This window comes from Chrysemys picta, chromosome 1, assembly GCF_011386835.1.
Source record: "Chrysemys picta bellii isolate R12L10 chromosome 1, ASM1138683v2, whole genome shotgun sequence".
Taxonomy (NCBI): Eukaryota; Metazoa; Chordata; order Testudines; family Emydidae; genus Chrysemys; species Chrysemys picta.
Window position 1 is genome coordinate 197,487,015 of NC_088791.1, and position 137,968 is coordinate 197,624,982.

Below are 137,968 nucleotides of genomic sequence, written 5' to 3' on the forward strand. Positions count from 1 at the left end.
TGCATTTTTCACATGGGAAGAATAATAAAAGTGTCCAAGATAGATAGAATTTGACTTGATTATCAGAGGCACTGAGTTATATAAGTTCAGAACAAAAGGAACCATTCATGCAAGCACAAGCTCATTGTCAGGACAGGAATGTTTTGAGAAGTACAGAGGTCAGTGTGTGGGCGGCTAGGTAATAGTCTATATCTCCACAGATGTAAATAGATATCTATTATAGCTCAGCAAAAATTGGAATTTGTCCTGTGGGAAATTCTGATATTTTCACATTTGTTTTCATCCCAATTCTTCTAGCCTTGGGTCTATCTATATTGGTGGGCTCTTTGAGTCTCTCTCCATTCTAGTCTGTCTTCAAGCAATTCCTTGGAAACTCCACAACTAATCAAATCCTTTCATATGACATCCATCCATCTAGTTTTGGGTCTTCCAACCTTTCTTGTACCCTCCACTTCTAAGTTTAACACCTTCCTATATAGTCTTCTGATCTTTTCATATGTTCAAACCATCTCCACCTGGATTCCCTCAGCTTTGTTAGAATACGTACCACCTTCACACTTCCTCTAATTTGTTTGTTCTGAACATGGTCCATCTTTGTAAGTCCAAGCATCCATCTTAATATTTTCATTTCCACTACATTCAAGATCTGCTCCTATCTCTTCCTGAGTGCCCATCGTTTGGAGCCACACAAAAGTCCAGGCCTAACTATCATCTTGTAGACCTTACTTTTCAATTTGAAAGGGATTCTCCTGTCGCAGATCACTCCACTCATTTCTCTCCATCTGTTTTCATCCCAAGTGCAGAATAAAAAATTCCTAAATTTTTACCCTTCTGAATCAACATTTCAGTTCAGTTGTCAGTTTGACATTAAATTACAATTGCCTACAGTGCCATGGTGCCTCATGGGAGTTTTATTTCAGTTGCTTCATGCCCTCTTCTTTCGCTATAGACCAGGCTCCCTGGCCAGACAGCATCTCCCATGGTGTACTGCAGTTATGTGATTCCTCCATTGCACTGTTTTTTTCAGTCAGAGGGGACACCAGGGTGCATCATGGGAGATATAGTCCAGTCAAGGAGCCCAGCCCATAGGAGAGAATGGGAGCATAAAGCACCTAAACTACAACTTCCACAGTGCACTGCAGACAGAGGCAGTTTAATGATGAACTGACCCAAATGAAATATTTTGTTTCAGTTTTCCCCATTGAAAATTTCAATTTTGCAGAAACATTTTCCATCCAAAAAAAAAAAAAAGGATAGAAAATTCCCAATCAGCTCTAGTATTTTTATCTGTCCACAGGAAAGGCAGGCCTTTTGAACGATTCCATACACATAAGTATTGCTTCCTGCTCTAGCGCAGTCAAACAATGACAAATCTAAATGAGTAAGATTTTTTTTTTCTTAGAGAGCAGCTTTAAGTGTCCTGTTGAAATACAGCCAACTTACTGTGAGCAGTACTCTTCAGTACAAGGGAGCCATCTTCCCAAATTAGTGAGAATAAACAGGTCTACATAGTCCCAATGTAAACTGGTAGCTCACAGAGTGATTGGCAAGCTATCAAGCCCAATTTTTACCATAAAACGTAAGGCTGAGATTTTCACAGCTGACTAGAGGATTTAGCCACACAACTCCCATTGAAATGTAATAGATAGATGAGTCAGCTCTGAAAAATCTCAGAGGTCCTCCATGTAATATTTGGTGCCTAAATTATGGCACTCAGTTCCACATTTGGACACTCAAATCAGCACTTAGTACTTAAAATGGATATTTGGGCACCTGCATGCTAACTTGAGTGCCCACACTGAAACTGGGGGCTCTCAATTAGGTGCCTATGTTTGAAACTTTAGCCCCTGGTATTATTTGCTAAGCCTGTAAACTGAGCTCTCTTTATTTTTTGTAAACTGATCTTAACTATAGATAGATCAAATATATATTTTAAAGGTGCCAAATGCCTTAGTTTGTTCATGATCTATCTTCACGATAACAAACTTGTCAGGACAGATCAGTTTTTAGATCTAACAGGATATCGGGTTTATCTTAGTAGCAATGCTGAACACTGAACAGCTGCAATGGTTATGAGAGAAAAATCAAAACCTTGACTCCTCCCATTTTCCAGTATGATAAGCAGGGCCGGCTCCAGGCACCAGCTGAGCAAGCTGGTGCTTGGGGCGGCAGATTGTTGGAGGCGGCATTCCGCCCAATCCTAGGGCGGCACGGCCGCTTTTTGTTGTTGTTGTTGTTCTTGTTCTGCTCCGGTCGCCCTGTAGGGGGCGGCTGCGTGGAGAACCAGAGCGCCCTGCAGGGCAGTTCTCTTCCTTCCGTCCCCACCGACCGGAGCGGAGCCCTCGCAGCAGGCGGCAGGAGGCGGCGCAGTGGGAGGAGCTGTGTGGCAGCACCCCTGCTGTAGCCCTGGCCGCCCCCTTCTCGCTCTCTCCCGCCCGCTCCCTCCCCCTATCCCCCCCCCCCCCAGCCGGTCCCCGTGCACCCGCGCTCCGGCTGCGCCGCAGGGTTTTTTTCTGTTTGTTTGGTTTTTGCTTGGGGCGGCCAAAAAGCCAGAGCCGGCCCTGATGATAAGAATCCTTTCCTTTGCTTGAAGCCGACGCTATAGATAATTTTCTGTGACTGGATCTGCTATTGCCACTTATTATTTCACAGTAAGGCCAATATTTGGCTTGGCATAAATCAAGTTTTATTCTCTATTATGAAATCCTCACTTATACGACGTACTGCTGGGAAGTTACACCGAGACATTTTCCGGTTATGCATTTAGAAAGACATGCTAGAGCCAATTTTGCCTTAAATTAGAGGACAGATCCTCAGATGGTATAAATCCATATGGAGCTGGTTTAAAATCAGCTGAGAATCTGACCTTGTATGTCTTGAAACAAGACCTAAACAAAGAAAGAAATACTCAGTAGCTTTTTATGAGCAAGGCTGGACTGTTTTATGTTGTAAATTTTTCTGCAACAAAGAATTTTTCGGCTGATTACATATTTTCACCCCAAAGGTGAGACTCTTAATATTATTACAGAGTAAGAGAGTTACTCTGAGTTTGTCATCTGAGAGGTGTGCACGGGAGAGTTAGGGAAATTGACAGCTAGGGAAGTCAGGTGTGGGGGCACGTCTTCAAGGTACAAGCCTGTGTGTGTGTCAGGAGGTGAGTCTAGCTGCTTCTGACCTAGGAAGGGATGTAGCAGGGTCTAGGACTGGGGCAGGTTGGCAGCCCTTTTCATGGGGCAATCTCCCACTCACTTGACAATTCATCCTTGGCCTTCTAGGAAACCAGGCAAGAATGAAGAGTGGTGGTCTATAAACAGCACAGGCAGTATTAAACACAGCAGGGAACATCAGCAAATATACTTATTCAGTACTTGTTCCATCCAAATGTAACCAAGCCAAATGCAAACTAATTAAAAAACCCAGACAGACAACTCCCATTTAAACAATAATGATGTGTAATATGCATAGGCCAAATCTCAGTCATTACTCAGTTAATATTCAGGCAAAATCCCCAATGAGTAAGACTTGAGTAGGTAATTTCAGGATTTGATCCATTGACATGATTTTACACTGCCAGAGAGCTTTGCAGGCAATGATCTCAAAGCACGTTATGAACATTTGCGAGCATGTGTCTGGTTCAGGGTTTTGCCGAGTGAAGCAGTGGGTATGCTGAGACCACTACCCATCACCCATTGTCATCTCATTGTATTCCCTACCTGTCTGTATCCACCTGTTGTCCCTCATCTCAGAGACCGTAAGCTCTTTAAGGCAGGGCCCATCTTTTTGTTATGTGTTTGGACTGCACCTAGCCCAATGGGGTTGTGAGCCTTAACTGGGGCCCCGGGGTACTACCACATTACAAATAATGACCACCACCACTATAGCTCTGGTTTACAGTGTATCTTTAATTCCTTCTCCTTTCAAGCTTTTTTTCGAAGGGTGGGAGGGTGAGGAGTAGGGAGTAGGGTGGCAAACTAAGGCCCCAGTCCAGCAAGTTTATCCACACAGGTGGGTCCCAACACCCATGCAGATCCCCACAGAGGTCAATGGGTTCTGTGCAGTCCAGTCTCTGCACATGCCAGGAGCCTCAGTGACTTTAGTGGGGCTCCCTGTAGGTGCTGAGGCCAGCCTGCTCCTGACAGCTGATCCATGTTGATAGACCCTAAGGTTTCAGTACGTAATGGGGAAACCACTGGAGTTGTTGGATGGGGCCTCCATCTGCCTGCTAACTGGGAGACAGTCATGTCTAACTATAGTCTCTCAGTGCCCATTGCCATGAGTGGATCTATATTATCAAGCTATTACCCAGCTAGTACGAAAGCAGCATATAACAGTGGGTTACAGACTTTATTGCTTCTGTAGGCCAAGCACATTGCCACACCAGGAGCTCCTTGCATCCTTCCATTCCCGCCTGCAAGTTCCCTGTGTGCCACTCTGTTATCCCCTCTATTTTAGAGACATTTTCGCAACACACCCCCACCCTCATGCCTGTGTTCTCCATTGCCCTTGCCCACACACTAGAGTCCCCAATTCTCCCTCCCAAACTAGGGGCTCTGTACCCTCTCTTCCCCCACCCCATGCCATGTCCTCTTTCCCCACAGGCCAGTGGCTCTCTGTGCCACCACCATGCACCTCCCCCCAATTTCCTCCTTGCTCCACCACAGCAGAGAAATGCCACCGAGTTGCGTGTTAGAGATGGCTTCCCTTGCCCAGTAATTGCTACCAAGTTACCCGAAATGCAGGTTACTACAACCGGTAGCATAAAAAAAGGTGTGTAGTGGTCTAAAAGGAAACTCCATGCTCTATGGCTATATGCATATAAATAATTCAAATAGACATATCCATGGGAGAAAAGACAGCACATTTAGTTACAGCGCAGGCAGGCTGTGACAAGAACGACTACACATTTAGCAGGAGTTTAATAACACAATCTAAAGGTATACATACTGGCTTAATTCTCCTGCCTCTTACCACTTAAATAGGCTTCATTCTGAGGGACGACACTCATTTTAGTGCCAACGTTACCTGTATTCTACACCGATTCCACTGTTATTACTGAAAGCTATATCAGAAAGAGAAGGTCATGCAACTGCAGGTGAAGAAAGCCATTTACACTTACACGCCAAATCCCACAGCATTTTAAATCTCCTATATGAATAATGGTTGTGACTCTCATTTTGGCCCTCTGTCACACACTGTATCCCAGGTAGAGTAAATGTAAGGGTAAATCATGAGCAACTGAAATAAATGGAGCTACTGTATCAGAGAGGCGAATCACACCCCTAAAGCAAACTATTTCCTCTGGGCTACTGGGACAACAGGAGCACAATGAGCTCCTAGGTCTGGAGCCACATTTGAGATGAGGTTTCGTCCCTTTGATTTGTTTCTTTTAGGGAAAAAAGAACTTGATTAGAAGTGGCTATTAATACTAGGAAGAAGCCTCATTACTCCTGAGAGTAAACAAGGCAAATAGAGTCTTGTCTAGACTAGGACTTAAAAAAAAGTGTGTGATCATGTTATCTGCTCAGTCTAACTAACACCTTCTAAAAACTCTAGCCTGCACAAGGCAAGTTGTCATTAGCATGAGCTAAGCTTCATCAGGCTTTAAGGCAACGAGTATTGCACTTGTTAAAGTACAACTTGCCTTGTCCTGCCTAGAGTTTCGGAAGGTGTTTGTTAGGGCTTCTCTACATAGGGAAACTATTCTGGAATAAGTGACTACATATAAAGCTGTTCCAGAATGGCGATTGCCTTCCAATAACTATTTTAGTCAATGTCCCCATGTAGACAAGCCCTTTAGATCAAGCTGGCTTTAAATCACACCTTTCAATTCTAGTCTAGACAAAAATCTAGTTGTCTGGACTGGAGTCTGACGTCCACCCCGGTTGTACATATGGGTTAACAAAATGGAGAAAATACCTTAGGGAGGAGATTTTCAAGAAAACAAATGGCACATAGGCATCTAACTCTCACTGATTTTCAATGATTGTTGAATACCCAACTGCCATATTATCATTGAAAATCTCTCCCTTAAGCAAGGGGGCTGGAACAATTTGTACAGTGGGGGTGCTGCTGAGAGACATTGAACCAAATTGTAAACCCTGTATATAATGGAAATCACTTCAAGCAGAGGATGCAACAGCACCCCTGGTTCCCACACCTATGCTCTTAAGTATTATGTTGGTTTTACTTTTACATTCAGGCTTGCCAGGTGTCTACCTTGTCACTTTATGCAACCTTGACACTTTCCTTCTGTGTTTTGGAATGAAAGAGTTTCCATTGCCATTTACATGGGTATTGGGAATGGGAAGGTTTTCTCCTGGAAGAGCTTCCTGTTAGAGAAAACCTATTATTAACCAGTTTACATGGGAAAGGTGCGGTGTCTCATCACTCCACCCATCTGTGTGTGTGATATCTGCCTCAGGAATGAATCATGGTGATAGCAGCATTACGAATCCAAGCTTACATCATGGCTATTTCATTCACAATTCACTCTATCACTCACTGCAGCCCACCTGATCAAGGTTCTATGGGTGAGGACATGACCAATTTTTGACTGTCACTTGAGCTGTCTGGGAAGCTTTCAGTGTTATGGTAAAAAATGTTAAATATATTCCAGGACTAAAAATAGCAAGGCTGTGATTTAATTAACCTTGGGATCAGTTGGCAATCAGTTACTAGAGAAACAATGTCTGTGAGATGAGGTAAAGTGAATTGACATTGATATGTGATTAGATGTTTTTGTATATGCTGTGTGCACTCCAAAGAATTATATACACTGTGATAGGTGTATAGACTTCATCCTATATTTGCCAGGGAATAGGTTAAAACTCTCCCCTCTCCCTTCGTCACTGCCCTCAAAATCAGTTGCCCGCCTTCACTACAGGGATTATCAAAGGAATCCAGCCCTGGGGAATGTGGTTTAGTATCAGAGCTGGTTGAACCCGCAATTTCTATTGGGCAGAAAATTCGGACATTTCAACTTTTTTTTTCCCCTTGAGTCAGAACAAGAAGCCAAAATTCCCTATGAAACAAAAACTCCCCAGAATTTTTGATTTGCAAATACCCAATTGTTTTGACACTAAGGCAAAACATTTCATTTCAATAATTGTTGAATTATAACAACTTTGTTAAAATAGTTACATGTAATAAACCTCAAATCAAAATGATAAAGTCAAAAGGAAGTACTTTGACAATAAGAGAAGGCTGAAGTGATTAGTTTTGACTTTCACATCAAAATCAGCATGTTCCTGCAAAATGTTTCAGTTTCAATAAAACTGCAGTACGGACAGAAAACTGTTCTGTTGAAAAATTTTTGACCAGCTCTATCGAGTAGATTGTAATCTCAGAACCTCGTTTTCACAGGGGCTGAACACAACAGCAGCTCCCATTCAGTTGGCTCAAATTAGCCAGTGTGCACTTGCCCATCCACCCATTTTAGGGGTTTTCCTGACCACTGGAAAAAAACCGTAATGGGGTTGCGAACTTGTGTGCCAGGTCACAATACCACGCCCTCAAATTTGGCCTGGCTGCCATTCAGCAAAGTTGCTGGGAGTAGGGGTGTTGGGGGTGCTGCTGCCTCCGCAACCCAGTTGGAAGTGGTTTCCATTATATACAGGGTTTACAGTTTGGTTCAATGGCTCTCAGCACCCCCACTATACAAATTGTTCCAGCCCCCCATACCCTTCAGTCATGATGGGTGGCAGCTGGGGCAAATTTGAGTGAGTAGCTGACCCCCATGCTTCTACCATAACTCCTGAATCATCAGAAGGCTCACCATACCTCTTCAAAAAGTCCAACGTGCTCTCCCCGGAGTGGAGGACGGGGACACATACACCCAGTCAAGAACCTCTGTTTTGCGGAGGGCAGTGATTGTCTTGCATATCACATGCTCTGTCTAGTTTAAGGAAGGTGCCCCCCCCCACACACACACACAATTTCCATAGTGCACAGGGCCCCAACATTTTTTAATCTGGGCCTGTGTATGGGCACTCAACACTTCTAAAAATTAGGCCCATAATATGAACCTAGTGATGAGATATGCAGCTGCAGTTATACTAGCTAGGAGAAAGTTACATGGGCTATCAATCCTCATGATCAGAAGCTGAGGTATAGTAACAAACAATTTATAACAAATCTATGTGCCCAGAGGTGCCATCTATACCACACCCATGTAGTAATGGAAACAGAATCAAAACCTTCTAGTGCTTGTGCTAAAGAATAAGCTTTGGTAGTTGTCAGTATTTTAAGACTGTTCATATTATTGTTATTTATTATTTGTATTACAAGAACACCTGGGAAGCCCAGTAATGAACCAGGACTGTCCTGTGCTAGGTACAGTAGAAACATAACAAAAAGATGCTCCCCTGCCCCAAAGAGCTTACGATCCAAGCCCTGCAGAATTCAGTTCATAAAGAGCCATGAAGAGGGTCCATTTGTAAGGTTTTGAAACAAACAAAACTCCCCAGGTGCCTCAGACTGTCCCTGTTTGCCCACACCTGGGCTGAGGTACACACACAGAACCTTCAAACCATTCAAATGTTGAGTAGGCACTGTGCAAACTCTTTGCATGGGTGTAGTAGGTGGCGGGAGAAGGACTTTTATCCTTTGTCACCCAGCCATGAGAAGGCTGCAACACACCTACTGTTTAGTCCACCTCAAGATAGAAAAGTGCATTATAGAGAAATGTGCCTCCAACAGAAGTTTAAATAGGAAAGATAAATCTCTGATATTTCTAAGATAAGACAAACAGAACAAAATTTAAACATTATTGAAGGGAGGGTGGGGAAATTGACCTAAGGGAAAAAAAGTCAGGCCTTCTGTACACATGGCAAGGAATGAAAAAGGGCACAAACCTAGCTTTTCCTGTTTACAAGTCACCTTTAACTATGTGAACCCAATTTATCCTGATCTTTAGCAACTGATTAGCCAGGGATTAGTATTCAAAGTGTGTTTTGTACAGCGCCTGTATTATTGACATGATAATCTTATTTGGCAGTGTTCAAATAGTGATGATAAATAAGTGATGTAAGTCCTGGGAGAATTGTACAGGAAATGTGTCAGTTATGCTAACTCGTTATTTTTGCCTCATGAGACATTACAGAGTGAAAGTTCATGCGGCGCTTCCAATTAGAAGAGGCGACAAGTGAGAATTTTTCCTCAAGCTCTCTCACCTACAGTTCCTCTCGTGTTTCTTTCCGTTCTGTCTTACATTTTTCATCCCTCACATCTCTGTGCCTTGCTTCTTTCTCCTGCTTTCAGCTTTTCACTTCCTTTTTATCCTGCCCTGCACACATGGAGCAGTGTTCTGTTTCTTTTCAAGACCCCACAACACCACCCCTCATCTTTCGAATCTGTTCTTAAAACTAGTGCTAGTCAAAAGGTGAAGGGGAGATTTTGAAATCATTTCCCTGTCATTAGTATTTTAAATAGACCAATTTTAATTTTTTTGTTAGGTTTTTTTGTCAAAATGGTATTGTTATTCTTACTGATTTTTCATAAGAAGCTGGTGAGTTCTCTCATATTTCATTTCTAAGTTGGAAGTTTTTGAAAGTGATTTGTTAAAATGGTGAATTTTTTAAAAAATCCCACCATGTGACTAACCTGACTCCTCAAAATAATAATAACCTAGCAAAAGAGGGAAAACAGGGGAAAAGGGTTTTTTGTTTTTCCCCTCCTTTTTTCATTTTGCTTCCATGTAACCTTTGAACAGCCAGCTTACTCAGACTGGGATTTAAAAAGAAAAAAACAAAACAAAAACAAGAAAAAGTTCATATCTGAGATGTTACTATTTAAGATTGTAGCAGAGTGGATGTGCCGCTGGCCTGGCACAACCCCTCATGGCTGGCCATGCCATAGAAGAGTTTTATCCTCTCTACTACCATCTACCAACAGTTGCTCAGACCTGTGGTGGGCTGTCTCATCTCACAACTCAGCACCCCAGACAGGTCGTGTTTTAGTTCCACCCCTTCCAGGGTAACAGAAAGTACAAAAAGAAAAACAAACAAACAGAGGCTTCAGCCCCAACTTTTGGTCCCATGGCCCTTACAGTCTTCTCTCTGGGGCTTTGAATAATCATTATCCTCTTATGTCAGGGGGCTTCACACCACCTTCCCAGTGGCTTGTAGGGAAACCTAGGACCACCTTCTACCCTGAGTTCCAGCCCTGGGAACCTAGGACAAGCAGCCAAAGTCTGCTCCATCAGACATCTTGCCGCTGCCTCCCTGGACTTTTTCCTACCTCTAGCCTTGCTCCAGGCCTTTTCCTCAGCACCTCCCAGGGCTTCTCTCCAGAGACACACTGCCTATGTGTCAGGGTCAGCCAGAGAAGCTTGCTCCAATCCAGGCCTTCCCCCAGGCATTCACCTCACTCTACAGGAGCCTTCCCACTCCCTTCATGTCTCTCCACTTTCTATTGCCAAAATAAATGAATAATCACAGAGTTCTTCCCCCTTGCCCCACAGCCCCGTTCTGCACCAAACTTCCTCTCTATAGCACACCCAGCTCCTCCCCCTCTTCGGGTTCATTTTTAATTAGGCCTGGTCCATCCTCCAAGTGCAGCCAAGGTGGGTTAATTGGCCTCTTAGGCCCATACTAACTCTTTCACTTAGGGTTGCCAACAGTTCCGTACTACAAGGGACATCCCTTATTTAAATAGAAAATTGCCTGTCCCGTACTAACTGAGCACGGGATGCCTTTTATCCTGTATTTCAACAGTGGGGAGCCAGTACTCATGGGTGCATCTTTCCACTCCCCTCCCGATCCAGCCCTTGAGCATGGCCCCATCTTTTGTCCCTGCACAGCACTGGAGGGCCACGTTCGGGAGGGGCATGGAAAGATGTACCCGTCACCCGTGAGTACTGGCCCCCTCCTGGACAGGGTCTCTGCTGATTCCAGCCCATGAGTGCAGCCCCATCTGCTTTCCCTGCACAGGCTCTGTCTGGCAGGGCAAGTGGACAGGGCTGTGAGCCCTGGAGCTGCGCTGAAGGGCCAGGATGAGGAAGGGGCTCTGTGTGGCAGAGGGGTCACTACCACCGGGATGTAGCCTCCCCACTCGCAGAGTCTCTGCCATCATCCCCAGCAGCAAGAAATACCCCTGGCAAATGTAGACGAGTACTGCTTATTATAATTAATAATGATTATGATGATGATGATAACAATAATAATAATAGAAGGAGGATTGGGTGGAGGTGCTAAGAAAACAGTCTCTTATTTTTAAAATGCAATGTTGGGAACCATGCATTCACCACTTGTCTGAAGTAGACACCATGTCACCAAGATGAACAACAACAAAAACCCCTCAAAAATATCGATATGAAATAGGGATAACATTTATTAAAATATTGAGCATGGATATTTTAAAAATCTATACAATTCATTTTATTTTTAATAAAAAAATCATGAAAATATTTTGAGAACATTTTCACATAATGGAAATTTTCAAGAAATATTTCCAGATAGGGAAAAGTGCATTTTTTGCTGAATATTTTCATTGACAATTTTGGACCAGCTCTACTTAAAAACACTTCTTCCATAAGCTTTCCTACATTGATTCCCCGCACTGATGGACTCTCACCACTTCACCTTAACTGTTGCCCCATCTTGACTTGTTTGTGTTACACTATAAGCTATAGAGCATAGGGACTCTATTCCTAATGATAAGACTAATAATAACAGTGTTTAGTGTCAGATACTATGATAGTTTAAGGATAATGAGGTATTGAGAATGAAAAGAGCTCAGGAGATATCCTTTCCATTGCACTAGAAGGGCGAGGTGGGTGACCTGAACCAACTTCTGTTGATGAGAGAGACAAGTTTTTGAGCTTACACAGAGCTCTTCTTCAGGTCAATTTTTTTTATATGTTAGTTTGTTATAGAAAGGTGGTATTAAAATATCTCAATGTCATGTTTCTTATAAGGCTAGGTTCAATGCACATCAGCAGGGATGTGAAAAAGCTTAAAATCAGGGTTACAATAACCACAGTGAGCAATAGTATGACTCAGTTGGTAACACCCTTGCCTCTGGGCCTGATGCCCATGAGTTCAAATTGTAGAAGGCTGAGAGTTGAAATTTGGGATTACACTTAATATTGACTGTGCAGTTCAAGGGTGACTGCTGCACTGTTAGCTATCCAGTTTAACTCTCCCTATTTAAATAACTTCAGATGGGAAGTTAAATAGAGGGCATTTTTGCTCCTCGCTGGTGACTATAATCACCTTTGATTCCTTCTCATTTAAGACAGAGTGGCCCCAGTGACTAGGAACCAATCGCTCAGTTATCTTATTTAAATGATTAAATGTATCTCTAGCATTAACTAATGGTTAATATGGGCAGTCTGGGGCCACTCATGTCTTTGGGATATGGACCACCAGATCATAGATTCCAGATTGTTACAGCAAAACTGGGATTTATCAGCCACCTAGGTGGCTGTCCTAGAGACATGGCCTATAATTTTCTAAAAGTGTAGGAAATAAATCTGTTGTTCTAGTTACCATTCCACCCATTGCTGAAATAAATTCTAATGTCCAATGCTGTGTGTAAGATGTTGCTGAGAACATAATGCTTTGCCACATCAATTTCTAATGTAGAAACAATAGAACTGCAACTAATTTTGTCAATACACACTAGAGTTTCTGCTCAAATCTGGGAAATAGGGTATCAGATGATCATAGAAATGTAAGGCTGGAAGGGATCTTAAGAGGTCATCTAGTCTAGCCCTCTTCACAGAGGCAGGACCAGACCTAGACCATCCCTGACAGGTGTTTGTCCAACCTATTCTTTAAAACCTCTAAAGAGGGGGATTCCACAACCTCCCTTGGAAGCCTATTCCAGAATTTAACAATCCCTTATAGTTAGAAAGTTTTACTCAACATCCAACCTAAATCTCCCTTGCTGCCGATTAAGCCTATTCTTGTCCTACCTTCAGTGGACATGGAGAAAAAATGATCAACATCCTTTTTATACCAGTCTTCAACATATTTGAAGACTATCAGTCTTCTTTTCTCAAGACTAAACATGTCCAGATTTTTTAACCTTTCCTCACAGGCCAGGTTTTCTAAAGCTTTATCATTTTTTTTGTTCTCCTGTGGACTAATTCCAGTTTGTCCATGTCTTTCCTAAAGTGTGGCACCTAGAAGTGGACACAGTACGCCAGCTGAGGTCTCAACGCCGCTGAGTAGAACAGGACAAAAAAATCCACATTTTCTAAATCCCGAGAGGCTTAGGAATTATATCTTTTATAAGATTTAAGCAGAGTCAGGATGAGCTCTACCCTAACATCTGGTGGTGAATTATGGCGAGTGTGGAAAAGAACTCCCGGGGCTGATCTTGTTTGCATAGGCACACCCACCCGCTTGGCATGAGACAACAGCAACTGATAGTGGTTACTTTGGATGGGGTGGGATCCCCAGTTTCTTTGTTATTGGGGCAGGATGAATAAAGTGTTGTTACCCTGATTATGTGAATCAAGGACAATGAAACTGTTTTATGACAGAGAATCTCACCATCACCTAAGTAGCACTCGCTAGACAAGGGACATGGGTTCTACAACCCAGTGAATTGAGAGAGGATAGGGACAGGTATTTGTACCTGGTGGGCTGGGCTTTTTTGGGGTGCTTGCTGCGTGTGCACCATTTCCTCTCTCTCCTGTTGAATGTCAGAGCTAACTTTGATTCTATTAGGAGTCTAGTTACAGGCTGCTGAGCTGAATTTGCTTTGGGCCAATGGTGCACCAGCACTAGGGCTCCCCTCCTATAAGCTGAAATCACTGAGTGGGGAGCCTGAAGCTATATTGCTAAGCGGCTGGTGGAGCAGTTTGTGGAGACGGCTGGAAGAGCAGCAAGTGGTGTGGAGCCTTGCGGGGATGGTTGGAGTGGGCCACAGCAAGCGGAGCTGTTTGCGGGGATGGCTGGAGTGGCTCACAGGGTGGTGAGTGGAGCAGAGCAGCTCATAGAGCAGAGCAGTTTGTGGGACAGCAGGAAGTGGACTGGCTCATGGTGAAGGCTGCAGTGGAACCCCCCAGAGAGATGGCCGGCCGGCCTCGGATCATGTAAGGTGCCCCTTAACACCCTCCGTGCCCCCCTTTTACTCTGGGGCTGCACTGACCAGGGACAGAGACTTTGGGGGTTGTTGGACTTTTGGGATTTTGGGTGGTTGCTGGACGCAAGAGACTTTGAGGGTGTTGGACTTTTGGCACTCTGGGTGATCTTTGGGTTGCTGGATTCAAGAACCAAAGAGAAAGGACACAGCCCAATTTGCTGGGGTGGGTCTTTTGCTCATGGTTTGTGTTAGGAATCCTGTTTGTGTTTTTCTTTTCCACATAGACTCATAGACTCATAGACTTTAAGGTCAGAAGGGACCATTATGATCATCTGGTCTGACCCCCTGCATGCTGCAGGCCACAAAACCATCCCTACCCTTTCCTTGACTCTGCTGATGAAGTCCCCAAATCCTGTGTCTTAGTGACTTCAATTGGCAGAGAACCCTCCTGCTAGAGATCCCTGCCCCATGCTGCGGAGGAAGGCGAAAAACCTCCAGGGCCTCAGCCAATCTACCCTGGAGGAAAATTCCTTCCCGACCCCAAATCAGTAAGACCCCAAGCATGTAGGCAAGAGTCTCCAGCCTGACCCTTGTTAGCCATTATACTATTTACCTACCATTGCTTGGTATTCCTCAGCTAATATGTTTTACCATCAAACCATTCCCTCCATAAACTTGTCTAACTTAATCTTAAAACCAGACAGGTCCCTCGCTCCCACCGTTTCCCTCGGAAGGCCGTTCCAATATTTCACCCCTCTGACGGTCAGAAACCTTCATCTAATTTCAAGCCTAAACTTCCCTACGGCCAGTTTATATCCATTCGTTCTCGTGTCCACATGGTTGTTTACCTCATGTTATTAAACATTTTCTGCTACACTCAGATTCCGTGCTTGCGAGAGGGGAAGTATTGCTTCTTAGAGGCGCCCAGGGGGTGGTATGTAATTGTCCCAGGTCACTGGGTGGGGGCTCGAGCCGGTTTTGCATTGAGTTATTGAAACGGAACCCCTAGATACAGAACCCGGCCCTTGTTGCTGCCAACTTAGATGGGCAGAAAGGTTACAATACAATTGTATATTCTGGAGCACACAGCAAGATCTGTGAGATGACACAAAATCCTTAGAAGTGACTTGATTTTCCACATCTGTGGATTTCTCTTGTCCCAGCACATTTCTTTGTAAAGTTTTATTGAAGTACAGTATTTAAGCATCTGACTCCTGTTGATTTCAATGGACTTTAGGAGCCTAAATTACTTCGAGGAGTTAGGCCTAAAGCCCTCTGTGGGCAGCAGTGGATCTACTCTCCACTGTGCCTCAACTCATAATTCAAGGAACCGTCTCTGGCACTGAAAGGTTAATTGCATTTTCATGTCCATTCAGTCCTTTGCTTCTGCTGAGAACGCTGTAAGCTCTCTGTGTAGCCCCTCTAAGCAGATGGGAGAAAGCTCTGACATCAGCTTAATTACTCCAGCCCCTGTGAGCACCAGTAGCTAAGTTGGCAGGAGCTCTCCCACTGATATAGTGCTGTCCACACCGGTGCTTAAGTTGGCATAAGTTATGTCGCTGGGGCGAGGGGGTGGGCAAATTCACGCCTCTGAGTGATGTAACTTATGTTGACTTAAGCTGTCATGTAGCCATAGCCTAAGATGAGCGACTACATATCCCATCCCCAAATCCCCTGAGTTAGCCAATTTCCCCACCATCCCCCACAGAAAATGTCCAATGAATGGGTAGCATAGGGCTGACACACCCAGCTCTACATACCCCCTTGCGTGGGATGGAAAGGACTCACCTGCAGAACCAGGGCTGGGAGCTGCAGCCGCCCCATGCAGGTAGGAGGTGGCCCTGGCTGAGTAGGGGCTAGCTCAGGTGATGACTCAGCGCCTCCCCGCCTCTCCCAGCTGCAGTAACTGGACTTTGGGTGTCCAGTCAATAGATTTGACTGGACACCTTCAGGTCCCTTTTTGACAGGACTTTCTGGTCAAAAACCGGACACCTAGCCACCCTACTAGCATTCTAGCCATGTAAGTGCAGACTGCCTGCTCCAAACTCTCCCCTTCTCCAACCTGTGTACCTCCCACCAAGTTCCATGCTGGTTGCTACAAACCAGAAGAGTGAGACTGCACAGTGCACACTGTACTTGCAATACACTATAAAGGTTTTAGATAGCAAACATATCCTACCGCTGAGGCAGATTTGTGCTACGCTGTATCCCTCAATATGACAGAAAAGTTGGATATCAGAAGAACTTCCTGACAGTGAGATCTATTAAGCCATGGATTAATGTCCCTGAGGAACTGGTGGAAACTCTATTCTTTTGGAACACGTAAAAAATAGAATGGTCCATATTCGCAAAAATGTTTTGTAGGGAACCGACATATATTGGCAGGGGACTGGACTAGGTGACATAAAGGATTTCCCCCCCCCCTCCCCCATTTCTGACTTCTCTGATTTTACTAAATGCATCAAGATCTAGCTAACAATAAATCGAGGACCCAATTCAGGAAAGTATTTACACAAGATAATATGAGTAGCCCCCTAGATGCCAATGAGACTATTCATGTGTTTAAGTTTGGTATGTGCTTAACTACCTGTCTGAATTAGTGCCTTTATGCAGAAATCAAACTCAGGGCTTATAAATTAACATTTCCCCCCTTATACTTCTTTATTTGGTGATGCTGCTTCCTCATATGAACAGCCCTCTCCCTGTGGATGTGCAGATGCATTGCTCATGAATGTTAATAGGTGTTAGAAATGTGCACTGGAGGGAGAACAGGTTCTTTTTGTTGGCCACATAAATATTACAATGGCAGAAAACATTTCTCCACCTCATTCAATTTTTGATCCTAGAGGCTCATAATATTAAACTAGGCTTGTGAATATGTTGACTTTTCTCTTGATTTCTCAAAACAGTGCAAGTTTATCTTTTTAATCAGTAACCACCTGAAATTATGGAATGTCTTTTGTGATATGAAGGCATTTAGTTTGTTTTCTGTTAAGAACAAATATGTAGGTGGCTGTAGGTTGAATGTCAAGACTGAATGGTATGGCTTTATTGACAGTTCAGTAAAAGAAAGATCAGACGTCATGGAAAAAATGACTTGCTTAACAGGAAATGCTGGATGTATTACAGTAATACAGTAAACAGTAAAATACAGTAATACAGTAACTGTAAAAGGAACCTGTACCACTAGCTAACAGACCACTGTTGCATTACGGTTGTCTTATGGCCTGTTTACCAGTATAATCAAGTCAGCGGGTGTTGTTAAAAAAAAGAAGTCAACTGACATGGAATACTCTTCCATTTTGCAAAGTAGATGAGATCTTAACCATGTCTCTTAATTGTGCTAAAGTTGTAGGCAAAGAGTTTGGCTTGGTGTGGGGGTCTCAGTTAAGGTTTGTGTATGTTACAATGGAGACCCATCCTGGGCAGACTAAGACGTTTAACCTAATTTAGGAACACATTTAGAATCCAGGCTGTACTACAAATGGGAACTTTATTTGTAACCAGATTTAGAAGACAACTACAGTACCTCTGAAGATCTGGACCTTAGTGTCCAGGGCAGTCAGTCTAATGCTTCCGCAAACACTAAATTCACTCAAATGCGTTTTGAAAAATTATCTCAGACATTTCATCTTTCTTCATACAACACATGCAGCACAGCAGCTACTAGTGAGAGGAGACAGTGGAGAAATGCAGCAATGAACAAAATATTTTTGCCAAGGAGCATCAAGAACATGAGCGGAGAGCTGAGCTGAGTTGCCAGGTTGCAGTCATTGGCGATGGAGTCATGCTGTATCAAGAACGTTCAAGCTGTGAGAGAGACTAAACCAATGCAATTAAAAGAAGGGCAGTACAAGAGGCGGTAGATAAGAAAGCAATTATAAAAACTGAATAGACCCTGTCTGACAAAGGTGGGAAGAGCAGTAGGGTGAAGCAACGCTGGAAGGCGCACACACAAAAATCTACTAGTGCTACTTTACCTATTGCAGTTGCTGAGCAGCAAGGACGAAGGGACATTGGGTGGAAGGTAACAAACTAGTTTGTCAAAAACTTCAATAGTGCTGTTATTTGGGCCCCATGAATAATGCAGTTAGGTGCCTTCACAAACAGCTGAATAATTGACCTCGTTGCCATAGTGCCACAATAGTTCTTTTCCAGCCTTGTCCTCCTGTCATTCCGCCTTCCCTCCTTTTTGCTTCCTACCTACACCCCCAAAATTCATGGTCTGTACTCAGGATGCCTGCCCCTGCCTTATTTTTCATTTGTGCTGCTTCTTCCCTGTTGACTTCACATCTCCTCATTAATATTTGACTTTGTATGTAAATGGACATCCATTGTGTTAGCTTACAATGCTTCATTTGCATCTTGACAGAGAGATGCACAATTCTTACCTCCTGCCTGGAGGGAAACCTGTTTTCCACCTTTGCTGATGAGTAATACATTGATGCAGACTTTAAAATATGTTTTTAGTGTATATATGCACAACTCCTTCCATAGAATCTGTGCATACAGTTCACAATGATATTAAGTATCAGAGGGGTAAGCCATGTTAGTCTGTATCCACAAAAACAATGCGGAGTCCAGTGTCACCTTAAAGACTAACGGATGTATTTGGGCATAAGCTTTCGTGGGTAAAAAAACCCACTTCTTCAGATGCAACCTTAATGATATTAAGGACCAGAGTGACCCAGACTTTCATCTGAGACCTCACATGCCATTCTTTGGTGAGCTGGAATGTACACACCAGAATCAAGATACTCCTGTAACCCCTTTGCCAGTTGGCATTAAGGGGTTCTTGGGTCACACCATTATGATTATACAGTCTGACTTCTGCATAACACAAGCCATAGAATCTCGCCCAGTAATTCCTGCATCAAGTCCACAACTTCTGTTTGAGTGAGAGCATATCTTACTCTCACCATTAACAGTGTGCACGTTATTTCTAGTCTGAATTTGTCTAGCTTCAGCCAGATGTATGTAATCATCTTTTACTATAGTGCGTGTCATCTCAGCTGTTAGCCTTTCCCAGGCAGGGTTTGAAGGAATGACTCAGTCAGTACAGGCTGTATGAACTGGAAATAATTTATTTTTGTTTCTTGCATCACACCTTGGTGTTTGACTGCTACATGGTCAGCTTGGAAGGCCACCATGCTGTCCCTGCTCACTAGATTCATACATTCTAAGGCCAGAAGCAGGGGCGGCGAGTCGTATGGGCCCGTGGTGCCCGGGCTCCAGCAATATTCAGGGCCCAGGGCCCGGCTCCGCCAATGTTTGGGGCCAGGTCTCTCCCCCAGCCCCACCTGCCACCCTCTCCCGCACCTTCCCAGAGTGTCCCCCGGCCCCACTTGCTGTCCCCCGTGTACCTCCCCTGTGTAACCGTGTGTCCCTGCCTCTCCCCTGCAGCTCCATACTCACTCTACTCTGCTGGCTCCCGGCATCAACTGCCGCCGTAGGGTCCTAGTGCCCCCCATCCATGAGTGGCAGGGCAGGCCGCCCTTCTGCCTCGGCCCCTTCACCAGCACAGCCCTGCCCACAATCACAGCTCTTGCCCCACACTGAGCAAGGTGCAGTTCCATCCCCCACCCCCAATGAGGCTACAGTGAGGGGCAGCAGCAGGGGAGGAGGTGCACACGTGATGGCAGCCCCCCCGGCACCCACCACAGGGGAGGAGAGGGGGCTTCCTGGACCTGAGAGGGGCCCTAGGAGCACTTGCAGTGACAGTGGTGCAAGGTGAGTGAGCTGCCGGGGGGAAAGAGGGCTGGGGGGACTCCTTTCTGGCCCCAGCCCCAGGGCAGCCTGCACCCCCAAGCTCCTTATCCCTGGCCCCACCCCAGAGCCTGCACCCCAGGCAGAGCCCTCACCCCCCGCACCCCAACCCGCTGCCCTAGCCGTGAGCCCCTCCCATACCCCAAACCCCTCATCCCCAGCCCCAGACAGAGCCCTCATCCCCCCGCACCCTAACCCTCTGCCCCAGCCCTGAGCCCCTCCTGCATCATGAACCCCTCATCCCCAGCCCCATCCCACAGCCCTCACCCCTGCACTCCCTCCCACCCCCAAACTCCCTCCCAGAGCCTACTCCCCCACCCCCTTCTCACACACCCCCTCCCATCCCCAAACTCCATCCCAGAGCCTGGACCCCAAGCCCCCTCCCCCACCCAAACTCCCTCCCAGAGCCTGCACCCTGCACTCCTCCTGCACCCCAATCCTCTGCCTCAGCCCAGGACCTGCACCCCCAGACCTCCTCCCCACACCCAAACTCCCTCCCAGAGCCTTAGGCAGATGGGGGGCAGAGTTGCAAGGGGTTCTGACACCACCAAAATTTCTACAAACCTGCCACCCCTGTCCAGAAGGCACTATTGTGATCTTCTAGTCTGACCACCTGTATAGCACAGACCATAGGACTTTCCGGAATTAATTCCTGGTTGAACTAGAGCATCTCTTTTAGAAAAACATCTAATCTTGATTAAAACATTTCCAGTGATGGGGGAGGATTGCTACCTGGCCTGCTTTTTTAATAGCTTGGATGAAGGGCGAGGGGTTACAAGAAGCTGAAGGTAAGCTGTAGCCAAGGGACTTTTTAAAACATTCTGTAATAATTATGTATTTAAAAAGAGAAAGTTATATTGTCCCTAATGTGGGGTGTTTTTTTTTTTTTTTTTTTTTTTTTTTTTTTTTTTGAGCTTAATTGTTTTGAAACTGAATCACATTACTACAGCCACAGAATACAGGGGAATTTGTACTAACAACTGACTTAGAACCCAATCCCTGCTCAAATTCCCATTGACTTCAATAAGAGAAGGACTGAGCCCATTGGCTCATAAGGCAGGTCAGGGCCGCCCAGAGGATTCAGGGGGCCTGGGGCAAAGCAATTTCGGGGGCCCTTTCCATAAAAAAAAGTTGCAATACTATCGTAACATGAATTTGGAAATGTAAAAAATAACCAGTGAAATAAAATACATTTAAAAATTAATTTTTAATCATTTGAAAATACACAAACTACATTATTTAAAAACATTAAATGCTTTAATGGTATGTATACATTTGCAGTTACATAATGGGCTGTCGCTGGGTGATGGTGATGGTTGATGCCAATGGGCTGTCGCTGCCTGGGGGTGGCTCTACTGTTGCCCAGAGCTGGGTGGGGAGCTGGGCTCTGGGTCAGGGGGTGGCCCCGCTCAGAGGGGCGGGGCACGGAGCTGGGGATCAGGGCTGTGGGGGGGATGGGGTCGGGGGGTGCCCAGCTTAGAGGGGCTGGGCTCAGAGCTGGGGGTCAGGGCTGGGGGGTCACGGGGTGCCTGGCTCAGAGCGGCTGGGCTCAGAGCTGGGGATTGGGGGGTGCCCAGCTCAGAGGGGCTTACCATGCTGCCTCCCCCCTCTCCCAGAGCCTCAGCGAGCCGTGTCCAGGAGCTCCTGCCGCTCGGCCCGCCGGAGCTCACAGCCCTGCCCCCTTACCACGTGGCTCCAAGCGGGAGGACCTCAGGCCCCGCCCGAGCCTCACTACTGCAGCACTGTCCAGGGCCGCTCCTGGACACGGCGCGCTGAGGCATCGGGGATGGGGGAAAGCGGAGGCGGGGGGGGAGCCTCCGATATTCTCATGGGGGCCCCTGCAGGGCCCGGGGTAAATTGCCCCACTTGCCCCTCCCCCCCCGGGCGGCCCTGAGGCAGGCTTAAAAAGTACTGCTGAACATTCAAAGAACCACCCCAGGATTCTCACATATTGCTTTAATCAGGTCATCCCCGCCCCTCTCGCCTGCTTCCCCCAACTCTAGTGCACAGGGTCCCCTCCACAGACAGCCCATTTGCAAGATCTGACCACCATGTTCCCTCAAAACAGGCATCTCTGGAAAACACAAATGGCAAGCACCTATTATTGTTTAGTTTGCGGTAGCACCTACATTGTGCCTGGCACTTTCTGAACACAGACCACGACACAGTTCCTGCCCCAAGGAGCACAGGAATGAAAAGGAGAAAGACAGATGAGGGGGTGAGGGAAAGGACCGTGGTGTGGTTTTGCGCAATACATGAACTGCATGCATAGTTGACATGCACAAGCTTGTTTCCTTGACTGTGATGAATAACCTAACCGCAGCATGCTGCCACCCATCAAAGAACACAGCAGGCTATTGGAGAATCAGAACACCAGACCCTTCATGGAAACACCAGCTAGTTTTTAAGTGCCTGGCTTTCCCCGGTGTTGTTTCCGTAGCAGCTTCAGTAGCAGCTTGAGGACACCAGTTGAAGTGGATTTGGGTACCTTCTAGGGTGCTCTCTCCCTTGGCACATGCACTAGCACATGTCCACCCCCTCGCTGTCTGGAAGTGGATGGGGCTTGCCACTACCACTCCCCATTCTGGGGCTTGCCTTGAACACTCCCCACTTGGACAAACATGCAGCTACACCCAAGACTGCAGACAGCAGGCTTACAGTCACCTATGGTTGATCAGATGCCATGGACAGGGATGAGTAGTGCAGGCATTATACACATAGGGATACGTAAGGATTCAGGGTGAGAGCCTCTGCTGGTGTAAATTAACACAGCTCCATTGAGAGCAATGGTCCAGTTGGCAAAGGGGGTTTCCTCTTCCATCATGGTCTCTGATTCAGGGCCGGCTCCAGGGTTTTTGCCGCCCCAAGCAGCCAAAAAATTAAAAATTAAAAAAATTAAAAAGCTGTGATCACGATCTACAGCACTCCCACCGCGACTCTACTGCCGCCACTTCTTCGGCGGCAAGTCCTTCCCGCCGAGAGGGAGTGAGGGACTCGCCACCAAATTGCTGCCGAAGAGCCGGACGTGCCGCCCCTTCCATGTGCCACCCCAAGCACCAGCTTGCTAGGCTGGTGCCCGGAGCCAGCCCTGCTCTGATTCATTTTGTTAGGATGAAATGTTGCAGAGGGTCCAAATCTACCTCTTTAGCAGACAGTCAGGGAGTCAAACAGAATGCAAAACCAGCAGCAGGCAGGGAAAGATTTGATTTGTGAGTATTTATAAAGCGAACGCAGAACATGAAAGATAAATGTTATGTAGAATTTAACCAATTTTCTTACAGACTGTTAGAAAACAAGTGTCAGAATTCTGACTTGTTTTTCTTATGTCAGGTAATGGCATTCTCCCTCTGCCTACTGCACCTGGAGTACAGAGTTCACTCCATAACACAGCAGAAACAGCAGAACTAAAATTCATTTGCAAATTTAACACCATTAATCTGGGCTTGAATAGGGACTGGGAGTGGCTGGTTCATTACAGAAGCAGCTTTTCCTCTCCTGGAATTGACACCTCCTCATCTATTATTGGGAGTGGACTACATCCACCCTGATTGAATTGGCCCTGTCAACACTGGTCCTCCACTTGCAAAGTAACTCCCTGCTCTCCACGTGTCAGTATATAATGCCTGCATCTGTAACTTTCACCCTATGCATCCGAAGAAGTGAGGTTTTTACCCACGAAAGCTTATGCCCAAATAAATCTGTTCATTTTTAAGGTGCCACCAGACTCCTTGTTTTTTTTTACTCCATAACACATGTCTTTTCAGCGTTTACTCTCTCTTTAAAGATCCTTGTGTATACATAACTTTTCCATGGGCGAAATTCTGTTCTCCGATACATGCCTGAGGCTCCCGCTAACCCTCCAGGTCAGATGTTGACCCTTCAGTAAGTAAATGTTAAATAAAAGATTGGAACAATCTGAAACAAATCAACGTAAAAAACAAAAACAAATAAATAACATTTGTTAAAAACCCGAAGCACAAACCCTACCTTACGAAGAGTTTTTACCCCAAAAAGGGAGACATGCCAGAGACTGCACTAGGGACTTCATGTATAGCTTTTGATTTTACAGAGAAACACGCAGGCCCAGATCCTCAAAGGTATTTTGATTGAGTTCAGTATTTAAATACCTTTAGTATCTGAGCCTCATCTAGTATCCCATCCCATCTCCTAGAACTGGAAGGGACCTTGAAAGGTCATTGAGTCCAGCCCCCTGCCTTCACTAGCAGGACCAGGTACTGATTTTGCCCCAGATCCCTAAGTGGCCCCCTCAAGGATTGAACTCTCAACCCTGGGTTTAGTAGGCCAATGCTCAAACCACTGAGCTATCCCTATGATGATGGGCAGCAGTATAAAACTCTAAGATAAGATAAAAGGAGGACATGATAGAGGTTATATACATTATCTTATATCTTTATTATCCTCTCTCATAATAAAAAAACAAAACAAAAGGACATTCAGTAAAATTGAATGGCAACAAATTTTACAACTGACAAAAGGAAATACGTCTTTATACAATGGATAATTAACCGGTGGAACTCAGCTACAAGCTATTATTGGTGCCAATAGCATAGTAGGATTCTAAAAAGGACCAGACATTTATGGAGATAATGAGAACATCCACACTGACTGACTGGGATGAGGAGAGACAGACAACGTGGGTGAGGTAATATCTTTTATTGGATCAACTTCTGTTGGTGAGAGAGAGGAGCTTTTGAGCCACACAGAGCTCTTCTTCAGGAAGACATTCTTGAGGAAGCCCCCCAACCTGAAGCAAATACTCACCAGCAAGTATACACCACACAACAAAAACACCAACCCAGGAACCAAACCCTGCTACAAACCCCGGTGCCAACTCTGTCCAGATATCTCTAGCCAAGGGACACCATCATAGGACCTAACCACATCAGCCACACCATCAGGGGCTCGTTCACCTGCACATCTACCAATGTGATATATGCCAGCAATGCCTCTCTGCCATGTACATTGGCCAAACCGGACTGTCTCTATGCAAAAGAATAAATGGACACAAATCTGACATCAGGAATCATAACATTCAAAAACCAGTAGGAGAACACTTCAGTCTCTCTGGTCACTCAATAATAGACCTAAAAGTGGCAATTCTTCAACAAAAAAACCTTCAAAAACAGACAGACTCCAACGTGAAACTGCAGAACTGGAATTAATTTGCAAACTGGATACCATCAGATTAGGCCTGAATAAAGACTGGGACTGGTTGGGTCATTACAAAACCTAAAACTAATTTCCCCAATACTAATTTCTCCCTACTGTTACTCACACCTTCTTGTCAACTGTCTGTAACGGGCCACTCTCTTACCACCTCAGTAGTTATTTTTCCTCCCTTGGTATCCTGCTGTTAATTGATTTATCTCGTTAGACTGACCTCACACTTGGTAAAGCAATCCCATTCTTTCATGTATTTATACCTGCTCCTGATTTTTCACTCCATGCATCTGATGAAGTGGGTTCTAGTCCACGAAAGCTTATACCCAAATAAATTTGTTAGTCTCTAAGGTGCCACAAGGACTCTTCGTCGTTTTTATTCTTGAGGAAGACGTTTCCCCTATGGGCAGGTTATTCCATAACCACCTAGAATGGGGCTTTCTGCCTCTCTTAAGCTTCTGGTACTGAACACTATCAGAAGCGGGATACTGAAGTAGATGGATATTGGTCTGATCCAATGTGGCAATTCCTGTGTTCCTAGGTAAGGAACCTTAAAAAATAACTACATTATATATACTTAAAGTTTACACAGCGTCATAACTGGCTTGCTTTTGCCAGTCCTTCCCACCATGAATTTAATTTCTTTGATGTGCCTGCTAGCAAGGAAAGCCATCCTGTCTGCATTAAAATAATGGCTCTCTCTCACTGGAAAGGCTTAAAGTGTGCTGTGGTCACAGCAGAAATATATCATGTAGTTGTTGACTTTTATGGTGTATGCAACATCCCAGAGTGATACATTCTGAGGCATCTTTAGTGAGTCCAGAATTTGCAGTTGACCCCATGACACCTGAAAAAAAAATTAAGGGAAAGGTATAATGTAGTTATGTGCTGAATGCTTCACCTGGCCTGGTTAGATGTGTATCCAGCACCTATTTCAGTACTTCACTCAGGTTTCCTTTTGGACTCTGAAGTTCACCTGTAAAAGCAAAGAATGATGACACAGGTTTTTTGTTTGGTTGGGGGTTTTTGCACCAACATAGATACAGTAGTCTAGTGAGAAAATCCCGTGTTGGCTGGGCATCTAAGATGTGGTTATTTCTCAGCTGACTGACAGGAAATTGGTATGCAGTGTTGTAGCTGTGCTGGTCCCAGGATATTAGGGAGACAATGTGGGTGAGGTAATATCTTTTTTAGGACCAACTTCTGCTGGTCAGAGAGAGAAGCTTTCAAGCTTCCACAGCTTCTTCAGATCTGGTAAATGTCAGAAAGTCTCTGTCAAATATAAGGGGGAACAGATTGTTTAGCATAAGCAGTTAACACATATTTCAAGGGTTTAAGAGCGTAAATTCATAACTTTTCTGGACACTAAAAATCATGGACTGAATTTATGGCTTATTACAACAATCTATAACCCACTAACCCTCCCCCCTCAGCTTTTATTTTTTCTTCTTTCTCCCCTATGACTGGAGAGGTGTTAACTGGCCACTACACCTTGAATTGTTCCTTGAGATATATATTAACTATTTATGCAAAGCAACCTGTTCCACCTTGTATTTATCTGTGACGCTATGTTTCCCAAATTGGAAGAAGAGCTGTGTAAGTTGTCTCTCTCAACAACAGAAGCTGGTCCAATAAAAGATATTACCTCACTCCCTTTGTCTCTCTAACTGGAAATTAATATTCAGCTTCCATTATATATAGGGAGTGACCAGACCATCCCTATGAACTTTTAAAAGGATCAAAGTGAAGAAATAGCAACATTTAAAAGTCTAATATATTCAACAAGAACTAAAGCCATGTCCCTATTGCCTCTGGTTGTGTTACCTCACCCTACTCCACCCTGTCCCATGTTCCTATGAATTGTTTGCAAATAATAGCATGTATGCATGTGCAGTCAGAACCAGAATTCTATACAGGATTGAACAGAAGTTCTGCGTGCTTTAAAGACCTGTTGTAAATCTCTGAACGCATCCTATCTAGAGACAACACTCCTAATCGAGCATTGCTGTCTGTATACAGTGTTATTTATGTCATGCCTGCACTACAAAATTAAGTCAACCTAAGTTTAATCAGCATACAGCCACCATAATAATTACATTGCCTGGGGTATGTTTACACTACCTGTTGGATTGGCGGGTAGCGATCGATCTATCGGGGATCGATTTATCACGTGTAGTGTAGACACGATGAATCGATCCCAGATCGCTCTCCTGTCGACTGCTGAACTTGAGCTCGGTGAGAGGCGGAAGCAAAGTCGACGGGGGAGCGGCGGCCGTCGATCCCACACCGCGAGGACGTGAAGTAAGTGATTCTAAGTCGATCTAAGATATGTCGACTTCAGCTACACTATTCTTGTAGCTGAAGTTGCGTATCTTAGATCGATTCCCTCTCCCCCCCACCCCCCAGCATAGACCAGGCCCTGGGCATGTCTACGCTTTGCTCCTTGTGTTGGCAGTGAGCATCCTCACCAGGAGTGCTTGTTGTATCGATTGTACTGTCAGTATGGGGCATTGTAGGGTGGCTCCTGAAAGCCAGTAATGACATAAGCAACACAATGTCTACACTGACACTGCCTCAACCTAACTACGTTGACCTTGACTTTACGCCACTCATGGAGGTGGAGTTATTGAGTCAGCATAATGGGGCAGTTACATTGGCAGGAGCGAAATTTAAGTGTAGACACAGGTTGACGCAAGCTGCCTTAGACAATCTTCTGGGTGGTACAAGGAAAATGGAGAGAAGTTGGGTAATAAAACACCCAGCCTTTACACTCATGTACAAAGAACAAGGAGCAAACCAGTGCCACATGCTAGGACTAGTGATGGGTGAACCTCAGAAGGTACAAAGTCAAGATATTTAAAAGCAAGAAACTATCCCTGAAATGCAGGTATTTTCCAGCTGCTTAGAGAGTGTGGGTCTATTATCTCCAGGAGAAACACAACAGAAATCTATTGTACAAAAGGGTAAAACAGCAGTGATTTTCCATGAGCTGGGGGAAATGATGACCCAGCAATGTGAGTTAATGCAGGAGTCAGTGGCTCAGAGATGACACCTATAGGGATCAGTCCTTGCCCTGACTAAAGATCGAGAGACTAAACAGATGGAGGAAGGACAGCCGTGTGATTAAGGCATTACAATGGGACTCTGGAGATATGGGTTCAGTTGCTGGTTCTGCTACTGACTTACTGTATGAACTTGGGCAAGTCATTTAGGCTCAGATCTACAAAGGTACTTAGGCCCCTAACTTCTATTGATTTCAATAGGAGTTTGGTGCCTAAATATCTTTAGACTCTCAGCCTTAATCTCTAAGCCTCAATTCCCCATCTCCAAAATAGGGATAATAATGCTTCCTTTCCCAAATCCTTTATCTAGATTGTAAATTCTTCAGAGCAGGAACAGTCTCTTCCTATTTGCATGTATAGTGATTAGCATAATGGGGGGGGAGGGGACTAGGTGCTACCATGATATAAATAATAATAGAAAGTAGGAGAGCCTATCTTTGGCGGGGCTCCAAAGACAATAAATAGTTAATACAATGATACCACCTAAACCAAAGCAGGACCATTACTTTTCTTCTGAGCCTTTGTATTTGGACAGCTTCTGATTGAAAACATTTGCTTTGTCAAAGACGACCACCTAACTCATTAATGGAAGAAATGCTTCACCGGAACGCAAGCACATTTCATAAGGATGGGGAAAGAACAAAACTTATGCCTCTACATTCTTCTTCATAAACACACCCAGGCAAGAAATTATCTAGACAACCAAAGAGCGGCTCAAAAGAAGGAAAAGGAGAGGAGCAGGGCACTCCAGCCCCCTCACAGCAGGAAAAGTTGATTATGTGCTATAAACCCATAGCTATTGAATAATGTTGCTTTGCCAAATTAACTAGTAACTAACCAGCCACATCCCTGATTAACTACTAGGGAGAAAAACTGGGGGGGGGGGGGGTTAATTAAGAAATTGCTTTTGATAGCTAATGGTGGGGTGGGAGAAATGAACTGAGGAAAAATGGCAACATCTGAAAACAATCTATTCACGGTACAAAAACTAAAAACTGTTGGAAAACATTTTTTTTTAAAAGAAGTAACCGCTGACCCTCCTGTTTTAAAAGGCATGATTGTTTACTATTACTCATAGCCACCTGTTGTACTCTACATGCCAGTACAAGCCAGATATATTGCCAGTGTTAGCTTGCCGCCCAAGTCAAAGGGTTTGTGTGAGAACAACTGACACACCATGTGTGAGGAACTATGGTCTTGTGGTGAGAGCACAAAGCTCGGTGTCAGGAGTTCTGGGTTCTGTCCCAGCCTTGTGCATGTGACTCTGGGCACATCATAGTGACTCTGGGCACATCATCTCACCTCTCTGCCTTAAGGAAGTTTCCCCATTTGTAAAACAGGGCTAGTTATAGGTCCCTACCCATGGGGGCAGGTGGAGCCTTTGTGCTTTAAATTTTGGAAAGAGCTATGGAACCATTTTAGAGCAAATATCACATCCATAAAAAGGAGGATGACCATCATCCCTGCACAGAGCACCAGCACAAGACCTGAGTGTTTAAGTGGGGCATGGGCATTTGTGCCCGGGGGAATTTCACCAATGCATTGAAAAATGTTAGCACTATCTCATGAACAACAACAAAGGGAGAAAAGAGCAGGCCAGAAGGACTGGTTGGCTTGGAGACTGGTAATGCAATACAGAAGCTTTTGCTAGTAGGTCGTTGTTCAAACCTGGACCAGGTTCAGGGTGAGACAGAAGGTCATTATTACCTGATGGCTGTTTGGTGATCTACCATCACAACTGGCACTTACGGTATTCCTGCTGATCTGTCAGCAAAGAGACCAAGAATGCACAACTACCTGCTCATCCCAAGCAATGGTCTCTCTGGCTCTGAGCTGAGACACTTTTGTGGGGGTGTGGAAACTTGCTCTGTTGTGTGAATAAACAAAAGACTTCTGTCTCAAGGGCTGGTTTCCACTTTCCATAAGTACTAAAGCCACTGAGTAAATCAATGACAGAAGAAGAGTAACACCGGGCTAGACTGAGCATGACTGGGATTGTTACATCATTTGAAAATCAAAATCAAATGGAAAGATACTATGGAACAAAAGGTCTTATACATACCTTGGGAAGTTAATGGTTAGGTTAGGTCAACCTGAAGCCTTTTAGTCAGCTGCCTTGTCCAGGCTATGATGGAGGCATCTGCTGATTAGATAAAAATATTTAAAAATGTAATACAAACATGAATGAGATTTCTGTCTGGGTTTTTTGTTTGTTTTGTGTGTGTGTGTGTGTGTGTGTTTTTTTTTTTACTTTAACCTCTGTATTCCCCAGGAATGTAAATCTAAATGATCATACTGTAAATATCTGAGGCTTGCTACATCTTGTACATTTGGGAACGGTTTCTGTGACAAACATTTGTGCCAAACATTTAGTAGAATTGCTCCATATGTGACTATCACGGATTACACTTGGACTAAACATTTTTCTTGGCTGGGTGCCTTTGGCAAACACAAAATAATGGGAAACTAAAGCATGAATTTCACCACTAAGGGTCAGAAGATACGGTCACTGTGTTACATGACAAACGCTTAAATGTCAACAGTCTATCCACTTGGGGAGCAGCTATATTAAAAAATCATATCCAAAATGTTTAATGGACCAGCCTTGGCCTTTCAAATAAGTGAAGGAAGGCAGCCCCAGGGCTGAGTCTCAAATCAAAGTTCATGGAGTCAGGATTCATTTCCACGGACTATTTCTGAGGCATAAACAGACCATGTAGGAATAGGAGTAATTTGCTGGTTGGATAAGTTCCTCCTCTTTTGTTCTAGGTCTGATTCTGCAGCCCTTATCCACCCCAAGCAGCACTTAGTCACATGGATAATCTCATTGAACACACTTGAATAAGGTGAGGGTTACCCAAATCAGGCTTCTTGTTAAATAAAAAAAAAAAAAAAAAAAAATTTACACACACAGCCAAATTGTGCCTTTAAGGGACTGGCCTGCATTGAGGCAGGAGTCAGGCTGACCCAGGGAGCACTTGGGCAGGGAGCGTGCCTCAGGAAAGCAAAATCTGTCCCTGAGCAACCTAGTGAGTGTCCTATAGAATTAGTGCAGCCTGTGCCTGCTAATGCCCCTGTCCTGCTGCGCTCCTGGTATCCTTCCCTCCCCTTGTACCGCTGCAATGGCCAGGGACAATCTTGCACAGTCTACCCTTGGGAGAAGAAAGACCTTCACACTTGAAATGTTTGTTTTCCCTAGCAATGGGAGTCCTGAGTCATGACATTGGATCGAACTTGGAATTTCTCAAAGTTGAGAGGTGTTTGGGTTCGGGTTCCTGGTTTAGGCCATTAACAAAGTGAAACCCAAATTTCAGTTTCAGTTTGGAGCGACAGAGGGAACCTCCCAGGGAAGGATCTGGAGGGTTGGTTCAAGACTCTCGCTAGTTCTTTCCCAAGGAAACAACACTGCTCAGATTTGGGCTCTGGTTCAGTAGAGGGAAGCAGGGAACTAATGAAACCTGACTCGAAAAGAGTGCGGAGAAATTTCAGTGTTGCCAATGCTCACAATTTTAACACAAGTCTTGTGATATTTGGTGTTTTTCTTAAAGCTTCAGCGCATGGAGTCAGGTGATTACATGGAGATCTCAACTTGATTTAAAAAAAAAAAAGCTTGAAAACATGAACCCCTAAAGTTCAAAAACCAGAAAGCATCTAAAAGGAACCTAAGCTGTAGTACTTGTAAAATCTCCTCCTTGTTAAGAGCTTGGGGTTTGTGGCACTGTTCCCTACAAAGCTCAATGGAGGATTTTACAGCCTGCATATGAATTTGGTGCTCCCCTGGTCCTGAGGAGTAACTAGCCCTACCTGATGCCAGTGCCACGTTTACTGCTGGCAGCTGCTGCACAAATACCTCAGGGCTGAACTTTGCAGGGCTGAGTAGCGCCAGTTTCCCTGCTCAGCTCTTCCACTCCTTCCCTGCAACACGGCTGCTAATTCAGGCCCAAGCCTCACTTGATTGGAGGCAGCCAGTGATGCTGAACTGTTGAATTATTATCAGCGTACAACAAGTTAGGATCTGCCATGCACTCCATTATCTGTTGAAACAACTTCCTGTGTTATTATGGTCTATTTAATCAGTGGGAGCTTTGGGCTGTGGTTCTTTTTCTGGCTTAGTTCAGCAGTAGGAGCGGCAGAGCTATTATTCCATGCCATGCCACCGCCTGAGGTGAAAGCGTGTCCCGAAAGGAGATGGATCACATGGAACTGGAATGTCACAGCACGGTAACGTCTGAAATGTGACATTGCATCTCTATTGCAAAGGCACTTGGAGGCACAATGCAAGGGCTAATGCACGTGCAAATGCTCCAGCAGCTGAGCTAAAGGGAGATGGAGTACGATTTGCCCTCATATGGGAGGAGACACGGCAGAGCGCCATCCTCCCTTGAACACTGGCCACAGCTATTTACATATGGGGACACTGCACACCCCTTTCCTTCTTGGGGCACAGTCCGCCTGCAGCCAAACCAACCACTCAGAAGTAAAATAGAAACTGGGATTATTTTCTTATCGCAGACACTCAGTACTGTTAACAAGGAAAAAAACTCAAAATACTCAAAAAGAAGAACAGGAGTACTTGTGGCACCTTAGAGACTAACAAATTTATTAGAGCATAAGCTTTCATGGACTACAGCCCACTTCTTCGGATGCATCCAAAGAAGTGGGCTGTAGTCCACGAAAGCTTATGCTCTAATAAATTTGTTAGTCTCTAAAGTGCCACAAGTACTCCTGTTCTTCTTTTTGCGGATACAGACTAACACGGCTGTTACTCTGAAACCACTCAAAATACTGTTCTTAGTCAAAGGGTACGTCTACACTATGGGATTACTCCGAATTTACAGAATTCAATTTGTGGCAACCGATTGTATAAAGTTGAGTGCAGGCGGACACACTAAGCACATTAATTCGGAGGTGTGCGTCCATGTACCGAGGCTAGTGTCGATTTCCGGAATGTTGCACTGTGGGTAGCTATCCCATAGCTATCCCATAGTTCCCGCAGTCTCCCCCGCCCATTGGAATTCTGGGTTGAGATCCCAATGCTTATACTCTTTCACAGTGAACAACACTATTCACATTACATAGAACATGTGATTTCGGTACAAGGTCGCATTTTGCATCTTATATTGAGTGCCTGTGGCTTTGGTTAGAGATCACATACCAAGCAAAGCCCGTTGAGTGCTGCGGTTTTCCTGTTAATGTGCAGCAGCAGAAACCAAACTAACCTCCCCCCGCATCCAATTCTCTGGGATGATCGCTTTATCCCTCCCCCCACCGCGTGGCTGGTATCAGGGAAGATCCCTGCTAGCCAAAAGCAAAAAGCTCCTTGCCAATGCCCACCCGTCCCCCACACCACTTGGCTAACTGCAGGGAAGGATTTCTTTTCAGCCACAGGCAAACAACCCAGAAGGAACGGTCACCTCTGTCCCCTTAATTAAATTCCTGTATTTCAACCAGGTTACTATGAACGATATCACTCTTCTGAGAATAACACAGCGAGATAAAGAATGGATGTTGCTTGAATGCCAGCAAACACCGGGACCATACGCTGCCAGGCTTTGTCATGCAATGATACCAGATTAGTTGCTACTAGCATCGCGTGGTCAAGTGTCCTACCATGGAGGACAGAATAAGGATGCACTGCCTAGAAACCTTCTGCAAAGGCTTTTGGAGTACCTCCAGGAGAGCTTAATGGAGATGTCCCTGGAGGATTTCTGCTCCATCCCCAGACACGTTAACAGACTTTTCCAGTAGCTGTACTGGCCGTGAATGCATCCCAAGTCCTCAGGGCAAATTAATCATTAAAAAATGCTTGCTTTTAAGCCATGTTTTATATTTACAAAAGGTACACTCACCAGAGGTCCCCTCCATGGCTTCATGGTCTGGGATACCACCTTGGGCGGATACTTCAGTCAGGCGGAGAAAAAGATCCTGGCTGTTGGGGAGAATGGAGTGCTGTGCGCTCTCTGTAAGCTAGTCGTCCTCCTCCTCCTCATCTTCCCCGTCCGCAGAATCCTCAGGCCTGGCTGAGATTACCCCCCACTCAGAATCCACGGTCAGGGGTGGGGTAGTGGTGGCGGCCCCCCCTAGAATTGCATGCAGCTCAGCGTAGAAGCGGCATGTCTGCAGCTCTGCACCGGCCTTCCGTTTGCTTCTTTGGTTTTCTGGTAGGCTTGTCTGAGCTCCTTAACTTTTACGTGGCACTGATTTGAGTCCCTATTGTGGCCTCTCTCCATCATGCCCTTGGAGATTTTTTCAAATGTTTTGGCATTTCGTCTTTTGGAATATAGTTCTGCAAGCACTGAATCCTCTTCCCATATAGCGATCAGCTCCAGTACCTCCCAGACGGTCCATGCTGGTGCTCCTTTTTGATTCTCGGACTGCATGGTTACCTGTGCTGATGAGCTCTGAGTGGTCACCTGTGCTCTCCACACTAGGCAAACAGGAAATTAAATTCAAAAGTTCACGGGGCTTTTCCTGTCTACCTGGCCAGTGCATCCGAGTTCAGATTGCTGTCCAGAGCTGTCACAATGGGGCACTGTGGGATAGCTCCCGGAGGCCAATACCATCGAATTTTGTCCACCCTAACCCTAATTCGAACCAGCAATGTCGATTTCAGTGCTACTCCCCTTGTTGGAGAGGAGTTCAGAAATCGATTTTAAGAGCCCTTCATATCGAAGTAAATGGCTTCGTTGTGTAGACGGAGTGCAGGGTTAATTCGATTTAACACTGCTAAATTCGACCTAAACTCATAGTGTAGACTAGGCCAAAGACAACAATGGAGTGCTTTAAAAAATGTGATGTTATTTCCATATAACAGGAGATTCAGACTCTCATTGGAGGTAATGGACAAGAGTTCTTGGGTTCTCTAGCAGGTGAGCCAGAGCACAGGGAGAGAGAGGCACCAGACTGTGTCAAAGAGGGCATGCCCCTGGAAGGGACTGTAGTGTCAAGAGAATGGAAGGGAGCGGAAGAGCTTCGGTCAGGAAAAGGTGTTAAATTGGAGAAACCATCTTCACAGGTAGGGTTACCATTCGTCCGGATGTACCCGGACATGTCCTCCTTTTGTGTGCTAAAAATAGCGTCCGGGGGGAATTTGTAAAGCACTCACAATGTCCGGGATTTCCCCCTCCCCCGGCAGAGCGAGCGGCTGGGAGGGCTGCAGGAAAGTCCCGGGCTGGACTCCGGAGCAGCTTCCTCCTCCCACCCCCCCCTCCCTGCATTCTGAGCCGGCCGGCAGCTCCTCCTCCTGCAGCCCGCTCCGGCAGCCCTGTGCAGGGCCAGGGACCGGGTTTTGTGTTGTGCAGGGAGCTCAGCCATGTGTCCGGCTGGCACAGAGCCCAACACCCTGTTCTGAGCAGCAGGGTAAGGGGGGGCAGGAGAAGGGACAGGGAGGTTCTGGAGGGGGCAGTCAAGAAACGGGGGGGGAGGCTTTTGGAGGGGAGTGGAGAAAGTTTTGGGCAGTCAGGGTACAGGTAGGGGGTAGGGTCCTGGGGGGCAGTTGGGGGGGGGTCTTAGGAGGGGGCAGTTAGGGGACAAGGAACAGGGAGTCTTAGGTAGGGGGTGGGGTTCTGGAGGGCAGTTAGGAGCAGGGGTCCCAGGAGGGGGCAGTCAGGGGACAAGGAGCGGGGGGTAGGGGGCTGGGAGTTCTGGGGGGGAGCTGTCAGGGGGCAGGAGTGGGGAGAGGGATCGGAGCAGTCAGGGGACAGGGAGCAGAGGGGTTTAGATGGGTTGGGAGTTCTGGGGGGGCTTTCAGGGGGCAGGAGTGTGGAGAGGGATCGGAGCAGTCAGGGGACAGGGAGCAGAGGGGTTTAGATGGGTTGGGAGTTCTGGGGGGGCTGTCAGGGGGTGGGGAGTGGTTGGATGGGGCGTGGGAGTCCCAGGGGTCTGTCTGGGGGTGGGGGGGTGTGGATAAGGGTTGGGGCAGTCAGGGGACAAGAGGCAAGGAGGCTTAGATAGGGAGTGGAGTCCCGGGGGGCAGTTAGGGGCAGGGGTCCCAGGAGGGGGCAGTCAGGGGACAAGGAACGGGGGGAGGGTTGGGGGTTCTGGGGGGGTGGAAAGTGGGAGGGGCAGGGGCGGGGCTAGGGCGGGGCTCCTCCCGTCCTCTTTTTTGCTTGTTGAAATATGGTAAACCTATTCACAGGGGCCAAAGTACCATAGAATGAGGAAGAGCATCTCTCTGTGGGAGGACCCTGGTGTCTTAAATAGGGGGTGTATATCTTGCTGGTCCTTGGGGAAAGGCCTCCCTCTCTTAAATTTGGAAATGTACTCTGAGGGGAAGGCGGCTCTCCAGCAGCCTTTCATAGACTTAGATTTTAAGTGATCATTAAGATCTAGTTGACCTCTTCCATAACACAAGCCAGAGAACTTCACCAGTGATTCCTTCATCAAGCCCAGGACATCTGGCTGAGCTAGACTAAGTCTTTCTGAAAGACATCCAGTGTGGATATAAAACCTTCCTGTGATGGAAAATCTGCCATGTCCCTAAGAAAGCTGCTCCTTTGCACCTCAGCAGCCACCGTACTTTCTCTGGATGGGTGAGGAGAATTGACTTGCAACCTCCCCACAATCTCTTCTACAGCACAGCCCTGTGATACAAGTCACCTCAGGTGTGTCTTGTTTTTCTTGTAACCTGCCGTGCAAAATCAAGATGATGCAACAGAAGGGAAATGAATGGAAGGGTTTAGATTTGCCTGTGGGGATGTTAGCAATAAATTCACATTCTTTTCTGTTACCACAGAGGAACCAAAGCATGTTTGAACTGCAAGCCTGATGCTTCCTTCTGAGGCCTGTAGAAACAACGTTCAACAGCTTTTTGCTTTATTCAGAAGCTAAAACAAAACTATCAGTGACCGAGAAAAAACTGAACAGGCCTGGACTGTGGATGGTGCAGAGGCCAGGAGACTTCTTAGGCACCATCCCAGCTGCAATTCCTCCCTACACAGAGGAGTGCACACTCTGCATCATTTCTTAGGAAAGTGCAACAGACTTCATCTAGCCTTAACCTCCTTCCCACCCCCTTTGGAGCGGTGGGAGAAAGCAGCTCTGTGCTTCGCAGCCTGCAGGGAATGCTCTCGTGCCAGGTCCTGGCATGGGGTGCAAGAGTAGAGAAATGTGCCTTGTACCATTCTCCCCCACCTCTGCATAAAATCCCAGACAGCCCACTCCTAAATACAAATAATTTTCATCATTCACAAGTTTGCATCAATGCCAACAAAAGGAAACACTGAGTCTACCTATGGAGTGCCCAATTTTCAGTGCAACTTCTACCCCGCCTGTTGTGCATGTGCAGCTTCATACATATGCATAGCCCTGAATATGTACTTCTGTGCACTAACATATGCAGGAGCAGTTGATAATATGCCACATGCATGCACAGGAGATGGCATTCCTTGTGCAAAATGCATTCATTTACAAAACATTCATGAAAAGTTGCACATGTACATTGGGAGACTCTCTTAAAAGTCAGGTGCACCACCTGTGAAAGAAAACGGAGGCTAGTATTCTCTAGCCAGAACATATTTCAACATTAGCAAGATTTCAGTCAGTAACTGGGTGAGGCTTTTTTCCCCTCCTTGCTACCTCTTGGAAATGAAGCTTCAGTAACATTGTGGCCTGAGAATACACAGAACCAGATGACCATGCATTGAAACTCTAAGGATCACCTTTGCCATTAGCACCATAGCATGAGGTGGAGTTGCATGCAGATAACATGGTGTTTCAAGAGTCAAAAGCCTGAACTCTTGACAGATCTGCGATCCTCCAGAGCTTATTTAGTTGGAGGATAGAGGCTCTCAGCAGAGGCCCTCAAGCAACGTTTGATTCTACAGAGTCCAACTTTATTGACTTTCAAACTACCTATCTATTTTCTCAGGTTTTTGGGGAGCCAGAGGGTTGAGTGGGCAGAGCCTCCACTTTGAAAGACTGTGGTGTTGAAGTTGCACTTGTTTAACTTCTGGTCTGATTTTAAACAGAGGGTCATTTAAAGCCGTGCAAAACACTGTGTGGATACTGTACTTATTTTCATTTTTTTTAATTTTTATTTTGACTTGATTAGGAATTCATTTAAACTAAACCAAAATACGCCCTTCTTAATTAAACCAAGATGAGAGTGTTCACACAACTTTTAGCACTGGTGTATTAAACCAGTACAACTTTCTTGTATAGACATAATATTAATATTGGACAATCTGGATTGATGGTCCAATCTTTAAAGAGACAATGATTTTAAAGAGACCCTAGTGATTTTGTGCACTATGTAGGTGCCCAACTTGACACCTTTTAAGGGCCTGATTTGCAGAGGACAGGTAGTTGGCAATTTCTGAAAATCAGGTCCCCTCAAGGGATTCATGTTTGGTATCCAAAAACAATAGTGCTAGCATGCTCAAGAGTTTTGGGATATGCACATTGTACTAGCTGAAAGCTCAAAGAAGTTCCCACTCATTTGAGCTCAACTTCTCTCTCGTATTAGTGGACATGGAGCAGCATGTCTGTGTGGACAGTACGTCACCCTTAATTTTTTTCCCCATAATTTTTAAGCCCTTTGCTGAAGTGTTTAATTTTGTCCCTCAGGAATGGCTTCAGTGCCAGCCTCACCTACTCTTTTGCAAGGTGTAGCCGATGCCTCTTATTGCGAAAGGCTCATGGAAAAATGTTCGTGAGTATGTGGCCCTTGTGTTCAATTAGAAGCTGATGCATGGTTATTAATCTGTTTGGAAGGAATGTACTGGCAAGGTGATGGCTGACAATGTGTTATAAGGAGTTACAAGAGTGAGCCTTTCCCTCTGCTGCAACTTCTGGTGTTTGTGGATAACAGCCTTCTAGGCACCTTCCACACTCTGCGCTAAGTGGTTCAGATGCAGTAGGTTACAGAATTCTTTTTCTGTGTAGTTTAAAAAAAAAATAGTTTGGGGACATATTGCAAAATACAGGATGTTGTCCAGTCAGTCAGGAAAACTATTCCCAGAAGACAGATTAGGTAACAACAACCCTCAGGATCGCTGCTAATGGGAACTAGATTGCTGAGTAGATTATACCAAGCTTTTCAAGTCTAACTTGAATTCTAGTTCAGATTTCAGGTAAAAGCAAGTTTGAGATCACCCCCATTTCTAGTGGACATTAGCAACTATTACCAATCACAAAATGTAGGATGATCACCATCAACACTGTTCAAAAGGCTTACAATCTGAGTAGGGCATTGGTGATTAGAACTGAGGCAAATTACAATGTACTCAGAAACTTTTCTGATGAAAAAAATTTCATGCTTTTTCGTTTTCCACAAGGATATATATTTTACAGGGAACACATTGAAGGGATTCAGCATAATGAAGATATTGATAGGTGCGTCTGTCTCAGGAGAGATTAAGAAGAACAGAACAAAGTTAGAACTAGGTTTATTTTAAAGTCCGTTTCTTTCTGGCCTCTGCTTTAGAAAGTGTATTCTGAGGACTCCATGCTCTTAAACGTGGCAGAGATTTAAAGGCTGCATTGTGTATGTAACCCAGTGTACTGGCTAATAAATACTATCCATTGGCATGGAGTAAATAGCTACGCTCTAATATAACCAGCATGGGCAGTCAGTGAAGTATCCCATCCAAGCAGGTGATTTTCAAAAGTGCTAAGCAGCCTGCAGTTCCAAATGCAAGTGCTATGTATGGATTTAAGAGCCTAACTTCAGACTCCTGGGGGTTTGTTTTGTTTTTGTTTTTTTTAAATCTTGGTGTTAGTTTCTCTTTAACAGAATTCTTCACACTGGTACATTCCATAGAGTAGCTAACAGTCTGAAACAGTTGAATACATATTTGGAATGGTTTAGATTTTTTCATCCAATTACTCTGTGAAGTGATTTGCTGTACAGCACTAATACATGCACATTCATACAGAACGTCATTCTCCAGGACTGTCATACAGCACCTTTTATGAGCAACAAATTCAATCTAAAAATGTAAGTGAAGAAAGCCGATATGATGGTCTAGCCTTTGATTTGTTTTAATTAATACCTCAAGCTTTTAAACTGAAGACAGTCAGCATTAAATCATGTATATAATAGCATAATAAACTGCTATTTTCCTCCTCAGTCAGCTACTTAACCTGTCCCCATTGATCAATTTGGTTTATTGCCCCAAAACAGAACAAAGCCCTACTTCTTTAATAATGGAAATTTGTATATCCCCCCCCACACACACACACGTGTAAGGTTTAGTAGTTCAGTTTGTTTAACTCCATGATGTAGTCTTCCTTTTTTCCCCCCTACTAATTACAGGAAACTTTGCCTAAGAAGAATTTACATACAATAGGTATAAAACAATTATATTTATTGATAAACAGATCACATTTTAACTTTGAAAAGCATGAACATTAAGAGGCGTATTAAAACATACCCAGGCCTAAACAGTCTCAATATTTTCTGCTGTAGAAAATGTATACAACTGGTAGAAATACTCTATACACAGTATATTTATATTAGACAATTCACCACACACAGTTCATTCATTTAGGACACATAGCGTGCCACTGTACATGTGGTTCTATTATATACCTAATCTAAACAAACTGCTTGTGAAGAGTTCTATAATGTTATTAGAATATAACATTTAACTACAGTTTATCATGAATTTCAGCCAAAAAACCCTAAAACCTTAGTTGCTTCTAGTTTCACATTAAACACACTAACAGATCCTTATTTCACAACTGACCAGTAAAATATAAAATTATATTTTGTTACTAATCTTACACTATATACAGGTTACTATATTGTATATCAAAAGTGAACTTCTGTGCTTCACTCCACCAGCCAGTCTGATAATTCTTCTACCATATGCATTGACTGAAGTAAACAGAAATGTGTGGCTTTATAATCAACAACTCTATATTACAATGAAAGAAGTGGATCACTTTTATATATTCCATTTTGTACCTTCTGAAAATGAAATGACACTTAGCCACATGGTCCAGGTTGAAACAGGTCTATCCTAAAACACATTTTAAATAAAAATAGCTTGCGTCTTTCCAACAATGCTCATTTCAAATTGATTTGTGAACTGTCAATGCCTCCATGGTAACAAGTTATATTAAAAACACACACAAAGGATGGATTATGTAATAATCCAGTCATCTGAAATAACATGCTTCTCCCACCATGTGTCTGAAGAAATCAGAAGGCAGGATGATAATACTTAAATGCGGGTCTGGCACATTGAAAAATTAAGGCACTATTTAAACCCCATCTAATTAACCCTCACAACATCCCTGTGAGGTTAGTTATACAAGTATTTTCATCTCCACTAAGGAAACAAAATGCCTTGCCCAGGACCACACAAATGACAGACCTAGAATCAGTACTCAGGAGTTCCTGGCTCTTGGTCCTACACTCAGTTCATTAGGCCATGCTACCTCTCTAAAATGCAGCTTCTGATTGGCTAGAATTCAGACTTCTCTGCAGACTTAATAGAAAAGCAGGTCACTGCGCAATTCCAGGAGAACTCCCAAAGAGAGTCAAGCTCCAGTAAAGATCTCAAGATTCAGAATTTGTTCATCTAAGTCTCACCTAGCAGCATGACTACAGAGCTATTCCCACTTTGCTTAGCCAGCTGCAGTGGAGTCTGAAACTTGAGGCTTTGCAAGTCATCCAGGGCCCCATGTTGTAATAGAATCTCAACTGTTTTTGCATGCCCGCCTCTTGCTGCCAGATGAAGAGCTGTCAGCCCTTCCTCATCAGAATCATTCACATTTTCCGAATTGACGAGTTGCTCGACTACTTCGGCATGTCCATTTTCAGCAGCAAGGTGGAGCGCTGTCCTGTTCAAAGGGCCCCTAGCCAAAGCATTAGCCATTTCATCTAGCAACAGTTTGGTAGTTGCTAGATGTCCATTGCGAGAGGCTAAATGAAGTGCGGTGCATCCCTCCGCTGTTGCTACCTCTATTTCTGCGCCACGATTGAGAAGCAGCCTCGAAGTGCTGGTATGGCCAGTTTCAGCAGCTACGTGGAGAGCCGTTTGCAGAAGCACGTTCCGTACGTTGACATCGGACTGTAGTTCTATAAGAATGCGGGCAACTCTGTAATGCCCTCTTTGTGCTGCCAGGTGCAGTGGGGTCCTTCCATCCACTGTCTGTGCATTCACATTCACGCCTGGCTGTTTGGCCAGAAGCTTTACAATGGAGAGATGACCTTGCCAGGCAGCATAGTGCAGTGGCACCCAGCCATCCTTGCCTTTGATATCCACATTGACACCTCTTCTCAACAGTATCCGCACTATGTGCTCTTGTCCATGCTGGCAGGCTATGTGTATGGGAGCTCTTCCTTCAAAATCCACTTCATTCAGTGATGCATTTTTATCAAGCAGCAGTCGGGTACTGAACTCATCCCCATTCTGTGCAGCAAAGTGAAGAGCAGTCCACTGATCCTCATCTTTGGCATTCACGTTGATTTTCCGTGCCAGAATAAGCTCCACAATGCTTTTCATTTTCTTCTCTATGGCCACATGGAGAGGAGTGGACCCTTTCTTGTTGGTCAGGTTGGGGTTGGCATTATACAGAAGAAGCCACTTGACACATTCTTCTTGACCCGCTTCAACAGCCAAGTGTAAAAGGCTGGAGCTTCCATCTAAGACAAGATCAACATCCTGGGGCTGGAGAATCTTCATCAATTTGCTCGTGTCTCCAGATATAATTGCCTCGGCCAGTTTTCTCTTCTGAATATCTGTTGTGCCAATATCTGGGTGGGGAAAGAGCATCAAAATTCTATTACAACCAAGAATTTTATTTTCATGACTGAAATAGGCTAACAATGAATAAAGTCATTACCTTTCCTTGCCTAGGAATTAAGCTACAGTTTAATCCACACCTCCTTGCAGTATAGTTAGGACAGTTTTAAAATCAGATTTGGAATGTGTGCTAACTCTTTTCTTGTCTTCTCTCATGAAAGTAGGCAGGAGAGCATGGTGGGGTGGGAAAGACATTCCGCAGGTGATCTGTCCTCACCCCTGCAATTATCTCAGTTTAATCCAGGACTAAAATAGAGTCTTTAGGAGCACTAGCTTGGAAGTGGAAAAATCTATTATAGTTCTCATCATGTTTGTATTGAACCAACTGCGTGACGCTAAGCACAGATATTCAAAAAAGGAGCCCAATTATAGGCACCTGAAGTCTGTATTTAGGCAACTAAACAAGTTACTTGATTTTCCATAGTAAAATAAGTGACTAGACATCTCCCACTAAGCCCATATTTAGGCACCCTGGAGCTTAAATTTAGGCACCCATTTTTGAAGACGAAGAAGAAGAAAAAAATATATATATCTTTGCCCTAGTTTCAAATCATATAATGCTTTCCCATTTCAGTCTGAAGGTTTATCCAGCATTTAGGTGAACAAATAGTGCTAAGAGCAAAACGGTCAATGCTCTGATTTATGGAACAGTTTATAAAATCCCCCTCTCTCACTCCCCACCTTGTCTCCCATGGCTCATTTCAGTAAAATCACCAACACTTACCACTTCCAGAGTTCTCTCTCTCAAAGGACAGCGACAGGGAACCTCTAGAGGAAAAGGCTGAATCCACAGACGAAACCCCTGAAAGCCTCTTGTCACTGGAAACAAGTTTGGACTCAGAAGAGCTACGACTGAGTTCTTCAGGGCCTTCCATCGTCTGCGAGATCCCTGAATCCAGCTGGGACAACAACTCAGAGAGGCTATAATCCTTAGCAGATACTGGAGTGGACTCACGTTTTGGCTGGGATAACACAGGCATTCCCTTCAAAAGAAAGGAAAACACATGTTTTAAAAGTGTCTGAATTTCACTCGGCAGTGAGGAAAATTAACAGCATGAAATCAAAACGTGTTCATTTGCAGGTATCTTTAAATGCTGTTAAAGACAAACAAAATGAAAAGGTGTCTGGAAGACTTCAGTACTAGGAAAAAATGGCAGGGTTTATCAGTATTATACTTTCAGGGAATCCCCAAATCCAGCTGTTCCTCCACAGCATTTTGAAGATCAAACCTTTCTCCTGTCCAGATTGAGAGTGTGTTAACTATCAGGCCCTCACCTCCTCTCTGGCTTTCCTCACACTGTCTTTTCTGGGGTTTTTTTTTTTGCCCAATCTGCCCTTGTTATTCACCACTGACTCCCTCACCCCCCACCCTCCAAAAAAAATAATAATAATAATAATAATTTCTTAGCCTTCACTGCCCTGCATAATACTGCTCTCCCAACCACACCCACCTTGTTTCTTATCACATCACTCCCACTGTTTCACTAATGGTCCCAACCTCACTCTCCTTGTTATCCTTTTCTGCCACAGCAGTTTTTGTGCTTCCTTACAAGTCCACCCCAATGCCTAGGAGGTCCTTTCCGATCTACAAGTCTGCTATTCCTGTTCGCATTCAAATCCCTCATCAAGATCCACTTGTACCATAATGCCTACACAAAGTTGCCCAACTAAACCACTAGTGGAGGGATACTGGGAGTATTACAATGGTACTATAGGGGGTTTAGGTCAGGGCAGCGTTTGATTCTTGTACATTTCACTTCTGGCAACAATTTAAGATTTGTTTAGAGTGCATTTCATATTAACTTTGCATTAAATATGAGAAGAAGAACTACCTCTGAATGTGGTTCCGGACATCTTTTGGTGGTCAGGTCCTGAGCTATCATTTCCTTTGTTTCATCTTCTGGTTTTTCACAGAGGTCCTCGGTTTCTGAGGTGATTTCTTTGAAAGAGGCAAGAAAGATTTAATAGCCTAACCAGCAGTTATTTGTCTGAGAGGCATTTAATGCTAGTGAAAGATGCTTGGGTCAACAGTACTGGAGATTTACTCCCCTCTTCCCCCCCCCCTCCCCGCTTTATCCCACAGCACACACATCGAGGGCAGCAATGTAAGTTTTCCCCCACACTGCCCACTATCAGTGTGCTATTTTCACCTTATCTCTAGACATGAGCACGTATCTCAGTCTTCCTGGATACTGAATTATGCCTTTATTGAAATGCCAATGGCCAACTAGCCACTAAAAACTGAACAGAGCCTAACAGCAACTCATTGCACATAAGCTAATGATCAGCTGTGAGATGGTAACAAATCTGTCAGTACCCGCCTGGCCCAGATTCAGACATGTGACTGAGATGCAGAAGTCTCCTCATCCTCAGGGCTGGTCTACATTTGAAATGCTATAGTAGCAAAGCTGCAACACGTCACTATAAACACTACCTATGCCAACAAGAGGGGTTATCCCATTAGCATAGGTAAATCCACCTCCATGAGAGTTGGTAGCTAGGTCAACAGAATAACTCTTCCATCGACCTAGCTCTGTCTACACCGGGTGTTAGGTCGGCTTAACTACATTGCTCAGGGGATGTGGATTTTTCACACCCCTGAGCATTGTAACTGGGTCGACCTAACTTTTAAGGTGTAGACCAGGCCTCAGTCATCATCCAGTCCTGTACTTCATCTGGAGTGGGGGCGGAAGGGGGGCAAATCACACTTTAGCAATTAGCATTAAAAACATCTGTAGAGGATTATTGCATTCTCTTAGGTGTTTACAGTTGGAGCACTTGTGTTTGGTTTTGGTTATGCTGAAGGCTTTTTTTTAATTTTAATTAAATTGCCAGAAACATGTGTCAGTTGTAGAAAGACCAAGCCCATTCATTGGTTTATAACATTAGGCATCATGGCCCAGGGCATCCAATGCTCTCCTCCACCACACCAAATTCAAATCTTGGCTAGGATATGTGCTTTAGGAAGTCAACCTACGCACACCCTCCCCAGGCAATGGCTACAGGGATTACCCAGTCCAGTACATGTCTTACTTCTAGGACGTTTACACAATATTTCTTCATGGCCAGACTTGTCTTCATATAATCCCTTCCCCAAGTGAATAAGCTTCTTCTAGCCTTGTCTTCACTACACAATATGCTCAATGCATTGTGTTACCATCAGTTTATATAGGATTTAGTCTTCAACACTTAAATGATTCACAGGAGAGATGGGTAGCTGCATTATCAGGAAAGGTACCTTGAAATGTTGGCCGTTTGCTAGGATCATCTTGCCAGCACTTTTGCATCAGTTTGATCAAGTTATTACACGAGCGAGGTCTGGATTTGGATATGGCAGGTAGCTCTGGGCGGTGGCCTTTAACCACTTTCACCATAATATGCAAAATGTTGTTTTCCTCTGCAAAGTAAGGGCACACAAATAGAAACAGTTTAGCAAAATGATGAGATTCTTTTCCTTGAACCGTTATATGAAAGTTCAATTGCTTCAGATGAAACTTGGGTTCTCTGCATTTTTTCCAGGGTTGGGAATATATATATTTTCTATTATGGTATAAAAACAGGTTTTAAATTCAAATGTCACTAATTGCTAGAGAATAAGTTGAAATACCCAACCATATTTGCTTTCAAAACAGATGGTGATACTGATGTCACTGACGACAGTGCTATGTTTCTATCACCTATGTCAGGTCACTTTACAAAACCACAGGTTGGAGAGAAATATACTGGTCTGTGTTACTGTACAGTATTTTGCACTTGTCTATCTATCTGCAGTAATAAAAGAGGAAGGGACTTGTTCTCTTATTCGTGTGCCTCATTATAAGCTAACAGTACCATACAGCAATTCAACCTCCAGACATACTGTATATAACAGTTGGTGAATCTACCATGGTCTCCATGCTAACGTGCATGATCATGTAATTCAAGTGATGAAAGCTTGCACTTTTAGGTTCTATTGTATGTTAAAGTTAAGCAAATAGGGACAGAGAAGGGGCAGGAACAAACAAGATCTTGTTCTCCAGAAAATGGACAGTAGGGTGGAGAGGGTAACCTGCCCAAACAAGTTTGTTATAGATTTAAGAAGCTAACTAAAAGGGTAAGATAGCATAGTTTGCATTTCAGTACATTATGGGGAGGTAATACTTAAAAAAAAAAAAAAAAAAAAAAAAAAACACATAACACTTATAAAAATTGATCTACATCAGGACTTGAACAAACTCTTCCTCGGGGCCCTTCGGGTTTATAGTTAGTCTCTGAAGACAACATTTCTTGCAGGATGGATACATATCAATTTTTTTTATTTAAAATTATATATTTTTTTTAAATAAATAAACCTGCTTAAAAGTAAAGTTAAATGTAACACTAGTTATCTTAAGGTCCAAAATTATAATCTCTTAACACATTTAAATAAATAAATAAGCAAGCTGAATCCATGAGCCTCTATCAAAAACTCTGAATTAAAGGTGGCTTTCCTACATAAAGAAAAAATTAGAGGAAAAACATTACTTTTGAGGTCAAGCTTTACAAATATGGCATAACAGCTCAACCTGTATAATTTAGGAGATGTCTCATTTTTCAGGAGACTTAGGCAAGTAGGAATTTGTGTGCCACTCATTTTCACTTAGGCACATGTGAAAATTTTCCCCAGGCTGATGTGAAATAATCCATTTAATTTATTGACTACAGTCAATCCCTCTGTTTAATTAGTCAAATAGTTATAAATGTGAAATATATTTTGATGAGAAGTTTATATATTCAACACATTTAAGGTTGTTTTAAATAAAAATAAATTGTATATGCTGTGTGTGTGTGTGTGTGTGTGTGTGTGTGTGTGTGTGTGTGTGTAATTTCCAGTTACCATCCTAATGCAGCTTGACAAAGTCATGAGCAAAAAATTAATTATCTAGTAAATAAGCAATATATCATTCACCATTTTCTAATGTACTTGGAAAATATTAGGCTAAATAATTGCTTACATGAATATATATCGTTATAGTGTTCCCTCTTGGGTAGCACAGATGTACAAAATCTAGCGTAAAGGCTCTATTTAGTTGTAAATAAACATGTTTTAATGGTTATATCAACCAATGAAAATGCATCTTTCTTCAGTTATTTTCTAAAGTACAGATGGAAAAGTTTATTAATTTTTTTTTAATCACAGATTTTAAAATCAATCCACCCTGATTTCTTGACAATTGCCTTCCATGAACTACCAATAGCAAAGCCAAGGATCTGTTTAGCATTCACTGGACCACATGCTACTCTAGAACTGTATGCAAACTCCTTTTGGATCACAGATTGAGGGCAGTGTTACAGGTTACACTTTCAGAATATAAAGGGGAAGTTGAACTTTTTTCTTTTTTATATATAATCATACTTGAAATATGTGAGCTCAGAACATTAGTTAGGGACCAGCACATTGATATGCTGTAGAAATGGAGGTTGGTAAGGTCAAGACACCAGACAAGACATCTCAATTTGGGATATGCACACAGAGGAAGCAAAGAATCCTGTTTCTATTATGTACATCCAAAATACGAAGCTCATGAACAAAGTAGCATTGGCTTACCTGCAAACGGCTTTTTCTGTGTGAGGACTCCCCAAATGACTATAGAAAAACTGTAAAATAGATATTATGTCTGTTAATCCTAGGGAATGCTAGTGTATAGACAGGGCAAAAAAGCCACCCGCCGCCGCCACCTCTCCCCCCCCCCCCCAGTGCGGCAGAGCAGGGCAGCGAGCCCGGCCGGGGCTCTCCACTCTCCCCGGCGGCCGGAGCGCCGCGGGGAGGGCGGCGAGCCCAGTCGTGGCCCCACTCTCGGGCCGGAGCGCCCCGCCGCGCCGCCCCCCTCCAGGTGCCGCTCCAAGCACATGCTTGGTGGGCTAGTGCCTGGAGCCGGCCCTGTGTATAGATGACCCCATGTGATTAGGTGTATTTATGGGCTGGGCTAAGAACCATGCCTGAATGGCAGTTAAAATGAAATTATGGATCTTATGGCGAGGACTAACTAACAGTGTCCAGGCTTTAGTGAGTGACCGGAGAGAGTAAGAATCATGGTTACATTCGCTACTAGTTTACACCAAGTCACCACATATGCCAAAACCAAGGAAATCTGAATGAAGTCGGGAATTTCTAAGAAAGTTGCTAAGTAAACTTGGACTCAAACTGAAGCAATCCCAGTTTGTCTTCCATTCGCTTAGAACATGCATTATTTTATTAGAAAAACAAAATAAAAGTATGGGTAATAAGCAGGAAGAACTGGAAGTGCTAATAAATAAATACAACTATGACATTGTTGGCATCACTGAAACTTGGTGGGATAATACACATGATTGGAATGTTGGTGTGGATGAGTACAGCTTGCTCAGGAAGGATAGACAGGAGAAAAAGGGAGAAGGTGTTGCCTTATATATTAAAAATGTACACACTTGGACTGAGGTGGAGATGGACATAGGAGATGGAAGTGTTGAGAGTCTCTGGGTTAGGCTAAAAGGGGTAAAAAACAAGGGTGATGTCATGCTAGGAGTCTACTACAGGCCACCTAACCAGGTGGAAGAGGTGGATGAGGCTTTTTTTAAACAACTAACAAAATCATCCAAAGCCCAAGATTTGGTAGTGATGAGGGACTTCAACTATCCAAATATAATGTTGGGAAAATAACACAGCGGGGCACAGACTATCCAACAAATTCTTGGACTGCATTGCAGACAACTTTTTATTTCAGAAGGTTGAAAAAGCTGAGGGAAGCTTTTCTAGACTTGATTTTAACAAATAGGGAGGAACTCGTTGAGAATTTGAAAGTAGAAGGCAGCTTGGGTGAAAGTGATCATAAAATCATAGAGTTTGCAATTCTAAGGAAGGGTAGAAGGGAGAACAGCAAAATAGAGATAATGGATTTCAGAAAGGTGGATTTTGGTAAGCTCAGAGAGCTGATAGGTAAGGTCCCATGGGAATCAAGACTGAGGAGAAAAACAACTGAGGTGAGTTGGCAGTTTTTCCAAAGGGACACAATTAAGGGCCCAAAAGCAAGCTATTCCACTGGTTAGGAAAAATAGAAAATGTGGCAAAAGACCACCTTGGCTTAACCATGAGATCTTGCATGATCTACAAAATAATGAGTCATAAAAAATGGAAACTAGGACAGATTACAAAGGATGAATATAGGCAAACACAGGAATGCAGGGGCAAGATTAGAAAGGCAAAAAATGAGCTCAAACTAGCTACGGGAATAAAGGGAAACAAGACGACTTATTATCAATACATTAGAAGCAAGAGGAAGACCAAGGACAGGGTAGGCCCACTGCTCAGTGAAGAGGGAGAAACAGTAACAGGAAACTTGGAAATAGCAGAGATGCTTAATGACTTATTTGTTTCGGTCTTCACCGAGAAGTCTGAAGGGATGCCTAACATAGTGAATGCTAACGGGAAGGGGGTAGGTTTGGCAGATAAAATAAAAAAACAACAAGTTAAAAATCACTTAGAAAAGTTAGATGCCTGCAAGTCAGCAGGGCCCGATGAAATGCATCCTAGAATACTCAAGGAGCTAATAGAGGAGGTATCTGAGCCTCTAGCTATTATCTTTGGAAAATCATAGGAGACAGGAGAGATTCCAGAAGCCTGGAAAAGGGCAAATATAGTGCCCATCTATAAAAAGGGAAATAAAAACAACCCAGGAAACTACAGACCAGTTAGTTTAACTTCTGTGCCAGGGAAGATAATGGAGCAAGTAATTCAGGAAATCATCTGCAAACACTTGGAAGGGGGTAAGGTGATAGGGAACAGTCAGCATGGATTTGTAAAGAACAAATCTTGTCAAACCAATCCGATAGCTTTCTTTGATAGAATAACGAGCCTTGTAGATAAGGGAGAAGCTGTGGATGTGGTATACCTAGACTTTAGTAAGGCATTTGATACGGTCTCGCATGATATTCTTATCGATAAACTAGGCAAATACAATTTAGATGGGGCTACTATAAGGTGGGTGCATAACTGGCAGGATAACCTTACTCAGAGTTGTTATTAATGGTTCCCAATCCTGCTGGAAAGGTCCAATAAGTGGGGTCCCGCAGGGGTCTGTTTTGGGACTGACTCTGTTCAATATCTTCATTAACAACTTAGATATTGGCATAGAAAGTATGCTTATTAAGTCTGCAGATGATACCAAACTGGGAGGGATTGCAGCTGCTTTGGAGGACACGGTCATAATTCAAAATGATCTGGACAAATTGGAGAAATGGTCTGAGATAAACAAGATGAAGTTTAACAAAACAAGTGCAAAGTGCTCCACTTAGGAAGGAACAATTAGTCACCAAGGCCTCAATCCTGCAAAGACTTCAGTGGGTCTACTCTTCCTCTTAAAGTGAAGCATATACGTCTTTACAGGATCAGGGCCTAATCTGGAATTTTTATTTATTTTTTAAATTGTGCTTTGATTTTAGAGAGACTTCCAGAACTTGAGAGAAACAAGTCTCATTATTACAATTACAATGTTGTATCATTTAACCAAGGGTTTTTGATAGCTCTACTGATACCTACTGAGACGTATGCACTGACCTGTACACATCATGTTTAGTGTCAAAGTATCTGTTCTTCTCTTTTATACGTTCTGGAGGCAGATATGCAATAGTACCACACAGACCATCTATGCTGAGATCATGGGAATGTGAAAGTCCATTGCACTTTGCTAATCCAAAATCAGAAATCTGCAAAAGTAGGAAAGAAAAAGAGAAAAAAACCCATAAAACAATTAAACTTCAGATGATTTCACCTAAACTTTTCTTGAACAAGTTATAATCCTACATTACAGTGAATTGTCATGTGGAAATATCAAGCTAATAAATTCTGAAAATACTAAGATATGGTAGGCTTGCTTTTTTATTGGCTTAACAAGAAATAATTAAAAAGATTTCTATGAAGAATAAAAGATTATTAGCCCATAAACTAAAGAGAGACACTTTTCTTTTTCCAGTTAGCCCATTACAAACGTTTGCACTTATATTACCTCAGGAGGGCAACTTCACATGATTCAGACTGTGAAAGTTTGGCTAATGTAGTCCACAAATGAATACAACCACCACTCTTTCCCCTTCCAAGCAACATCAAGCTAGAAAAAGTTTGATCATGTATGTTTCAGAGAAACTTTATAGCTTGCTCAAAGCCCAGGAAAAAAAAAAAAAAAAAAAAAAAAATCACAAAAGCTATTTAGAGAATGGTTATCAGGATCATCTATGTATAGTGATTATGTCTACGTAGACTAACAAGTGGCATGTGCAGAGGAAGACAATGTAAAAAAGCAGTAGGGATTTTTCTGGCAAGCAACACAGATAGCAAGTTGGAGTGAAGCAGTGGAGCCAGCTGAAGAGAGAAGAACAAGTGACAGCAAGTTATTTTTAAAAGGAAACACCTCCAATGTAATCTGAAGGATCAAACAAATATGCATTAATTTGTCCTCCAAGGTACATCTCAGTCATAAATCAAACAACTAGATAAAGAATTTTCTCTTGTGTTGCTACTTGATATTTTCCCAGCTATTTTAGGGAAGATTCTAGAATATAGGTGAGAATTTCAAAAGGAGATTAAGTGATTTAGGAGCACAAATCCCACTGATTTTCAATGGAACTTGGGCTCCTAAGAAACTCCCCCCCCCCCCCTTCAAAGCATAAAACTCACCACTGTACATAACAGGGTTCAAATGTCCCCTTTTGTGTAACAATGCACAGATCTTCCAGTAACTCATTCACATAACATTTTTCTTCTTTATAGCATCCCCCTTGAGAAAATTCTATACGTTTGTATCACCTATTGATTCAAGGCAATGTTAAAAATTAAAATAAGTTTGTGGGAGATTCTGACTTACACTTTGGGAACTCCATCCCCCATCCCATACACATTATAACCAGTTTTATGGTGTTAGAACTCAGATACTTCAGTCTCAAAGAACATTTGATCTCCCTGTTAATTTTCAACAAATTTCAAAACATTCCCCTACCATAAGGGCTAAGAAAAACTCCCCTCTGGGAGCAAGGAATCAGACAGACATTCTTACTCCAGAAGTGTCTGGAAGGGTAATTTCTAATATTCATAATGGTGTAGTAATGGACAAGTATGATCCCAACCCACTTAGAGAGCCAATACAAACAGTGGAATCAAGATTGGCATGAAGATGCAGAGCAGGAGGAATAGGGAAGAGATACCCCCAGACAGGCAAATGCTCAAAATCATGTTGAGTTTCAGAGGGGCTGAAAACCTGCAGCTCCTATTAACTGCAACAGGAGTTCTGGGTGCTCAGTGCTTCTGAAAAATACAGCCCTAAAATGTCTGTTTAATCAGCGATCTGACTATGCAAGTCTGAACAGATCCAACTTGGAAGAGTCCTGGTACCTGTATTATATGACTAACACAGTGCAAGGTAGTGGATTGTGCACTTCCCATAAGATTTACAGGGCATTGAGTGTTTGCTCATAATGGAAGTAATATACCACCCTAAGATAAACAATGTAAAAATTTAGTGTTCAGTTGAAGTGAAAAGTGAAATATAAAATTGCACATATGTAAAAAGTTCCTAAGTTCAGAACAGCTCCTTGCTCACCTTTTCTTTATAGATCCAAGTCAGCAATTCCCAGAACTACAATATAGATTAGATTAAAGGTCTTAGAACCAACAAAGGTAAGGAAACAAAAGTAACATTGGAACTGTACAGCGCATCTCTGTAGGTCTGTTGGGTTTTTGGTTTGGAAACATATTAGCATGAATGTACAAAAGGACAACACAGAGTCAAATGTATATAGATAAAAGGAAAATCCAACAGCAAATTTCCACCTTGAATGTGCTAACATACTGCAAAGGGCACTGGAAATTAAAGTACTGTACCTGAGGGCTGCAACACCCAAGTTAAACAGGCATTTTCTGGAGGGAGCTTTTGTGGGATTAAATTAGGTCCTCTGAAGTAAGTTTTCAAAAGTGTGTGGTATTTAGTCACACAGCTTTTATTAACACCAGTAAGCAGCATATGGCAGGTGGAAAATGTAACCATTTAATGTAGGTTTTCCCCTTTAATTAGCTTGTTAGAGTTGTCCCCCAAACACACCTATTAAGTTATGCAAAATGACAACGTTAAATGTAGTGATTCAGAGTTTGGCATGTGAGTGTGTTCTTGGAATGGATATCTTCTCTAACTAGCAAATACACACAACTACAGGCAACTGGAAACTCCCAAAAGGCATTTGTGGGTGACATCATCGTTAGAGGAAACCTTAACCTTAATTCCTTAGAATAGTAATTTACTTTCATATGGAGCCTTTCATTTCAATGTGATTCATGAGCTTACATAATAAAAGCAGTTAAAAATTGCTGCCACTTCTGGGGTGGAGGACAGCGTTCTATACAGCATGTGTACTGAGATGAGGAGACATTGAGAAACATTTTCCTGCTCCCACAGGATCTTTAATATTCAGAGCATTTAAAGAGCCTCTTCCTTTGAATTTCATACGGTCAATGATGAGGAAAGAGTAGCTAAAGTATTTATACATGTGTTTCTGTACATCTATCAGAATAGCATTTGGTACTGAACTTGAGGATATCAAATCATTTCTCTCCCAGGGGTTTCAGTTTGTTCATGGAGCTTGGCCGCAGCATTTTTGGCTTGTTAAGCTCACACATTTCTATTCTGATCATCAGTATAATGTGCTCAGAATAACTTTCTGAATACTGGTCTGGTCAAACAGGATTTCAAAAGCTACTTTTAATGACCATTCTGGAGAAACTGATTCTCAAAGAGACGTAGTACATGGGCATACCTGGTATTACCCATTATATTTGCAGATCATTATCCATAATGCCCTCTGAGCTGTCAGCTGTTTCATAACAGTGCTGGGGTCTGAATTCTGGGAATTAAACAGCGAGTTTAAATTGGGATTTTTGCACACAATATTCTGTATGTTATACAAGCCAGAACTGTGGAAGGCACTTGGTGCTTTTAGCCTGTAATCTCATGTGTGTTATTTTTCTGTGAATAAAACCAAAGCATTTAGTCATCAACTGGGGTTCATTGCATCACACTCAGTGACAGAGTTCATAAACAGGTTAGGTAATATAAAACAAGATTAGGTAATATAAAACAAGATTAAATATTAATCTCTGTCGGCGTGCCTGGTGTTTATTTCATTGGCAGATATGAACAGACACCTGGAGAGCTACAAAGATGCTATGGTTTTGACGACTTTTGGAAACAGACGGGTGTTTAAGCTTGCATTGAATGGGTGCAGCGAACTGTGTGTTTTAGCTTCAAAAAATGGAACTTTAGTTTTTAGCATTTCTTGATAACTCTCTCACATGATGGAGTGAAAGCAAATTGCTACATTAACTAATGCAAGCTGTATGGATAGATGGTATTTAACTTTTGTTTGTCTCCATTTCCCTGAACGGTCCCCAATTTATTTAAAGCCTTTGCTAGTAGAAATATTTCTTAATTGTAGGACTCTGACTAATTTAAAAAGAATCCCAGTTTCTGATAGGCCATCCTTTAAACAATACCCTGAAATGTTAAAAATATATATTTTTTTCCCCCCAAAGGGTTTTTCTGTTCCTCAGTGAATATTTAGAACGAGCTTTTCAGCAAAGGAGAAGCTGACAAACACACACTACTAACAAAGTAAACTGCAGAACAGAAAAAGCTAGTCTAACTTTTCAGTTTGAGTAATTTTGAACGTTACTTGTACTACAGTAAGTACTAAGGACATTGCCAGACAGAAATACATCTTTCAACTTGACTGTGCCCCTTTAAAGTTCACATTCACTTCTTTAATAAAACAAAATTAGCAAGTGACAGGAAAGTGGTAGATGCAATAACATTTAAATGTTTCACAAAGTCTCACTCCTAACATTTGTTTAGATAGGAACACTAATGATACAGAGGAAGTGTGTGTGTGTGTGGGGGGGGGCATTAAGATGGGGTCTAGCTAAATAATTGTCCTTAGATCTGATCTTATTAGATATCTGGAAGGAGGAATGAAGAGTAGACCAAAGGATCCTGTGGATTGTGTTGCGAGAAGTTGTAAATACCAGCCAGGGTAGAAAACAAAAAAACAAAAACAAAACAAACAAACAACAGAAGACTCTAGAGAGATCAGGAACTGAAGCAGAAAGCAGCAAAATGAAGTTAGCCGGGAGAAGAAAAAAGAAATGACTAGTACATCCAGGGAAAGTGATCTGAAACTGATATTTAATGGGAGGAGAACCTGGAAAGCGGTAATGCTGAAAAAGACCTACGAGCAGTAGCTGCGAGAAAGTTAAGAGTAGGTACTGCAGCACAAGAGGCCAATGCACTTTATGGACGAACATGAAGAGGCATCAGATCTACTCGAATGGCTCTTTATGGCAGCATCTGAGATATTGCATTTGTTCCTGGGCACCCAATTACTAGACATACTGGAAAATCACAGGGAAAGCAGAGAAGAGTTATTTCAAACCGTCCAAATCATAAGATTATCAAGAAAGATTGCCAGAGCCAATTTTGTCTAGCTTGGCTAAGTGAAAAGTGGAGACAAAGACTACAGTCTATATTTGAAGGGGGCAAACACTAAGAAGAGAGAGGAATTACTTAGATTGGTACAAGTGGGAACAACAAGGAGTAATGGGTCAGAATTAAGACAGTGAAAATACAGGCTGAATATCAGGAAAAGATCCTTGATAGTGAAGCTTATTAATATGTGGAATCATCTTCCCAATGGAAGTATTGGAAAGACCCATTGCTTGGAACTGAACAAGACACTAGAAAAAGTAGTATAGGAAACCAGTCCTGCATGAGCAGAGAACTGGACTAGATCATCTACTGGGTCTTTTCCATCTCTAACTGTAGGATACTTGTAAATAGCTGCATGAACTACAAAAAATGCTTAGCAAAGCTTTACCATAAATAGATCATTTAAAGAAGACAAGACAAGACATCACCAAGACATCTTTGAAATAGATTTCTTATATTCATTTGTTTCCGGCTGTGGTTTACACCACCCTGTTAATTATGCCTCAATAATAAAACTAAACAAAAATACTATGCAACACCCCAGAGACAACTTTATTGTACAAAGGCATCCACTTGATGACTAATGCAATAGGGCTGCACAGAAGTTAATATCATCCCCGCATGGAATTTTTAAAATAAATATTGTGCTTGTAAAAAGACGGGTGTGGTTTTTATTTTAGAAAGTGGAAGGACATACAGGAGCATTTCCTATTTACTGCATTTGGGAGCTGTTTTGTTTGTTTCCTGGCTTAAGGACACATACTTTGTAAAGAACCTTTTCCCCCAGAACACGAATCTACTCTTCTTTTGCAGCCTGCAACTGTTTGTTCACTCAGGGCAGGCTACACTTGCACATGCAGAGCGCTGTGAATTAAACCAGTCCTCGGAGAGCACAGTAGGGAAAATGCTGCAGTGTGTTCACACTGTCAGCTGCAAGCACACTAGCTTGGCCACATTTGCGGCACTTGCAGTGGCACGGGGAGCAGTGCATTATGGGCAGCTATCTCAGAGCACCTCTTCCCATTCTTTGGAGTCTTTCGGCCAGTGATAACAAGGACGGCTGAGATCTCAAGGTTGCATCTCTAAAGCCAAAATGCAACACTTAACAGAGGCAACATTGTTCACACCAGACAGAGCAATGATTCGCCCATACTTAAAGACAAGCACAGTCTACACAATAGCAGAATTTGCCCATCCCAAAGCGAGCGCACATAACCCATGGGAGCCCCAAAATGGTGAATAAGCACAGGGGCAAGAGGGACTGATTGTTTCATGGCCATACTGTCCTCTGGGTTTCTGTGCCTTAGGGAAAGCTAACAGCTGCAGGGGGGCCCCCTATACTGACCACTGTCCCCACATTTTCCACAGGAGTTCGTCCTGGACGATATCTCGCTGCTGAGGGTGACCTGGGAAGCAAGGGAGGGTCTTCTACTGCAATGCGGCTTCCGCCCTGGCGCATATGCAGCTTGCCTGTGTGCCATGGAACAGCGGCACGGACATGTTAGCCTGACTGATACAAGGAGCACAGTAGCTTTCCCAAGGAACCTGTGCAAGCGCATGCCTAGCTTCTGCATGAGACCTTTGAAGAGATCACTGAGGCCGATTACCGCGATGTGAGAGCACATCAACGCCCTATTCCGCCACACCTAGAACATATACAGAGCTAGCCCAGTGCACCACTCATGTTCGCAGCATATATACAAAGATCTGCTTCAGTCAGGAACAGTAAGGAGCTGTGCATGAGTGTGTCTTTTAAATGACTTTGTAATTATTTATTTACCATTTAAGAGTTGGGTTCATTCCAAGGTAAAGAACTCAAAAGGAGCTGACAGACTAGAACAAGCTGTTTATCCATTTGGGGGAGCAGGTCACCACTTTGATACAAGATACATGTGACCACCAAACAAGGGGCTAAATCCTGCACCCTTGAGGATAAGAGTTTTGCCACTAACTTCAGCAGGGGCAGGATCAGGCCCCAAACTAGAAAACAAGCACTGAGCTCAAATTCCAAACACAAGGAAAGCCCACATTTTTAACAGAGTGGATGACAGGACTAGAAAAATCCACCTCAAATGGTCACGACTTGGCTGATGAGGGGGAAATTAAGCGAAAAAAGAATTTCTTAACACTAAGCCCATGAAAACCTCCAAGTGAACGTTATGATGGGTGTGGCTGGTATGATGGGAGGCTCACTTTTCACAGTATCAACTCCGAGCAAACCAGTTGGGGGGAGGAGGGGAAGAGCAGGAATTCAGTCATTCCTGTGGATTCCAGCCCGAAGCCTGCTAATACTGACTAGACTTGGACGTGCATGGAGAGGCCCCAGATGGAATAGGGCTGCTAAGTGGGTGCTGTGAAAGATCTTGGAACATACACAAATAACTTAGAAATCATCCCTCCAAGGGCCACATCCCTTTTCCCTCCATGTTTACGGTCTTATCCCCCCATCACAGGAGTGAGCTATTTGCTAAAGACCTAAAAGCCAGAGTTTTCTACTAAACTTTGACCCTGCTATTTTTTAACTGATCGAGCCCAAGATCTACTGTAACTGGTCTCTTCTTCAGAGGGAGACCTTAGAGCCTGTACCAAGCCAGTTGTGCAACACTTCAGAATAGGGCGGGGGAAAAGAGAGGATTACTAACTAAACCCAAAAAGCAGGTTTCACATGGTACAAATCAGGCTTAGAAGTATTTATTTAGAACCCTCCGGGCACAGTTTTGCTCTCACATACCTGTACAACTCCCTTTGAAATCAGCAAAAGTCATGCAAAGATACCATTGGGCAGAAGTGAGACCTAAAAGCACACTCAAGTAGGGATACACCCCAGACATTACCTTCACATGGTAATGAGCATCCAGCAGGATGTTGGCAGGCTTGAGGTCCAGATGGAGTAGTGGCGGGGACATGCAGTGCAGGAAGTTCATACCCACAGCTGTCTCGTGGATAATTCGGAAGCGTAGCTCCCATGGCAGCGGTTCTGAGGCCAGTAGCTTTTCCAGTGATCCTGTCTCCATGTATTCCATGACCAAGCCAACAGGTTCTTTACAGATGCCATACACAGGAAGAATGTAACGAAACTTTGCCATTTCCATCTTCTTGGCTTCTTCCAATAGCTCTATACGCTCCCTAGATGAAATAGAACATACCATACAGGGTTCAACCGTCATTCACAAAACAGTCATACACACACACACACAGTTACCTCGTTCTGACAAAGTACCTTCGCGCATTAGCTCACAGCACTGAATAATGCACTTAATAATCCTTACTTGGTTGAGCCTCAGATGATGTCCAGTATCCACAATTAGTGTTAAGTCCATTCGTCCACTGATTACATGCACAGCACTTGCTTTTAACAGAGCACATTTAATGCTTAGATTTACCATAATCATAACTCCCTTGGCTATTAAAATCATTAGCCTTTTGTGAATCATAAGACAAACTCATTTCTAATCGTGATAGGACAGTATTGCTCAGATTGCCTTGCTACACATAAGTAACCAAAGCTATATTAGGTCTGGGGACAAAAGCCTCAAACTAGTTCCTTAGAGAGGGGAGTTTTTCCAATTAGATGACCAAGTCCAGTTTGTTACTACAGTCCTCCAGCTCTAGCTAGCACAGAAAATGTTGACCTTCATTTTAAATTAGCAGGCAAGTATCCAATGTATCCAGACTTGTTGCCACACTGTGTAACACAAGCATTATTCACAAACCATGTGCAGTCTGACCCCCTGAGTTGCTTCTTTTAAAGTAAATGGGAGTTGAGGCCTTCACTACCTCCCAGAACAAGATCCCACACTGCAAGCAACACGGCAGAAGACTTACTGCTGACTTCACAATCTAGTCGTTCATATTTGTTTACCTGAAGTTAAGACCAAATCTGAAAATACACAGGTCCCTGTTCTAAGTTTTATATAAAGGACAGAGAACCAGAAATAGAGAGGATCACCTATTAGGAAGGAATACAACCAAAAATTAACAATAGGACAACATACTGTGCAACTTTGGCTCCTGGGTAACAATAAAACCAGGTTGCTTCTGTTCTCCAAGCAACAAAAAGAGGTATAAAAGTCATGTATCATCAGAAGCTCTTGTTCCATGCAAGCCCTTGCAACATACACAAGATATCCAAGTTGGGAGGACTTTAGCTGCACTAAGGATTCTGGGGGGTTGCGAGCACTAAGGAGTAAAAGTTTGAGTTCAGTAATGTCTAAATGAAACATTTTATGTTCTTAAAACCTTTGTGAAGTATTTTGGAAGATGGGCTAAAAAAACACCCACACACCACACACCAAACATACAAGAATAGATAAAACTTCTGCATTTTGGTTCTTCAGCCTGGTGGATGTGAAGCACTAGTTTCCCCTTAAAGTGCAATGAAAACGTGGACTTAATAAAAACTGTTTAAAAAAAAATTGCACTAAAAACTTGTTAAAATGCAGAAAATTCCTACTGAGGCTCTGTCTACACTGCCACTTTCAGCTAGGGTTACCATATTTAACAAATAAAAAAAGAGGACCCTCCGCCCATTTCCCAACCCCCCCCAGCCCCGCCCCAACTCCGCCCCTTCTCCGCCCCCTCCTCCCTCCCACTCCCAGCCACGCGAAAAGAGCTGCCAGAGCGCTACCGGCTTCAGGGTTTGCCGGGCAGCCCCCAGACCCTGCGCCCCCAGACCCGGCCGGCGCTTCCCCAGCGCAGCTGGAGCCCGGGAGGGGAAGCGCCCAGCCGCGGGTGCAGGGTCTGGAGGCTGCCTGGCAAACCGTGAAGCCGGTAGCGCTCGGGCTTCGGGCAGCCCCTATGCCTCCGGACCCTGCGCCCCCGGCCGGGCACTTCCCCTCCCGGGCTCCGGCGGCGCAGGGTCCGGAGGCATGGGGGCTGCCCAAAGCCCGTAGCGCTCAGCTCTTAAACAGAGCCAAAGAGTCAGGGGAGGAGCAGAGCCGCCGCAGGAGGGGAAGTGCCTGGCCGACATTTTCCCGGACATGTTCGGCTTTTTGGCAATTCCCCCCAGACGGGGGTTTGATTGCCGAAAAGCCGGACATGTCCGGGAAAAACTGGATGTATGGTAACCCTATCTTCAGCACTAAAACTTTAGTGGGGGGGGGAAAAACCACCACCCAACTCCTGAGCGATAGAAGTTTTAGCACTGAAAAGCGCCATTAGAGACAGCACTTTATTGCCAGGAGCCGCTTTCCAGGCGATAAAGCTACCACACGGGGTGGTTATTTTATCATCGCTGGGAGAGCTCTCCCCTAGCGATAAAGCATGAGTACACTGCCCATGTCAGAGCGCAGCCACGCTGTAACATGGGCAGTTTAGACATCACACAAGAATTAGGGTGTTTGTCACTTCAATCAATTAGAACCAGCAGGTCTGATAAATGCCCAGGGCCAGATCCCAGGCTGATGGAAGTCAGCAAAGGTCTGTTGACTTTAACTGAAAAATACCACAATTTATATGATCCGATGATTTGGTCCTAAGGCCTTGCTACACTTGCAGATGTACAGCTCTGTGAGTTAAACCTGACTTCGTGCAGCTGAGTAGGGAAAGCGCTGCAGTCTGTCCACACTGACAGCTGCACAGCGCATTGTCATGGCCACATTTGCGGCAATTTCAGCACTATTGGGAGCGGTGCATTATGGGCAGCTATCCCACAGAGCACCTTTTCCTATTCTGGTGCTGTGGGGCATGGGTGCGGGGCATTCTGGGTCCTGTCCCAACACCCCGTAATGCATTGCTTCGCATCCCAGAAATCCCTTTGTTTCCGTTCACCTTTGGCGCCATCTTTCAACGGTTTCTGTGCAGCGCAATCTGTCTGCGGGAAATGGAGCCCGAACTGATAAGGCGTATGCTGACTTATCTCGCCAGCACGTCACGTTTGGTTGTTAAACTATTCCTTAAGATCCAAAGTGACAGTGAGAGTGAGGGTGAGGAGTCCGATGATGCTATCGAGCCGCGTAACGCGTACGACACAAAATTCCTTGTGGCATTCACGGACATGCTCAGCACCGTGGAATACTGCTTTAGGGCTCGTGATCCCACCATTCGCTGCTTGTTTCCCATCATCATGGAAGTGTGGGATGACTAGCAGTGGCTGCAGAACTTTCGGATGAGGAAAGCCACTTTCATGGGACTGCGTGAGGAGCTCGACCCCACCCTGCGGCGCAAGGACACGAGATTGAGAGCTGCCCTGCCAGTGGAGAAGCGGGTGGCTATTGCAATCTGGAAGCTGGCAACTCCAGACAGCTACCGGTCGGTTGCAAACCAGTTTGGCGTGGGAAAGTCGACCGTCGGAATCATGTTGATGCAAGTTGGCAAGGCCATTAATCGCATCCTACTCAGAAGAACCGTGACTCTGGGTAACGTGCAGGAAATAGTGGATGGCTTTTCACAAATGGGGTTCCCTAACTGTGGAGGGGCGATAGATGGGACGCACATTCCTATTCTGGCACCATCCCACCTAGGATCCGAGTACGTTAATCGGAAGGGGTATTTCGCTATGGTTTTCCAGGCACTTGTGGATCACCGTGGGCATTTCATTGACATTAACACAGGCTGGCCCGGAAAGGTGCATGACGCACGCATCTTTCGGAACACTTGGCTGTTCAGGAAGATGCAGGCCGGGACTTTTTTCCCAGAGCGGAAGATCACGGTAGGGAATGTTGAAATGCCCATTGTGATCCTTGGAGATCCCGCTTACCCGTTAATGCCGTGGCTCATGAAACCCTACACAGGGAGCCTTGACAGCAGCAAGGAATGGTTCAACTACAGGCTGAGCTGGTGCCGAATGACTGAGGAGTGTGCCTTTGGCCATTTAAAGGCCTGCTGGCGATCTCTGTATGGGAAGCTGGACTTGGCCAAAAACAGCATCCCCACGGTTATATCTGCATGCTGTGCCCTCCATAATATTTGTGAAGGGAAGGGTGAAAGCTTCACTCAGGCATGGACCTCTGAAGTTCAACACCTGGAGGCTGAATTTGCACAGCCAGAGAGCAGGGCTATTACAGGGGCCCAGCGCAGGGCTGCAAGGATTAGGGATGCCTTGAGGGAGCAATTTGAGGCTGAAAACCAGCAGTGATATCTAGTGCCCTGCACGGGAGTGAAGTGCAGTAGTTCCAATCTTTAGGAATCAGTGTTTGCTAAGCAGACAAGCAGACTTGCAGTGCCTGTTTATTTCCTGGGCTAAGGAGTCTTTTACTTTATGCAATAATAAAGAATGTTTTCAAAGCCAAAAAATCCATTTATTGAAAAGAAACAAGGGGTACAATCACAGATTTGCGTATGTCCTGTCTGGTGTGCTGTGCAGTGAGTGCTGCACTTCGGGGCAGCTATACTGCATGGTGATGGAGGTTGAGTGCAGAGAGTAAGGGTCGTAGTTTTCAGGGCTGGGTGGTGAAGATACTGGTGTTGGAGGCAGTGGGTGGCGTGAAGAACAAGGAAGTTGGGGAAAGTGGGCTAGAGGTGACAGTGGGGCACAACGGAAAGAGTTTTGGGACAAGGGCTGTGGGCGGGGGGTGTGTTTGTGGTACTGCTCCTCTTTCTGCATGGCTACCAGCTCCTGGATAGCGTCTGCTTGGCGCTCCAGGATGCTTATGAGCCTATCAGTGTTTTGCTGCCGGTGCGCGGTGCTTTGCCGCCGGTGCGCTGCGTTTTCCTGGCGGATCCTGCTTTCTCTCTCCCTCCAGTTCTGTGCTCTCTCATTCTCTTTAATAGATTGCCGCATCACTTCTTGCAGCATGTCTCCTTTGCTTTTTCGCGGTCTCTTCCTGAGTCTTTGCAGTCTCTGAGCAGGTGATAAGAGGGACGGCTGAGTTCTCAAGGTTGATGCAGCTGTATAGGCAAAATGCAACATTTAACAGAGACAGCATTGTTTATAGCAGACAGAGTAATGATTCCCCCCGCATTTAAGGAGTACAAAACACACAGGGTCTACACAATAGCATAATTTTCCCATCTGAAACAGAGCACACATCCCACGGGAGCCTCAAAATGATGAGTAAGGGGGACCGATTGTTTCAGGGCTGCACTGTCCTCTGGGTTTCTGTGCCTTGGGGAGAGTCAACAGCTTCAGGGGGCACCTACACTGAACACTGTCCCAACATTTTCCACAGGAGTTTGTCCTGGATGATATCTCGCTGCTGAGGGAGACCTGGGAAGCAAGGGAGGGTCTTCTACTGCAATGCGGCTTCCGCCCTGGCCCATATGCAGCTTGCCTGTGTGCAGCAATGGTCCCTCCGCCCCTCGTGGCACAGTGGCGCGGACACGTTAGCCTGGCTGGGACAAGGACCACGGTGGCTCTCCCGATAAACCTGCGCAAGCGCATTGCACACGTTCTGGATGAGACATTCGAGGAGATTACCGAGGCCGATTACTGCGATGTGATAAACCACATCAATGCACTATTCCGCATCTAGGCATGCATGCCTAACCCTCCTCTCCCAAAGAGCCCGCACCGAAAAAATTCCCCTCCCCCCCCAAAAACAAAAAACAAAAAAAACACGCTTACCAGGAACCTGCTCTTTTGTTTGTCCTCCACCAAGTACCGGCCACTGCGACTGGCTACCTTCCTCCTGGCTCGAGAAGAGCTCTTGGCTGCATGGCTCCAGGGATTCTGGGGTGTCTCCATCTGGCCCACCACCATCACGCCCGTTTTCCTCCTCGTCCCCCCGCCCCCCAGCTCTGAAGTTTCCATGGTGGTGCTCGGAGTGGAGGTGGGATTAACCCCAAGTATCGCATCCAACTCTCTGTAGAATCGGCAGGTCGTGGGGGGAGCACCCAAGCGGCTGTTTGTGTCGCGGGCTTTGCGGTAGGCACTCCGCAGCTCTGTCACTTTAATCCTGCACTGCAGGGCGTCCCGGTCATGGCCCCTTTCCATCATGTCCTTTGATACCTTCCCGAAGGTATCGTAATTCCTACAGCTGGAGCGCAGCTGGGACTGTACAGCTTCCTCCCCCCAAACACTGATGAGCTCCAGCAACTCGCCATTGCTCCATGCTGGGGCTCGCTTGGCACGTGGAGGCATGGTCACCTGGAAAGATTCGCTGATAGCACTCCACGCCACGCCGGGCTGAGCAAACAGGAACGGGATTTTTAAAATTCCTGGGGAATGTAAAGGGTCGGTCACATGGTTGGTTACATGAGGCCAGGGCAGTAGAATTTGAACTGATGAACAGAGTGGCTAGAACAGGCATTGTGGGATACTGCCGAATACTTCTGGAGGCCATTCACAGCGCATTGGGCGGCCACACTGGCACGGCAGCGCAATACTCGCTATTCCTCTCGGGGAGGTGTAGTACATGCAGCGCTGCAACTACAGAGATATAGCGCTGCAAATGCCTTGCCAGTGTGGACAGGGAGTGAGTTACAGTGCTGGGAGCGGCTTTACAGCGCTGCAACTCGCAAGTGTAGCCAAGGCCTAAGTGTGTTGCACACCTTATGAAGCTATTATATAGAACCTGACTTTTTAATCACATGATTCAACTACTACTCAGAAAAGCTAAGTGCTGATAGAGCTTATAAAGAAAATCAAAGAAACTTTGCTACTTCTTATGCTCTGATCTGAAGTGCAAGGAATGGAAAGATCCATGGAATTCTGCAGCAAATGCCATAGCTGCCAATGCAACCTTGTAAAATTTGAAAGAGGTATTGAGTTGAGCAAGATCTAGCCCACTACTCTTCTAGAATAGGAATTTAATGATCCTCTTCTGTGCTAGAGGAATTTATTCTGCTAGGAAAAGGACAGTTACACTATGAAACCAGTTTAACAAAATCAAGATGATCTGCTGAACACTTACTGTGCTCCAAGTATTTACCCACTGATTTTATGAATCAACTTCGTAACAAAAAAAATAAGCTAGAAGGTGGTGTTTTACACTGTCCAGCATATCACAGCATAAGGCTGTGTTGAACCAAGCATTCAGCTAAGTGAGCCATGTGACTCTTTGCCCAACGTTCTCAGTGAGCTCTGAGAGGAAGTTTGGGTGTGGGCTCTGGGCTGGGGCAGGGGTGCGCCCTTTACCTTGGGTGGCACAGCTCCCAAAGAGACCAGCACACCCCTCTGGCAGCGGCTCCTAGGTGGGGGTAGCCACAGGACCGGGGGGGGAGGGGGAGGATCTCTGTGCTCTGCTGCCTACAAGCGCCACCCCCACAGCAGTTCCCGTCCAATGAGAGCTGCGGAGTTGGTGCTTGGGGCGGGAGTGATGCAATGCACGGAGAGACCACACACACACACACACACCCACCCAGGGGCCGCAGGGACACATTTCTAGGAACGGCATGGCATAGAGTGAGGAAGGCAGCGTGTGCAGGGAGCCGCCTTAGCCCTGGTGCTGGCTCGTCTCTGCGTGCCCCTTGGGGGGAGGGGACAGCGGGTCTCCGTGCGCAGTTGTGACAGGAGCAGTGTGCCCCCCCACGCCAGGGGTACGCAGAGATGTGCCAGGTAGCCTGCCTGACCCCTGCTGCACCACTGGCTGGGACTCATGGGCAGGTTGTCAGATGATATTTGTCCTGAATTTTGGGGGTCCCCGTCATGGTAAATCCGCCTCTGGACCCAAGCAAGATAAACATTTGCTACAAAATTAAATAACAATGCTTCTTAACACATTTCAGATGCTAGCCATTAACTACAAACTAAGCCTTGAGGCTTTAGCACTTTTCAATTGAAGATCTTAACATTTTATCTTGACGTATTTCTTCACACTCTGGGGCAGGAAAATATTCTATTGGGTCGTTCGTGGGAAATGTATGTGAATCAACATCAGTCATTAAAATTAAAAATGCAGCTGGTAACTCAAAATCCTGTCTAGCAGACGTAACAATCTGGTGTGGTACTGTTGAGTGATGAGTGACTCGCAGTTAGCAGGAAGGACACTAACCTGATAGCCAAGTTTTTGGAATTGGAATCCTATGAGATTTTTTTTTTTTGGGGGGGGTGGGGGGGGAGGAGAAAAGTAGTGTGGGGGTTTTTTTGGTTTTGTTTGAGACGAAGGAAGGAAAAGCCTGAGAATGTGGGGAAGGAACCTCTCCTCTATTATCCATGTTGGCTCTTGTTGCTGCCTTCAGCAATTTTCCTTTGAAATAATTGCCTTTGTAGACAAGCACAGAGGCTGCTCTTTGGCATGCTGGAAGGGAGCTCCCATGAACAGAACCACCAACTCCTTGCCCTCAAGCCACATACATAGCCAGCATAATTCATCAGGCTTGAGCTAGCTTTGGAGTCTATGGTGTAAAATCTGTCTGAACACTCCAAGGTGGTGAGTTAGCAAGAATCATCCAGCAACCACTCAACCATGTAAATAGAGCCACTGAGACATCCACAAATATGGGGGTTTCCTGGTTATGAAGGGGGCTGAAGTTACAGCAAGATTAAAGATTCTGCTTTCCACCTCCTCCCCTACATGAGAGTAACTAACCTCCCTGTATAGTTAGTGCTCAAAATGTTTTTAAAAAGTGATTAGTGGATTTGGGTGCCCAACTTGAGAAGCCCTAAAGGATTTTCAGAGGGTAGGTGCATTTCAGCATTTCCTGAAAATAAAGTGCCTAAAAGGGTCTCTCAGTGCACCCAAAATCATTAGTCAGTTTGAAAATCTTGGGCAGTGTTTATAGTTAGCCCATTAATCCAAACAAGTTCTTTTCAATAACAGCAGTCAAAGATGAGAGATCTTTAACTAGTCCTTCTTCTTATAGTGCAAAATTTGATGGGCATTCAGAATACAATCCTCAGTGTTCTTAAAGTGCTTATCATCTGGATATCCAGGTGCTAATACTACCGCAGAGAAAACACACACACACACACACACACACAGTGAGTGATATAAATTGGGTTTAAAAAATTTAAATCCATCAAGAGTTTTTTTTATACATGCTCTTAGTTATTCAGCTAGACATTCAGTACAAATTGCTGGTGCTGGGGAACACCACCACTGTTAAATGCACCTACGTAAAGAAACAATGTCCTTTCTAATTGATGTTATTTAATACAACGACACAAGACTATTTCCAATGTATTATTACCCCCATCAGCTGCAATATTCTACATCACAACCTGAGATATCAATCATTATCCCACCACAATGATCTTCTCTACTCAGTGTTGTGTGTTGCTTGGTCTCCCCACATGCTGGTCACTAGTGGGGGTAGAATAAGAAATGAGCTTCCATTAAGGATTCTCTCACATAATTCCAGTTAGTATATATTTTATAGTACTGCTCAAAAATATTATTTTTTTAATTCGGTGTTCTGTAACTAGGACCACCCCAGCAGAATGCACTATATCAGAAGATTATACACCTCTACCCCAATAGAACGCGAATTCAGATATAATGTGGTAAAGCACCGCTCCGGGGGCTAGGAGGGGGAGGGCACGCTGCGCACCCCGGTGGATCAAAGCAAGTTCGATATAACACGGTTTCACCTATAACGCAGTAAGATTTTTTGGCTCCCGAGGACAGCGTTATATCAAAGTAGAGGTGTACTAGCAGATGGGCTAGCTTCAGCTAATTAGATAAATATGCATACTGCTTGAAGGTCTACTCTAACAACTTGGATCTTTGGCATACCTAAAAAGCTTGTATCTGATTTGCCTAAAGTTCTTTTTCAAGATATCAATTAGAGATATCAACTCTGCTTTCACTTCATTCTTTGAATTTTATTTTTTTGCAATCCACTCCAAAAGGAATGAGGCTGTGTCAAATGCCTTCTCTATCACAATAGAGACTCTCCCTCAAAACACACAAGAGACAGACCCAGATGTTAATTGACATGTGTCCACAAGGGCTGATCAAAACCAGAAGTGATAGGTAGTGATTTGAAGAAACTTGATAACCCATTGTTCAGTTTTGTAAGTCCCCCTCCCAGTCTTCTTACAAAGACAACTTTGATTATTTCCCTTGTATTGTAGTCAGTATGAAAGCCAGTTGAGAACCTCTATATTGGCATTTATCTCGTTTTGTTATGCTCCAAGGATTGCACTCTGTGAGGAGGAATACAATTTTAACGTTGACCAAGTAATCCTTGCAGTTATGCATTTCCTGAGAGGAATCTAAACAAAGTTAACTATTACTCCAGACATAGATAGTGATCCAGAGGGAAGTCAGAAAGAATCAGGAGTATTAATCTCTGGACAATCTCTTGAGCAAAACAGCTGGAATGCTCTCTGGCAAGGAGAGACCCATCCCATTTACACAGAATTCTACCACACAACTCTCTAGCAAGGAATACAAGTAATACCATCAGAATAAACTGTCACTGGCTGAGCAGTGATCTAGAAGCAGGACAGTTACCTAGCAGCTTTTCAAATCTGGGTTTTACATACTAATCCTTTCAACTGTGTCATGCCACAGTACCCACTTCTGACACGTGCGGCTTCCGCTGCTCATTTCAAGCTTCTCCACCAATTTTCAGCAGCACAATGTTTTGAAGGACACTTAGGGTTGAATATTTGGTATTACTAACCTCTTATTGACTCTCAAAATGGAATGCGGACAAGGTAGATAATACATTTTTTATTGGGCTACCACATATTTGCGGCCAAAAAGATTCCTTCATTCATGTTAATATAGTTCTCAATCCATTCAACACTGGCAGACAAACATTGTTGACCATACTGGCTCACTGTGGCATTGTAACTAACCCCACCCACCCACCGCCGCCGCCAAACTTAGTGGTAGTTAAAGATGGGAGACTGAACCTTTTATAGGCAGTGAGAGAACATCAGCTAGGGCATTTAGGTTCTCTCCAACTCTTCTCAAGGAGTATTACATGAGCATTGAATGTATACCACACATTCAGCAGAGATTGACAGAAAGGAGCTTTTTTCATGAAGCTGACTTTTACATCCAAGCAACAATGTAGCATTCTCTACCAGTAGGATGTTTCTTAGTACTATGAGGATCCCACTGTAGGATGTGGGAGTATGGGGAGGGTTTAACGGAGAAGGTTCCTTTTCCCCCCAGAATCCACCATAAGGAGTCAGATACCAATACGTTCAGTCAAAAGTCCCCTTTCATGACCTTTACGCACACAACCTAGAATGGGAATGAGATATCTTCAATAAACAAGTGCATACAAGAACTTCTGGATTTCTCCCTGCGAGTTTGTTCCCCTTTGCCTCAGATATCCCCATATAAAAGCCATTCTAGGCACAGGGCTAATAAACTTGCTTCGTCTACCACTAATCCTTCAGATTAGCTTGCTTTACTTCTTTCTGGTGCATACCCTCTTTTGATGCTCTTGCTTGGGCTTCCATTGGTCTGCTCCCCTCTTTAGAGAAGAAAGTCAAAATAGGCGGGGAGGGTGGCGGGGAAGGTCTGTATAACTAGATTGCTCAGGGATAGAGATTTTTCTCACCCCTGAGCATAGGGTGACCAGACGGCAAATGTGAAAAATAGGGATGGGGGAGGGGGCGTGATAGAAGCCTATTTAAGAAAAAGACTCAAAAATCGAGACTGTGCCTATAAAAATTGGGACATCTGGTCACCCTACCTGAGCAGCAGTAGTTATACCAGTGGTTCCCAAACTTTTGTATTGGTGACCCCTTTCACACAGCAAGCCTCTAAGTGCAATCCCCCATATAAATTAAAAACACTTTTTTATATATTTAACAGCATTATAAATGCTGGAGGCAAAGTGGGGTTTGAGGTGGAGGCTGACAGCTCGCAACCCCGCCATGTAATAACCTCGTGACCCCCGAGGGGTCCTGACCTAGGGTTACCATATTTTGTGCCTCCAAATGGAGGACACTCCCTGGGGCCCCGGCCCCGCCCATGCCCCCAACTCCGCCCCCTCCCAAAGTCTCCGCCCCCTCCCCTGCTTCCCGCGAACATTTGAGTCGCGGGAAGCCTATAGCAGGTAAGGGGGGTGTGGGGGGAGGAGGCGCGGCCCAGGCGGGCCCCCGGGGGCTCCAGCCTGGGTCGGCTCGGGCCCTGGGGTGCCGGCCCCGGCCGACCACCCCCGGCGGCCCGGCGCACCTCCCGGCCCCCCGGCCCCGCGGGCCCGGCTCCCGGCTCCCAGAACCCGCGGGCCCGGCCCGGCCCGGCGCCCAGCCCGGCCCGGCCCGGCGACCCCGGCCCCCGGCCCTAGACAAAGAGGCCCCGGCCAAGCCCTCCCGATTTTCCCGGACATGCCCGGCTTTGGGGGATTTCCCCCCGGACGGGGATTTGAGCCCCCAAAAGCCGGACATGTCCGGGAAAATCCGGACGTATGGTAACCCTACCTTTCCTCCAGTTTGAGAACCCTTGAGTTATACCAATACAGGGCTGCAGTGTAGACCTGGCCTAAGTGACAACAGATAATTAGCTAAACAGAGGATTACAAGTAAACAATGAGACAGTATTGATCGGCATTATAGACTGTGATCTCAGCACATCAGCAGCCTAGTTAAGTTTTTTTGACAAGTTTTTTTGAAGGCATTGTGGCAAAATGTTGGAAATGCAAACACTGAAGCACTGAGAACCTGAAAGTAAAACTGACTTCATATATTTTCACCTTACAATATGCAAAGAAACAGTGAGGAATAGAAATGAATATCCAATGTAATAATCTAAAAAGATGTTAATACTAATGGCTGAGGTCTTAAGATCTAGCTAGGAAATGCATCAGCTTTGAAAGGCTTAACCAATCAATTCACATGCAACTTTCATTTACAAAACACATTTTTCAAGCTAAGAGCATCCATTTAATTGTTTAACTACTTTGAAATCACTGGATGAAAGAGGTTATCCAATTGCGAAGTATAATATTAAATATGAAGACCAATTTGTTGAAAACTCATTAAGTTAAGAGATTTCCCCATGTCAGACCAGGAGACAATTTTATTTATTGTTTCAGATTCCTTAAATCTGAAATTTGAATACTGCTTCTCTCCAAACTCCTGAGCTCCTGGAGAGAATAAAAGCAGTAGCAGGTTGAGTGAATGAAAAAGTGACAGTCCTTTAGGCTAATCCAATATTGCAAACAAAACAGGTCTAGCAAATTTGCCAATTCTAAGAGTTATTTTCACTTCAATTGAACACAAAATAAAAAAGCCTAAGCAATTGTTTGAGTATACCTAACCAAATTTACCCTTTAAGTTTTTTGGTGTTCTCTTTTATTGAATCATCTGCAACTTTTTGGCCTATTTTAATCTTAATTCTTTTATTCTGACCTAATAATTACCATGTCAGGACACCACTTGGTACGGGAGACCATGGGCTTCCGCCCAAAACAGGGCTACCCACTTCTTGTCGCCTCTCTCCATGCAGAACCTGAGCCCACAGAATCTTCTCTCCCCCTTCCTAAGAATCGCAGAGTGCCATGGAGATGGCTGGCGACCCTTCTCACAAGAGAGGAGAGTGCTCCTTGCACAGAGGGTCCACACCATACACTGATCCTGGGGGCAAATATCTGGCCTAGAACAGTTGTAACACTCCACCTAAGTGCCCTATACCATGTTACACCTAAGCTAGGGCCTTGTCTACAGAAGAACCATTTTTATTGAACAAATTGTTTCCCTAATGAGGGCATGAAACAACCAGAATAAAAGGAAACAAAATGGAGCACAAGAGACAGCTGACCCTATCTGGGAGATGGGGGTCTGTCTTCTTCTATTGCCAAGGAATACACTGTCCTCTTTCCCAGGGGATGTGGCCTCTAACCACACACAGACCCCAATCCTGCAGACTTGTGCATACCAATCCAGTGAAGCAAAGCCACGTTAAACAGATTTAATGCTTAACAGCAGCTCTCAGAAGTGGCTGTAGCTAGCACAGTTTACAGCTATAACAAAACACCACCTGAGGTCCCATCCAGACTGTAAAGTCAACCCTGCAAACTAACCCAGTTACAACATGGTAAATCTGACCTAGTTAAAATATGGCTTGGTCTTGAAGCTGGATGGGAACAGATTCTGCAGTAGCCTCACCCTAATCCTACCCTACCCATGTCACAATCAGGTCCCTCAGCACAATGGGTTTTACCAGGAAAATGGGACAAAAGAAGCTCCACCTCACATCCTGCTCCTTCCTCATTTGCACTTTGAATGGAAAGTGCCAGAGCACTTCCCCTTCAATGCCGCCTTTTGTTGACCTCTTGAGCAGCAGCGGGTGGAGCCCATCAGCAGCACAAGCCAACACATGCCTGATTAAAGGCAGGGCAGAATACTTTGGCAATGGCTCCCAGCTAATAGGCAAAAGCCATACTGAATTGGAGCTAATGCAATATTCTTAGCCTGCCTCACGTGGCAAGGCAGCATAGCCAGTGTCTGAAGAGGCCAGTCCAGCACAGTGCACACAAGACAAAAGCTGTTGGCCTTGTCTCATTTAGGTAGGACAATGGCCACATATACACAGGGAATGTTTAGCAGCTGGGGGTTGTCTTCACTGTGTTTAATCACAGTCTCTACGTACACTGTTTGCACACCAAGCTAGAATATAGGCTCCATTCACATTTGTTGGCCACATTAACTAAGAATTTTTCACTTGACCAGAGCTCAAAGAGCCGGGAAGCGAAGTTTTTAAAAAGTCAGTGTTCTGGCCCATAGCTCTGGCCTAAATTGCTTTTCATTTAAAACCAGTTTACAGTGGCAGAGCAAACTGTGTGATAAATCCAGTCTGGCCACAGCAGCATTGAAATTGTGCTTAAATGCAAGTATGGTTGTTTATCCTGGGTAGCCCGGGTCAAAAATTTAAGCTCTTAGGGGAAATAATGAGTCAGATAGGGTCTTGCTAATTCCTCGTATGTTTCACTACTATGTTACATACTGCACCTGCAAAGTCATTGCTGTGGGTGAGAGCATAACTTATAATTTTTATATACAGGAGAATAAGAGTCCTTGATACTTATTATAATAAGCCTGATGCCTATACCAAAGGAATTCTGTAAGAGCTATGGCAGTCAGCCTCAAGCCGAGGGGGGACAGCTCTCAGCCCTACTGAAATTGCTCTAGATTTTTTTAAAGATCCAACCTGCGTCCCTTCTTCTGAAGTCAAAGTGATTGACTTCTCCCCATGGGAGTTTCCCCTCCCCCCCACCCAAGACCAGGGCGGGATCTTTAACATGCAAAGAGTTAGTATGCAAGCATTCCACAAGGACCCCCACTTTCCTAGTCACATGTTTTTAAATACCTTCACAAAAAAAGGGAGAGACAGTTGAAGCATCTCAGAGATAGAGGGGAGGAAGCAACGATAAGAAGCCTGCTCTGGATGTTGAAGAGTTAGACCAGTGGTTCTTAACCAAGGGTACACATACCCCGAGGGTATGCAGAGATCTTCCAGGGGGTACATCAACTCATCTAGATATTTGCCTAGTTTACAATGGGCTACATGAAAAGCACTAACTAAGTCAGTACAAACAAATGTAATACAGACAAAAGGAGAAAGTAAGCAATTTGTCAGGAATAGTGTGCTGTGACACTTTTGTATTTTTATGTCTGATTTTGTAAACAAGGGGTTTTTAAGTGAGGTGAAACTTGGGGGGACACAAGACAAATCAGACTCCTGAAAGGGGCACAGTGGTCTGGAAATGTTGAGAGCCACTGAGTTAGAGCATCTAAAAGGCTGAGCCACAAGAGTGGACATTACCAGTCGAGATCAGTCAGTTTCCCTGTTCTACAATATCTATTGTTTCAAAAATACTGGTACTCATCCCACAAGCACACTCGAACCTTGCAAGTTAGCAATAGTGACCAAGAGACCAACTAAGCATTACTAAATAGCAATGTTGCCATCTCATGATTTTATTTGCATCTCATGATTTGTTTCTTCTTAAAGTCCTAGCTCAGTGGCTCTCAAACTTTTGTACTGGTGACCCGTTTCACATAGCAAGTCTCTGAGTGACCCCCCCCCTATAAATTAAAAACATATTTAACATCATTATAAATGCTGGAGGCATATGAAGTGAGCACTATATACTTTGTATTCTGTGTTGTAATTGAAATCAATATTTGAAAATGTAGAAAACATCCAAAAATATTTAAATAAATGGTATTCTATTAACAGTGCAATTAATCGTGTGATTAATCACATTTAATTTTTTTAATTGCTTGACAGCCCTAGTGATTATAGGAGAATCCCCACTTCATTTAAAAAAAGTTTTGAATCCATCGTTATGAATAGCTTGAGTGACATGACATGAATTTAAGGGCTCCATGACCAAAACAAAGCACACCTTTATCTCCCCCTTCTCCCCCCCTCATGACTTTTAAGCTAATCACATGATATTTTGGTGTCTGACTCAGGATTTCTGTATGCACTACAGCTGTAGCTGTGTCAGTCCCAGGATATTAGACAGACAAGGTGGGTGAGGTAATATCTTTTATTGGACCAACTTCTGTTGGTATCTCCCTCACCACAGAAGTTGGTCCAATAAAAGACATTACCTCACCCACCTTGTCTGAGGATTTCTGAATATTTGAGGGTGACAATAATGCAACAGTTACTAAAGTTTTCTGCAGTACATTTTCAGAGTAATGAAGCCTTTGTAATGAAAACCTACTACAGCACTTTACTGTCGAGTGAGGTGTGAATTAGTAAAGTTCTTCTACTGCACTTCCCCCATCCTCCCCCCATAAACAGTGTTCTCAAAGAGAGTGGGGAAGATTTCAAAAAGTGACTGGCGATTTTGGAGGGCTTAACTTGTGACTTTAAGGACCATGATTTTCGGACAACTCCGAGCACCAGTGACCAAAAATGTGGCCCTGTTAAAATATCTGAAGTTGGGCACCTAAGATTTTTGCCCAGCTATCTACAAAAGCAATCAACATAAGGGTGGGTAGCTCATATTAACATATTTGACTTAAGCAACTTACATTTTGTCAGTAAATGACACACCAACCCTTTCCTACTGTACTACTACTAAGTGGTATGAAAGTTACCACAGATCTATGGAACCCTTTTTTGTAACAAGATAGGCCAGGGTAGATTTTGAAGCAATTTTAAAAACCTGCACATCCTTCACCAGCAGACTGTGAATAATGAATATGAACCGCTACAAAATGCCCCTTGAGTGTAAGGCTAAAATCCTGCAAACGCTTATGGGCAGAGAAGCGCCTACAGGATATGAACTCGTAAGTTCCTATTCCCCACACACAGCTGTCCAAACCGGACTTCTTTCTGAATCCCAGACCTTTTCCTCCAGCACAGACAACTCCTTCCTGCCAAAGCCACCCCATCCCCACCTCTCTCCTTTCAGCTCTCAAGTGCCCTGCTAAAGGGCAGGCAAGTACTGTACAGCACTGCATGCTAACATAAGCTTTTTCGTTTTAGCATCTGTTGTTCTCAGAAAAACATTTTGCTTATTAAAGCAAATTGGGACTTACCTATTAGAGAATACTGTTGCAATTTAAACTACAATATTTGCACTATTGCCTCGCCCTGACGACTCTGTAAAGCTGTTAACCTAGGAAAATAATCACTAAACATGCACAGCAGAAGCATTATACCAATAACTTAATGCAACAAATAAGAAGAAATCCACAGGTAACAGGACGGTGTGGAATTCTCTTGCAAATCACTTTCCGATGCCAATAACCAGACATTTCATCCGAGATCGTAAAATGGAAATCTTGTCAGTTAACAGAAAGGAGTTAGCTAGCTTCAGGTACTACACTTGCTCCTACAAGCCCTGGCAATGTGTGATTTTATAATCATTTTTCTGTTTTACGCCGGCTTTTTCCTCCCCACTCTTGCTGCATTGAAGTCACACACAAACAGGAGAAATTGACCAGAAACAGAGGAAACAGTGGAACTGAACTATGTATGAAGCGCTTTGCAAATACACAGAGCAAACAAACTCAAAAGAGATTAGAAGGAAAATATTTCTCTTTCAATCCCAGCAATCTTGGGTGTTACTTTTAACAGCAGAAAGATTTAGACGGAAGTGTGAATTGGAAGTTGTCTGTCCCCCTTTAAATGGAAATAATTGCACACACCTTTTTTGTAGCCTGGCATGTCAAAAATCTCAAACTAAACATTTCAGCAGACGAGTCACTTTGCGAGTGTCAGTGCAAAAGAACTGCACTGATCAACTGGCTTCATTTGCTTCCAAATCAAAACGGGCGGAAAAAAAAACCCCAATCATGTTCTACTCCCTTACAGTCTTCAGCCTAGAGCTCCAAGTGCAACCGTCTCAATCAAAAAACATTTCAGTTTTTAAATGCATTGGTGAAATGAAGAACATGTTCTTCAGAACACCACCATAAGCTCCAAAATTGTAATTAAAAAGCCCTTCTGGATTTTTGCATAGTCCAACGGCCATACGATGAATCGCAACGTCTGTAACTCTTAGCTTCTTTAGAGGCTATATTGCAATCAGGAAAAAATGAAACTCGATGCATAAATTAAAAAAAAGTCACATTTAAAAAAAGACTGGCAGATAAATAGGTTATTCTACCTTGTTTTTGGCTAAAATAATACCAGCCCTTTTTCATTAGTCATCGCAAATGCTCACTTACTAGAAGCAAGCCTTTTATTTGAGAGAGAATGTTTAGGGCTTTTCAGCTGTCAGCTAGAACTCTAGCTGCCAATTTCACAGAGACGTCTCATCCCGTGCACTTGTGCATACACATTTAATACGAAAGCATGAACAGTACGCACTGTAATTGGGACAGGCACTTACTTTTCATCCACATGAAGGCTTGGGGAGCACTTGATTGCTAGCCATGTTTTCCAGTGTATATGTCGCACTTTGTAAACCTGCCCAAATCCACCCGAACCAATCTTCTCCCAACTAACAAATTCACTGGAATCGAATGTTTTCAGCAGCCCCATTTCCCAATGGGAACTGCTTTCCTTTTCCATGGTGTCCTCTTATTCCTCCCAGGGTGATTTCTCCAGCCACTTGAGAATTTCTGACAGACTACTTCCCTCTCTCCTAGTCCCCACTTGTTTGCTGCTCTGCCTTTCCCTACCCAGGTGACTAAGGTGTATTCATTAACCAAACAATTACATCACTTCCTGAGTTCACTTCTTGCAGCTGTGCTATCTATGTAATCTGAGCAGACACAACAGTTCCAATCAGACAAGCCATTCCAAATGTGGGTGTAGTTAGGAGTCTTTACTGGACAAAGGTTGTAAAACTGTTCTGGAAAAAGTGAATTTACAGCTACCATTTTGTATTTGCTTTATCTGTCTTATTTATAGACAAACCTCCCTACATTTCCCTGGAGCAGGAAGCAACTTTTTTTCCCTCATTGCCCCATCCCTAAAAACAAAACAATACTGAATAGCCACCTCAATCCTAACTCATCAGCATAGTTCCAAGAGCAATTTATAACTGTTATATTATTTCCCCCCTCACTTAATAGAAAACTGCATGCAGTATGCATGTGTGCCATCATCTGAAACCAATAGAGTATATTATATATGAAAAATGTAACTTCTTTCTCCTTAGATTTCAAAACTCCTTATCTCCCCCCCCCCCAATAGCAATATCAGTTTAAAAAGAAGGCTCTGATCCTGCAGTCTTACACGTTTGCTTAACTTTATGCACTTGAGTAATCCCATTGATTTAAACAGGATTACTCATGTTTAAAGGATAGCAGCTGTGTTAGTCTTTGCAGCATCAGGGCTAGATATATTAAACAAAACAGATTTCCTTGCCTAAATTACATACCTTACGCTATTAAAACTTAATAAAACTAGTTCAATGTTCACTCTTTATGCTGCATGTTTCAATGAAAATGTACTTGTCAATTTTGTGGGTTTTTTATAGCACATTTTATAGCATATTTTCTAGAACATTTCACTTCCCAGTTCTCAGGCACGAGCACTATGTTGAAGTGTTTGGTTTGCAGATATTGCAAGGAATAGATTTTCTCCCCACAGATTTTATGGCCGGAAAGGACCATTGTGGTCATCTAGTCTGACCTATTGCATAACACAGTCATTGTTGCCAACTTTAGTGATTTTATTGCAAATCACACAATATTTGCTGTTTCATCTTATCTTAAAGCCACAGCTCCTGTAGTCAGGTGGTTATATGAGAACCTCAGGCTTCATTTTTTAAAATAAGTTGAGTTTGTAAACCTCTTGGTCCTAGAGAAAAGTTTGTAAATGTGACCCTAAACACTCAAAAACCAGAAGGAAATAAAAAGAACCCAATATTTTTAAATCTCCTTATTTTTAAGCCAATCATGATTTGGGGAGTCTGACATTATTTTTTTAATAATTCAGGTTGGTAGTATTGTAACAGAGCATACAATGTCACCCAGGAAATTTTGTTCAGCCCTGATTCTGCAAAGCTCTCCATGAGGTATCCATTCATGAACAATAATTTGTTAGATTAAGTCTTTTAACATTGTTCAGCTTGACATATTTTTTTAATCTTATTTAACTCGTCTTAGGTTTCATTAAAGATTATTTTAAAAAGTGTCAGTTTTGGCCAAATTTGATCTGCCAATGTCAGGTGAGAACGTTTAATGTTTTAAACCTCTTATTGCCAAGTACAATTTAGCCAAATTATATTGTAGATACTCTATCATTCATAAGATATCTCATCTATCACTTACCAAAACAGAACAGTTGTCATTGGTATGTCTGCGTATACATTTCCTACGACCAACCCTGTCATTTTAATAAAATTGTGGGTTTGGTTCAGATGAGTTCTGACAAAAATAAATTTAGATGCACACAAAAATATAACGTTTTAATCATAATGGGACAAATCCTGAAGTTGTTACTCATGACCTGATCCTGCAAAGACTCTGAGGAGCACCATTGACTTCAACAACCATAAAGTTAAGCCCTTTTCTGATTAATTGAAGTCAATGGAAGTTTTGCCTGAGTACTAAAACTGGGAACCAGACAGTAGCGGTCTCCTCTGAGTGCGGTCAAGGGGGTGGGGTGCTAAGTGCCCCAACAGCCCCCATGGTGGAGCCAATCACTCAGGCCAGGTCTGCACCACAAACTTACACCAGTATAACTATGTCACTCTGGGTATGACAAATCCACCCCCCTGAGTGACAGTTATACCAACCTAACCCACCGTGTAGACAGCGTTACATCAACAGGAGGAGCTCTCCCATCGGCGTACGAGCATCTCTTCACTAAAGTGCTACAGTGACACAATAGCAGCTTTTTAAACCTAGAACTGCCCTCAGTCAGTCTCTGGGCTTTCCTGAGGGCAGAAACTGCTCAGCTCCTTGTATCTTTCTCCTGACCACGGCACAAGGGGTAGGAGGCAGGGCCATGCTCAATCCAGCTGGGGAGAATATGCTACACTTGCTGAAGGAGTATAGCAGAGGGCGTGTTTTCATTGCTTGCTTAGTCACTGGAGACAAAGGGCTAGATCCCCAAAGGGACTTAGGTGATGTTGCAACACTGCATGGGAGGACAAGGCAGGAGCCTCTCCTATAACCTTTAGCCCAGTAGTTGTTTTATTCACCGAGGATGTAGGAGATCCTGGTTCAGTCCCTCCTGCTGCCTGATAAGGAGAAGGGAATTGAATAAGGATCTCCCACTCTCAGGTGAATGCCTAACCACTGGACTACCCGAGTGAGTTTTGTTCTGCCTCAGTTAAAGAGGAATGGCTTCAACAAGAGAGACTGAGACCATGTCTACACTAGCACTTACGTTGGCAACACTTTTATCGCTCAGAGGTGTGGAAAAAAAAAAACCCACCCCTGAGCAACGTAAGTTTTGCTGGCATAGCTGCTCGTGTGCACAGAGCTATGTTGACGGGAGACGCTCTCCCACCGACATAGCTACTGCTGCTTGTTGAGCTGGTTTGATGATGTTGATAGGAGAGTTCTCTTCCATCGGCATAATGCAGGTAAATGAGCGCTCTTACAGTGGCACAGCTGCATCGGTACAGCTGTGCCACTGTATGCTTGTAAGCGTAGACATGGCCTGAGAAACCCCCACGATCAGAGTATCCCATACCTCCATGGTTGGGGCACTCACCTGGGAAGCAGGGAACCCTGTTCAAATCCCTTCTCACCAGGGGAATTGAACTGGGGTCCACAGGCACTGACTTTCATTTTTCTAGGTGGGTGCTCCACCCCCACTCCACCCCAAGATCCTGCCCCTCCCTCCCCACAAGACCCCATCCTTGTTACACCTCTTCCTGCCCCCCCTCGCCACAGAACAGCTGATTGGCAGGTGACTGGTGGATGCTGAGCACCCACTATTTTTTTTTTCTGTGGGTGCTCCAGCCCCAGAGCATCCACAGAGTCAGTGCCTATGCTAGGATCTCCCACATCCCAGGTGAGTTCTCTAACCACCAGCCTAAAGGTTATTGGGGGGGGGGGGGGATCTTGCCTCCTCCCCCCAGTTGTGTGTGCAACTAGGTATGCTCTGAGCAAGTCTACTGGATAGAGCCCCACAAGCAAGGTAAGTGGAGGCACACCTATCTTCCCTTGGTTTGATGATTGCAGTGGGGCTTAGGAAGGAGACTCAGCATATGTACTGCTACCTTGGGCAGAAATGTAGATGCCTAGAGAACTGTTCTAGCAAAAACGTAGGTGCCAAGGGAGTTTAGGCATCTATAGAGTTAGGTGGCAGCCAAGCAGGAGTTTTGTGGATCGCAGTGGTGCTTAAATCTGGGCCTTAAGCACCTAAGTGCCTTTGGGCAGATCTAGTCCCAGTTCTCTCACTCACATTGTTAAACTCGACACCATCTCAGTGCAAGGCTGTGGCAAAAAGCTACCAGTAGGCCCAACTAAAGTCCTCAGAAACTGGCTACCGATTTGGTTATTCTTCAAAATGTCCTGCTTTGTTTTCAGTAAAAAAAAAAAAGCAAGGGTCTGTTCAAGTGACAGCAAAGGTTTTACATCAGTCACACGCGCACACACACACCCCTCTCATGGAGGGGTAATCTACAAATCGAGCAGGGATTATCTTGCAACCTGATTGGCAAAGGGCCAAGTCTTGTCATCTCTACTCAAGCAACACTCTCAGTGAACTTACCGGGAGTATGGATGTTTTGCTGAAGGAAGGGCGAATACTGTGGGATTTGACCCAAAAGGATGAAGGAAAAGAAATGAGGCACTAGGCTCAATCCAGCAGGGATTATCTGAGATATTGGGGGTGGAGGGAGGCAGTCTGCAACCATTGTTATAGATTCTCTTTACTGTGAAGCTCCGCACATAAAAAATATAAGGGGTGTGAAGGTCATATGATGCAGGGCAACAATCAATGTGCAAAGTCATCTCACAAAGCAAGTCTCTGTTTTTTAAAGTGAATACCAGACTATTGAGCCTATTGTTCTGGCAGCTAGTGTTTGAACTATTTAATCTGGCAAATTAAATATCGAACAGAAAGTGTGTGCTAAATCTATTAATTAGGGATAGCAGCCCAGTCGTCACCCAGATGAAGCCCTCTTTCCATTTTGTCTTTGGAAAGATCTGTGTTTAAAAGGCAACTATTTAAGGCATTTTAAAAAACAGCCTTAAAATGATTCAGGAACCTCAAGTTTGGGATTTAAGGGCTTGTCTATACACAGAGTAGTTCTTGATTAACGCCATGTGTGGATATGCTCATTCTGAAATGACAATGCCTTGTTTCTGTGGCAGGACCCTAATATTGAACCCAGGCCCCCAAAATGGCATCCCTAGCTTCCAAATCAGAGCGGTAACACTTCGCTTCTCCCCTTGACCAGCAGCATTAATGCTAAAGGTCTACAGCACCACAGCAGCTAAACCCCTGTTTGGCTGGACAGAAAGCATTACCAGTGGATACCTAGATTATACAAAGTTCCAACAGGCAGAGAAAGTTGTCTGAGCAACAGGCCATTGCTGCCCCGACCGCCTTGTTGCCCTGCTGTCTCGCCTGACTTTGTCTTGCCAGCTTGACTGACCTTGCCTCCCTATCCTGCAACCTGGCCACTGATCCCTGTGAGAATTCCAACCATTGCCCAAGACTGCCTTTAATACCAATTGATCTCCCAGCTTCCAGACCACGTCCACACCACTTGACCATGGCTCCAGATTGACTCTAGCCTGCTTTGGCCACTGGGCGTTACATCCTGTTGCTTTCACAGCATACAGACAAAGACATTGGATAAAAACAAACACTTTTGCTGGACACTTGCAACATAACAATACTAATTACTTAGAATTCAGAACAACACCTGAAAACCCCAAAATAGAGAGAGAGAAAACAGCCTGCTCTCCAATGCAGGGGAACGTCAGTCACCATGCTTTAAACTCTCTTTCCAGATTGTGTGCTGGGCAAACTTTGCTACTAAGCCTCTAACCTGCAAATAGGACCCAGAAACCCCTCCCCTCTTAACATGATAGCTTGCAATTCTAACCATCCACAATACTCCACAGTTCCTGCGTGGCTTAATAGTTGGGTTAGTCCTGCTTGGATTAAGAGTTAATCAGGGAACAACTTCATGTGTAGACAAGCTGTTATCCAGCCTATGTAACCACGTTATCCTATTGTTTGTTGGGCTAACTTGTTTCTTGTCTTGAATTGGATCACAGTCAGGGAATCAGATCAGTGCAAGTAGACGTTTGTGCCCTCATAGAGCCCCAGTGAAGTCAGAGCAATTTGCAGAATCGGGGCCTTAGGCTGTACAGTCTTTGTGTCAGGATGTACATAGGGTGAACAGATCACCCAAGTCAAATATCGGGACGTGGGGAGGTGGGGGGGGGGGGGGGGGGGGAGGATGACGTGGTGGGGCGGGGGGGGGCGGGGCAAAAAACAAACAAAAAAGCCCACCCTTCCTCCACAAGCGCTGGAGGGAGGCCCGGGAGACTCAGAGGAAGCGCGGGGCCGGGGTGAGTAAGAGTCCGGCCTGGCCCCGAGCAGGCAGGACTCAGTTGGGTGGTAGGGAGAGGAGGGGGGCGGCCTGCGATGCCAGGCGGCGGCTGTTCTCCCCCCCTGGGCAGCGGGACTCGGGAGCAGCCGCTGCTGCAGCTCCCACTGCCGCGGGGGGAGGAAGCGGCCGATGGCCAAGCTCGGCGGCTGCGGCTCTGGCGCCCGGGCCCGAACCCCCCGAGCCGGGGCCTGCTGCGGGAACCCAGCAGTGCGCATGCTGCGCCCAGGCCAGCCCCTGGCCAATCGCCTTTGGGCTGCTGCCCAGCTGGTGCTATCCCGCGGCGGCCCCGGAGTGGGGGCAGCAGGCCCCAGCCCCCCCATCCCGCAGGGGAACAAACGGGGCTACCGATGCCTCCGCCCCGGGGCCGCCTGCGGGATTGCACTAGCTGGGCAGCAGCCCAGACGCGACTGGCCAGGGGCTGGGCACAGCGTGTGCACTGCTGGGTCCCCGCAGCAGGCCTGGGTCCCCGCAGCAGGCCCGGGCCCCCGCAGCAGGCCCGGGCCCCCGCAGCAGGCCCGGGCCCGGGCGCCAGAGCCGCAGCTGCCGAGCGCCACGTGCTTGGCCGCTTCCTCCCGCCGCGGCAGTGGGAGCTGCAGCAGCGGCTGCTCCCGAGTCCCGCTGCCCGGGGGGGAGAACAGCCGCCGCCTGGCATCGCAGGCCGCCCCCCTCCTCTCCCTACCACCCAACTGAGTCCTGCCTGCTCGGGGCCAGGCCGGACTCTCACTCACCCCGGCCCCACGCTTCCCCTGCATCTCCCGGGCCTCCCTCCAGTGCTTGTGGTGAGCCTGGGGAAGAGATGGGGATTCGGGGAGGGAGCCAATCAGGAGAGAAGGAGGCGGAGTTGGGGCGGGGGGGGCGCGAGCACTTCTGGGCTCTGGAGCATTTCCTTGTTTGTCCAGTGTCCCGACCGCACATCGGTCGGGACGCAGGACAAACGAGGAAATATCAGGACAGTCCCGATAAAATCGGGACGTCTGGTCACCCTAGGATGTACAGCACCTAGTACAATGGGGCCTGTGGGCCTTTCTCCACTAATAAAATAATAATAATAAAGTAAAATACAAACATTTGCCTGACTGGAATAATTAAGAACATTGTTAGAACTAAGCTAGCTATGATATTTTAGCAAAAATATGAGTTAACTGGGGGGAAAAAATCCATTCAGATGTTCTTAACTGAGAGCCAAAGAACGGCATATTGAAGTAGTGAAGGATCAGGGCCTAAAAAAGCAGCCACATGAAATCAGGTCCTGTCCATTCAGGGATCAGGTGCCTGCCAGTTCCAATCATGTTTAAACAGGAGTGTTACTAACCAGGTTCCATCAGCATTTGTCTGATCAAAACATAGAAGTCTTTATCCGCAAAGAGCCATGTTATAAAATCATGCCATTAGAACCCAGTTAGCATGACTCTGAACCCTGTGCAACCAAAGCTCTAGAAAACCCCCCACATAAGCGATTATTATGCACCAAAGCTGCTTTATTGTTCGTAGAAAGCTCTCTAAGACCATGATCCTGCAAAAGTACCTGCTTAACTTTATGGTGTGACAGTTACAGCAATTTCCTGTGATCATAGTCCTCCAGGAACTTAGAACAGTGGGAAGTGATTAGGCAAATTCACTCAGGTTGTAACACCTCTAGAGAGGTACCACCACCTGGAGAGGTTCACGTATATTGATTTGAAGTGGCTTCTCCAGATACCAACAAAAAAAGGTCTTTTGGATAGAATTTAAATTGACTCAGGACCTTCTTTCTGATCCAGCAAATGGAAAGGACCTTCTGTCCAAGGCAGAGCCTGAATCCTCGGTGAAGGGTTGGAAGGACGGACACTTGCCAGAACCTGAGGTTGGAGTGAGGGGCTGGTCTCTTTGGCATGTGTGTAGGTTCTTGCATTGTTTTTAATGTTCTCTTTGTAATGCTTTTACCTTAAGAATAAGCGTGCTTGCTTAGAAAGGCCTATGTGATAACGTATAACTGCTGGCAATTACAGCAGTTCATAGCCTTCAAAGAGAGAGCAAAGCACAGACACTGGCCTGTTTAAGCAGTCTGGCTTGCTGGGGAACTGCCAGCATAGGCAAGAAACTGTGCAGCCTTGAAATACCCATCAAGAAGGAGAAAGATGCAGGTCTCCGTCCCCAGAGAGGTGATGCCAGAGGAGCCAGAAACCTAGAGCAGATGCCCTTGATGGATCACAGAGGTGAATACAGGTGCAGTTGCTCTGAACTGGGACATTCACACTGTGATAGCCTCACAGTGTGTAAAGTTAAAGCACGTGCAGGACTGGAGCCTAGAGCTCCAAATAATTTTGTGCACCCTGTTTAATCAAGATTCATACTCCATAACATTATAATTAGCAAGGAAAATTCCTCCACCTTACTCCTTACAACACATTCATATTTCACTGTATCCAAAAATAAAGTGATCTAACACTGTTCTGCCTCAACTGACTTATTACCATATTGGCTCTCTCTTAAAGATCATGATGGGTGAGTTGGTTGTAGAATATTGTTTCTTCCTAAATAAAAGCCACAGTAGGCAGCTCTGTCCTGGTTTCTGGGTGGGGTACAGATGATGGTATGCGCCAGTGAAGTTTTCAAATAAGAGCACAGAGATTCTATTTTTTGCCACCTAAAAGGGAGCATTTTAGTCTTTTGGGCAATTTCATATGTACAATGTAAATATTTGCAGGTCTTAGATGAGAATGATATCCTTTAACAAACACTTCACATGGCATTTTGCTGATAGGAAAGGGTACCTTTAACACCTAGGTAATGCACAGGAACTCTTTGGCCTTAAAGCATTGGAATTTTCCAGGATGCCAAACAAGTAAATTCTTTAGGGAGGGGAGGGAAAGGTACATTCACTATCTCTAAAGTGACAGTAGAACTACCTCACTGCAGTCTGGCCATGGTTCTAGAGCTCAGAAAGCCACCATTTACGCTGTCAAACCGGCTACTACCTCCAAATTGTCCCTTTTGGGCAATGACACTGGGATATAGGACAAGAGTTCCACATGGGTCTGGATCTCCTAGGTAACCTGTTGAAATGTCCACTCACTAAGAGGGCCCTAGCTCCTTACAGGGGCCTGATAATGAGCAGAGGCATTTGAAATCAAAGGTGCAAAAAAAGCCTGGGAACTTGATTTGGGCACTTTCTGCCATTTAATGTTTTCTACATAAGCTTTTCTTCAAAAGAAAAAATGGTTAATGAATCTAGAACAACATTCCAGGAATGTTACTCTGAAGCCTAAAATGCCAGCTGAGTCAGCATGAAGTGATGGAAAGAGCTACAAGCAGGGTTGAGAGCTCTTTGGGTTCAGAACATCACCAGGTTGATTCATCACTGGGTTTCACGGTCTGTTAACCTTCAATTTTTAAGTTCTCAGCCATTTCCACGTTATGAATGACACCTGTGCAGTGTACAGCTACAGTAAGACAAGTATCTATGCTACGCCAAGAGTCCTAGACCCTTGTGATATCAGAGGTAACTCAGCCAATCATCACCCATATGCTATGTAGATGCTAATTTCATCGGTTGCATGAGGGAAACTGCACAGAGTGATTTTCTTGGCCCAACAGCCACAGTTCTTCAGAACCACCCACACAGCAGCAACACAGCCAGCACACACGATAATTCAAAAGACACATAGCCCTTCACTGCAGCGCACACTCCTCATTGTGTACACACACACACACAAATCCACACAACACAGCCTGCCCACACTCATGCTAATCCCAAATATCACTCTGAAGCTTACTCTGTCTGTTAAGACAGTGTGAAGCAATGGAAGCAGCTACACACACGGTTGAACTCTTTGTTTATTTAGAATTCCTCCATGTTCAATCATCACTGGTATTCACAATTTATTACCATTCAGCTGTTAAATTCTCAGCCAAGTTACACCTGCGTGACAGCACAAGCGTTGAGTCATAGGTGACTTTAGTACTTCTGAGACATGCCCCACTGACAGCACTGGAGAAAAGAACTGCCACCCACAGAATAGGGGCAGCAGCACTGTAAGTGAGGCTCCCAAGCAGGACCCTGGGCTACCAACACACAGTCATCTCGTTTAAAATTCACTCAGGTAGCAAAATTCCAGCTTCTGATAGAGTTATAAATGAGTTGACCAGCCCCTTAGCTCTTACCTCAGAGCCTGGGTGAGTAAAAGGGCTCCTGATGATCAGTTCTTAGAGGATGTGACTCTGGGGTTCAGCTTGCCACTGTGCTGCTCAGAACTGACTCCCTTAGAAGCATCTCAGAGTCAGCTCCCCACAACACTTTCTTCAGCTCTCTTATAAACTGCTTGAGGTGCCCTACCCATGCCAGGTGTTTCAAATTGGTTCATTTAGCAAGCCTGCTCCAGGTCTCCTGCAGGCAGCTCTCTCACAAGGCCCCATAGATAATATGTTCTGATTTATTTTAATTGCTGTTTTTCTATACAGAAGTGTATAGAAATAAGTTGACTGATTGTCTGACTATAATGGAGAAATGGTGCAAAGGACTGTGTACAAAATGCTAAGTACCCAAAATAAACAAATTTGGCGGGGGGGGGGAGAGAGGGAAAGCGACTACAACAGTTAAGTCCCTGATCTTGCAAGCACTTTTAAATGTGCTTAATTTTACTAGTGTAATTTAAGTTAAGCACATGTCTATGTGTTTGCAGGATTGGAGCCAAATTTCTTTCAGCTCTAGTCATTTCAAAGGTTACTTGTAACTATAGCAGGTACAGTATTTTCACACAAGTATTTTTTTCAAGCTGATGTCCCTGTAATAACCATAGGTGTCACTTAAAGAAACTTTATTCCTGGGGATAGTACATGAGCATGAGTTTGCTGGACTAGCAGATAGACCTTGATGTATATTTAACTTGCACAAACAGTACTTATTCAGCACATTATGTTAGCTTTCCCTAACAGGACTCATTTATCGTCACATGGAAAAATGGATTCAGAAAAGTTTCTCCAGTGTGTTTCTCCACCCTCTATTTCTGCACCTTCCCCCTTGTTGTGGCTATTGCAAAGAAATCTCACTCCCTTAGTTGTGTTCCATTGTCACTGACTTACAACATTTCCAAGTCATGCCAAAGAACAAGATTTTGTACTGCACTTCAACCTTTTCTTTCAGGATGGTTCTCCTTTAAATATTACTCAATATACACGGAATAAAACAATCTGAAGTTTCTATGATTTAAGCTCTGTCCTATGCATCAAAGATCTGTGATGTTGTGCTGCTATACTGTACTGTAAAACAGAATAGCAGGTATGGAACTACATGACCTTATAATCCAAACCAATATATTGTTATACACAATTTGGTCAAAAGTAGCCACAGATTTTGGGTGCCCAATGTGTGACACCTTGGGCACCCATACATGCGGAGTACTCACATCTCCAGGTTAAGGCCCCAGTCCTGCAAACATTTATGCACATGCTCAGCTTTCCACATCCTTAACAATCCCCTTAAATTAAAGTCAATTAAAGATTTTAATTGGACTGCTCACCCTGTGTAAAGAAAAGCAAGTGCATGGATCTTTGCAGGTTCAGGGAGTAAGTTAATGGAAGCTGTCTGTGCTCAGCATCCTGAAAACCATATCCCCATATGGAACATAAGCTGCTGAAGGCCTATCATCGTCCCCCAGTTCCTGGCACCCTGGACTTATGCACCTATCTCTGAGGGAGGGGCAGAGCTTAGTGCACACCCCTCTCACCAACATCTCCCATCGGCTACCTTAAGCAGCTCCCCACCTAGAGTGCTGGCTTTGTGGATCGGAGTGTGAGGCCCCTATCCCCATTCATTGTATAGGGAGCCTAGGCGCCTCATTCAGGCTTTGTGGATCACAGTGGTGTTCTTGTGATTTTCTAGTGGTGTGCGCAACACTCAGCATTGCAATGCCTGTGTCCCTTCATGGATCCCACCCAGAATGATTTGCTCCAGATCACAGGGGCAGCCTGTGTCAGAACTGGAACAGAACGCTCCAGCTTTCCATTCCTATGCCTGACTCAGTAGACCATTCTTCCTCTTCATTTGCTTAACTTAATCCAGCATAGGAAAGATGGACTTGCCCAACAGTTTGGTATTCTATTAAAACCACTGTTGCAACACTAACGTACCATGAACCAAAAAAAGGGAAAGCTAGTTAAAACATAGTAATGACTGCAAACGGCATAGTTACGCCAATATAAAGACAATGTAAAGAAGGAGTGTGACCTAGAGCAAGATCAGTATAAAAAAAGGGAATGAACATTTGGGTCCCCCCCAAAATCTATTGTCATAACATAATTGATGACCTAGCAACAACTGAATGCTTTGAACTTTATTTAATACACCTCAATTTTATGTAATTATATTAAATATTAAAAGAACAGTAACATTGCAAAGTCAAGCACTCCGAAGTTAAGGAATGCCAGAAATAGTGCACTGAATGAGGCAGAGGTTCTGTAGCAAAAATGATAGGTGATCACATAATGAAGGTTGCACAAGCAACCCTAATTCTGGCATTTCCTAACTTTTAAGTGCTTGACTTTGCAACCTTATATTCTTTTAACTTATTGTTTCAAATGTTATTTCCAAATTATTATTTTTTTTTAAAAAACAAGCAACAACAACAAAAATCTGTCGTGTGAAAACATATTGACCTCTGCATGGGTCATCAGCAGAATTGGAACCTTTAGATCCACAGCACAAATTCTACCACTTGAGCTAAAGGAGCAACTAATACTAGTAGTATGTTGTCATTTTCTACATGGACCAATCACTAGAGAAGGGCTGAGATGCACATTTTATCAATGGATTTCATACCCATTTGTTGACAACAGAAGACTGGTGAGATTGGAGAATTCTGGTTTTGGAGGTGAGTATGCTCTAGGGGTACAGACTAGACCCTTCTTACACCCCCATTTCTCCAACCCCTCCATCAAGACTGACCCTTTCTTTCTTTCTCCCCTCCAGCCTGTTCCTGTCCCAGCACTCTCCAACCAGCCCCTTTCTGCCCTTTCCCACAACCATCACCCAATGCTCCTGTCTTGGTTTTCCCTTTCCTGGCTCCTGGCTCACTCCACTCACCCCCACAAAAAATTTCTCTTCACCCCTCTGCATTCCAGTTAGGCTGCATCCTTCACCTCCATTCTCCTGGGCACCAAAAAGGCAGGTATCAAGAGCACAGGAGAGAGTTTCTGTGCTCTCAGTTCTTGTGCCAGTCACCACAATAGCATCTGCAGCCAGAAATAGTAATTTCAGGGAAAGTTCTACTCAGCACTGCAGTCTTGGGCAGAAGCATTTTCCATCACTCTCTGGGAATGGAGCATGCTCAGTACAGAGAGAATCTTTTGAGAATTTAGCTACAAAATTCTAACAAGCCTCTACTGAGCATGTATCAATTGTGTTTTTTTTTTTTTTTTTTCCCAAGAGGCTTATCATTTGGCCAAATGGGCAGATTTCCATGGGGATGGCAAAAGGCACATCCCTGACACCAGGCAGACGCCTCTGCCAATTTTCAAATCCATGCTTTTAAATTAAACAGTTGTAATAATATGTATAATATAAAGAAAACATTGTATTTTTCCCTAACTGCATTCTTAGAAAGAGCTGGACTATTTTTGCTGATATTTTCCCAAAAAATCAGGCAAAGGTAGACATTCAACATGAGAAATTTCAGTCAGAACTATTAACATTTGACAAACATATAAACAACTCAAAAAAGGACCTTATAAAGTGTTAGGAAACACTAACTATGTGTGTCACTACCGGCTCCGCCTACAATAACATGATCCTCAGATAAAGGGGGAACCTATAAAAGTGCAAAATATGAACAAATGAATATTATTAAAATAAATAACTGAAAACCAAAGTTGTTTCTATAGTATTAAGAAAAAATGTGCGGTTCCCCCTTCCCCACTGGGCTCCTCAAGCCCCTGAGCATAGATTGCTGCTCTTCTACCATCTCCACTAACTCAGTCTTGCTGCTTTCTAGCAGGTGTAAGCATTCTCATGGTGCATTTCCTCCTGCTGCAAGGTGAGCAAGAGGGCAGTTAATGAGTTTGGTTTGTACTGTTTGTCAGTACTCCAGTGCTGGTGAGCTGTCTTTCCCTTTATCTCCTCAAAGCCAAGGGTACAGTCCTGTGGCACTGACCTCCATTAATGCTAAAACGCCAGATCCTCAGCTAGTATAAATTTCCACAGATGCATAGACTTCAATCGTGCTATGCCAGTTTACATTGACTGATGATCTGGTTCCATGAGAACAGGATCTGGCCCTAAGTGAATCATGGCCATCTCAGACCTGATATGTGGGAGTAAAGCAGCAGTTTTTCTGCCGGGGTCTCACACAGCACAACACACAATTTTACATTTCTAACAAAGCTTTTTCTCGCTAAGAAATAGCTGCTTAAAACAATTATTAAATTATCTTGTTTCAGAGAGAGAGAGAGAGAGAGAGAGAGAGAGACTGCACAGAACAATGCCTAACACCAAACAAATGGCAAGATTTGGGTTATAATCATGAGCATTAGTACACCTGCACCCTCTACAGGTCCCTCCAAGAAACAGCAGCTTTTTATATCCTCCAATTTATACCTAATACAGCTGCGCAACCTAAGGAGAATACAACTTGAAAGTAAGGGCTAAACAGGAATAAATCAGAAACACCAGAGAATTCCTGGTGACTTTACTTTTCAGGTTTTTCGGACTGAATGACTAACACAAAGGTTTTGCAGTTTGGAATCACAACGTTGTCGTGAAATTGAAATGAAAAAGCTTTTTTTTCCACTGAAGAGCTTTTTAAAAAAAACACACCAGATACACATTTTATATTATATTTTGTTTTGCATAGTGCAAACAGGCGCACACACAGCTGAAAACAAAAACCATAAACCCTGAAAACCATCTTTCCTATCAACTGGATCTGAGTACTGGTGCACATGAGCAGTAAGAATAAGCAGTGTAAACAAAGCCTCTTGATCTGCACATGAATTAGTAGATGAACATATTATAAAGCTAGAGAATTACAAATCTGATTTGAAAACAAAATTTCACTTTCAGCTTTCTGAGGCCCCAGTCCTGCAAACATGCACATGAGTAATTTTACTACTGTGAATAACAGTAAAGTTAAACATGTGTATGATGGGGGGAGGTGGGGGTGCGGTGTGATTAATAAAGTAACTAAGGGAGGAAATAAAAGTATGATTTTCAAAGAGATGATTTCCCTTTGAAAAAACTTGTCATTGCATGGTTGCTGCTCTAACAGAATTGTTTTACCTTACAACAGTACACTTAATAGGATCACATTAACTGTTAGCAATTCCTGCAGGCTTATAATATACGGTGAGTTTGTAGACTAACCACTCCACTACATGCATTCTTCAGGTTATTTGTCTCATGCAGAGGCAGCTGTAGCATGGGTTCAGTTGCACCCACAGAAATCAGGCCCAGATTATCCAGTGTGCACTACCAGTGCACTTACATAGGACCCGTCTCAGGTTTGGTCTGCTGCCTTTCCATCATGAGAATGTGGGGAGTGACTTGCTGGTCCCAGCTGGGCCCTGATCCCATTGTTGCTCCTGCTGGCATCACGACACCCAGCCGAGGCAATCCACCAAGCCAATAGCCCAGAGGTAAGAGTGGAGTTTGGGACACCACTCCCACCAACTAGGGTTACCATACGTCCGGATTTCCCCGGACATGTCCTCCTTTTGTGTGCTAAAAATAGCGTCCGGGGGGAATTTGCAAAGCTCTCACAATGTCCGGGATTAGCAGAGAGTGGCTGGGAGGGCTGCAGGGAAGTCCCGGGCTGGACTCGGGAGCAGCTGTAGAGGAGCCGGATCCGCCCTGCATTCTGAGCAGGCAGCTCCTTTGCAGCCCAGTCCGGCAGCACTGTGCAGGGCCAGACCGGGTTTTGTTGTGCAGGGCCAGACCGGGTTTTGTTGTGCTCGGGAGCTCAGCCACGTGTCCGGCTCGGCTGCACAGAGCCCAACACTCTGTTCTGAGCAGCAGGGTAAGGAGGTCAGGGGGCAGGAAGGTTCTGGAGGTGGAGGTCAAGAAACAGGGGGGGCTTTTGGGGGGCAGTGGAGAAAGTTTTGGGCAGTCAGGGTACAGGTAGGGGGTAGGGTCCTGGGGGGCAGTTGGGGGGGGTCTTAGGAGGGGGCAGTTAGGGGACAAGGAGCGGGGGGGGGGTAGGGGGCTGGGAGTTCTGGGGGGGAGCTGTCAGGGGGCAGGAGTGGAGAGAGGGATCGGAGCAGTCAGGGGACAGGGAGCAGAGGGGTTTAGATGGGTTGGGAGTTCTGGGGGGGGCTGTCAGGGGGCAGGAGTGCGGAGAGGGATCGGAGCAGTCAGGGGACAGGGAGCAGAGGGGTTTAGATGGGTTGGGAGTTCTGGGGGGGGGCTGTCAGTGGGTGGGGAGTGGTTGGATGGGGCGTGGGAGTCCCAGGGGTCTGTCTGGGGGTGGGGGTGTGGATAAAGGTTGGGGCAGTCAGGGGACAAGAGGCAGGGAGGCTTAGATAGTCCTGGGGGGCAGTTAGGGGCAGGGGTCCCAGGAGGGGGTAGTCAGGGGACAAGGAACGGGGGGAGGGTTGGGAGGTCAGGGGGGGGCGGGAAGTGGGAGGGGCAGGGGCGGGGCTAGGGCGGGGCTCCTCCCGTCCTCTTTTTTGCTCGCTGAAATATGGTAACCCTACCACCAACAGCACTGCTGGAGCTCAGGAAAAAGCAGGGCTGAAAGTGGCTCCCGTCCACATACAGGGCAGAGCCCCCCCCATACCCATGGGGAGGGCTGTGACCCCCTTGCTCCACCGGGAGGGCAGTAACTCCACAGATTAGATGAATTTTAGTATAATGCACCCATTGAATGGGGGGGGGGGCTACATCCTCATCTCATGTATTGATATTCACTACAGGGGCTTTTGATCTAATGTTAAGTCTTTGATCCTACAACTGACTTTCTGCAAGTGGACGCCTGCACCTGCACCTGCATGGAGTCCCCAGTGATGGCAGTGGAGCTCAGTCTAGGTATGGGGGTCTGCTGCGGGAATCAGTGGCAGGATTGAGGCCTAAGATTTTCCTAGTGCCCCTTACAGGGGAACTGGTAAAGACCTGTTGATTTAGGTTGCCTAACACTTTCCATTTTAAAAGATTATTTTCTTTGAGAAGCATTAATAGCTCTATTGTTTGCAGCAGGCCTTTGATAGTCAGCAGGGAGAAATCCCTCAGGCCACAGAAGTGCCTTTTTTTTTTTTTGCCTAGTGAAATTCCATTCAGATTTAGGTGAGTTGTAAAGTGTTAAATGAAAAACAATCCCAATTTTCTTTTTCTTACTGGCATTCCACAGAAAAGTATTGGCAGCCTGCCAAAAATCAATCACTATTCTAGACACCCTGGTCCATGCTGCCACCAAAGCAGCTGCAGCAGCCAACACTGTTCTGGGAACATTTGGGAGCTACCAAAGCAACTGCAGGGGGGAGAGCCAAGCTGGCCCCTCCCCCCATCAATCCCTCCAATCTCACCCCACTTCAGGGGGCACCATATGCATCACAAGCTCCCCCAACTCCTGGAGGATGGGGGATGAGAGAGACAAGCTGGGATTCCCACAAAAACCCCTCTTGACCCAGCATAGGGCCCCATCAAATCAAACCTCCTCTGGGGGCACTACATGGGGCAGGTACTCCCCTGATTTTTTAGGACAGGAGAGAGCGAGCCAAGCTGGACTCCAACCATAATACATAGGCACTGTAGCTCAAGTGGTAGATGTCTGTGCTGCAGTGGTGGAGGTTCAGATGTATAGATTGGAACTTGGTCAAAAAGTGCATTATTTTAACAAAAAAAAATGAAAAACTTTTTTGGCCTTTGTTTAGTTAAATACCTCAAAGATTCCATCTCTGGTAGGCATCTAAATTAGAAGTAAAAGATCCTATAACAATTTCTGAAACAATTAGGTGATAAGAGGCAGGTCTGAACTTGGTGGCTAATTCAATTAGGACTGGAATGGGGACAAATTTTTCTCAAAGGAGGGTTCTTTATTGTGGAATTCCTTCCCAGAAAAAGTCTGCCAAAACCCCTCCTTAGTTGCCTTTAAGGTATACATCAAGTTTTCATTTATTTCAGCTGGCCTATTTTTGGCTGTCTGGGCTCCCTCCCCTTGCTTTTATATCTGCTACTCTTGTTTCTCCACTCTTCTTATTGGTCAAGAACTGATTGCTCTGTAGGTTGGGTGATTTGATGGATACTAGGTTTGTTCTAGGTTTTAATGGGTATGACCCTGTCCCAGTTTTTCTGGAACTGTATATCCCTGTACATTTTAGTTGGAGAGCTTATTCTTTTTTAGGTTTAAAAAAAGGTATTTTATTGCATGGCAGTAGCTGTCTCATTACTGGCACCTTTATAGGTGAATAAAAAACTAAATAATACTGGAGTCACGGCCAACATTTTTTATTTAACAGGTTCTAATAACCATGGCTGCATAGAATTATTTCTGAAAACTAGTCACCACTTCTAGTGCCCAAATGATTATTTTGAAATACTTTGTAATCTCTCAATTATAATGAGTGCTATCTGAAACCAAGATTAGTTCTCTGAACATCCTTTTCACTATTCTATGAATGCAAACAATTATTGAATTGTAATCACCTTTAAACAATGAAAAAGGTTTTAAAATTATATTAATTTACAAAACACATCATAGCTTAAAGCCAAAGTAAACTACTTGAAAGACACTTAAAATTACTCTAGCATATATTTGAAATATACTTAACATCACTAACTAAAGGCAAAAGACACTTGTTAGAAATATTGTAGACCAGATGCATTATGAAAAATAAATGTTTATCTAATAAAAAAAAATAGCAATGCATAATCTACCAGATCAAACCCTTTGTCTAGTGTACTGGCTCAGAATTTTGCCTCTGAGGGATAGCTTTGTTTCTTTTGTATAGACAGACTAGAAGAGCACACAGATTAATGAAATCCAATACCTTCTTGTCGGATGAGTTAGTCATCTAAGTATCACATATTGAACATATAGCAAAACCTTTCAGGTGTACTATCATTTATTCAGATAAAATAATTTAGTATATTTAACAAATATATACACAATGTTACATACAAAATTTGACAAGTGAAAATAATGCAGACTCTTCGTAAATTTCATATATAGTTAAAATAATGAACTCTTCCAGGACTACTAAATAGGTCCTAAAGTAAAATCCAAGAAAATGCATTTTTCTTAAACAGCAACCTGAATTCCCAAGCCCATTGCAATTTCTATTAATTTTTCCTTTGTATTCAATGTCATTGCTTCATCAAGTTCAGAGGGAGAAGCAGAGTTTTCAAATGACTGTGGTGTAGTTTGAAGTTCAAAATACATTGGCTCCATTATGGAGGTCTCTGATTCTACCATAACCTTTTCCGCAGTAGTTTGTGACCATCTCTGACATCTTGTGGTATGTAGTTCCACTGATGAATGGCTTCTTTTGCAAGAGGCATAGCTGTCTTTTCCAGTACTGTTTTGAACTACTGAAGACTTCTTTGGCGCCATCTTGTTCTCAAGACCCTGATCTAAACCCATGACAGCATTATAAACTGCTACATTCAGCCTCAAGTACCCATCATCATCTTCTTTGTATCTAAGAGAATAAAATTAAAGTAATGAAAATAAAAATTAATGTAGCTTTATATAGATTAGAAAGGCAAAGGCACAAAATGAGCTCAAAGTAGCTACAGGAATAAAGGGAAACAAGACGACTTATTATCAATACATTAGAAGCAAGAGGAAGACCAAAGACAGGGTAGGCCCACTGCTCAATGAAGAGGGAGATACAGTAACAGGAAACTTGGAAATGACAGAGATGCTTAATGACCTCTTTGTTTCGGTCTTCACCGAGAAGTCTAAAGGAATGCCTAACATAGTGAATGCTAATGGGAATGGGGTAGGTTTAGCAGATAAAATAAAAAAAGAACAAGTTAAAAATCACTTAGAAAAGTTAGATGCCTGCAAGTCACCAGGGCCTGATGAAATGCATCCTAGAATACTCAAGGAGCTAATAGAGGAGGTATCTGAGCCTCTAGCTATTATCTTTGGAAAATCATGGGAGACGGGAGAGATTCCAGAAGACTGGAAAAGGGCAAATATAGTGCCCGTCTATAAAAAGGGAAATAAAAACAACCCAGGAAACTACAGACCAGTTAGTTTAACTTCTGTGCCAGGGAAGATAGTGGAGCAAGTAATTCAGGAAATCATCTGCAAACACTTGGAAGGTGGTAAGGTGATAGGGAATAGCCAGCATGGATTTGTAAAGAACAAATCGTGTCAAACCAATCTGATAGCTTTCTTTGATAGGATAACGAGCCTTGTGGATAAGGGAGAAGCTGTGGATGTGATATACCTAGACTTTAGTAAAGCATTTGATACGGTCTCGCATGATATTCTTATAGATAAACTAGGCAAATACAATTTATATGGGGCTACTATAAGGTGGGTGCATAACTGGCAGGATAACCGTACTCAGAGAGTTGTTATTAATGGTTCCCAATCCTGCTGGAAAGGCATAACAAGTGGGGTCCCGCAGGGGTCTGTTTTGGGACCGGCTCTGTTCAATATCTTCATTAACGACTTAGATATTGGCATAGAAAGTACGCTTATTAAGTTTGCAGATGATACCAAACTGGGAGGGATTGCAACTGCTTTGGACGACACGGTCATAATTCAAAATGATCTGGACAAATTGGAGAAATGGTCTGAGGTAAACAGGATGAAGTTTAACAAAGACAAATGCAAAGTGCTCCACTTAGGAAGGAGAAATCAGTTTCACACATACAGAATGGGAAGAGACTGTCTAGGAAGGAGTACGGCAGAAAGGGATCTAGGGGTTATAGTGGACCACAAGCTAAATATGAGCCAACAGTGTGATGCTGTTGCAAAAAAAAGCAAACATGATTCTGGGATGTACTAACAGGTGTTTTGTGAGCAAGACACGAGAAGTCATTCTTCCGCTCTACTCTGCGCTGGTTAGGCCTCAACTGGAGTATTGTGTCCAGTTCTGGGCACCGCATTTCAAGAAAGATGTGGAGAAATTGGAGAGGGTCCAGAGAAGAGCAACAAGAATGATTAAAGGAACATGACCTATGAAGGAAGGCTGAAATAATTGGGTTTGTTTAGTTTGGAAAAGAGAAGACTGAGAGGGGACATGATAGCAGTTTTCAGGTATCTAAAAGGGTGTCATAAGGAGGAGGGAGAAAACTTGTTCACCTTAGCCTCTAAGGGTAGAACAAGAAGCAATGGGCTTAAACTGCAGCAAGGGAGGTTTAGGTTGGACATTAGGAAAAAGTTCTTAACTGTCAGGGTGGTTAAACACTGGAATAAATTGCCTAGGGAGGTTGTGGAATCTCCATCTCTGGAGATATTTAAGAGTAGGTTAGATAAATGTCTATCAGGGATGGTCTAGACCAGGGGTCGACGACGTTTGGCACGTGGCTCACCAGGGTTAGCACCCTGGCTGGCCGGGCCAGTTTATTTACCTGCTGACGCGGCAGGTTCGGCCGATCGCGGCCCGCACTGGCCGCGGTTTGCTGTCCTGGGCCATTGGGGGCGGCGGGAAGCGGTGCGGGCCAGGGATGTGCTGGCCGCGGCTTCCCGCGCGCCCTCCCCCCCATTGGCCTGGGACAGCGAACCGCAGCCAGTGCGGGCCGCGATCGGCCGAACCTGCCACGTCAGCAGGTAAATAAACTGGCCCGGCCAGCCAGGGTGCTAACCCTGGTGAGCCACGTGCCAAACGTTGCCGACTCCTGGTCTAGACAGTATTTGGTCCTGCCATGAGGGCAGGGGACTGGACTCGATGACCTCTCGAGGTCCCTTCCAGTCTTAGAATCTATGAATACATGCATACAAATACAAAATTACAAAAATGCATACTAAATCCAAATGGCTAGCATTTAAAACCCAAATCATAAATTGCAATGTATGAAATGGTAGTTAAAGGAAACGAAATTTATGCAAAGAAACAAACATAATGGCACTAACTGCTTTGTGCAACTCGAAACGTGAACCTGCATAGAAGAGATATCTATTCATAACATATTTTATTAGAAGAGCTCCTCATTCTCTAAATTGAGCACTAGATGGTAATCAACCAAATATCTGTATCCCTTATACGAGACTGCCCCACGCCCCTCCCCCCCAGGAAAAAAGAAGATTTCATTTTTTGCTTTGGGTAAGAATTGATAACATACCTGAAGCGAGAATGACAGCTGAGTTTGTGCGCCTTGCGAAGATGCAGAGTCAATGTGTAACACCAGGAATAACATTTCTGACAGATGTGACATTTATATTTTAGATTGCCATTATTCTGAGGAAAAGATGGTGTGGAAATCAGTAATTGAGGTTGATGATAAATACAGAGTAAAATTAAAGTAAGAAAAAATTAATATTAACTATATGTTACACTCCTGTAATACTTAGAAAATAATGTAAGTACACATTTTTAATAGATAACCTCCACTGAATATTGCAATTTTCTGATCTAAAATTATACTGCAGATACCTCAGTCTTAGTGATAGCAGGGTCTATGGCTTCCCCTCAAGCAACTGCAGCTTAAACAAACATCAGCTGGATAGTACTGGATTGCAATACATCAGACATTATAACCAGGGCCAGCTTTAGTGAAAGTGGTGCCCTGGGCGAACTTGTATTTTGGCGCCCCCTTCCCTCTCCCCTCATCACCCCTGGCTCCTACAGGCTCCCTGGGCTCCCCCCCCAACCTCTGGGCCATTGCCTATACTTCATGTCCACAGGAAAGTCCATTCAATGTGAACCATGGGCGACGCCCATCTATTGCGAGTTAAGTGTCCCTTGATGAGCCACTTACTTTGACTAGTCCCTTCAAGATGTGCTGGCTAACTATCTTGTGGGCATTACCCCAGGAGCAAACATTTGAAATACAGGTATAGAGTCAATACTTATAACTTCAAGTACAAAAATGATACATGCATACAGATAGCATAAACATATTCAGCAAATCATAACCTTTTCGTAGACATCTTACATGCCACATTTTGTAAAAGATTTGTTGCAAATATATAACAGTGGTTGCAACAGTGATCGGCATGGTCATGTTTTAATCAGATAACGTCACAATGAGTAACTGCTACAACTAGCAAATTCCTAGGCCACTGTCAGCAGAAGTGCAGGTGGCATGGTATATGGTGTATTGCCACACTTACTTCTGTGCTGCTGCAGTGGCTTGCGGTGCCTGGCACTTGGCCTGCAGCTCAAGGCAGGCTTCGCGCTGTCACATGGGGACTGCAACTTGCCAGAGCCCACAGCCCTCCTGCAGCCCCTAGCCACTCTTGGCTCCACAAGCATTTTGACAGGATTGACCAAGCAGTAATAACAACAATACGTGTGTGTGTGCGCGCGCATGACAGAGAGAGAGAAAGCCAGTGTGTGAGAGAGAGAGAGAGAGAGAGCGCGCGCGCGCCTGTGTGTGTGTGTGTGTGTGAGACAATCTGTGTTGGGGGACTGTGAGAGGCAGAGTGTATGTGGGTGTGAGAGCCTGTGTGTGTTAGGGAGTTTGAGAGACAGTGAGCGCACTATCACTTTAAGTCCCTCCTCCCCCCAGCTCAGCCCAGCTCCCCCCTCCCCCCAAGCGGGTTTCGCTTCTCCTGGCCCTGGCCTGGCTGGCCCTGTCAGAGACTGAACGGTGCAGGGCCACAGGCAGGGAGGGACTTGGCTCCACTCTGGGCAGCAAGTGGTGGGCCAGTGCAGAGCCGGGGACCTCAGCCACGTGGCTGAGGAGAGTGTGGGGGGGCAGGGAGAAGCCCAGCACGGGGGAGGGATCGGAGAAGAGAGGAGTCCAGCCACAGCCAGCCAGGGGAAGCCCAATCCCCTTATGGCAACCCCCTGGCTACAGCACCCCAGGCTTGGGCCCCGTTTGCCTGGCCCTGATTAGAACTCAGACAAGTTCAAAAACCACATAATAAATATGTACCAGTTCTAGTTCTGTTATTGTGTGCTGTACTAGTTCTAGGGACAGAGTGCAGTAAATTGACACAGAAATATATTCCTTCAAATATTTTGCTTCTCAGGATAGGAATGGCTTGTTGATTTACAGGAAAGAAAACATGATACTGGCCCAGTTTTCAAGATTGGGAACATGCAACTGTGTACAGTTAATTTATGCACCCAAATAGCCTAGATGCAAGCACAAGGCAGGTATTTTGACATACACATGCATTTTGAAAATCAGCCCCTATTGTCTATTAAAAGATACTTCCGTCTACTCTTTTAATACCCACCATATGTGCTCTCTTGTAATGCTGTCTCAAGATCTGTAAAGTCCGTGAAGTAAAAACACATCCTTCTACATCACAGCTGTAGGCATTTGAATCATTGTGTGTTTCAACATGTTTATGAAGATCATAAGCATTCTTAAAACTGAGGAGCATATAGGTGAAACAAATTACTTTTACTGTTCAAATAACAGCAATAATAGCAGAGAGGGTGTGGTCTAGTACAGTGGCTCTCAACTTTTTTGGGCTCAGGACCCCTTTTTAAATATTTATGGCCTGCAGGGCCGGTGCAAGGATATTTTGAGCCCTAGACGAAACTTCCACCTTGCACCCCCGCTCCCCGTGCCCTCCCCCCAGAGCATCTATTATTATAAACTTTCAAAAATGAATACAGTGGAGTCACATCTTACACGGGGGTTAGGTTCTAAAGTCAGCGCGAAAGAGGAAAATTGCATATAGTGAAAATTACCATAAAGTACAGTACACTCAGTATACACTGTATACACTAGAACAGGAGTCCTCAACCTACGGCACTCGAGTCAATTTTTTTTTAAATGGCAGGCTGCGGGTCCTGGCCGCCGCTGAGCCCGCGGCTGGCCTGGGGTTCCGTTCACTCAGCCAGCAACGGGCTGAGCGGGGCCGGCAGTGGGCTGGCGGCCAGGACCCCAGCTGGCAGGAGCCGGCAGACGGAACCTCAGACCGGCAGCGGGTTCAGCGGCAGCTGGGACCCGCAGCCTGCCATTTAAAAAAAAAAAATCCGCTTGCGTGCCACCTTTGGCACGCGAGCCGTAGGTTGAAGACCCCTGTTCTAGTGTATACAGTGTATCCTGTAAAAAGAACAGGAGTACTTGTGGCACCTTAGAGACTAACGTGTGGTGTGCTTTATGGTAATTTTCACTATACGCGATTTTCCTCTTATGCGCTGACCTTAGAACGTAACCCCCGTGTAAGATATCACTCCACGGTAGTGAAAAAATAAATTTTTGGGCACTGCTTTTTGGTGCCCCCAAATATTGGCACCCTAGGCGGCCGCCTAGTTCACCTAGTGGCTACACCGGCTCTGATGGCCTGTTGCAACCCAGTAAATACTCTGAGTGTGGAGGCCCTGGGATGGTTTTGGTTGGATCCTGCCCCCCCCATCTGGGGGAGGGGAAGGTTGGGTCCTGCCCGGCACTCACCTCACAGTGGCAGCACCTGTGCTGTGGGGCTTGCTGGGCTTGGCTCTCAGCTCCAGGCTTTGCAACCTCAGGGATTGCAGCATTACTCAAGTTTGGCCCTGCCCCCCTGATTGGACCAAATTTGTCTGAGTGGAATTGTGATCTGGCTCATGGGGGGTTGCAGTGCCACTCAAATTTGGTCCACCCAGAATCCTGTCATGATAGCTGGGCCAAACCTGAGTGGTGCTGGGACCCCAAAGATTGCAGTGCCTTCAGCAGGGAGGCGAGCCCAGCCAGCCTCACGGGACAGGAGCTGCCATGTGACCCTTGGAAACATTCTAGGTACCCAGTGTTGGGTTCCAACCCACAAGTTGAGAAACCCTGATCTAGTGGTTGAAGCACAGGAGTGGGAGTCACAGATTCTTGGGTTCTATTCATGGTTCTGACAATGATGAGCAATGGGGACCTTGTACAAATCACTTATCCTTTCTACGTCCATTTCACAATCTGTGAAAGGGGAATATACTTCCACATTCTCATTATTATGGTTTGGGGGTAATCTCTAATTCTACTTTCTTCCTAGGCATCCAGGCTATGTCCAAATCTTGCCACTTTTTCCACAATAACTTTTCAATGATCCATCCACGCCTCTCTGTCCTCTAAAACTCTTGTCCATGCACTGATCAAATGTTGTCATAATAAGAGCAACTTCTTCCGCTCTAGTCTCTCAAATATTCATATTACTCCCTCCAGTCTACCTAAAACATGCACATGAAAGTGTTATCCATTTATCTGACCTCTCCTGGAATCCATCCCTGCATCAGGTTTAAACTTCTTAACCTCCCTTTCAAGGCCCTATTTAATTTGGCCCCTGCCTACGTATGTAAGTGTTCTAAATCATTAAGTCTCCCTCCCTTTGCTCCATCAGTGATGCCACCGTCAGTGTTCCCTTTGACTGAACTGGAAAAAGTAAAGAAGGTTGTGAGAGCCACCAGGAAGTTAGAGAATCAAGTGGGGAGTGGAAAAATAGAGGTAGCTGAGAGGAAATGGGTAAAATGATCCAGCAGCAAGAGGACAATTCAGAAGAGGAGCATCTGACTCTCACAGAAATATCCAGTAACCCTTGCAGCTGATCAATTGAGGGGGGAAATAGTTGCTAAATATGGCCTAAATTGATCATTGATGACCTTTTCTTACAGTATGCATAGTCTTACCTGGAAGACATCTTTTGGCACTAGAAACAAAGTATCGTTCCTACTTCCACCATAAGTTCAAGAAGTGCCTTTATGTGTTCCAGCAGACTAATGCATCAGTCTACCTACTTATTTATTTTTTTTGAGCTAAGGGTTGCTATTTTAAGGGCTGAATGTTTTTCTTACCTTTGTTACCTCTTACATTCATTGAACACTGACTTATTTCCACACTTCTGTTGATTAGCTAAGAGTTCCAAATCTTCTTACCTACTCTCACAGAGATCACAGTGGAAAGGGCGTTCATCACAGTGTCGGAATCTGATGTGCGCTTTCAGAGAGGAGACACTTGTACATACCATATCACAAAATGGACATGTAACATGGGTAACTGGAGAAATAATAATACTTTTATTTCTATGTCACTCCTTTGCCAAGACACTCAGTCTGTGGTGCAATATGATAAAAACATTTAGAAAAACCCATTCACACTAAAATTAACAACTAACGCTAATTTGGGTATACAATGCATAAGAAAAAAAAGAGGGGAAAAGAAAGAGAACAGAGGGGTAATAAATATGGGCCAAATAGTGGGCATTCCAATAAACATGCACGTGAAAAAGCATTTTGAGGTATTTTCAAAACGTAGATGGAGAGAGAGACAAATTTCAGAGGGGAAGGGGGAGTCTGTTTCACTCTCTAGGGCCTAGTAAAACAAAGGCCTAATTGCCTACTTGCTTATGGCACAATGGTGGGAATTCGTAAAAGGTGGATGTTGTGAGAGTGCATGCAACAGGAAATTCTGAATGTAGGCAGGATCTACATTTTGGTTGGGAGTTTAAAGAAGTGTGTCATTTTATAATCTGATGCTTTATGGGCAGCCAATATAAAATATGTTTGGTTGGCATAATGTGCTCATGCTAACTGCTTGTCTGGATGGGGAAATAGACCAGAATAGCAACTGAAGAATAAGCTATTCCTCCTTAGCTATTGCTAGGTAGCTCCACATATGGACACTCTTATCCCGGAGCAAGAGTGCCCTTTTCTTATTGAGCTTAATCCACTTGGAAAGTTAATTAAACTAAATTACAGATAGTCACTCTTATTCCAGAATAGCTTTAGCACTTTACATTTATACTCTATCTTACTCCAGAATAACCTCCCCAAGAAGACAAACCCTAAGAGGGAATTGTAATATTCAAACTTTGTAGTCAAGTGAGGACACGAAGAGGAGAAAGTCCTAAACAACTGGGCATGCGAAGAGGAGAAAACCATCTCATATGGACTATCTATCTGATAGTAAGACTTCTGTTTCCCCACAATTGTATCAATTTCCTTGAGTCTGTATACTGCTTCTCTCAGCTGACATATGAAAAGATATCTTAATAATATTATCATCTATCTATGGTTGTGCTAGTTTAGTAGCACAGTTATTTTAAAAAGCTCTGACTCACCATGGCCTCTCATATGGTCTCGTAGTAACCTCTCATTGGCAAAGTGTTTGTCACAATTCTGACAAACAAATACCTGTTCTGAAATTTAATGGGAAGTGATCAGTGATGCAATTGATATTTATTGATCTATTTTTAAAACACATAGATTAGGGTTGTCAATTTGATCACTAAACTGTCACAGCAGTGGGATAATTTCAGTATTATTTTGTATTCCAGATGTTTTCCAGAAAAAAATCTGGTTTAGGGTAATTGCAGAATTTTAATTAGCAATATATTAATTTTACTCCTAACAAGACAACAATCTGTTAAAAAATATTAACAGTTTTAACCTGCCAAGTTTTTGAGCTTTATGGTTTGAGTACTTATATAGACCCCATTACCATAGCATCCATAGTACCTGAGCACTTTCCAAGTATTTAAAAAAAAAAAAAAAAATCTCTCTTCCTTCCTGGCCTGTAGGAAAAATATCCTGATTAGTTTATAGTTTGTTGAAGGGGTGGGAGGGTGGTAGGAGAATGTGCTGCAGTGAAGAACATATTGAGTAAAATCTAAGCTCAAGAGAGTGTTGCATTTAGTTCTGAAAGTGGTTAGTTCCATGATCATTCAGATCACTTTCAGAAGTGAATTTCATAATTTAAGTCCAGCTCCTGTAAGAGTTCGGTCTCTGGCATTCAACAGCTTCTCCTATTGGTCATCGGTTTCACTATTCCAATGGAATGCAGTTGCCCTCAGAAGCCATGGGCATGGAGTCAGAGGCAATCTTTATTTTTACAATGAAATGCCACAACTGTCAGGTGGATAGCCACTATGTTTAAATATGCATCTGAGTGCTCTCTCTCTTTCTCCCATTACCCCAATTCATCATTTATATCAAGCAATCCTTGCAAAGCCAAAAGTACTTCCATGCTTCAGGAAGATAATTTCCTTCCTAAAGTCAATTTTGCATTTAATTGACACTTCTGAAAAATAATAATAGGTGTTATATATGTACTATTATAAACCGGCTCAAAAGTAAATCCCTAAATAAATGTAAATAGAAATAGAGCAAATCCACTTACGATCCTCTGAAACCTGGCGCTTGGCATGATCAAAAAACTTGGTATTATTGGAGAACATCGCTCCACAAGAGGGACAGGCCACCACTCTTTCTTGAGTGTGGGTTCTTAAGTGATCCCATAGCTTGTGCTTTCCTTTAAATGTTCCTGAACAATCTAAACACACATACTATATAAGATTACAGAACAGCTGCACATGAGCACTTTCCTGTTTGTACTCAAGAGAAAATAAAGATTGTATTATATATAGTCCATCAATACATTTTTAGAAGAGCACAACTAAAATGTTTTTAGGAAAAGTCAGAACATTACTACTGCAAACACTACAGAGTTCAGTTGTGCAAATGCTACACAGGGCCTGTTGAAAAGCCTACTAAAAATCAATGGAACGATTCCCAGTGACTTCAGTGGGCTTTGGCTTAGGCCAGTGTTACTCAAACTTTTCCTGTCTGCGTCCCCCGCTCCATTACTCCTCAGCCAAGGTTTCCTCAGCAGAGGAGCTTGAGCTGATGGCAGAGCTGAGGTTGGGGGCAGAACTAGAGCTAGATGCAGAGCTGGCCTGGAGGCGGGGCAGAGGGAGAACGAGGGCAGAGCTGGGCTGGGGGCAGAGTGGAGGTGTGGCTGGAGCTGGAGTGGGGGCAGAACGGAGCTGGGGCTGGAGCTAGGCTGGGGGCAGAGCGGGGCTGGATGGTGCTCCCTCCACACCCCGTGGGGGCTGGCCTGGGCCCCACCAAGTGTCCCCTTAAACATTCCTCCATGTCCCCCCAGTGGGGCGTGCCCCACAGTTTGGGATTACTGGCTTAGGCAAAATTCCCATTGAAGTTATGTGCAGAACGCCCATTAAATTACTGTTTTTGCATTGGTGTGAAAAAGTTTTAGGGCAGCAACATTGTTACTCTAAGCTCAAAAACATTCCTTCCAGTGTAGGACCCCAAGCCTGTGGGTGCTGAAAGTTTTCAACTACCACTGAGGTCAAATGGGAATTGAGGGTGCTCAGAACCTTGAAGGATTGGACTCTGGCATACTAGGCTTTTAATTAAGTGATTTGGCATTGCTAGTGCAATCCATTTAAACTAATCAGGAGCATACAATGTAGGTAAAGGACTTTATTTAAGATGGCTGGAAAAAGGCTGTATGAAGAGATCTAACGTATTCCTGTGCTTCATGAAACACTCAGTAAATTTTATAGTGGCAGTGAAATTACTAGGGCAATATTCCAGATTTTGTAAATTAAATTTAGAATGTGAGCTACCTTTCCAGAGACAACAACAAATAGCTTTCTTGTTACTTGAGATGTTTTCTTTCTCAGTAGAGTATGCATGCATGGCAACATGCCGATAAAACCATTCTGGGTTGTTGTAGGTAACCTGAGGACAAAATGAAACCATGAAGATGATGGATAGTGTTGGCAAGAAATCAAATGACAAAAACAAAAACACATTGATAGAAGTGATTTCTAGAGAATTTACACAGAGTAAATGGTGCCTCATCTACTGAAGAAATTTTGAATAGGGCAGTCGATTAATCGCAGTTAACTCACGCAATTAACTCGAAAAATTAATCGCAATTAAAAAAATCATGATTAATCGCACATTTAAACAATAGAATACCAACTGAAATTTAATAAATATTTTGGACGTTTTCCTACATTTTCAAATATATCGATTTCAGTTACAACACACAATACAAAGTGTACAGTGCTCACTTTATATTATTTTTATTACAGATATTTGCACTGGAAAAATGATAAACAAAAATAGTATTTTTCAATTCACCTCATACAAGTACAGAAGTGCAATCTCTTTATCGTGAAAGTGCAACTTACAAACTTAGATTTTTTGTTACATAACTGCACTCAAAAAATAAAATAATGTAAAACTTTAGAACCTACAAGTCCACTCAGTCCTACTTCTTGTTCAGTCAATGGCTCAGAAAAACAAGTTTGTTTACATTTACAGGAGATAATGCTGCTCACTTCTTATTTACAATGTCACCAGAAAGTGAGAACAGGCATTTGCATGGCACTTTTGGAGCTGGAATTGCTAGGTATTTACACGCTAGATATGCTAAACATTCGTATGCCCCTTCATGCTTCGGCCACCATTCCAGAGGACATGTTTCTATACTGATGGCACAAGTTAAAAAAAAATGTGTAAATTAAATTTGTGACTTAACTATTTGGGGGAGAATTGTATGTCTCCGGATGACCCAACACATGTTGTTCGTTTTAAGAACACTTTCACTTCAGATTTGACAAAACGCAAAGAAGGTACCAATGGGAGATTTCTAAAGAGCTACAGCACTCGACCCAAGGTTTAAGAATCTGAAGTGACTTCCAAAATCTGAGATAGATGAGGTGTGGAGCATGCTTTCAGAAGTCTTAAAAGAGCAACATTCCAATGCGGAAACTACAGAACTGAACCACCAAAAAAAGAAAATCCACCTTCTGCCAGTGGCATCTGAGTCAGATGATGAAAATGAACATGCGTCGGTCCGCACTACTTTGGACTGTTATCAAGCAGAACCTGTCATCGGCATGGATGCATGTCCTCTGGAATAGTGGTTGAAACATGAAGGGACATATGAATCTTTAGCAGATCTGGCACGTAAATATTTTGTGACACCAGCTACAACACTGCCATGCAAACACCTGTTGTCACATTCAGGTGACATTGTAAACAAGAAGCGGGCAGCATTATCTCCTGCAAATGTAAACAAACTTGTTTTTCTGAGCGATTGGCTGAACAAGAAGTAGGACTGAGTAGACTTGTAGGCTCTAAAAGTTTTACATTGTTTTGTTTTTTGAGTGTAGTTATTTTTTGTACATAATTCTACATTTGTAAGTTCAACTTTCATGATAAAGAGATTGCACTACATTATTTATACTAGGTGAATTGAAAAATACTATTTCTTTTGTTTTTTACTGTGCAAATATTTGTAATTAAAAATAATACTATAAAGTGAGCACTGTGGTAAATGAAATCAAAATATTTGAACATGTAGAAAACATCCATAAATATTTAAATAAATGGTATTCTATTACTCTTTAACAGTGCAATTAATCGCAATTAATTTTTTAAATTGCTTTACAGCCCTAATTTTGAACATACTTCCATATATACCAGATCCTGAATTTGGCCTTAACTGTAGTACAGCGATTGGCAACCTTTGGCATGCGGCCCGTCAGGGAAATCCGCTGGCAGGCTGGGACTGTTTGTTTACCTGCAGCGTCCACAGGTTCGGCCAATCGCAGCTCCCACTGGTCGCAGTTCGCTGTTCCAAGCCAATGGGGGCTGCGGAAAGCGGTAGCCAGCACATCCCTTGGCCCACGCTGCTTCCCACAGCCCCCACTGGCCTGGAACAGCGAACCACGACCAGTGGGTGCTGCGATCGGCTGAACATGCGGACGCTGCAGGTAAACAAACTGTCCTGATGTGCCAGCGGATTTCCCTGACAGGCCGTGTGCCAAAGGTTGCTGATCTCTGCTGTAGTAGCTTAAAGATAGTCAGTCTATTTTAGTCCAGTGGCTCCCGACTTTTCTATTGTTGGAAGCCCCCCTCTTCTGATGGGTTAGCAAATAGGAGCCCTCACCATCCCATCGTACCATGCCCTGGTATAGTTGTCACTGACTCTCCATATTTCTTTACCTATTCTCATTTTTTAAAATTGTTTTTCTATTCTCTCTTTTTCCTTGTCTTTTTACTTCCCCCCTACATTCTCCCGCTCACCAGAAACCTACTAGTGCAGGCAGGGCCGGCTCCAGGGTTTTGGCCGCCCCAAGCAGCCAAAAAACAAAAAAACAAAATAAAAACCCGCAATCACGATCTGCGGCAGCAATTCAGCGGAAGGTCCTTCGCTCCGAGCAGGAGTGAGGGACCGTCCGCCGAATAGCTGGACCTGCCGCCCCTCTCCGGAGTGGCCGCCCCAAGCACCTGCTTGCCAAGCTGGTGCCTGGAGCCGACCCTGAGTGCAGGTTGCTCAGAGTGGACATAGGTGGCACATCATCTCAGTAACTTTAGATTTAAGTGTTGCTGCAGTGGAGGAGAGCAAGAGAAACTTAAGGGCTGCTGCCTGAGCCAGATGGCTTGTACCATTGAGTCGATCTGCAGTTTGAGACATTAGGAGCCACCACAGAAGCTGGGAAGCAAAATGGGTGATTTTCAAGGAAGACTTTATCCGTTGCTATGGGAGTGGAAATGGTTAGCAGCTTTCCCTGCCCCCTCTCTCTCTCTTCTCTTTTGTTTTGCATCTTACCCCACCTTTCTGGACTAGTCTAGCCTGCCTACCAGGTTGGGAAACACTATTTTAATTAATACAATTCATAACAGCAGTTTAAGCTTGAAGGAACATGTATAGAAATATTTAGCAAAGTGCTACATATAGAAAAAAATAAAATTAAAGGGCATATTTCATCTTAATAAGTGAAGAAAACCATACAAAAAAACCCCAATTACCATAAAAACTGATTATATGCTAACTGAAAATGAAGTTACTACCCCATCAGAACAACTCCCATAAATGTTAAAGGTTTTTTTAAATACATGTTCCACAAATGAGAACAGGTTTCCAGACATGCACAACCAGGGCGGCTCTTGATTCCTGGCCTGAAAAAATGTGAGATCTCTGAGTTTTATTGGTATTTCTTAAAATTAAAGGCCTAGCAACATGCAAGATCACTTCTAGTAAGTACATACACAAGGACTTTTTTTTTAACCTTTATATTTTAAAAACAACAATCACTGTGGGAAAAGTAACCTCCATAAGTTATGGGACTCAATGGAAATGGAACCTGCAGGTCAAGCTATACAACCAATTATCTTATGATACAGTTAATTAATATCTGTTTTGATTTTTAATTTTAAAGAGAAATGAATGTTTGTGAAAGGTTCTATATTTCATACACTGAGCCCAGATCCACAAAGGGACTTAGGTGCCTAGAAAACCACAAGAACAACACTGTGATCCACGAACCCTGAGTTAAGCACCTAAGGCTTCCTATACAATGAATGGGGAGAGAGAGGTGCCTAAGGCCACCCACAAAACTCAGCACACTAGGCACAGAACTGCTTAAGCTAGTCAAGGGGAGATGCCAATGAGAGGGGATCCAAGCCTCACCCTTGTCATGAAGATAAGTGTCTAATTCTGTGCTGCAGGGAGGTGTCTATTTCTGCTTGTGATCCACAACTGCGAGAAGATAGGCATTCCTCTGCCTAAGTCACACGTGGGGCCTGATCTGGCAGACATGCTCTGAGGCCACCAACTCTGCACAGAAATACTGTGGGTGGAAGGGAGCGAACCCCAGTTCAAGTCTTGCCTCTGCCCAGTGAAAAGGTATTTGAACAAGGGATCTACCTCCTCTCAGGTGCATGTTCTAATCACTAGACTATTCTCATGTGGATCTCCCTCATTCTTTCCTTTTGAAACTATTCCATTTTAAATAACTGAATATTAATTTGGCCAGCGAAAGTGTGAGAATCATTAGAGTTTAGTGGGGACTTAAACTGCTGGCCTCCAGTATTCTGGGTGAGTGCCCTAACCACTGGGATAAAGATAAAAGGTTCTTTCATTACCTGCCAACCCCCCATTATTGGTGTGGCATTAGGTGGCCTATGAACACACTTACTGGATTGAGCAACACATGCAATTTAGTCAGAGGGATGCCTATCTTCCTGAGTCATGACTCACGTGGAGGCTTAGATGGCAGATAGGCATCCATACCATAATGGTCCTCTAGCACATGGATAAGAGCACTGGCCTTATAAACCAGGGTTTGTGATTTCAATTGTCATTAAGGACTTGTACCAATAATTTTCAGACTAGATGGTCACAATGATCCCTTGTGGCCTTGGAATACATGAACACCTACAATGAGGAAGCAATGTCCTTGCCCAGAGGCAAAAACATAGGCGCCTACGTAACTTTTACTGCAAAAATTTAGATGCTGAGTGACTTTAGGTACCTACAGGGTTAGGCAGCAGCCAAGCAGGGGTTTTGTGAATCACAGTGGCGCCTAAAAATGCTATACAGGCACCTAAATCTGGGGGTTAGGCACCTAAGTACCTTTGTAGATCCAGGCCCTAGTGACTAAAATCCTCTATTTATACAGGTAGAGGTGGTTGTGACAGATTAAAACTAATCTGTCAATAATTCTTATTTGATGTAGAAATGCACTGACATGAAGAGAGAAATCGAAGAATTATATGAGCACTGTCTCTTTAAATTCATAGCCAAAGGAACAAATGAGCTTTTTTCTAGGTTAACATCTCAGAGGAGACAAAGACCAGGATCCAGTCACCCTTTAGGCAGACTAAGATCAAAGGGCTTGTGAAATACTACATCTTGAGAGAAGAAATTGGGAAATACCTCTAGTGCTAGATAAGGGGAATGTTAATAGAAACATGGGACAATAACCATTATACAGAGAATGGAAACTATTCCACTCCCTCAAGATAGTACATTTTTTCAAACATTACAGACTTAAAATCAGCAATGAGCTCCATGTAGGCAGACCTTCGTGCCTCTGCAGAGCACCAGTGAGGTCCATGGGGGGGTACATCTCATGGACTTCACTGAAGAATCAGGATCATTGTTTGTACCCGCAACCAGAATTGGCACACCTTTAAAATGAAAAATGGTCACAAATGAGAAACAACTGAAAGCTGGGGGGGGGGGGGGGGGGGGGGGCGGGGGACACATACTTGAGACTCTTGAAACCATGTGACTTTGAATGGCCAAAGGAGTGGGGGGCGGGAAGGGGAGAGAGAGCTCTTCTTGAAATGTAAGCATCTACTTGTTTTTAATTCTGTAGAATTAAACTTGAAGTGAACCTATCTAGATGAGATTTGCAGAGTGAGTATCATAGCGTTTCTGTGTTCTGCATGCCATGTCTTTTGTTTTAATCTGATTCTCTATTCTTAATTTACTTATTCGTTATTAAGCTATTTGAGTCAAAGACTGATGTTTGTAAATTTCATGAAAACCAACCCGGGGGGGGGGGAGGGGGCAACAACCTTTAAAAAGAGGTAGTAGTGAAGGAAGGTTGTCTGAAGCCTACCTTGCTCAGTGTTCTCAATCTAAAGGGCATGCCTAAGGAGTCTCTTCCAGATGGAGCATCAGTTGCAGGGCTTCAACCCAATGGATGCAAAGAGAATGCCCACTGACAAGAACTGAGTTTAGGGGGCCAAAGATGACAGACACAATGCTTCCACACGCTGCCCTACCAATATGGTCCCACTCTGCTAGGATGAATACTTCTAAGGGGCAAAAGGTAGTTTAGTTTCAGAGCCCATTCAGTCATTACCAACTATGCGAACACTGGCAAGGAGGATATTAATTGGTGTAAAATGTAATCGTTCTCTTGATACAAAAAGAGAAAGTGACGAGGTGATATCTTTTATTGGACTAACTTCTGCTGGTGAAAGAGACAAGCTTTCAAGCTTACAGAGAGCTCTTCAACAGTCAACATGGGTACAACAACACTGCAAACAACTCTTGATACAGACATTGTCCACTAGGAATTGGATGGAGACCACTAATTAATTTTACATATTCCACTAAAGAGCTGTCAGAAGCTGACATTTTTCAGTTGCTCCCAGGCTATGTCAGATTTGAATTAGTGACCTAAAGATGAAAGGCTCATTAACAAATCCTCTGAGCCATCCAATTTCAGAATCATTAAAAGGCTGCAAATATCTGAGAGAAAATATCAGATATTCTTGTCTAATTTTTGTTCCAGAAAATGGTCAAAGTAAATACAGTGGGTTTCTTAATCAGGTTGATGGCATATTCATTAGCTTAGAATATTTCTGGTTACTTTACAATTTTGTAAGATATATTTCTAAAACACAGAAAAAGCAGTGCAGTGGGAAAAAAGTCATTTTAGTTCCAACAAAAGGAAGAATACTTGGATTTAAAGTAAACTGGTAGTAGATGCTAAAATAAATGGTGTTTATATATAGTATATACTTTGGCAAACACTATCACAATAATTACCATTTCTACTTATGAAGACGGAATGGAACAACACTCAATAATATATAATAAAAAAATTCAGTAGTGAAACCTCTCTTTTCCAGGTGCTGGAACTGGGGAAGGTTAAGGTAGAGTTAGGAGACAAGAAAGGAAACAACATTCATTTCACTTACATCACAATTCTCCCATTGGCAAACATACATCTCTGAAATCCTTGGTATCTGATTCTGGTTATAGCTGTTCTGGGAACATGCTGGCCAATCTTGGTGTGATGCCCTTAACTGAGAGCCTAAGAATTTCAACTTGGTGTGGTAACTATGAAAATTTACATGGGTTACCAGCTCCCTGGGACCTGTAGCCAAAAATTCACAATTTCTCCACCAACAATGGTACTGCTCTAAACACACACAAAAAAAAAGAAATAATGTTTCATGGAATGTTGTATTAAGTTAGGAACTGTGTGAGACAATCTTCAAGAAGGTACCAGAAGATAACTATTACTTACATTTTAGGGGAGGATCTACTGAAGCATTGGTAAAACTAGTAGAGTGACGGATAACAGCTATGTTCAGATAATTAAATATCTAAAGATTTTAAGCCTCAGCAATGAACAAGATTTTTCACTTTCTCAAAACTCATAATTCTAGTGGAATTTTCCCCAGAAAGAGAGCACTGGACTTAGAATGTCTGAGTAAGGTCTATTGAATGGTTGTACAGTGTTACTGTTTACTATTAGAAAGACAAGTTGGGCGAAGTAATATCCTTGTCTGTGTAATATCCTGGGACCAACATGGCTACAAGAACACTGCATATAACTGATCACACATTACCACAATATAAATGATAATAGTAAAGACTTGAGGCCTGATTCTTAAGCACTGGACTTTTAGCAAATGACTGTCCTTGCTCCAAAAATCTTGGTTGTGTTTTCAAATTTTACAATCAATCTGCACTCCAGCCTGTATAACAGCCAACCAAACTTTTAATTATTCAATAATCTTTCCTGAACCCACTTGAGTAGTTAGTTATATAGTACAAACTGGATTATCCAAATGTAATGGGAACAATGAATAAATATGGAAACACAAAGGAAATTCCAAGGCACAGAAAGAAGAGGATATCTCTATTTCAGATAAAAGAGTTTCTGATCATTTTGGTTTGGATATTTGAGTGTTGCACAATATTTGATTTTTGACAGTGCAAATCTTGAATTCAAAGGACATTGTTAAGAATACCTGATACGGAAACTGGCTGTTTGGCATTTTTAGTTTGCAGGCTTTCACACGGCCATCACTCTGTTCTGCCTACTTGTTTCAATCCAGTGAGTTGGCAGAGGTTCTAAATTTGAAAGAGACTCCATGTGGGTGCAAGGATCTGCCCACATCTATTCAATTGCAGGATAGAGCCCACGTAATAAGGCAACAAAACAAAAAGTAACACAGGAATTACTTGAGTCTCTCATGCCCAGTACTCCCAGTAGGTTATACGCAGTTGTAACATCATAGAATTATTCATTCTGGAGCACCAAAGCAATCCAGGACAAGCCCAGTGGTTTTGGAGGACCAATACAGAATGTTGTAAAAATTAGCTTTTTACTTACGTATGAGCTAAAATACTGTCAGTCTGGATAGAGGAGGCATTGAGTGCATATTGTTGTTGGTTCAATTTTACTTTCCATTTACTGTACCTTTAATTAAACTCGGTCTAGTATTTATACCAGCAATGAAACATGTGAAAATAGTGTTAAGAATAAAGGTCAGAATTCATAACAGCTACAATATTAAAAATATCTACTACACTATTGCTATTGCAGTCTACATAGACTGCTTACAATTTTCTGTGGGATACAACTGAGGTTTTCTTGTAAGTAACTAATACCATTAGAAGAAAGATGCAAGATATAGAACAAAAGCAAGTAAATACTGTTTATTTATTCACAGAAAACAGTTACAACAAAAGGGCAAGTTTCCTCTAAGTTGATTTCTCCAACCTCCACCTTAAAGTTAGAAATCTTAAGTAACACATAAGTTCCAGAGATCCAAAAATTCTTTTTTGAGACTACCAATTAAAACAAACAAACAAACAAACAAAAACACACACCACACTTTAGCCCTCATTCAAGAAAAAATTGAGTTTAAACTTCTGATTCATGACTTCAGCTACATTAGCATTATTTCTATTTTAGTACTGTATCTTTAGATAAAGAGAAAACCAGCAAAATCAGATGCAAATAAAAAAAACAAAAATAGGCCCCAGTCCTGCAAGTGTCTCTGGTATGTAGTCACCAGCACACACAGAGTCCTATTGACTTCATTTTACCAGCAAAGTGCCAGTGCAAGATCAGGGCCACAAACTAAAAAATCTTCAAAACTGCGATATTATCTGTATGGTGAATGAGACAGATCTATTACCTGTTCTTTCCAGAGGATGTTGTTGATACTCTTTCAAGTGTTCTGCAATGTGGTCACAAAATTCCTCCATACATTTTCCTACAAAAAGGCATTCTTCCCATTCACACAGTAATATCAGTTCAGAGCTCTTGAATTTGTTTCCAGGGGCCATTACTTAAAATCCTTTAACAGTACAGAGTAGTTTTCTGTGTTATTAGATTTACAGAAATTTCTCTTATGAAAACAACCATAATATAATTTACCCCCCAAATTATGATATGTACCTTTTTATAACTGGGTGGATAATATCTTCCAGACTCTATGGCCTAATCTACACACAAAAGTTGTACCTCTTTAACAATATTGATATAGTTCAAGCAGTACACACACAGTGCGGGCACTGTACTGATATAAATCTGTTTATACTAGTATAGCTTAGTCCCATATAGGAAGGGAACTAAGCTATACTGATATAAGCACCTGTATACCAGCATAAACATACTAGGGATTTGTACTGGTATAACTATATATTGGTAAAAAAAAACCTCATCCCTAATCAACAGAATACCAATACAAAACCTGTGTGAAGACTAGGCCTTAGGCAGACGAGTGAGGAAATGGGCCCTAAATCAGTTTCTCTGTTTCAACATCATGAAATTATATAGGTACTCAGTGCACCTGCTGACAGGATTTCTGTACTTTGACTAGAGAAAGTGCTAGCAAAAGGAACTGAAGTTAACTAACCACCGTTTTCCAAAATCGCTGACACACCTGAAAACGTTATGCAGGGCTGGGAAGGCGCCTCTGACCAATTGTAACGGTGCCATCTCGGCGGTTACACCGGATTGCACTGGTCACTGAGTGTCACTGAGTCCCTGACCTGTGGCGCACAACGCATTGATGGTCCTACCCAGGTCCTGAATCCCCCCGCCCGTGTAATCTTCCATTTTCAAATGAATTAATACGTTACCCAAATTTGGAATAATTAACAAAAAACAAATGATCGTTATTCTTTGTTTGAATTGCGCCCTATCTGCGCCCAAAAGGTGCCAGCGCGCTGCCAAGGGGGGCGGGGCAGAAGGCCCCTGGGAACCGGGCTGGGCAGAGCAAGACCGACTCTCTGGAAAGGACCCCGGGGCCGGTAGTTCCGGAGGGCTGCGTCCGAGGTGCCGGCTGCGGGAACGGCTCAATGCATTTGAATTACAACGGTCCAAAGATGCCCCTTTGCCCGTCACTTCTCCCAACCCCCCGCTCTAGGGCCTCATGGACGGAGGCAGGCGGAGCGCTGACACTAAGAGGCGCCTCCCCCATCATTAGCCCCACGGACACGGGGAGCGCTCAGAGCCGGGGGGCAAGGGGGAGGGGCGGACACAGACACGCGCTGGCCAAGCCGCGCGCGCGGACGCACACGGCAGGGGCGGGAAAGCACCTTAGAGCAGCCGGAGCCCGCGCGCCTCAGCCGCCCTGGCAGCGGGATCGAGGCTCCCGCCTTGCCTGGATAACTCACGTGCCTAGTGAGGCGGGGAGGGGCTACGGCAGCCAATCAGGGCGGAGGTGGCTCCTCCTTATAGCAGCCCGGGGGGCGGGGCCGAGACTCCGAGTGACCGAGTTCCCTGCGGTGCTGCCTCAGCGGGTGGAGGGAGGAGCACGCGCAACCGCCGCCAACTGATGAACTCGGTGCTCCTCGCTCCATCTCCCCCCCGCCCCTGCCTTGACTGAGCGCCGACTCCTCGATCAACCACCCCAGGCCCTCTGGGATCGGCCCCGCCCCCTTCACGCACCAGAGGGAGGCGGGGACATGGAGGAGTCCAGCCCCGCCCCCTCATGAAATGAGCAAGCCTCCGCTCCCCCGCCCCCCCATGTGCCAGTGAGCTGCCCCTCGCCCCCCCCTACCATGACCCAGTCCCCAAGCCCCTCTTCTTCTGCTGTGCTATGTGTGATACAAACCAGTCACCCACAGGCAGGGTGGTGGCCTTTCCTGGCTCATTGCCACCTTTCCCCCTCACACACACATGGCCCAGATTTCCCTAGCGTAGACAGGGCCACAGGTGCCACCTACGTGGCCTTCATAGACTGCTTGGATTTGCATGGGGTAAAATTTTAAATTGTATGTGGGATTTGTAAGTTATCAGCTGTGACATTGTATGTGACACAAAAAAGGTGGCGTGCAATTTGCGTTACATGTAATCACTCCGCTTTGATCCTGCAAGTGATGGCCGCGCTCATCTAGAAAGGGTGGACACAGTGTTCCTATGGTGACTGAGTGAGTGTAAGAATCAGGTTTTCCAAAAGGAACAGCAGTGTCCTGGGCTGCTAGGTTTAGGCCTAGGTCAGCTGTGTTGCCCAGTGTAGAAAGCCATGGCTGTGCTAAGTAACATTAATGTGCCACAAGTACTCCTGTTCTTATTAATGTTTAATTTTACTTATGTGTAGACGTGTTGAAGTCAGTGTAGGACTACTCAAGATCTTAAAAGTTATTCATGTGGTTAAGCATATATAGGATTGGGGCTTTATAGGCTGACTCATGCTTAGTTAAACAGGTAAATCTTTGTGCGATTGGGGCTTTAGATTATAAATACTTTGGGGCAGGCACTATCTCTTACCATGTGACTGTATAATTCCATTACAATAAGGCCCTTGTCCTGACTGGGATCTGTAGCTGGTGCTATCACAATACATACACATAATAAATGTGATACGTTGTTGATGTCATTCCATTTTCATGGTAGCCTACTGAGCAATTGCTGTTTGTGACTTTTATTTTTCCATTATATATCTTTGTTTTGCCTGTTTTCAATAGAATTTTTTTCTAGGCCAAATAGAGTATTGCATGGAACAAAAGAAAAAAAGAGATCAGGTAGGTGAGGTAATATGCAGATGGATGCCCTGTTCGTCGGAGCCCTGGGTGCCTGGGACCCCTGCAACGAGCGTGTGCTGTGGACCTGCGGGATCGGTCGACGCTACACACGGCTCATGTGGTGCCTCATGGTCTCGACACCATCCGGTGGTCCAGGGACATCTACACTGGCCACCGACAGTACCAGGAGGTGTGATCCGGAGCGACATCATGCATCGACTACGAGAAAGGGACTGAGAGACTTTTTCCATTGGACCATATGAACTGGAACCATAAACTCACTGAACACCAAATGAGGGTCAATGCATCCTCATCATCGTACCCACTCATTATATTCCACACCTGAACATAGCCATTATATGAACAACATACCCTCACATCTCAATGTCTGTACTTTGACCCGTTAACCTTTTACCCCCAAATAGGGGATATTGCTGATTATGTATTCCTTATATCACCCAATCTTAAATCGAACTTCGCACCCATTGATAATCCATACGTTATTCCCTGATAACCAGAAATTTCTATGCTTAAACTCTGTACCATTTGCTTTTTTAAAAATATCATATTAATACATTTTTAAAATCTTTTATTGGACCAACTTCTGTTGTTAGAAGGTACAAGCTTTCAAGCTACACAGAGCTCTTCTTCAGATCTGGGGAAGGAAATCACAGTGTCTGAGCTAAATACAGTTTGGGATCGATTGTTAAGTATAAGGGGTAATGCATGTTGTAGGCCATTACTAGAAATGGGCAATTGAGGGTTAGATTGTTATGCATACTGGGTTTGAAGTGGGCAATTAAGGGTAGCAGGCAGGGTAGTGTGTTAAAGATTGTTGTAATGAGCCATAAAACCAATGTCCCTGTCCCTGTTAGGTTTTTGTTATCTAGCAGCGTTTTGAATTTAAATTCCCAGGCTCACCTTTTGAAGGTGTTGTGGAGTTTTCCTTTGAGGGTATGATCACATGCCTTACTTCACACCTAGTCTCACTAAGGCCTTGGCTACACTTGCGAAGGTATAGCGCTGTGAGTTAAACCTGACTTCGTACATCTGAGTAGGGAAAGTGCTGCAGTCTGTCCACACTGACAGCTGCCCAGCGCACTGTTGTGGCCACATTTGCAGCATTTGCTGCGCCATTGGGAGCGGTGCACCCACAAAGCACCTCTTTCCATTCTGGCGCCGTGGGTTGTGGGAAGGGGGTGTGGGGGCGGGGCATTCTGGGTCCTGTCCCAACGCCCTGTGATGCATCACTTCGCATCCCAGAAATCTCTTTGTTTCCGTCCACCTTTGGCGCCATCTTTCAACCGTTTCTGTGCAGCGCGAGCTGTTGTCTGCGGGAAATGGAGCCCAAACTGCTGAGGTGTATGCTGACTTATCTCGCCAGCACGTCACATTTGGCTGTCGAACTATTCCTTAAGATCCAAAGTGACAGCGAGAGTGAGGAGTCCGATGATGCTATCGAGCCGCGTAACGCTTCCAACACGAAATTGCTTGTGGCATTCACGGACATGCTCAGCACCGTGGAACGCCGCTTTGGGGCTCGGGAAACAAGCACCAAGTGGTGGGATCACATCGTCATGGAAGTCTGGGATGACGAGCAGTGGCTGCAGAACTTTCGGATGAGAAAAGCCACTTTCATGGGACTGTGTGAAGAGCTCGCCCCCACCCTGCGGCGCAAGGACACGAGATTGAGAGCTGCCCTGCCAGTGGAGAAGCGGGTGGCTATTGCAATCTGGAAGCTGGTAACTCCAGACAGCTACCGGTCGGTTGCAAACCAGTTTGGAGTGGGAAAGTCGACCGTTGGAATCATGTTGATGCAAGTTTGCAAGGCCATTAATCGCATTCTACTCAGAAGAACCGTGACTCTGGGTAATGTGCAGGAAATAGTGGATGGCTTTGCACAAATGGGGTTCCCTAACTGTGGAGGAGCGATAGATGGGACACACATTCCTATTCTGGCACCACCCCACCTAGGATCCGAGTACGTTAATCGGAAGGGGTATTTCACTATGGTTCTCCAGGCGCTTGTGGATCACCGTGGGCGTTTCATTGACATTAACACAGGCTGGCAACTCGCAAGTGTAGCCAAGGCCTGAGTTTCAATGGGATTATTCAAATTGTAATGTACTGTTCACATGACTACGGAGTTGATAATCTAGCCTGTATCTGATAGCTATTTATGTTTGAGTCCAGTAGGTTAACAAATCAAATATTGCTGGGATTAGTTTTAGTTGACAAAATAGATTTGCTTTTTTTAGACGGGTAAATGCAAAACAGGGAATTAATTTACTTTTGAGAGGAAAGTGTATAAACTTGCTATTGTAATAAATTTTGTACAAGGCATGTCCTGTAAGGTATCATTTGAAAACTCATAACTTGCTGGACAGTATCTTCCTGCTAAAATATGTGTGGCAACAACATTGTAAAGTTATAAAATTTCCTTTATCATGTTATTAATGTGTTCCAAACTGAGATTAGCAGACAGGTCTGTCCTAAACAAAGGAATGTGTGCTCTGCTTAATTTGCATTTACGCAGCGAACAGAGTCGGCGAGCAGGAAGGGAAACAAAGGTGAGAAAAAGCCAACAGGGAACATCCTTCCACGTAGACTCTGTCTCTTAGTGCCCAGCAGGAAATGTTTTTCAAGAGAGGGACAGAAACTATAAAAAGGAGGGACAAACATCCCAAGTCATCCCCTTCCCTCTCTCCCTGCCTATTGCATTCACTGCCCCAAAGCGATAAAGGAAGCATTTGTTGGACTCTGGGAGAGGGGTCCTGACCTATATGGCTTGTTCAGTAAGACTTCTGAAAGCATGTAGATTTCTTGAATGTGGTATAGTTTGTCCAATTAGGTATTAGTAAACATCTTATCTTAATTTTTCTTGTAACCATTTCTGACTTTTCTGCCTCATTACTTGTACTCACTTAAAATCCCTCTCTTTGTGCATACCCTGATATATTAACTACAATGTGCGCAGCCATTTGATGACATCGTCATTAGCCAGGTGGAGAGCTGGTAGCCCGCCATCAAAATAAGTCAGTAGGCACTCATCAAGGATATGCAACATAGTCTGAAGTTGACTGCAGCTGCATCTCAGATCATTAGAAAAAACCCATTTAAAGAGATTGGTTGCACAGCTGCCGTGCCCTGTTCGAAAGCAGTTCAGAGATGACCACAGGTGCCTTGATAGATTAAAACCTGGTGAGCAGATGGTTGGGTCAGTGACGAGAGAGTGATTAATGACTGTCGTCGCTGACCATTCATTGTGCCAAGAAGATTCCACCGTCATGTCTGTTGTAGCATAAATGACCATAAAGGGAGTCTAGAAGATAGACAAGTTGGCAGGTGGTTGAAGAGGTCTGCGTACAAAGGCAGGTTGCTGTTCTCACGGATCTTGGCCAGCAGCATGACCGGTTTTCTCATGGCAAATCTGGAACAGTGCTATCTTACTAAGTATCGGTAGCCAGGGCAACAGAGTGGCCTGTAAAATCCCAGTAAAAATACGCATAGCTTTGTTAAGCTGTACATCGACCAGCCTCATATGAGATGAGCATGGGTGGCGAGTATAATAGGCAAGGGGAGGCATTGCCTCCTCTAGCACAGCCATACCTGCAGCCCAACATTTGGGCCGTGGTGCCCCCCATCTCTTCCCCTCCCTGCTCTGACCCTTCCCCAAGGCTCCCACAGCTTGCTGCTGCTGCCTGGGGTGAGTCTTCCTCCTCTCCTCTACCCCATCCCCTTCCCCCCCACCCCCCCCCGGAGGTCCCCACAGCTGCTGGCTGTGTCTCTCCTCACCCACCCTCCACACGGTGTGTGTGTGTGTGTGTAAATGCGAGCAGGGAGTCAGTGGCGGAGGGGGGGGGGGGAGTGAGGAGGCAAGCGAAGGGGATACCCTAGTAGCAGAGATCACTGAAACTGTTAAAGAGCCATTAAAGTGGTAATGAAGCCATTTAACAGGCATTTGCCAATGCCCAGGAAGCCTTTGGCCACGTTCAGCTGGCTTTTATATCATAGGAAAATGTGTTACTGGGGTTAAAAACAGTTCCCAAATGTCGACCCTTCAGTTATTCTCTGTACCCAGCAGAAGTAACTGGTAACCTGGCTCAAGGAGGAGCTGACCTAGCCAGTGAGCTTATTTCTTGATCTAGTCGTTTTATTCAAATCCAGTTTACGTAAACAAGTCTGGCAGGGAATTCTGTGAAAGAAAAGTGATTAAACTATTGCTTTAAAGCAGGCTGTCAATAACAAGCACTTTTTCAAAAGGAGAGATTGGGTTTTCGTCTCTCTCTATACAGCATACACGGAACTTCCTGCCACGCAGAGGAGAATCTGTCTGGCAATTGTGCTATACCTGTTGCCTGTTCCGTTCCCTTGGGGAATGTTATTAGTGCTTTAAGGTGAAAAGGGGACAGGGTGTCATGAGAGTGGGGGGGCAGCAGCAGGGTGAGGCGGCGAGTGGCGAGCCAGCTGCACAGCGGGTGGGGGTCTCGTGGTGGGTGGGGAAAGGGTTTGGCGGGGTGGGGGTGACTAGGTGAGTGGCAGGTGGGTGGGGAAGGAGGTGAGCAGAGGGGAATCTCGGGGGGCAGGTGAAGAGGTGAGTGGTGAGTCTGTGGTGGGTGGGGCCTGGGGCAGAGCAGGGGTGAAGTGTGGACGGGGCTGTGGGCAGAAGAGGCAGGACAAGGAGCCTGCCTCCCCCAGAGGAAGTTTCACACACCGCCCATGGAGATGAGCAACACCAGACAGGAGCACATTACTCTGCTGTTGAATAGCAGAGGGCAAGGGCTGATGTTCTAAGCGTCTGGGTGCTCGCACCCAGGTTGAACCAGCCAATTTTCTGAGCAGGTTATTCTGAGTGCTGACTTTGGCGTTAATAAGCTTATTTTACTGTTTATCTAATCCAGTGTGTTTAAACTGAAGTGTTTGATAACTATTTGAGATAATAAAATGGCATATTCCCTTTAAAGAATAATGGACTTAAAATATTTTGTACTGGAGTCACCCTGTAGTTACAAGGCTGGTGAGAGCCAGACTGTAACCAAAGTGGCTGGCAGGCTGCAGTTACACACAAACACTCAGGGTGTGGCTTGCATGCTGGAAGGCAGTTTGTGAGCAGCCCAGGTGAGAGCTACTTCAGCAAGGCACTGGAAGGCACCCAACGTTGCTGGGCAGGTGTGACACACTTGCTCATTACTCTAGATTGTACTGTGGTGTGTCACAGCTTGATTTACAAAATAAATTATAACTGGTCTCTCTTTGGAGACCTTTTTGGATTGAGGCAAAAAAAAAAAATTTAGATTATTTAAGCCTTACTCCCATCTCCTACTCCTGGCAAAGAAAAGAGAACCTCTGTAAACAAAGTGGGACTTTTCTGCCCCTTCTTCCTTTTTCATGTGTACTTTGTTCCATTTTAACTCAGCTGATATTGGTTCCCGAGGGCATTTTCTGCAGCACTGTGGCCGGCCATTAATATTGCTGTTACACTGGATGGCAGCATTGAATGTGTTGCTTATGTTGCAGTCCTGAGTCCTTAAAAAAATAAAATAAATGTCAACACTCTTTGGCCCCAATCCTGAAAATACTTATGCACACATTTCAAGTTAAACAGATGTGTATGTGTTTACAGGACTGGGCCCTTATTTGTAGCGAGATCAAAGCCACATGTTTGGTTAATTTTGCTGTACACTGTGACGGTTGCCTGAGCAGTAAGCCAAGGTGCATGATAATCAAACAGCCAGAATTTAGATTGTTACAAACTTCAGCTGAATACAGCTAGTAAGTGTTCAGTTGAAATTAGTTTTTAGGTCAATGTTCATTTTGGTGAAGTCTTTGCACTTATGGTTGATGTCCATTTCTGATTTGGTTTACTGACTATGATGAGAGAACAGAATGTTAAATAGGAAGGTAATTTAATGTGTTATAAAATGAAAATAATAGCTGTCCATTTGCCAGCCAGCCATGTTTTCAGGAATGATAGGATTCCTCTAACGCAAGAGCAATAACTACAGTGTGCCTTGTAAAACCTTTTCTGCCAGCAGCACGTTATGTATCTCCCTGTTTCTGGAGTTTGTCACCTGTTTGACCATTTTTCTTACTTAGCTAACCACACAAATAAAGTATGCCTACAGGAAAACTTAGTTCATGTTGAGATCTGTATGTACTGCATGGGAAAATGTGGGGAGGATAGTGAATGAAAATAAGATACATTTTCCCTCAGGAGCAAGTTTATATTTTTTTCTTTTGATTACTCAAGTTAAATAGTTCTAACTTGCATATGTACACAGACTTTTGTTTTGCCTGAGCAAAGCCTGCAGGATTAGGGCAAAAATTGACTAATTATGACTTATTCACACATACCAGAAAAACAGCTAAATACAAGATCGAACAGATAGTTTAGCATATCAAACTGTTTGATCCTGTATTTAGCTATGACACTCTTAGTAACTTTCTCAGCCCTGAAGAAGAGCTCTATGTAGCTCAAAAGCTTGTGTCTCTGACCAGCAGAATTTGGTCCAATAAAAGATATTACCTCACCCACCTTATTGCTCTAAAGTCAGAAACAGGCATTCCTTTGAAAGGTCAGAATAGGGCCTTAAATATATATGTAGGGGTGTTGAGTGAATGAGGAAGGAAAAACAAACACATCTCTCAATTGTTCTCTTCTGAGACCATCCACAAAACAGTATGTATAATAGCTCTGTAGCATGCTGCCCTTCCCAGAAAGTGACAAAATGAGGATCTGCGCCATTCCCTTATCATTCTAGCATCTCAAACTTATTTGCATTGAGTACGTTTCACCTTTAATTTGCTGCTGAACTAAACATGATAAAATTTTATCTCTTTCAAAGTGCAGAACAAGAGCCCTTCCAGGAATGACTGTTTGAAAATGATAAACACTATAATTTAGTTTTAAAACAGTCTTTAATATGGTATGGCCCCTCACAATGCATTCAACATACAGTTCTATGCTGCCAGCTAAGTATTTTCTCTCTTCACTTATTTTATTCTTCAGAAAACAATTTTTTATGCCAGCACTGTGGTAAAAGTTTTGTTTAACCAAAGGCTACTTGGAGATCACATTAGGCGTAATTGGAAGTTAAATCTGCTTTCAATTTAGGCGATTCTAAGCAAAAATTTGGAAAACCTCCAGCTTGTGAATACTGCACTTTTTCTTCTTTGTATTTGTTTAGATAAACCATCTTTATCAAATTGTGACAGTTTATTTTAAAACATTTTAAAGTAAAAATAGCTAGATCAAATAAATAGGTCAGTATTAAAAACCTGTTTGAAATGAGAGTGAGGAAAATGATACAAATCCGATACTTTTCCTTGAATGGAATGAATGCCAGGGCCTGGTACTTTGAATTAGATGTGATGTTTTGCTGCATGGGCGTTACAGCAATAAAAATACATATTAAAAACTAACTTTTGAAAAGTTTTAGAATATTTTTGTCATAGTTTCAGTATCTCTAATGAGTCAGTGGATTGTCTCTCTTATCCATCTACACTAGAAAAATAAGGGAATTTTGCCTGCATCAGGAAGTATTGCCTGGATATTTTGATAGTATGTAATTTCTACAGCAAAATCAAATAATATTTGGGCATTGGGAATTACCATCTATTAAGCTATTTGGATAGATCTAATGGTATAATATGTCTCTTTAAATACGGCACAAAAAAATCACATGGCATACTGGAGTAGTTTATTTAACTGGTAACTTTGTATTTCAAGAGTCACACACAGGTATGAAAACTGCAAATTGCCTTGTCTTCACTGGAATTTTACCTCGAGTTAGTTAATGTTAGTTAGCTAATAAGTTAAGAACACCTCCACCCCCCCATTTTTTTCTTAGTGAGGAGAAGGCCAATACCCTCTAATGTAGACAATAGTTATATCAGTATAAAAGTGCTTATACTAGGGTGACCAGATGTCCCGGTTTTATAGGGACAGTCCCAATTTTTTGGTCTTTTTCTTATATAGGCTCCTACTACCCCCCACCCCCTGTCCCGATTTTTCACACTTGCTGTCTGGTTACCCTATCTTACATCAGTATAGCATATGCTCAAAGACATTTAAGTTGCCTTTGTTTTGTGTTTCATTAATGTTCTTATATAACTTGTAAATTTCTGCAAGTTTTGTGTTATTACTTTATCAGGAAACATTTGTTAAATGTGTTTAGTGTCTGTGTTCTGGTTTTATAGTAAAAATAATGTGAAATGAAAAAGAGCCAACTTCTGAATCCATTTACAACTGTGTTAACCTTCCGCTTACTACTTCTGAGGGAATTCTGCACCAAAAAAATAAAAATTCTGTGCACAATATTTTAAAATTCTGAAAAATCCTGTATTTTATTTGTCAAAATAACACAATATAATCACAACAGTTTCAATTATTTTGGTAATTTATTTATGGCTGCACAGAGGTGGGGGATCATCCTGCAGCCTCCTTCCCATAACTTCTGGGACACAGACTCGGTGACAAGGCTGCACCCACCCCTGACACAGTGCGAGGGCCAGGCCTGCCCCACACTTGCCCCAGAACCACCTGGAACCTGCCTTTCCATGCTGGGTGCACCATGATAGCCAGGGCTGATCTTTCCATGAAGTGAACTGAGGCGGCCGCCTCAGATGCCAGACCGGGGGTGGGGAGGTGCCACTAGGACCCAGAGTGTAGAAAATTGTGTCTGCTGCTGGTGCATATGTATTCTCTCTGCTCTAGATGCACAGAGGTGGTGGAGTGCTGTGCTGGAGGAAGGAGGCACAAGAGACATAACAGGCAGGCAGGAGAAAAGGTGAGAGGGAATAACAGAAAGCAGCAGCAGCTGCAGGGAGAGAGAGGAGGAGGAGCCTCTTATGTACCTCTCTCGCACCCCCAGGAGCCTGGACTGATTAACACCAGCTTCTCAGGGAGCTTCCTGTTTCCTGCTGCTCCCCTGAACCCACTTGAGGAGAACAGGCAATCAACTGAAGTAGTAGGAGCCAGTTAGGCCCTTAAGAGTGGTTTCCCCAGGAATTGAAATGGGGGGGGAGTTGAATTTACAGGGTGTGTGCGTGTCAGGGCCGATGATGGGTGAGACTATGAGGGTGAAGATGGGCTGTATAGCACCATAGTAAAAACTGAAAAATGTTTCATGACCATTTTATTAGATTTAACTCATGTTTTAAAATCATCACACAAATTAAAGTTGGCTACTCAAGCCTTCTATGAAGCACTACGTCTACATCCTTGGTTTCTTGTTATAATTTTGCACAACTCTGTTAATGAACTTCTTGAATACAATGCGTTCATCTTTGGTGGCTTCTCATGTGTCCGGTACTTCCATTCCTTCAATTGATATGCTCATTTGTTCATTCACATGGTCAGGCAGAAGGGAACTTCTTTCAGAACACAAAAATTCTATTCAATGATGAAAAAGAGCGCTCAACTGTAGCTGTTGTGACTGCGAGTAGCAAGAGATGAATTCCTACTTCTTTCATCCCAGGAAACAGAACACAAAGATCAGGTTGAGCCACTAGTGATGATAAAAAAGAAGTTGAAGTCAAATCTTCATTCATTTGTCGTATGATATTCCACTCTTCGTTCAAATTCTTTATTCTGTCCTGATCACATGGCAGCCCCATTGCTGGTAGTGCCTCACTCCACTCAACTGTTGGTGTTTTATAGGACAGGTGTCTGTAAAAGCTACGTAGGAAGTTGAGTAGAATCTAGAACTCGCTGTTGTAGATTTTTAAGAATCAAGTCTGTGTACTTTTTCAGTTGTCTTAACAAACACTTCTTGTCTTCTTCACTTAAGGATTCAATATAAATGCCTTCATTAGTCAACTTCTGGACTGAAGTCTTTGCTTCTTCCAGTACTTTTTCAATGGATAGCTCTCTGATTGATCCAAATGTAACTTCTATTGCTGGACAAAGATCTACTACTGTTGTAGCAGATGCCTGGATGGCATTGTTTAATGACCCAAGTGGTTTCAACAGTAAACTTATGAGAGAGAGAATGGCAATAGTCTTCTCTGAACGTAGTAGCAAAAGTAATCCACCAGCCTCACTACTTAGATCCATCCCATCTTGGTAGATACTTTCCAAAGCCAGTAATAACGGCTGGAGTAATTTTAAGACAACAGCCAAGGATCGCTCATGAGAAAGCCAGCAGGTTTTCCCAGGTTGGACTAATTTGAATTTCAGTCCCTGTGTATCTTCTATATTTTCCAAGATATTCAGTCTTTTTGGACTCTTGCTGAAAAAATAATATAATTAAGACATTAAATTTATAGCTTTTTTTAATGTCTTTTGAAGATTCTGCAGCCCGTAACTAGTGCTAGTTGGAGTAGATGGCCTCTGCAGTGTGTATAAGAGAGATTAGGGTTACACTTTTCTCTGGGCAAAGCTTGTACTCCACCATGTCTTCCAGAGAAGTTTGCAGCGCCATCAAATTCACAAGCAATTAACTCTTCTAAGATGTGGGTTGTCACAGATGCAGCCGATGTGTCTTCTATAACTTGAACATCTAGAAATGCATCTACTGGCCTACCCCTGACATCAAGGGAACGTACACAATGACTTAATACTTAATGCCCATTTGCATCGGTGCATTCATCAGCCATGTATGCAAATTTTTTGAATGTGGTGAGAGAGTTCTTCACTTTTTCAACTGTTGAGTCTTTCACTGTTGCACCGCATACTTCTAGCCAGTCAGTTGAGTTTCTTGCAGAAAGATAGTGAGCATTTGCTAGTCTTGTTTGGAACCGGTGTTCAACTTCAGGATGAACAAGTGACAATGCACTTAACATTGGCCTCCAGTTTGTAGTGTGTGGTATCTCTTGCTTAAATAGAAAGTAGGATGCCACAGCCATGTTTGTTCGCATGAACTGTGTTGTGTCTCCAGCATTCTTAACAGCCTCATTAAGTATTTCTAAAATTGGCTTTGAAAGTGGGCTTATAAGGCTTTCTGCATGTTGATGCACTTCAGAGGCCTGGTGTTTTGCAGCCTTTTCACGTAGTTTGTCAGCATTGGCTCTGCTGATCGGTTTGGCAAACCAAGCTCCTCCACTTCTACCAGTTATAGCATTGGGAAGCTTTCCTTCTTCGTAAGCTTTTTTGCAAGAGGTGCACCAGTAGCCATCTTTTGTAACTTCAATAAATGGGAACACTTTGACCGACAAACATCGGGAACTACCTTTAGGTAGTTGGTTAAGAAGCTGGAGACACTGTTTCTTCAGTAGGTAGCTGTATTTGAGCTTCGGGCTGATCAGATGTAGATATACCACTTGAACCTTCAGATGACATGTTGATATATTCTTGGTTCCTGATGTGTTCTTCACCTTGGTTAGTTTCGGAGGCCTTTGAGTGAAAAAATTGTTGTATTGTTTTTTGTCTTTTCATTTTCACTGTGACCTGCAACATATAAAAGAGATATGAATAAAGTAAATGTTTTGTTAGGATAATGGAAATTTAACCTAAGGATAATGCAAGTTACACCAAAACACATAACAGGTCTAGATTTCTAAAAAAATACATATATTTTTTTAAAAATGTATTTAATTTAAATTTAAATTGACTTTTGAAAAGTAAGCCCTCATGGGATAAGAGGGAAGTCCTCTCATGGATCAGTAACTGGTTAAAAGATGGGAAACAAAGGGTAGGAATAAATTATCAGTTTTCAGAATGGAGAGAGATAAATAGTGGTATCCCTGAGGGGTCTTTATGCAATAATATAGGATGTTTTCAAAGCCAAAAAATCCATTTATTGAAAAGAAAAAAAATGTATTTATTGAAAAGAAACAAGGGGGTGGAGTGGGGAACGGTACAATCACAGATTCGCGTATGTCCTGTCTGGTGTGCTGTGCAGTGAGTGCTGCACTTCAGGATAGCTATACTGCATGGCGATGGGGGTTCAGTGCAGAGGGTAAGGGTCGTGGTTTTCAGGGCTGGGTGGTGAAGATACTGGTGTTGGAGGCAGCAGGTGATGTGAAGAACACGGAAGTTGGGGAAAGTGGGTTGGAGGTGACAGTGGGGCACAACGGAAAGAGTTTTGGGACAAGAGGGGGGGCGTTTGCGTTTGCGGTACTGCTCCTCTTTCTGCATGGCTACCAGCTCCTGGATAGCATCTGCTTGGCGCTCCAGGATGCTTATGAGCCTATCAGTGCTTTGCTGCCGGTGCGCTGCATTTTCCTGGCGGATCCTGCTTTCTCTCTCCCTCCAGTTCTGTGCTTTCTCATTCTCTTTAATAGATTGCCGCATCACTTCTTGCAGCATGTCTTCTTCGCTTTTTCGCGGTCTCTTCCTGAGTCTTTGCAGTCTCTGAGCAGGCGATAAGAGGGACGGCTTAGGTCTCAAGGTTGATGCAGCTGTACAGGCAAAATGCAACATTTAACAGAGGCAGCATTGTTTATACCAGACAGAGTAATGATTCCCCCCGCTTTTAAGGAGTAGAAAACACACAGGGTCTACACAATAGCATAATTTTCCTGTCTGAAACAGAGCACACATATCCCACGGGAGCCTCAAAATGGTGAGTAAGAGGGACTGATTGTTTCAGGGCTGTAGGGTGACCAGATAACAAATGTGAAAAATCGGGACGGGGGTGGGGGGTAATAGGAGCCTATATAAGAAAAAGACCCAAAAATCGGGACTGTCCCTATAAAATCAGGACATCTGGTCACCCTACAGGGCTGCACTGTCCTCTGGGTTTCTGTGCCTTGGGGAGCGTCAACAGCTTCAGGGGGCACCTACACTGAATACTGTCCCAACATTTTCCACAGGAGTTCGTCCTGGACGATATCTCGCTGCTGAGGGTGACCTGGGAAGCAAGGGAGGGTCTTCTACTGCAATGAGGCTTCCGCCCTGGCCCATATGCAGCTTGCCTGTGTGCAACAATGGTACCCCCGCCCCTCGTGGCACAGTGGCGCGGACATGTTAGCCTGGCTGGGACAAGGACCAACGTGGCTCTCCCGATAAACCTGCGCAAGCGCATTGCACACGTTCTGGATGAGACATTCGAGGAGATCACCGAGGCCGATTACCGCAATGTGATAAACCACATCAATGTACTATTCCACATCTAGGCATGCATACAGCCTAACCCTCCTCTCCCAAAGAGCCTGCACCGAAAAAATTCCTTCCCGAAAAAAAAAACCGCTTACCAGGAACCTGCTCTTTTGTTTGTCCTCCACCAAGTACCGGCCACTGCGACTGGCTTCCTTCCTCCTGGCTCGAGAAGAGCTCTTGGCTGCATGGCTCCAGGGATTCCAGGGTGTCTCCATCTGGCCCACCACCATCACTCCCGTTTTCCTCCTCCTCCTCCCCCCCCACACCGGCTCTGAAGTGTCCATGGTGGTGCTCGGAGTGGAGGTGGGGCTAACCCCCAGTATCGCATCCAGCTCTTTGTAGAATCGGCAGGTCACGGGGGGAGCACCCGAGCGGCCGTTTGCGTCGCGGGCTTTGCAGTAGGCACTCCGCAGCTCCTTCACTTTAATCCTGCACTGCAGGGCGTCCCGGTCATGGACCCTTTCCATCATGTCTTTTGATACCTTCCCGAAGGTATCGTAATTCCTACGGCTGGAACGCAGCTGGGACTGGACAGCTTCCTCCCCCCAAACACTGATGAGGTCCAGCAACTCGCCATTGCTCCATGCTGGGGCTCGCTTGGCGCGTGGAGGCATGGTCACCTGGAAAGATTCGCTGATAGCACTCCACGCCACGCCTGGCTGAGCAAACAGGAAGGGGATTTTTAAAATTCCTGGGGAATGTAAAGAGTGGGTCACATGGTTGGTTACCCTAGGCCAGGGCAGTAGAGTTTGAACTGATGACCAGAGTGGCTAGAACAGGCATTGTGGGATACTGCCGAATACTTCTGGAGGCCATTCACAGCACATTGTGCGGCCACACTGGCGGCGCAGCGCTGCAATGGCAGCGCAATACTCGCTATTCCTCTCGGGGACGTGGAGTATATGCAGCGCTGCAACCACGGAGATACAGCGCTGCAAATGCCTTGCCAGTGTGGACGAGGAGTGAGTTACAGCGGTGGGGGCGGCTTTACAGTGCTGTAACTCGCAAGTGTAGCCAAGGCCTCAGTGTCCCTAGCCTGTTTGCCAGAAGCTGGGAATGGGCAACAGGGGATGGATCACTTGATGATTACCTGTTCTGTTCATTCCCTCTGAAGCACCTGGCCTTGACCACTGTCAGAAGACAGGATACTGAGCTATATGGACCATTGGTCTGACCCAGTATGACCATTCTTATGTAAAAATTAATTATAATAATAAAAATGTTTAGTACAGAAACTCCCCATCATAATGACCTCTCAAGATAGCAACGATGTGAGATAACAACCTTGGCAAATAATGCATTTTAAAAATCTTGGCCTACTAGGAAACATATTTATATACGTTTCCATTCCCAGTCACAAATCTAGCATTCTGGAGCAAAGTCATTAAAATATAGTCCAACAAACAAATGTTTATTTAACACTTTTCCCTCCACCGCACCCAACTCACCAGTGTTGTCCTTGGTCAGTGGAGACTCAGAGTTCAGAGGTGCTTTCACGTGAGTACCTCTCCCAGGTGGGGGGCAAGAAGGCACCTTGTGCGTTCCTCCAGCTGCTCACTGTTCACTCTGGCCACTGCTGTTCATTGTGCCACCGTTCACTCCACCACTCTGTTGCCAATGGCCCTGCACAGTCACCTTTTGCTGCCACCTGCCCCTGTGACCTCTGTGAGTTGGTCTCTTGAGGTTCTACCCAGCTCTCAGTGATTTCAGCTGAGCTCTCAGTGGGGGAACCTCGCTGCTAGTGCAGTATGGGCCATCTCTACCACAGAAACACTGTCCCAGAGCAGGACTAAGCACTTAGACCTGATTATCAGTGATTTCAGCTGCAGTGGTCACTTAACAGAACAAAAGACTATCGATGGAGCCTAATCAGCTCTGTCTTTAAACAGTAGAGAGGGACAGGTCCCCACCCTCTCTCGATGCCCACAATCAGCACAGGCTAACAACAACATTTCATCCCCCCTCCCCCCCCCCGCCCTCTGCATTCTAGTGATTTGTAACCCAACCCCAGCCAAAATCTATCACTTGGGCAACACAGCTCTGTTTGCTGGATATTTAGGTAGATTAGGTGTGAATGTAAATAAAATCTGGTCCTGAAGCCTTTCCCCCCAGCCCCCAGCTCACCACTAGCTGTCAGGGAGAGCTCATTTAGACTTTGCTTACAAATCATCATGTAAGCAGAGTCAGTATGAGTTCTACCCTGACATCTGGTGGTGAATTATGGCGAGGGTGGAAAAGAACTCCAGGGGCTGATCTTGTTTGCATAGGCACACCCACCCGCCTGGCATGAGACAACAGCAACTGATAGTGGCTACTTTGGATGGGGTGGGATCCCCAGTTTCTCTGTTATTGGGGCAGGATGAATAAAGTGTTGTTACCCTGATTATGTGAATCAAGGACAATGAAATTGTTTTATGACAGAGAATCTCACCATCACCTAAGTAGCACTCGCTAGACAAGGGACATGGGTTCCACAGCCCAGTGAATTAAGAGAGGATGGGTGCAGGTATTTGTACCTGGTGGGCTGGGCCTCTTTTGAGGGCCCGAAATATCAATTGCACTATCTTCTCTCTCTACTGTTGAATGTCAGAGCTAACTTTGATTCCATTAGGAGTCTAGTTACAGGCTGCTGAGCTGAATTCACTTTGGGCCAATGGGACACCACCACTGGGGCTCCCCTACTCTGAGCTGAAATCACAAAAGAGTTACAGTTATTAAGTGCTGTGTTAACTGCGGGGGCGGGAGCCTGAAGCTATATTGCTAAGAAGCTGGTGGAGCAATTTGTGGGGGATGACTGGAGGAGCAGTGAGCGGCACAGAGCCTTGCGGGGACGGTTGGAGCGGCCCAAGGAACGGCAAGCGGAGCTGTTTGTGGGGATGGCTGGAGCGGCTCATAGAGCGGAGCGGTTTGTAGGACTGTAGGAAGTGGACTGGCTTGTGGTGAAGGCTGCGGCGGAACCCCATGGAGAGATGGCCGGCCGGCCTCGGATCATGTAAGGTGCCCCTTAACACCCTGTGTGCCACCCTTTTACTCTGGGGCTGCACTGACTAGGGACAGAGACTTTGGGGGTGTTGGACTTTGGGGACTTTGGGTGATTTTGGGGTTGCTGGATTCAATAACCAAAGGGAAAGGACACAGCCCAATTTGCTGGGGTGGGTTTTTTGCTCATGGTTTGTGTTATGAATCCTGTTTGTGGTGTTTTTCCAATTTAATGCTGATGTCGTTTACCGCATGTTATTAAACATTTTCTGCTACACTCAGACTCCGTGCTTGCGAGAGGGGAAGTATTGCCTCTTAGAGGCATCCAGGGGGCGGTATGTAATTGTCCCAGGTCACTGGGTGGGGGCTCAAGCCAGTTTTGCATTGCGTTATTGAAACGGAACCCCTAGATACAGAACCTGGCCCTTGTTGCTGCCAACTTAGATGGGCAGAAGGGTTACATCATTTGAAATTATTAGGTTGGCCACCATCACTGAACTGAATGCACTGACATTGTCCTAAAAAACAACAGCTGTATAAGGAAGCTAGTCTATGTTCATACGTTTCAAATCTATTATACTTTTTCAGATACACGTATTTTATCATACACTGTATATGCGTTTAAAGTGTGTATTAATGTTTCAATTTCAATTCAAATGTCCAAACAGTCACTAAATTGGCATGTAACTAGTTCACAAAACTGGGGGGGTGGGGAGGTGGAGGATTCAGGGGGGGTGTTGGGAAATCACTGGGCTTAAGATGCTGATATCTTCTCTCACTAAGGCCCTGTTACCAGCCTGCTTATTTGTCCCCTTCAATTGAGTGTTGAGAGCCACTATAGCTGTCAGTCATGAGTGAAAGAAGAAAACGCCCCTCTGGGGCAGCATTCAGAAAAAGAAAGAAAGCAAAGGAAGCTTTTCTATCTAAGCAGGAAGGCGCTCTCCTGAGATACAGACACAAATGTTCACGGTGAGCCTTCCGGCCCCAGTGAGGATGTGAGTGGCGAGGAAATGCCTGATCTTCCAATTAGTCAGAGTGCAGGTGACTTGGCAGCTACTGCAGCATCCATCTCAAATGGATGTAACCATGCACATTCCTGAAGAAAAGTGTAAATCAGAGAAGAGTGTGGTGGAGGCACAAGAAACAGCTGCTGCTGAGTTTAGTTCCTTAAGTCTAGATCAGGGGTCTCCAAACGTTATGAGACGAGGGCCATATTAGATTTTTGAAGGGGCTTCGCGGGCCGAAGTGATGGTGAAAGAAATTAAATATATGCAAATATATGCAAAATCGTTAAAAAAACAACACGACTCTACTGTGTCAGTGTTGCATTAAATTCTAAATCAGGTATAAAAGTTAATCGATGCAGGTACTGTGAAATCACACAAAATATTTGTCAATACATTAAAAATCATTTCACATAATTTTTTTTATTTTATTTCTAAAAACTCACACATTTGTATCATACAAATACTGTTTGGTTCTATTAGTGCTGTAGTTAAAATTTAACCATTAGGAAATTGTTAATTTTCATCTTCTTTACTCCATTTATTGGAGATGTAATT

At 44.2% G+C, this 137,968-nt stretch overlaps 2 protein-coding genes and 2 long non-coding RNA genes across 8 annotated transcripts; all 4 read right to left on the bottom strand.

The window, feature by feature from the left end:
- Positions 1-24,185: 24,185 nt before the first annotated feature.
- LOC135983936 (uncharacterized) lies at positions 24,186-30,187 on the bottom strand. The gene is made up of 2 exons (XR_010601798.1): positions 30,106-30,187; positions 24,186-25,957 (listed from the first exon to the last, which is right to left on the bottom strand). It is a non-coding gene; the product is annotated as an uncharacterized LOC135983936 (long non-coding RNA).
- A 10,149-nt stretch (positions 30,188-40,336) lies between these two features.
- On the bottom strand, positions 40,337-88,312 carry RIPK4 (receptor interacting serine/threonine kinase 4). 2 transcript variants are annotated; one of them, XM_065577660.1, is made up of 8 exons: positions 88,192-88,312; positions 59,151-59,442; positions 51,351-51,499; positions 48,366-48,415; positions 46,038-46,196; positions 44,632-44,738; positions 43,524-43,782; positions 40,337-42,750 (listed from the first exon to the last, which is right to left on the bottom strand). In XM_065577660.1, exons 2-8 carry the CDS (start codon positions 59,406-59,408, stop codon positions 41,573-41,575), a joined length of 2,160 nt encoding a protein of 719 aa, XP_065433732.1. In that variant the 5' UTR covers positions 59,409-59,442; positions 88,192-88,312; the 3' UTR covers positions 40,337-41,572. The 2 variants fall into 2 exon arrangements, with proteins under 2 accessions (XP_065433732.1, XP_005304520.1); XM_005304463.4 differs by lacking the exon at positions 88,192-88,312 and adding an exon at positions 77,902-78,301.
- LOC135977331 (uncharacterized) lies at positions 63,533-65,412 on the bottom strand. The gene is made up of 2 exons (XR_010594769.1): positions 64,820-65,412; positions 63,533-64,143 (listed from the first exon to the last, which is right to left on the bottom strand). It is a non-coding gene; the product is annotated as an uncharacterized LOC135977331 (long non-coding RNA).
- Positions 88,313-96,441: 8,129 nt separating the features above from the next.
- Positions 96,442-119,195, bottom strand: LOC101943794 (histone H4 transcription factor-like). 4 transcript variants are annotated; one of them, XM_065577682.1, is made up of 10 exons: positions 119,040-119,195; positions 117,550-117,711; positions 115,312-115,535; positions 108,420-108,534; positions 107,171-107,323; positions 106,113-106,190; positions 104,929-105,049; positions 102,318-102,456; positions 100,253-100,368; positions 96,442-97,650 (listed from the first exon to the last, which is right to left on the bottom strand). In XM_065577682.1, the coding sequence occupies exons 2-10, from the start codon at positions 117,698-117,700 to the stop codon at positions 97,251-97,253; spliced, it is 1,497 nt and encodes a 498-aa protein (XP_065433754.1). In that variant the 5' UTR covers positions 117,701-117,711; positions 119,040-119,195; the 3' UTR covers positions 96,442-97,250. The 4 variants fall into 4 exon arrangements, with proteins under 4 accessions (XP_065433754.1, XP_065433760.1, XP_065433744.1 ...); XM_065577688.1 differs by having other exon boundaries at positions 119,036-119,173; XM_065577672.1 differs by having other exon boundaries at positions 118,958-119,073.
- Positions 119,196-137,968: the final 18,773 nt, after the last annotated feature.

What these genes read in the sequence shown, in the direction of transcription:
- RIPK4 (XM_005304463.4), bottom strand. Translation starts at nt 78,083, where the DNA reads ATGGAAAAGGAAAGCAGTTCCCATTGGGAAATGGGGCTGCTGAAAACA. An exon ending in AGCCTTCATGTGGATGAAAA is followed by an intron (nt 59,443 to 77,901) that starts GTAAGTGCCTGT and finishes TATTTCATCTAG; the next exon opens with GGAGCGTATAGAGCTATTGG. An exon ending in GAGAGAGAACTCTGGAAGTG is followed by an intron (nt 42,751 to 43,523) that starts GTAAGTGTTGGT and finishes TTCCCCACCCAG; the next exon opens with ATATTGGCACAACAGATATT.
- LOC101943794 (XM_065577682.1), bottom strand. Translation starts at nt 117,700, where the DNA reads ATGGCCCCTGGAAACAAATTCAAGAGCTCTGAACTGATATTACTGTGT. An exon ending in TTGTTGTTGTCTCTGGAAAG is followed by an intron (nt 107,324 to 108,419) that starts GTAGCTCACATT and finishes ATGTGTGTTTAG; the next exon opens with ATTGTTCAGGAACATTTAAA. An exon ending in AGCTGTCATTCTCGCTTCAG is followed by an intron (nt 97,651 to 100,252) that starts GTATGTTATCAA and finishes TTATTCTCTTAG; the next exon opens with ATACAAAGAAGATGATGATG.